Genomic DNA, 144,179 nt, shown 5'->3' on the forward strand with positions numbered 1-144,179 from the left:
CCCCAGCCTAAAATCCTCTCCGATGATCACCTGCCTCTCTGGGCCAAAGCACAGGGAGTTAAAATGATTGTTTACATTATGATGAGACTCTAGGGCACATATTTTACCTACACTTTAAATTTTTTAAATATAGTCAAGGCCTAACCACGCAACAAAAATTATTTTTCACAAATAACATATGGTAAAGAAGTGACATAAGTATCATAAGAACAGAAGTCTTCACTTAGGCTTCAATCTTTTCCTTGGATGTAGCACTCTTTCAATCAATAATAATCATCAAAGAATAATATGCTTATAACACACCTGAGCTTTCAAGAAAATAAATATGTACATCTGCTTAAAAGTGGTTGATTGTATTATTTAAAATATGCAACCTCATCTGCAGAATGACAATTTCTAAAAGCAAGCAAAGTCACTTGTTTTGAGAATGCCAGCTGTAAAAGAACTTCAGGTGATACGACGCAGAGTAATTAACGCAGAGTAATTAATGATGAGAAAATGCTACCCGACATTCACAGGAAAGAAAAAGATAAGCAGGGGTCCACTGGAGAAGCACAGCTAGCATGCAGGTTGTTTCTTATGATCTTTTCCACAGTGTGTGTAATCTCAGTAATATCTGTGATTTGTTCATAGCTTGCTAATAGAGAAAGTATTGTGCTGTGATAGATTCAAGTTACTTCTATCTTGTAAAGCATCTAATACATTTCAAGGAGGGTTGACATTTCACGCATTTTTGAGTTGAGGTCATTTGAACCTCTTAAAAATCCTGGGAAATATTACAATCTTCTTCACACATAGAGGAAAAATCTAGTATCTAAAAGCTGAGTGAGGGGCTAGCCCAGTGATGCAGCAGTTAAGTTCGCATGTTCCACTTCAGCGGCCCGGGGTTCGCCGGTTCAGATCCCAGATGTGGACATGGCACCACTTGTCAAGCCATGTTGCGGTAGGCATCCCACATATAAAGTAGAAGTAGAGGAAGATGGGTAAGGATGTTAGCTCAGGGCCAGTCTTCCTCAGCAAAAAGAGGATGATTGGCAGCAGATGTTAGCTCAGGGCTAATCTTCCTCAAATAAATTAATTAATTTAATTAAATACAAAAAAAACTTTTTAATATCAACATCTGATCTAAATCATATGTTTGCAAATTTATGACCACCTTGCTAAGCTCAGCCAACAGCCTGGTTTTTGTAAATAAAGTTTTATCAGCACACAGCCATGCTTGCTTTTGTCTGTGTTGTTTATGGCTGATTTTTCTACAACAGCAGAGTTGAGTAGTTGTGACAGAGACAGTACAACCACAAAGCCAGAACTGTTTACTACCTGGCATTTTACAGAAAACATTTGCCAGTCCTGGCTTAAACTATGAACTAACAACCAAGATCCTGAAATACTCGAGAAAAACCAGTCATAGAAAAAGATGTAATTAAATAAACAGAAGAATGAAAACAAAAGATAATGCCTGAATTAGAAGAAAACAAAAACAAACAACAGAAAACTCCAATTACTGTCCAAGTTGACACTATATACTCCAAAGAACAAAAGAATATATTAAATCTACCACTAAAAAAAAGAAAAAAGAAAAAAAACAGGATCAGATATCTTTTAAAAAGGAACAATATGGCAGCAAGTAAAGCTCTTGAAAATTTTAAACGAGACTGCACAAAAGTCAGTAAATGGTCAGAAATGAAGGCAGATAACTATCACAAAAAAGCAGATTAAAAAGGCAAAGAGTCAGAAAACATAATAGCAGGAAAAAATAAGAGACCCAGAATCAACTCAAACAACCATCTACCAGGAGTTCCAGAAAAGGAGTTCAAAGAAAAAGTTACAGAGGGAATTATCTAAGAAAATTCCACAGAGATGTCACAGAACTGCAGGATATGTCTCCCTTCTCAAAGGCCTCCGTATCTATCATCTACCTCAACACGACAGAAGACACAAGCATAATAGCAAAGTACATGTATGTGAAATTTTAGAAGACCAAAGACAACATGAAGATTTCCAAAGAGAAAACAAAACGATACACAAAGGAACAGGATTCAGAATAATAGTAGATATGTCAACAGCAACACGGAAGGAAGGAGATAATATAGCAAACTTACGGAATCCTAAGGGAATGATTTTTTTTTCCCTAGAATTTTATACTCAGCCAAAGTATCAGCCAAGTGTGATGGCCAAAAAAGGCCCTGTCAGACAGAAAATGGCTCAAAAATTCCCACGCAATATTTCTTAGGAGAGACAGGAGGATGGACTGAGAAAGACAAGCGAATGAACCAAAGAAAAGAAAGAAATACAATCAGGGAAAAAAGACGAACAAGCCATGTAATCTGTCGAGAGAAGTCCTTGAAGACACGTGTGCCGCAGATCCGGGCAGTAATCGATCCAGCCTGGTGAAGGAGGGCAGCAGGCTCTGAGAGAGAAAATTCCCCGAGGACAGAAGGCTGTTTTAAGAAATGCAAGAGGCTAGAAAATCATCCAAGTGAAAAAAAACAGTGAGAAAATGGAAGAAAAGCAAATACCATATAGAAAAAGAAATGCAGTTTCAGTACACAATTCAACTTTGCAGTAAATAATATTTAACAATGATAATGAGTAAATCCTGATTTAGGTAAACTAGTGTTATTTGAGAGAATAGAAGGGGGAAGTACAGGCTGAGGGAGAGCTAAATTCTCTTCTACTGTAGCAGGAATCAAGTGGTTATGTTTAAGCTTAATCAAAGCATATTTTATAGAAATAAGAAGGAAACTACCAACAGAAATACCAGAGTTAAGTGTAATCTCTGGGAAGCTGGTCTGAGGGCTACAAAGAGTTGGAAAAAGGGTGATTCTCCTCTCCAATCATAAGCTATTTGGTATTGTTTGAACTTTTAGGGGTGCATGTGAGTTATTTTTATTTTCTTAGCTTTTAAATAAGGAACTGGAAATGCGTAACTGAATTACTGCCGTGCTGCCCAGATGACCCTGCCATGTGGCCAGGTTTGGGTGCATGGCGGACTGCCTCTGATTTGGTGGTGGTGACCATGACAGGCCGTTTCACAGGCCAAAGTGTTTCAGTTTATTTAGCTCTTCCTAGTGTTTGCTCATTTTTGCTTGACTGACTTCTTTCAAAAAAAATATTTTTATTGACTAAGGGATTCATTAAATACAAAAAGGAAACAAATTAGTGGTAGGTAAGTAAAACAAAATAAATGTGATTTTTGGTTGTTTTTCTCGTTTGCTGTTCTTGAAGAATAAGGGTGTGAAATGTGACAAGCCATAAAGCATAGAAAAACATATGCTAAAAGGGTCTTTATTCCTGCTAAGTTTGCACCAAAAAAATTGCTTTTATATTTTTAGGAGTCACAACAAACCATGCTGTTTAACAACAAATCACGTTGTTAAAGAGATAAAAACAAACCAGTTGCTCAGAAGAGATGCAATCGTTGGGGAAAGGCCTGTCAAGGAAAGTAGGGGACATGGCAATTTACAAGAAATAACTCAGTTTTAGAATTATTGATCTCCATCCAATGAGGCTACTACGTAAGTTTGTAAGAGCTGAAGAGTTGAGCCAGTCTGAGATTCTAGTGGTATAAAAGGAGATTGATTCATGTCTGGAAAGATGATGATAACTCAATAAGCATATGTCCAGAGTCACAGAATCCTAGAATCAGATGTGGCCTTAAAGGTCATTTAGTCCATTCTGTCTGGGCTTTGACAGATTGGCCTCTGAAATGTGAAAATGATAGTCCTGAATAGAAACTCTGCCGCATCCCTGCCCAAAACGGCGATGTGAAATGAGCAACATTCTTCCGCCGTCTTGAACCTAACTCCCTGCCTTCTCCCCTAAGCATCAGTTTTGAAATCCATCTTGTTTTCACCTGAATTTCTTAGAAAGATATGTGAAGAGCTTGATAAACAAAATGCATCTCAAAGAGACTCTTAAAAAACTAAGTCTATTTTTTTAAATGAATTTGTGCTCTAATGATAGAATACCAGATATTGAGGAAATTGTTCCCATTCGCGTTCCACTGAGTCCTGCCCCCTTTGAGAATCACTCCCAAGCTGGCAGAAGTGCACTGTCTCAGTGACGGTAAAGAGAATGTGAGGAATGAAGCTCAGGCTGATGACCTCTCGCCCACAGCAGGGCACACCTGCCTGCCTTTTGCTCCACCGCCACCATCTCTGCTCTCCGTTTTGCCCTCTGCTCCAGTCCTCGGGTGTGGCTTCTTGATAGATGATTCTGCTAAGTTCACGGTCCTTCTTTGTGCGCTACACCTTAGCCCATGTCCTGTGACACTCCTGTGACACTGCCCACCCCGAACTCTGTTTCCTCTTCCAGGACAGATCCTGGGCGCTTCCTGTCCCTTCATTCACACTGCATAGATGTTACTCCAACCCAGCCTTTTTACCTAGGCTTAATGCGCCCACTCAATGGCATACAGCATCTCTCACCATCCGGAATTATTTAGACGACCTTCCAGCCTGCCTTCCCCAGATCCCCCTGGCCCCTGTGATTTCTTATGCTCACTCTCTGATACCCATCTCAGACCCCCTTGGCTGAACACACGTCTCAAACAAGTTTTCTGGCATCACTTCAATGTTCTCCCTCAGGGTTTGATTTTTCTATTTGCCCTCCAATCCCACCACACATTTCTCCTGGTAGACACAACCTATGCTTTGAGCATAGTCCAAGATCCCAAACAGATGAACCAGCCTTCCTCTGGCCTTCCAATCAGGGGAGCATTCTCAGGCGTCTGCCAGACCATCCCTGACAAGCAGGGAGGAGAATGTGCACAACAGAGCAACTCTGTGAAATCCATCCTTGCCACTTGTCCGGTAGTTAAAGGCTTTACAAATTACTTTTACAGGCATCATCTCATTTGATCCTAGGAGATACACTGCATAGGAACTGCCCTCCTCTTTGACAAATAAAACAACTAAACCTAAAACATGAGTCACTGTTTTATCTAAAGCTGCACAGATGCGAAAGGATGAAGTAAAGCCAGAGCTGCCACCTTCTGACCAAGGTCTTCCCGTTGCACCTGCCTGTCACTTTGTGCGCTTAGGAACTTGCTTCATCGCACATTCCCAGGAGCAGGGGACAATTCAAGGTGGGGAGAAAAAAAGGAAAATGGTGAGAGTTAGAGATGCAGAGCCTCAAATGAGGCCATGAAAGAGTCAGGAACTGAACAGCAGAATATTCACTCGGACCACCACCTGCAGGGGCAGGCCCAGGGCTTCCTCTGGAACTACAGCTGCTTCTCCCGATTGGTGGGAAAATGTACCTTTCAGAGTAGGAAATGCAGACTTCTATGTACTAGAGAATTCATATACAGCTACATGGGTTACTGATTTTTATTGGTCACAAAAGTGACCTCAATATCAAAGCTACACAGAACATAATTTAATTTCCTTGGATGATGCAAAAAGCGTTTCTTGGTCTTAGAGGTCCTCTGTCTGGGTCATTGCTCTGAGCATGTTATCACTGCAATGAAAGTATATGGCTGTGCGAATTAATCTCACATTCTCCCTGTCCGAGAGTTTGCCCCAGTGCTGACCGAACAATGCAGCTAAGAGGGCTTGGCTGAGATGCTCACAGCACAACGGAGTAAGCCCAGCTATTGCTGTGCTCCCTCTGCCCGCTGATCACATTAATATTAAATGGCATAAGCTTTTCTTCAACCCAGTAGGAATGGTCTAGTGTCAGATCTAAAGCCATCATGTTCGTGCTGTCACCTGATACTCCCCTCTCAAATTCTTCAGGCCACACACATGCCATTGTCCCTCCTTCTCTACCTGAATCCTACCAGCCCATGGGGAAGGCAGCAGGCCATCCTAAGCACCATCTTTCCCAAAGCGTAGCTGCACACTTTGGAGTGTCCTCCCTCCGCAAGCTGTGAGAAACAGGTACTTTTGTTCATGAAAACTGAACTGGAGAAAGGGCCCCAGGAACCACAGCAGAGGGAGCAGGACTGCTCTGGAACATAAAGACGAGGCGTGTTGTGAACTTCACACTTCTCACAGGCTGCTTTAAATGTAGCAGGGATTCAGAATCCAATGACTCAACACAGATGCTTAAAAGGGAGCGTGTACACTGCTGGGATTCCCACGTTTGAAAGCTAGGATGGCTTTGGGTTCCTGAGTGTGGAATTTTCATTCCAGGAGGCCAGGCAGTCAGTGCAAAGCATGACGGCATACAGTGGGGCTGGGGAGGATGGCAGTGCCCGTTTAAAACACAATAAGCAGAGATCAGAGATCACTGACTTTTAGTCTCTGTATCTGTTCAGTTGACTCATTAAATTGTCATTGATCGCCTGGTAATGGATAGTCCTATGCAGGGTAGTTTTGGGGACGCAAAACAAATATAAGGCAGGGTCCCTACACTCCAAGAACCTAAGACATAGGTGTGAAAATAAGACATACGTTCCCAAAGCAGTCAGTAACAGAAGACGGGAAATTATTAACCGGTACGATGAGCGGGCAGGGCCGTAGCAGACAGCACAGATTTGTCTCCATCACTTGGGCAGCTGAGTATCTGAGAATGTCCTTTAGCCCAGGGTCCACTTGTGGGGACTGCTTGCTAAGAATGCACTAAAGGTAAAAAATTAAAATGAGATAACATAGAAAATGAAATAAGATTTAAAAAGCACATAGTAGAAACTCAAAAGTGAAGATGATGATGATGATGATAATGACAATGATAGTGATAGAGTATTTGTCATCATATTAGGGACATGATTTGACGCAGGGTGGATTTGCAACTCATAGCCATAGAGTTGTGACATATATAATGGTCATCTCCTGAATCTGTGGATTCTGGTTTATCATTTAAAATGTATCCATTATAATTTTAATGAGACAAAAGAACACAAATTCTACAAATATAATGGTTTCACATATTTAAAAAGCATTCAGAAACCATAAAACCCACCCAATATCTTTCCAACAAAGAGACAGGGAGAAACCCAAGAAAGAAACTTGTAGCACACCAGTGCCCAACTTGCCTGCGGTTGCAGATAGCTAGACTGTGACATGAAACACGTGGCTTCCCCTCAGGCAGCATTTCCACATCTACATAACCCTGACGTTCAAAGTTCATCTGCGCACTGTATCTCCATGCCCAAATCTTATGGCGGAATCATATTAGGGACCAAAAACTTTACAGTGTTATACACAGAAACTGCCTATAAGGGCATATATTACACAAGTGTGTATTGATATCTGTGTATGTGCACACATATATACATATGTATTCTATATAAGGTCATGTAAATCCATTATGTATAAAAAATTGTATGTTGCAGATCACAATTCAAACTGCTTGTAGAGTGAAGGAATGCAGTGACACAAAGTTGAATTCTAGCTGCCAAGCAATATTTTGTTGAAGAAAACCTCCTCAGCCCCTAGTTACTAAATGTAGACTCCCTTTCGTTATAACAACAAAGACCCCTATTTAAACAGCACTTTCCATTCTCATCACAAGAAGAAATAATTTATAACTATGTATGGTGACAGATGTTAACTAGATTTACTGTGGTGATCATTTTGCAGTATATACAAATATAGAATCATTATGTTGGACAACTGAAATTAACATAATGTTATATGTCAATTATATCTCAATATAAATAAATAAGTAGCACTTTCCAGCTTACTGCCCACTCCCATGGCTCTCACAGGAACCCTCCAAGTTCAGCGAGAGGTGTGGACAGGTGTGAAGGCTCTGTGGGTATCCTCTGTCTTGTGATTCATACTCCCCTTGGTATTAATTCCAAAGCAAGCATGGTCCAACACAGCCGGCTACAGGCAGAACCTGATTGCATAAACGATTAGCCAAAAAAGCCCTTTCTGGACCTGAGATCTCACTGAACATCCTGGGCAGAAAAAGTCAGAGGCGTCAACTTCAAGATGGAGGGTTTTTTTTTCCCAAGCCACTTATAAAATTAAAGATTATATACTTTTTTTCTTGCAGCTGCCCAATCACAGATACGGGGGCTCCGCCTTCCAAGCCCACTCATATAAAGCAATTGCAACACCACGGTACTAACAGGGAGACTGGAGTGTTGCACTGAAATAAGAATCGATAAGAATGATCAAAGCCAGCTGGGCTAGGGAGAAAAATGAATGAAACTTGGAAGAGAAGAATTCTTTTCATATCTGATTCAGGTGCTTTGCAGCGCCATCACCTGCTTGAAGGCTGTGGCATTGAAGACTGTGGGATGACCCTATCCCTGAGTCCACTGAGAGCCTCAGCCAGACCAGCCAGCCCTGGCAAGGACCCTGCACCCACTGCTCCAGAAAATGAGAGCAACGAAGAGGCCCCATGGGGAGCCTAAAAGCTAAGGAAAAGCGAGTGAAGACTCACGGCAAAGGAAGCCGCTGCACAGAAAAGAGAACCCAGAAGTCACTTCATTTGGGGAAGCTGCCCAGGAAATGGGTCGTTTTATTTTGAGCTTCACTATCAAAGACCTTGCTTCTAAACTCAGCACACAGGTTCCTAAATTGCTCATCGCACAGATGGCCAAGCTCATTGACATTCACCCATAAAACTCCATCGCAATTCCCTCCTTGTTCGTGTCTACACTCTCACTGCTCCAAGTGTGGACCATGGGATAGCGGCTTCAGTGTTACGAGATAGAAATGCCAAATCTGGGGCCCCATCCCAGACCCACTGAGGCAGAGCCTACCCTTTACAAGATCCGGGGGATGTGTGTGCACAATAGAGTTTAGGAAGCGCTCCAGAGAACTCCCTTAAAACCCCAAATCACGTACATCTGCTCCAAGCTCAGTGGCTGTGACTGCTCTCTCCATCTTCTGGAAAGTTCTGCAGGTCACCTGCTGCCGCACCAAGGCCACATCTCTGGGACCCTACAAGCCATGCTGTGAGGCAGTCACGAACAGAACCAATCTTGGGGGCAGTAGTGACCTACATGGCCATCTTTCTGGTCCAGTGCCCTCAATTCACAGATGAGGAAACTAAGACTAAGTCCCTCGGAGCGTGACACAGGCGAGGGCAGGCCTCACGGCTTCCCTGATTCCTGGTTTACTCCGTTTCTTACTCCGTCACAAGCAAAGCCCAGGTCGTAGCTCAGGAGACGGGTGTGAGGAGTCACAGTCATGAAGGGAGAAGTCAGAAGGAATCTTGGAGACACTAGAGCAGCCTTTATGTTTCACAACGAGGAGCCGAACCTCCGAGAAAGCACGGAGTTCCACAGCCCACGTCAGACAGTGGCAGAGCCCTCACGAGCCCCAGATCTCCCACGTCCCGTGTGACATCCCGGATGACAAAGCCTACTCCATCTTCCTGACACGTTTCCCCCGGTCTTCTAGCTGAGGTACATGCGGGTTAGCAGACAGTTCTGACTCGCTTCCACCGCCCGCAGCCAACAGCCGTGGGGCCACCACAGAGCAGACCTCATCATTGCTGGCTCTTGTGTGAGAAGCCCCGAAATTCCCTCCTTCTGGGCCTCAGACCTCCTCCAATACCATCCTCCAGGGTTCATACCTTTTCCTGCCCTTGGAGCCCTTAGGGAAAAACTGTATTTATTCCTTCAGTTACCACAGTAACAGCCACTGTTCTCTACCCCTCGGCCAGGTTAGCTTATGTAAAACAGGCACTCCACAGAGGAGGGAAGAGGCTGCTCGGAATGGGCCCCTCCCTGTTCCCGTGGAATATCTGGATGAAGCCTCCCGGTGACAGTTCACAGGAAAGCTTCCTTCCCCTCCTATGCGCCAGAGCTAGTCACAATAGTGGGGGCGGGGGGGAGGAGTGAAATTGGTTCACTAAATGATGTTGTAGTTAATTTCAACTGAAAACCTTTTTAAAAAACAGGAATTTAGACTTGCTGTTGACAAATGTATCATTCTGATTTCTCTCCTTAGTCATGGGGAAAACCAACATTTTAAGTGGTCAGGGGAGGCCAAAAAGGCCCAAAAAGAAAGCAAGCAGAAGGACAGAGCAGGAAGAAGGAAGAGGGGGGAGCAGGAGGAGGGGAGAGGAGGGAAGGGGAGAGGCGGAGGACCAGAGAGCAGCAGGAGGGGAAAGGAGAGGAGGCGAGAGTAGGGGAAGGGAGAGGAGGAGGGGAGATGGAGCCACAGCAGGAGGAAGAAGCATCTTAAGGAGGAGAGAACTGTTAGTTCTACCAAATGATTCAAGAGGCCAGATAAACTGAAAACTGAAAGATGCTGCATTTGTCTGCTAGGGCTGCCAGAACGACAGAATTTTGTCCTCTCAGTTCTGGAGGCTAGAAGTCCAAGATCAAGGTGTAGGCAGGGCCATACTCCCTCTGAGACTCTGGACAGAATCGTTCTTGGCCTCTTCCAGCTTCTGGCAGTGGCTAGCAATTCTTGGTGTTCCTTGATTTGTAGACGCATTGCTCCGATCTCTGCCTTCACCACCACATGGCCTTCTTCCTTCTGTGTGTGTCTATGTCCAAATTTCCCTCTTCTTGTAAGGACACCAGTCACTGAAGTAGAGCCCACCCTAATCCAGTGTAACCTCATCCAAACTTGATTACATCTGCAAGAACCCTGTTTCCAAATTAGGTCTCGTCCTCGGGCGCTGTGGGTTAGAACTCCAACATATCCCATATCCCGTTTGAGGGGCACAAGTCACCCCACAACAGATGCCCAGCAGACGTCAGCATAAGGAGGCCACAGGTGACCTTCGACATTTTATGACAGAACCTAGCGATCAGTGAGGTAAGGAGTAGCGGGGATTTAAGGAAGTCCAGAGGGCAGAGGGCGACTCCCCTTCCAAGGAGCCTGGCTGGAGTGGAAAGAAAAATGACAATCGATAAAGAGGGCACTGATAGCTCTCTGTTTGCTTTATGAACAGATAGAGGTGTGTTGGTGAGCGGAACGGAAGGACCCAATAGAAAGTGAGAAGTTGGAGATGCAGGGGAGAAACATTGACTGACAGAGTAAAGTCTTGATGGAGGCAGGCTCAGATGAGGGGGAGCTCAGCCTTGGAGAGGAGGAGAGACAACAGATATGGGGGCGATCCTGGGGATACGTGACAGAATAAACAAACAGAGCTGATGTCTTAGGAGCAAGGAAGTGCAGGAGGTCCATTCATTCATTCCACAAAGGTTCATCCAGCCAGTGCTATGTGCCAGATCTCCTTCTAGGTGCCAGGGACACACTGTGAACACAACAAAAATCCCTCCCTCATGGAGCTCGTGTCCTACTGAGGGGAGGAAGGGAGGCGAGAAGAGACAGGAAGAAGGTGGGAGTGGAAGGCAGACAAATTTTAAAGTAAAGTTAACTTTCATAATATGTTAGAAGGGGAAATACTGTACGATAAATAAATCAGTAGGGAGCGGTGATCTGGATGTGAGAAAGATACAGTTTTGAAAAAGGTGGTCTAGGTGGGACTTTCTGGGAGATGCCATTTGAGCAAAGACTTGCAGGGAATGAGGCCACATCCTGAACTGTTCCATAGACCCACAGAGGTCGAAGGAGGCGCCATTCTGGGAGATCAAGACCTCCACACTCAACTTTTTGGTGGCAGGGGTAGGGGATGGCAGTGAGTGCCCTCACTACTGTTTCTTCCCTGTACACCTCTTGCCTTCCTGCAAAGCCGTCCATCTAATTACCACTTGCCCTTCAAGACTCTGGAGCACAGTCACGTCTTCCAAGAAGCCTTGACCAGCCCTTCTCAGGCGGATCAGGACTTGGGGGCCCTTCTGTGCCCTACTCAGCACTCACTCTCAATGCTTGTCACACGTTATATATCACGCCCTCCCACCTTCCCTCCACGCCCCCTCGGAGAGCATGTGCTTCTTCTTACCGGCTGCACCTGGAACAATGTGGCACACAGCTGGGGTTGGGATTTCATAGGTAATTGCTCAATAAACAGAGAAGAGAGGAGAGAGAGAGGGAGGGAGAGAGAGAGGGAAGAAGAGAAAGAGAGAGAAATGGTACTTTGAAAGAAGGAGTCTGTAACCACGTATAAGATCATGAATTAAGGGAAAAGAATAGAACAGTAGACCAGGCGTGAGGAGGGCTCATCTCCCTGACTCGGTCCACCCGTTCCAGTCCATCTCCATAAACTGACAGATCTTTCCAAGTCATACCTCTGATATTTTTTGTCTCCTGCTCAAAAATCTTCAATGGCTCCCCTTCACCTCCAGACTAAATTAAAACTGATCAGCCCAAAAGCAAGACTTCCAAAATTTGGCAAAACTCACCTCTGATGACTCCTCTCACTCGGGTCAAATCAGGTCCTTACTGATTTCAGAACAGGCTCTTCACTCTCCTCAGCCGTGACTCTGCTGCCACTGCCCGCGCTCTCCTCTACAGCTGGCATTGAAATCCTGTCCATCCTCGACAACCAAAGGCAAATAACTGCCCCTTGATCAGCCTCTGGGATCCTGTCCTCCCCTCCCAGCCTCATGCCACGTTTTCCTAACGTAGTCTTGGCACTCATCTGACTCTGCCTTAATTTGTGGACGTTGAATGTAGCAGCATCTCTCTGATCGATCACAAGGTCCAGAGCAATGAGCATGCTTCACTCATCTCCGTTCTTCCTTCACAGCTCAGCGTAGTAACGGATACTGAATAAACACTTCATACACAATGAATAAATGAATGAACATGATCCAAGGGAGACAGGCTGGTGGATAGCAGGGACAGCACAGAATTAGAATTCGGAAGACGTGGGTCCTGGCTCTCCTTCCTACCAGCTGTGGGACCTGGAACCATCACCTAATCAGCTCTACGATGCAGCCCTTCATGTACAAAATGTAGCCGCTGTGACACATATTCTCTGAGGTTTCTACTCCTCTGAAATTTTCTAATTCACATGCAGCAAAAACTCCAAATAATTGAAAGTTGGCTTCTAGTTCATTGACGGTTCACAACATCCTATTTCAGCGCTTTTTACAAGGTGGTTTTAATCACGCTGAATTACAGGACAAAAATGAATGTGACTCCATGTAGGTATAAAATCTTTGAGACCAGGAAATCTGTGAGGCATGTGACAATTTCAGGACTGGTGTATCCTAATAATCAAAATTTTAATGACAACGGCACCCAGACCCAGAATTACCAAAGGCACAGAGAACAGCATTATCCAGATTTGGAGGGGGGGTGGGGGGGTGAGGATTAAAATGCAACCTGACATTCTATTTCCAGTAAGTACACCATTTATCACAAGCCAGCGTGTGACCCTGTGATGGATCTCACTTGGGGAAAGAGAGGCTTGAGGGCGTGCACTTCTGCTCCATCTGCACAGTGCACAAGGAAATAAGGCTACGTGCATGGGCTCCAGTCACCCCTGGAAGCAGCAGAGGCTGGGTTGATGGTCATGTGCTGGTAGACACTCAAAAGCCAGCCATAAAGCAAAGGGCTGCACAATGATCTGCCTGCGGAGAGGATGCTGGTCCCATTTCCACCCTCCTAGCTGCAGGAATGTGTCATCCACGGAGGACAAATGAGGGGCTGAGACAGAAGGTGTGAGATATTCTGGGGAACCTAATGAGGAGAGGATAAAACATAGGAGGAATTTGTCTGTTCATTTTCCAGGCAGCAACTGCTAGCGCAAGGTTACCACTGCACAGCCAAAGGAAAGGAAATAAATTTACGCTTTCTGTCGGCCAGGAGACAGCCTCCATATTCTGTGAAGGGCGGAAATAGGTTCCCTTGGGAAATTAAACCAGCCGTTTTGGTGAATCTTCAGGAGAACATGCAATTAAAGTTACATTTTTTTTAAATGACGTTTCCCTCTCTGTGCTATGTAGCTGGCTGCTGGAAAAACCCCTCAAGGTAAATGTGCCCTCCTTCACAAGTCACTGCTGAGGAGGGCACACAGCCCTCAGCAGGAAGCGGGTGGGGAGCCTGTGTAGTTTTTTCTCAGTTAAGACCCTCGGCTTAAAAAACAAGCGAAAGTGATCAAATCACCACATTAAAGGAATAACTATTCACAAACTCTTATTTTCCCAGGATCAAGATCAGTTGAAATTATTGAATGTTTATCACATTCCAACTCTCTGAGATACTATCTACAGATTTGCCATCCTGAGGAAGTGCAAGAGAATAATAATTACAGTGAATGTCCCAGTCATGGAATCTTAAAGTTGGCAGTTAAATGACAAAAGCCAAGGAATTCAGATATGATTAAAATCTTGATGGCTGTCAGAGGGAAGGGGAAATCCGAATGAGGACAGAAAGAGAACTGTTTAAAATCCTATTCACTCTGAAAATGGCTCCTCTTTCTCCATCTTTCTCTCTTTCATTCTCCTTTTTCTAGATTTTGCAATTTGCATTAACTTTTATCAAATTTCAGCTAAATTTTAGAAGTTGACATAACCAATAAACAAAGGAGGTAGTTTCTATTCATATCGGTTAAGTCACTTGAAATGACCATTAGCTGCTTTAAATTTTTTGAGTTGTCTTGCAAAATTTATAATCCTCATGTATACCCTAGTTTTTTAATCCACTCGCTTGATTCTGATGCTATGTACTCGCACAATTGCTATCGTTAAGTCTAATTATATAATTAGCATAACATGTGTGATCATGTAATTAGGATGTGCAATTACATAATTACAATGTGTAATGGCATCGGGTGTAAATATCCTTCTGAAATCTCAGGAAGAAATACCCTCTGTTTGCTCAAGAGGGAGTTTTTAAAGTTCACTTTCACATATTTTTTTCCAGGATGGAAATTCAAATATTATTTGAATCAATCACTTTTTAATTATGCTTCGGAAATAAAAGTTTTATTTTCTCCTCTTTTAATATCTTTTCTAACTGAAGTGCAAGGTAAGAAACTTGGCCGTGTATCGAAATTGTCTATTTAACTGATTGTTCTACATTATCTGAGCTGAGAAAATAAAATTATTTGAAATCCTGGCAAAATAAACCAAAGACTAAAACATAAACATTTGGGTCTAGCAAATTTATCTCTAAACATGTAATAATCCCTTTAATCACCAGTCTTGCAATACCCACATGCCAGGCATGGTCTGCTGGATGCTTCACCGCTATCTAAAACCCCAAAATACACAAATAAAACATTATTTTTTCACCCAAACCTACCCTTTCACCTGGACCACCTGTCTCAGTGGATCTCAGACTTTAGCGCACATTAGAATCATCCCGAGGGCTTGTCAGAGCAGACTGCTGAGTCCCATCCCCAGGGTTTCTGATTAGGTGGTCCTGGAGTGAACCAGGGAATCTGCATCGCTAGCAGGTGCCCAGGTGATTCTGCTGCTGCTGACCCAAGGACCACGCTGGAGAACCATTGTCTTGTCCACTACCAAGTTTCCACACAAGAGGCTTCAAGTTCATTCTTGACTCCTCCTTGTTGCTCAAGCCCCTACCTCCACGTGCTCACTTGGTCACCAAGTCCTATGGATTCCAACCCAGAAAAGTACCTCCTGGGTCACTTCTCCACCATTCTCTCCATCCCCACTGACCCTGTCTTGATTCAGCCTTTGCATACATTTACCTAGTGGTTGTCACTCTCTTGTAGGGGAGAAAGACATTTCCTCTACCTTTCCTGGGTTCGTCTGGCCAGAGAACGAATTAAATTCACATGAGACAGAATAGCAGGAGAAAAGTAAACAAAGCTTTATGAGGACCATGGCCCAGGGCCTTTCTTCCCAAAGGAAGAAAGGGCACCAAAGAAGTGAGGTATACAGAGTGGTTACATACCCCCAAGCAGGATATTTCACATATGATTGAAATGTCCCTCCCACAGTAGTCACAAGATTGCCCTGTCGGCACAGCGCTTGATGGACACAGCAGGTAGTGGGTCTGCTGTCTCGGAGGGCATAGCAGGAGGCAAGTCTATTGTCTCTAGCTGGGTGGTCACAGGTGAGCTGGGTGGTCACAGGTGAGCGCAGTAATCAGTTCCTAGCCTAAGGAAAGATGCTTAATCCTTAAAGAAATGCCAATGTTGAGACGGGGAGGGGAGTCAGTTACAGGAGGTTACCAGACAAGCACAATAAAATGCAGATTTAAGTCCTTGCCTTCCCCATTGATTAAGAGTTTCTAGAGATAAGGGCATCTCCCCTTCTTCCTGGTACAGAGGGAGATATCTTTACAGATGGAGAGTTCCTTTACAATGTAAATGTCTCTTACAAAGGCTAAGTAAATTCTACTTTTCAGTTGCTTTCCTGTCTGCAAAGGAACCAGCCTCAAATAATCATCATGCCAAAGAGACATATCTTGGGGTGGCCAATTCCAGGCCCCCACACTCTCATTTCATCCCCCAGTCAAACCCCACATGGACGCCAATTTAATCACTCCCTTTCTAAAACTGTCTGCTGGTCCCTCACCGCTGAAGAGGCCCTTCACTCTTGGATACCAGCTTCCCTTTCTAGACTCACTTCCCACCACTCTGCTGTGCTCTAGCCATGTTACAAAACCGTATTTCCTCCATCAATTCTCTGTTCCTTTGCTAATGCTGCTGCCTTTGTGTGGACTGAAGATCTAGGCAGGGCCTGACCTAACACTAGTGTTAAAGTAACCAGATTAGGCCCAAGAGGGGGTCACTTATGCTAAGCCCCACATCGGCAAATCAAAGTTTCTGTGCAGGGCTTTCCCAGAAAAGGAAGGCCTAGGTCAACCAATCAGCACTTTCCTGCTCAGCTGACCCAGCTCCAAGACTTCCCTTTGCTCCATACAGGGAAAGTAACCCTGCTTTAACCAACCAGTAACTGCCCAGTATAACTCCCTTGTTCCTGCTCTCTTTGGTCTGTCAAAATTCTTGCCTCATACAGCTCTTCAGAACTCCTTTCTATCTGCTAGATCGTCTGCTGCCAGATTCATGAATCACTGAACAAAGCCAATATGATCTTTAAAATGCACTCAGTGGACTTTTGTTCTTTAACACTAGAAGCTAAGAGACTGGCAGACCAGGATTGCACCCTGGACGTAGAAATCTTAATTTCAGACAAGGTCGTTGACCGACCAAGGCACAGAGATGAAGAAATGTGGTGATGGGGGGCAGGGGTTGATTAAGAGACGGGCAGGGCGGGAGGATCGTTCATTTCTCTGCTGCTGTGTGCCATGTGCTCTACCACTTACCTCGCTGGACCACACAAGCCTCTGTTTTATAAGCTTCACTTGGCAGGTGAGAAAATCTGAAGCTGAGGAACATTGTGCAACTTGCTTAAGGTCACATAACCAGTAAGTGGCACAAATTTGAAACCCATATTCTCATAGCAGATATGCTGTCTGCCTCCGAAACTCACACTTATTTAGCAAATTTCCACTGCTTGATGAATTCATAGTTCAATGAAAAACGCACTCAAAGAGTTCTGATGTTCCAACTGGTGTTGAACAAGAAAGCGATCTCTGGTGCACCTGTAAAAGGGCCTGTCTTAGACGTGTCCTTGTTAAAGTTGTGACTAAACCCTGTGGGGGCATAGCGTCTATGGCTCTCAGAGCAAGGAGTATCTGCTGGATTTCCAAACACAATATAAAGTTGGAACAAGGACAAATGTAGTAGAGCACATTTAGTTCCAAAATAATTGGACGACTTGGAGGATTAGAAGAAATTTGGTGTTGACAGCATTTAATATGTGAAAGATCTAGAGATTTCTCTCAACTATAGATTTAGCAAGAGCCAGCAGCATGACATGACTCCTAGGAAAAAAAATAAAATAACTTTGTACTTGTTTTAAGGATGGCACTGAGTTCAATCTTTAAAATGACTCCTTTTCAAGACAAAAAAAAAAAAAGTTTTAAATAGTTGTAATTACTCACCACTAAGAGAAAGATGTGCACAGTTTAGAAAGGAAAGAAGAAGACAGAGCGATAAAGAGGATCAAATCCATTAATCTTCTGGGCTCCAAGTGCAGACACATGAAAAGGCAGCTACCAAACAGGTGCCAACACTGCTTGCCAGGAAGTGAAGGGCCAGGACCAAGGTGGATGTTGATACTGGCTCCTGGGGTGGGGCTGTCCTGCTCTTGAAAGGAAAAGAGAAAAGGCTGCAAATACTGCCTGTGGCTGTAATTTATATGAAAATTCAAGCCTGGATGTGAAAGGAAAAAGGGATAGCTGAGCTATGAGGTCCTGGACCACGTAAGCCATTCACTCAGTGATGGCTTTAAATGGGAACATGGAGCCAGCACTTCAAGTGCTGCTTCCGTTCTGGAGTCTAGTTAGATCAAACCACGTAATATCCGGGGAGAAGGAGGGACAAGCACAGATTGAGATGAAGAATGAAAGAGAAGAAGAAAGCCTGGAAAACTGAAATTTCAAGGGACGAAATCAAAAGAATGCTAAGAAAGCCACAAATATCAACAGTCAGGAGGTGAGTTCAGTCTGAGCAAAACGAAAAAATAAAGCAGTATAAAACAAGTATGTTTGAGAGCCTCAAAGAAGTCATGGAAGATATAACAGCCATAAAAGCAGAATAAAAAATTAAGAAAAAACTGAGATTAAAAACAACTTGACACGACAAAGAACCAAACGGAAATATGGAGAAAAAAATATATTCATTAAAATAAAATTTTCAGAAAGTGGGATAAACACTAGTCTGGATATGTCAGAGAAATAACTAGTAAAGTAAAAGTTACCTCAGACTCTTCACCTAAGTGTGGGTTAAAAGACGAAAGCACAATTAAGACACATGGATGCAAGTTTTGGAGGTCCTAAATTCATCCAATAAGTTCCAGAAGAAGAAATAAGACAGAATTTGGAAGAAGCAATATTTGAAAAGGCAAAAGCAAATGCTTTTTTTCAGAATTGAAGATAAGAATCTTTAGATTGAAAAATCACCAGTGAGCATAATAAAATAAAATAAATTCATATCTAGATATGCCCCCATGAAACTTCAGAAAATTAAGCATGAGAAAAATCACAAGACCTACCGGAGAGGAGACAGGTTGCCTTCCAAACAATGACAATTAGAACAACAGCAAAAATGTCATCAGTAAAAAATAAGTGCCTGAAGTCTTCAATGGGTTGAGGGAAAATAATTTTCAACATAAAATTCTATGCCCAGCTAAACTATTTTTAAGGCAGGGAACATAAAAAGACATTTTCAAATACGCAGAATCCAAGATGAGCTGCTCCTGACACAGTCCTGCAGAAAGTGTTACTGAAGGGTGATATTTAACAGGAAGAAAAACGTACACAGAGGAATATAAGAAACTATGATGAGCAGGTGACTTGGTAGAGTATATTAGTATATCCACTTGACTATTAGATGAAAAATCAATCAATAAAAACTAAATTTTGTGTTAAGAATATAGGACAACTTATAAATAACAGTAACAAAGAAGATAGGATGGGAAAATATATTTGGTAGATCAATCAGGCTGCAATCTTCGTCCGGTTCAGAAATATTGTAAAGGTAACGAAAAATTTTCAGAGATTATAACAAAATAAGAATTATGATAAAGTGCAAAGATAACCCTAAAAAGGTAGAAGTACAGCTTGTAGATTTTAAGAAAATAAAAATGATTTTTAAAAAATTATGCAACAATAGAAAATAAGCAAAGGAGAAAAATATTACAGTACTTTGGTTAAAATATAGTTATGTAAATAAGATGTTAGAAGTAAGCAATTAATTTGTCCTTAGTCTTAAATATAAGTAAATTAAATTCAAATTCTTAAAAAACTATTCTCTACTTGGATTTATTTTATAATTCAGGACTAAAGATGTTTACAAGAGACACATGGACAACCAACCCACAATAAAAGGAAGAAAATAAAGGAAATGGATGAAGATTAACTAGGCAAATAACATACCAAAAGAAAGCTGATACAGTAAAATTAAAGATCAAAACTGGTAAAAAAAGCATGAAAAGCGATTTAAAAAACATGATAAGACAATGAAACATGAAGATATAGCAATTATATACGTCTAATAACCTAACTTCAAAATATATAAAGCAAAAACTGATAGAATTACAAAAAACAACAAATCTTCTATAATCATGAGAAAATTGAACACATCTCTATCCAAAATTGATAAATAAAGCAGACCTGAAAAAAATAAGTAAGAATATATAAGCTTTGAAAAAAATTATATTAAGCTACTTCTAACCGTATTTTTTTATGGAACTTGACAAATTGATTCTAAAGATGGATTAAATATAAAAATTCAAGAATAACTCTGAAAATACGAAGAAAAATGAAGACTATAGGCTTTCCCTCCAGATATTAAGATTCACCGTAAAAGTGATCCCAGCTAACTGTGATCTGGGCATGGGGATCGGCAGACAGACCACACGGTACCAAAAGGTCCCAGATTCACTCGAATGTGGTTTCTTGGTATATAGCAGAGCCGATATTAGAAATGACATAATCATTACCCACAGGTAAAAAATAATAATAATAAAATTGCATACCAGCCTCATAGTGTACACTGAAATGAACTCCCAATGGCTAAATGAGCTATATAGGGAAAAAAGCTTCAATATTAGAAGAAAATAAAACAACACGAATGAAGGAGTTGAGTTGTTGTAATGCCCTGCGATTTTAGTGGGGTGTTATTGCTGCATAACCTCAGGGAAGCTGACTGACACAGGACCCAACAGGGGAATACTGGGGACTTCCATTATATCCATAATGTCTCAAAGAACAGGACAATGACAAGCTTGGGAAAATGAGGGGTCCCTTTGAGGAATAGGTTAGCAAACCAAAACTATTTTGCTGGAAAGAAAAAACTCAGGGAAACCTAACATCAAATAACTATGAGCTGTCAGCAAAAGGGAGTTCGATATTGTCCACATTGTCTCAAAAGGCAGGACCAGAACTGGTGGATGAAAATTGTCACAGGCACATCTCAACTCAGCATCAGGAGGAACTTTCACACTACTGCCAACGGGGGCAGCCCCCTCACAGGCCCTGGAAAGCAGGAGCTGGGGTCACCCGCTATCAGGACTTCAAATGGAGTTTGAGAATAAATACCTCGCAAACACGCTCACCGTCACTCTCCCCAATATAACATCTGCCCCCTCAATCTCTACAGACGTGTATTATGTGTCATTTCTATCCCCCACCCAAACATGTGCTCACTAAGTCAACTTTGTACAGTTGCTTGGAGAAATAAGGAGAAGATAATGACGTGGGGATACAAGATGTGTCTAAAAAGTGAAAAATTATCTCACCTTTAAATACACAATATCCCATTGAGAACAAGCTACAATTCAAAACAAATATGTAATTTTGAGGAATGGGTTTGATATGTGCGAAAATGCAAAATATAGGTTTTAACTATCTGTGGTCTTCCTTTGACAAACAGTGCAGGGAGTAAAATCCAAGAGCTGCCGTTATTTCACGTAGTTTCGCACTTCTTTGTGGAGACAACTGAGTTTTGGATAAGCGACGAGACAGCAACAGAGGACCACAGGCAGCTCCTTCGGTGAGGGCCCTGGGCAAAGGGTGGAGGTCATGCACAGGGCTCTGGAGGGCTGGGCGCAGAGTCTTGGCTCTAAGACCAACCAGCCAGGTGACCTTAGGCAAGCTGCTTCCCTTCCCAAAGCCGCAACGTCTTCATCTGCAAAATGGGATAACAGTAGCACCTACTTCTCACGAGGTTTAAAGATTAAATAAAACCATTCCTGTATAATAATTACTCTGGTACCTGATACAGAGTAAATGCTCCATAAATATTGGCTCTTCTTATTTGAAATCAAACAGGTGTCACTTGTCAGGGGTGTACCCTTGCTCAGTGAATATCCTAATACTAATAGTTATTATTTATTGAGTTCTTATTATAGGCCAGGCACTATACCAGGTGACTTACATATATTATCTCATTTTATTCTCTAAGTGACACGACTCAACAGATGATGCAACCAAGTATTAGGCACAAATTAAGAAAAATCTCCAAAGGCTGCTAGTCAGTGACCCCATCCCCTAGCTGATGGGTCCCGAAGCAGGTGCTTTAGCCAGCATTGTGACTTACTCTCACGGAACCCTCATCACCTCCTCCACCAAAGAGGTAAAAATGAACACTGTCAAGAAGATTGCATGAACTGAGTCTGCAGAGCGCCCCGATGCCTCGCCCCTTTCTCTGCACCTGCGAGATGTCAGGGGGCCTTTAGCACCAGGGCAGGAGAGGTGGTTTCCATTCCCATTAGAGACCAGCTAGTGGTGAGTCCAAAGCCTGGAGCCAGATGACTTCCCCTCAGAGTCGTGGAAGCAGGCAGGTGCAGGGAGGGGCGGCCACAGGCCTGCTCCACCCATTCCTGCCCAGTCCACCAGCCAGCTCATGTCCTTCCAACCAAGAGGAACAAACCGCATTTCTTCTGAAAAGATGCTCCGGACCAGAAAAACAGTGAATGTGATAAAGTGCCTGCCAAAAATATTTCAGGCCGTGAAGATGTTGCAGGAAGATACAACAGAGAACATGACGTTTGATTGCAGAATCGAGGAGAACATTTGTCTGAGGCACCAAGAGTTTTGATCTGCTCAGCCTCCAGATTTTTACAGATACGGAGGAAAGGAGCCTCTTTTAGTAGGTGACCATACGAAATCTATAAACACTTTCTTATTTCCTGAGTCTGCAGCCAGGCAGCAACAGGGCTGGGCTGGTTCTCGTCCTAGGCTCCACTCTAACTGACAGGGCTCCTTGGTTGAATTATTTCCTCTCTCAGGGTCAAGTTTCCCTATAAAATAAAGTAATTGGGTGCCATAATGCCCAAGCTCTTTTCTAGTCTAAAGGTGTATGATTCCAAATAGTTATAATGGACTGAATAAATGGGCCATGAGCAGAAATGCAAACATTTACCCAAGATCTAACCTAGAGAGAATTCTAACACTGAGTGGGGTGAAGCTCTTGGTAACAGACAAGAGTGCTGTCTGGTTTCCGTGATGGATAGCCATGGAGGTTCTCTGAGACCAAGAGGACAACTAGTCTGTAGGACCAGGGTAGGGCTCCACCACTTATGAAGGAAGCCCTGAGTGTCCCAGTCTCCCGCTTACAAAGCAAAGGGCCTTGGCAAATTGATGTCTCCTCAGAGAAGGGAGAGGAATAACTGGAGACGGCAAGGGGTTGGAGCAATTTCCTAAGGAAATGGGCTCACTGGCAATGGGCTGTCTGCTGTGATCAGCAGCCCCTGAATACCTCAGGAACATCCTGGGGCACCTGAGCAGCCAATGCTGTCTCAACCCTAGGTGTGCTGGAAGACCACAGTGGAGGAGGATGAATGGACATGTGAGAAAGAAGGATGTTCAGTAGAGTGTGCTCCTCCATTAAACAAGTGGTTCTGACACCTGGCTAGTCATTAGAACGCTCCACAAAGCTTCTTAAACATCAGACTCCCAGGCCCCAGCCCAGTCACAATTTCTGGAGGTAAAACCCAGGAATCTGTACATTTGAAGGGCCTCACAGGTTCTTCTGATGATGAGCTGGTAGGTTCCTCGCACCAGACTCCCCACTCTTCAAGTGAGATCTCCTCCTAGAGGGCGTCCAGCACATTTAGCCACACTCAACAGGGAGAGGGAATGGGTCCCCCAGGTTTTGTTTGCTTACTTGTTTGTTTCAGGAAACAAGAGAAGGCAGAGAGGTAGATAAAAATGCAGGGCAAGGAGTTTCTCACCTTCCCAAATTCTTTCTCAAGAATCCTCCAGGTTTAGGAGCACAGCAAACTCTGGGTCTAGCCTCCCACCTTACCTCTCCCGGATGACCCTGCTCTTGTTGAGTGCCTGCCTTTGGTGTGAATCCAAAAGCCAGCAGTGGATCTATGAAACCAAAGGAAAAGGCGCAGCCCAGCCCGTCCTAGGGGCCCAAAGCCTCTTCTTTCTCCCAAAGGTGCACCACAGGCCTCCTCCTCCAACCTGTTGATTTTCACAACTGTTTAGACTGTCTGCAGCTCCTTGTGCGGGTGGTGAGCAGTGGGAGGAGGGGGCTCAGAATGGGACTGGAGCTCGATGGTGATGTACAAGCCTCATCCTCCTCTCAAGATGCTTCCTACACTGGGCTCCCTGGTGAGGAGGCGAGTTCAGAGGCATCTGCCCGAGCTGGGGACCCACTGGCATCCGTCCCTCATTCACCATCCCTGGGAGCCTATCGCCTCACAGCAGGGCTGAGGGCCAGGTGGGGCAGGGCAGTGGTCTGATAACTTCACACACTGCCCTCACAGACGGGTCGCGGCTGACCAGGGCAGCAGCATGTCCACCATCCCCTCACCCGCTCTCCTCTTTCCTAACCCCTCCCACAAAGAGCTCTCCCTCAGGGCCAGTTGATGTCCTACACCCTCCACGACCACACTGCTGTCTTCATTTCCTCTGTCCCCAGGAGCCTCTAAGGCACCTACGCTTCACACACAGGCAGCAATAAGAAGGACCATCTTGCGCCACTCCCTCACTGCTTCAGGTGTGTTGTTGTGTTTCTCCAACTGAATGGCTGGGGGTAGAATGGACATTTTTATTTCATCAATTTACATATTTATTTATCAAACAGTGATGGAGTGCCTGCTACAGGCCGTACACTGCATGACCTCAGGAATACTAATATGATGAATAAGAAGCCACTGCCAGGTGCTCAAAGTCAGGTGAATGACATGAAGAAGCAAACCCTGGCTGCAAACACTGTGGCATGGATCAAGACTCATCCTCACACGCTCCGTGGGAGAAGCAGGTAAGGACCAAGGTGAGCAGGGGAGGCTCCCAGGAGCAAGGATGACAGCTTGGACCCCAGGGCTTTGCCTGGACCTGAGCCCACAGACCGTCTCAAGAAAAGCTTCATGGCTGATTGTCGTGACAAACCAGTGAAGGGGAAGCCAGGGCCATGGAAGGAAAGACAAATCCAGTGATGGATGGGCCCCTGCTTTGGACCCTCCCTCGCCAGCACAGAAGAGTCTGTGCTGCATTTCCTGACCACGTCTGCCTTCTGTTTTCCTGACAGTAAAGGAGCTTGGTTTATAAAAATTGCCTTCACGGTAACCTATTCATTCAGTCCACCTCAGCAGGAGGCTGTCCTTGACCAAGTAGAAGTGAGGTCTTGCTGCTCACTCGTCTGACTCCCTGCCCACAGCCGAGCCCACACAAGAGAAAGAATGGCTGCGGAGTGTAACCCAAACCAACCACCAGCAGCAAAACACACATGAAAAGCCAGTGGTTGTGGGTTCGTTTGGAACTGCACTCCACTTCATAAATTGGACGGAGAGGAAAGGCAACAGCGGGTAGCAGAAAGAACAGAGAATTTGGACTCGGAGCCCCAGGTTTAAATTCGGGCCCTGCCCCTCAGGAGTTCCCAGATGTTGTAAGTCACTTAACTTCTCCATCTTCAGTTTCCTTGTCTATAAAATGGAGGTAATATTAGCGCCTCCCACAGCTATCATCAGACTCAAATTAATTCTTCATTCGAAGCTCAAGTCAAAGCTCATCAGTGAGGTCGTGTTCTGAGTTGTGGGGCGCCACTCAAATGTGGGTCACAATAATGAATCCTGGGAATGAGATAAATTTGTAGACTCCTTGATAATTATTCTCATCTCCTGGAGAACAGTGGCCTCTGACTTCACTTTAAGTATGAACAGTGTGATGGTTAATGTGATGGGTCAACTCAACTGGCCACAGGTGCCCAGATCAAACCTTGTTTCTGGCTGTGTCTGTGCTGGTGTTCCCGGATGAGACTGGATTTGAATTGGTGGACTCAGCAGATGGCCCTCTCCAGTGCAGGTGGGCATCAGCCTACCTGCTGAGGGCCTGAGTAGAACAAGAAGCAGAGGAAGGGAGGATTCGTCCTGCCCCTTGAGCTGGGACGCCGGTCTTCTCCTACCTTTGGACTGGGATTCAGACCATCGGCTCCCCTGGGTCTCAGGCCTTCACGTTTGGGCTGTGTTACACTACCACCTCTCCTGGGTCTCCACATGCAGAAGGCAGACTGTGGGACTTCTCAGCCTCTGTAATTGTGTGAACCAATCCTTTATACTAAATCCCTTTATATATATCTATCTCCTCTTGGTTCTGTTTCTCTGGAGAACCATGATGAGTACAAACATACATATCATCCCCTTGTTCACAGGTTCTGAGCTCTAGAAGGCTTGTTGCTTCAGCCTCGTTACTGTGCTCCTGGGGACAGAAGTGCCATCATCCATCTCAAATCTCTGGATGTGGCAGCAGCAGGAGGAACCCTGACTTTCCTCTCTCTCTCTGCAAAGAGTAAGAAATCGCTCTTCTTCTTTGCTTCTCCCCTCCCTGTCGTGGGTGGGGAAAGAGCTGCCCAGCCAGGCTCCTGCAGAGTGGCTGCCCGGGAGAGGGAAGGAAAGGAATGCATTTGAGTGAAGCTCTACGCTTACAGGTGAGAGAGCTGCCCCTTACAGTGAGCTTCCTCGCAGCGGGGCAAACGCTGCACTCCAAACTGAGAGAGCCGTCAACGTCACCCTGGACCCCATTCCAATCTCTCTGTGGGGACTTATAATCAAACACGGCCTGTCTCTGTGTAAATCCACCTGTCAGTTCTAGACCTTCTCAGCATCTTGCATAGGTGAAGCAGCGAAGGCTGCTCAGCTGCGTGAAAGACTTAAAAGTCCCCTGACACAGGCACATTTCCATCTGGTTTTTTCTTGGCATAATGCTCCTTATTGTCTAATTCTCAAAAGCAATCTTTTCCTCCCACCTCTGAGCAGCCTAAAATAACTTTTTATCTTCAGCCCAAATAGTTGGTTCCCTAGAAGGGGTTCCAGGCTTCGTGACATTTTCCCTAATAACAATAATAATTTTAGTCTATTATTTCTTTTCATAAGCTACAGTCTCACGCAGAACCCTGAACCCTCTGACAAGCCCTCACCTCTTAGGGGTGACTGATTCTGTACACGCTCACTAAGAAAAACATTTTAGCTTTATTTTTAGAGCCTGTGCTTTATGTACACACATACGTGCATATAATTTGGTTTGTTTTCAAAAATAACTTTAAATCTAAATATTTAATGTAATTCTTTTCATTGCACATGACTGAATGTGTGCCTAGATGTTGAGTCTTAGTTTAATGTGGCAAACTGTGCTCTGGAATGAGGCACAGATATCTTTGGGGACTATTATTCTGCATATCACAGGATGCTGTTTATTTTCCCCTTCCGTTTAATTCAAACACTTTGAAAGACTGTCTACCACGTAACAGCCATCATTCTTAACCGTGGCAGAAATATGGAGAGGAATGGACACAACCGCTGTCTTGAGGAGCTCACAAGTGCTCAGTGGAGACTGAAACATACACTACTTTAAAAATCAATAAGCAGAAAGAAATGTGTTATTGGGAACACCCAACCATCCATCCATCTGTCATCTACCCATCCATCCATCTATCTACCCATCCATCCTTGTACTATCCACACAACCATCCACTGAACCGTCCCTCCATCCATCTGCCATCCAGTCATCCAGCCATGCCTCCATCCACTCACCCATCCATCCGTCCACATACCCAAAGTGAGCTTCCTACAGGTGAGGCAGCCAAAACAGATTTTCTCAGAAGACCAGTGCTGGAGGAGACCGCGCCAATATTACTTATCCCAACCCCTTAATGTTCAGACTAAGGATTTGAAGTCCAGAAACACTCAATGATATTCCAAATATTGCATGGCTACCAAGTAAGAGCTTGGATTAAAGCTCAGCAGCAAGGCTTCTCCAGCAGCTGGCCCAGTAGGAATGGGTAATCAGGTCAGACAAACACTGTAATCATAATGATCCTTGGCATTTTTAAGAAGATAAGGATTGACCGATACGTAGTACTTTTCAATTGAAATGAACATCAAACCAAAAAAAAACTCTCACAGTGTCCAAGTTTTTTAAAATAATGTACAAATATATGATCCCATTGGTGTAAAATTATAATATGTATGTGAAGAAACATGTAAGAGACTGGTCACTGAAACATTAATTATGGTAATCTCAGTTGGTGGGATAGTTACTTTCTTCTCACAGTTTCAGTATTGTTTTAACTATCCCATATTATTTATATATTTTTTTAAAAAACAGTAAGTTTAGAGCAAAGAAGAAGAATCTTTGCATATTTTAAATCTTGTACAAGTAAATTGCAAAAGGGTCTAATTGCACACGAAGAGAATGCCGATTATGGCTGTGTGAGAATGCACTGATAAGCAGTAAAAATTCACTGATTCAAAGACTTCTGCAATTACCTTAAAGAACGCAGATGCTCACTCTAACAAGATACTTTGATGATTTTGGAAAACAGAGTGGTGGTTTTGACACCCAATTCTGTTGTTATGATCCGATTCAGGGCACAGATTGACTCCAAGACAAGGAATGCTTTTGGTTCATGGGTTACTGCACGACTCCCCGGGAACAGGCGTCTACACACTAAAGCATAACTGGGCAGGGAGGAGACTGAGAGCTCCTTGTCTATGCTATCTTGAAAGCACAGCTCCTGTGGCAATCAATAATAAAAACGGTCCCTCATTTTACATTTATAACCACTTTAACAAAACTTATCTCTTTGGTTTTTACCATATTCTTGTAGCTGGTATGAAGCAGATACAATCATCATGCCAGTTTTACAGGTGAGAAAAACTGAGGCTCAAAGAGATGACGGTAGAGTCAGAGAAACAGAATCAGAATCAATCATGAAGATAAAGTGGAGAAGCTATTTCGTGTCTGAAATTTGATTCAAATCTACAGCTTCTGACCGTAACTCTGATACTTTTTCAAATGCTAATTTGTGTTTTCTCTTTTCTTCTTCTTCTTCTCCCCAAAGCCCCCAGTACATGGTTATATATTCTAGCTGTAGGTCCTTCTGGCTCTGCTGTGTGGGACGCCACCTCAGCACGGCTCAGTGAGCAGCGCTAGGTCTGCGCCCAGGATCTGAACCGGCAAAATCCTGGGCCAGCGAAGTGGAGTGTACGGACTTAACCACTCAGCCACGGGGCTGCCCCATAAGTGTTTTCTTATTTTGCTATCCCCGAAACATAGTCTTTGATCCTGAAAGAAAGCAGTAATAGCCAATGAGATGTTTGGTGGCTCTGGATTCCTAAGTCACATCCTGCTCCCTTGTTTGTCCCCTGGGACCATATTCAACCTCCAGGAATGATGACCATGAGCATCTCCAACAGCAACTTGTCTCCCTGACAACCACCCTGGTGTCTGGAAGTTGACAGGTGGCATCAGCCACTGCCTGTCATGTGTGCACATTACTTGAGGGAGAAATAACTACAGACGTGGCTCTGAGTTCCTGCAGAGCTCACCCTGGGCTGGGCACACAGCAGTCTCTCGATCACACTCATTTGAATAAACTGGACTAGAAAAGGCAGAACGAGTGTGCCCACAGTGTGCGCTGAAGAGCGTTCACTTTATAATCAACATGAAGCAAGTGAGGAGGAGATGGTGAGCAAATTTCCTCCAAATTCTTGGCAACCGCCCTGAGTAGGCTGCTTGTTGGTAAAAGCCCCGTGGTTCTTTTGGGATCTAACTTCTGTTTCCTTGTGGATTAAGGAACTTAATGTATACATACTTAAATTTTATTTGTATATGATAATATATGTCATATATGTATACTTACATATAAATGTATAATTGAAGAAGGAATACATAATATAATAGTAAATATATATATTTTATATATACGGATTCCTGGGTGCTACCCCATCCCCATCATAATCTCTGGACAGCTGTATATTTTTTTCTGTGCAATGAGGATCTTTAGTGTTTTTTTTAAAATAGACTTTATTTTTTAGAGCAGTTTTAGGTTTGTAGCAAAATTGAACAGAAGGTACAGAGATTCCCATATATGCCCTGCCCCCACACATGTACAGCCTCCCCCATTACCAACATCCCCCACCAGAGTGGGACATTGGTTACAATCGATGAACCACCATTATTGCCCAAGTCCATAGTTTACATGAGGGTCCATTCTTGGTGGTGTACAGTCTGTGTACAAATGTGTAATGTCTAATGTACAGATAGAGAAGACATGTATCCACCATGATAGTATCATGCGGAATAGTTTCAGTGCCCTGAAAGGCCTCTGTGCTCCGTCTTTTCATCTTTTCCTCCCCCTTATTAACTACATATTTTAAGAGTTGTTCAATTAACGTTGGGTCTGGAAGTCACTGGTTTAGTGACATCTTCTCAATATGTATGAAGAACTACACAGCACACCGCAACTACCCAAGGTAACCCTAAAAACTGCCAGTATGTTATATGTAAGGAGGGGCTAACCAGGAAATTGGAAACTGAAGTTTTATGAAGTTGGAATCTATGTCATATCAGGAATTGAAGGGTAGGATATTATTTTCTTTGAAGAAACTTTCAGGGAGACCATAATATTTTGGCTCTCCTTCTGTATTTTCATGATTTCTCTAAACTTCACATGGCAGTAAGTGCCATCTTGCCGATTCTGGCTGGTTGCCAGTGCTGCCTATAGTGTCACGTTGACAAGACTCCAAGGTTATGAGCACATTTGGTGGAGGGCCAAGACTGTGCTACACCAAGAGCGTTTGCCATCACTGCCAGGGTCAGGAGGGGTCACATGGGAGACCTTCAGCCAACAGCATGAGGAGAAAACTGAAACAGACAGTCCTCCTGAAATTGGGCAACTTACATCATTCTTCTCATGCTGATGACTTAAAACTCGAGCTTGAAACTTGACCTTAAAACTAAAGCCAACTCGGATACTTGTAGATGCATGTTTATTGCAGTGTTGTATTACGCACAATAGCTGAAAGGTGGACACGACCCAAGAGTCCATCAGCAGATGAATGGATACACGAATCTGGTCTAGCCAGACAATGGAATGCTACCCAGCCATCAAAAAGGACTGGCGTGCTGATAGGCGCTGCAGCGTGAGGACCCTGGCAGACATTGTGCTAAGGCCTATTAGCCAGACACAGAAGGCCATATACTGTATGATTCCACAAGTGTGAAATATCTAGAGTAGGCAAATTCATAATGACAGAAAACGGATTAGAGGTTAGCAGGGGGTGGAGGAGAGAGAGAGGGAGGCAATTTTTAATGGGTGCAGAGTTTTTGTCTGGGTGATGAAAAAGTTTTGGAAGTAGATAGTGATGGTGGTTGCACAACATTGTGCATGTAATTAATGCCACTTAAAAATAGTTAAAATGGCATATTTTGTTATATATATAATCATAATTTTTAAAAATTAATAATATAATAACTGAATAATATAATAACTGCAACTTTTAAATTGTACCCTCTACATGGGTGAAGTGTGTGGTCTGTGTGTTACATCTCATTAAAGCTGCTAAAAAGAAATGGAAGGCCGAGGCTTAGGGTCCAGCATGAAACAAAATCATTAAACTCCTCACCCAGTGTTCTGGATTTGGGGTATAAAAATACTCTATTAGTTTTTTTTAAAGGTAATGAGGACATCCCTGCAAGACATATTAGTTGACAAGTATAATTATACATCACATTTGCTTTTGGAGTTGGTGAGCATCTCACAGGAGAGGCAACGCTCCGTGTGGCACCTCAGCTGACCCTCACTCTCACCTGTAAGAACATTCCACAGGCTCTTGAGAGGTTTACTCTTCACCACCCTGATCCAGAGAGAAACTGTCACTAGTAACAGTTACTCTTATAGTCACCTAGGAGACTGAGTATTCCTGAATAAATTGAGACATCGTCTTCTGAGTATTAGTGTTAGGTACTCGAGGGCTTATGTATCCTCCGAGTTCATGCAAAAAATATAAAATACAAGGAAAGGCGAACAAATCAAATTACGAGGGAAAGAAACTTGGAAGTGCTGAGACAGCACTTAGGAAGTCAGAGAATGTCCGAAACCGAGCCTTTCCTGGAAGAGAGCCATGTGGAGAACTGGACTCCCTCACAACCTGATGCCACAGCATCTATGTTGTCTGATTGGGTTTCTTACAAGCTTTCACAAAGCCTTAGCAATCAGTACCGTAGGGTGCTAGATATTCGCTCCTTTTCTACACCTGAAAGAGCAGCCTCTTCGCACGGACAAATGCACACTCTGCAGGCAGGACCATTTGTGGGCACAAGACCGGAAGTGAATAAACCTGCTTGCAAGGACCAATAATCTCTCGCCCTTTATTTTATGGGTTCCAGATGTGCGCCAGCATAACCAACTGCAGGAATAATTATTTGCACATGCAAATAATTGGGGGGCTGTGAAAGAGCAAAATGGTGGAGGCCCCTTTGGCCACAGAACACCTGACGTTGATCATTAGTCTGCTATTTTTTGCAACCTGACCCTTCTCTCTTGCTTATTAAGTCATAGCAAGTTGTTTTTCTGAAGCCAGATTTCATAGTGGGTTTCAAGACTATGATGGTGACAAACTTATAAAGAATCTCTGCCACACAATAGAAGGTTATCTAGATGATTTCAATACATTTTATGGCTGATTCTTCAGAGGTTTAGGCCACTTAAGCAGCTTGTGTTGTATGGGGGGAGAGAGAGGTCGGTGAGAGGAGGGGGCCTGAGGAAACGTGCAAGGAAAGTGTCTGCATGAGGGAATCAAGTCCATAAACAAGGGGACCCTCACCTCCGGAAGTCATTAGGGGTCCTGCCTGCACCCGGCGGTTCCCATTCTGTGAAAGGCCTGCATTGTCTGTGGGCCTGAGTCCAGGAGTCCAGGAAGGACAAAGAGCCCTTAAGAAAACATAGAGGATTCCCACAAATCTCCCTGAAGTGGTTCTGCTAGTTCTGAGTGGAAAACTGAATGTAGAGCTGCCTGGGGCGGGTGCCCGGCCTCTCAGCGATTGCAGCCAGGCCCCCATGGAGCCTTACAACGGCTCCTGCTAATTCCCAGGAGAAAAGTCCCTTCCTTCCCCCCGAGACCCCTCCCTCCCTCCCATATCTGAGCACCTACCATACATCTGACCCTCTTCTAGTGCTCAGAATACAGCAATGAACAAAACAAACACCTCATACTTGTGAGGCTTACCTTTTAGTTGGAGAGACGTTTATGAATAAATAAATACATTCGTAGCAGGTACATCATATAATTTTATGAAGAGATGTGTGTAGTGAAGCCAATGAAAGAGGAGAAGAGTAAAGAAGTTGAGACTGTCTGGGAGGTGATAGAGTGATGGGTGTGGAATCCAGCTGAGAATGGACAGAACCGAGATGTGAGGAGGAAGGAGCGTCCCCCGCTTCAGTGCCGCCCGCTTCTCTGGGTTCCCCTAGAGGGAGGAGCAGTGCTCCCGCAGCAGAGAAATCTCTTGGCTGTGCTTGACTAAATAGATGAGGCCTCTGTTTTCCAAACCAAGATGAGGAGCACGTGGCCCAACAAAGGTCCGCCCAGCATCAGACCCAGAATAGACAACAATTGTTCATTTAATTGATTAATCGAAAGTGTTCTATGGGGTCAACGAGATAGGATATTTGAAATCTCAGAAAATCTAGTACCTAAGGCTGATATCACTGATAACAGAATTCTCGCATCCCAGAACAAAATCTCTCCCTATGACTGACAGACGGAAAGGTGGATTCTAAGAACTGCTTCTGCTGGTGAAGCTGTGTCTCCCTTCTTGTCGGGCTCTTTGCAGGTCGGAAGATTTAGATGGTTTCCCCTGAGAGAGACCTAAGGGCAGGAAAGTCTGATGTGTCCAGGGCATCACAGCCCACCCCAGTCTTGTCATCCACTAAAGGTCTCTACTCCTGGGTGTCCTGCCTACCCCTCTGCATTCCTGAAGTTTCCTGGCTCCTGACCAATTAGTCATAAACCTCCTGTGCTCTAGACGTGAATTCCTAGTGCCTGCTTGTTTTCCCACCCTCATGATTTTATTCACAATTATTTACTCACCAGAGACTAGGCAAATTGGCAAAGATGCACACCTGCAGGGTAGATCCAGGCCCTTGACCTCACAGAGCTTAGCGTCTAAGTGGGAGTTCCCAGCACTGGATGCATTAAAATCCCCTGGAGAGCATTTCTTAGCATACTTCTGGCACCACCCCAACACAATGAAATCTGCTTTCTTACAGGTGCGACCCAAGCATTGGGCTTTTCTTAAAACTCCCTGAGACCTTGAAATGTACAAGAAAACACTTTTCTTAGGGCGTACAGACATGGATGCTTCTAAGGGAATTCATTCTCAAATGCTCCACCTCTAGAAGCATTTTTTTCTAACACATATCCACTTGAATTGAAGCTGTGCCTCTCGTTTTCCACCAGTTTTGCACAATACTCTTCTCCCACTTACCGAGGACAAGCACGCCTCTCTCCCGCTGGGATGTCAGAGAAAGGGGCAGCTCTCAATATGGATGGAGGGCCCGGGAAAGTGAATGGTTCTAATTATCAGGAAAGCAATCCTACCGCAAGTCAGACGTTTTCCAAGTCTCTGCGTTTGACAAAATTAAAGGAGGAGCTGATTGAGATGTGAGCTGATAGATCATTAAAATAAATCTTTGATAATACATCAATTATGAAATTTTTTGGCTTCTGACTGAGAAGGAATTCAGTGAGGTGAATAGCATTACTATGAAAAAACTCTTGTTTTCATCAATTTATTTCTATGAACAGCATTCATCAGTATTCATATCCATGATAACAATAAATAAGAATAGAACTGATGGTAAATCTTGTCTCCTTTAGCAATAAGTAATATCATATATTAATACGTGAACTAAAAGCGGAAAAACAACAGACACACCCATTAATTAACGAGGCATTTCCAATAATACTCCTTAGATTTGATAATTGAAAAATTAATATATTTAGATTGTTTTGATCAATTTTGCACTAATAATAATTATAATGATAACTTAATTCAGAAGAATTTTTAAAACTTTCAGCCTTAGAGTCAAAGGAAATTTTTTTTAAATTAGTCTATATACATATTTTGTTGTAAAGAAATAGGATGCCATAATCAATAAAAGAGCTTTGCTCTTTAAAATATTATATTAAGATACAATTCAGTGGGGAAAATAGAATGAAATTATGAGTTCAAGGAGGAAAAACTATGTAATATTTCCAATTAAAGAAGAGATTGTCACGTATTTTTAAATACAGACCCTAGAAACTAATTCCTTTGTAAATATTTTAAATTCTAATGAAAAATTTTAGATTTCAACCTAGAAATGTAGAAATGCATAATTTTTCTAAATTACTTTTAGAGTGTATATGGACAAAAATATCTGAAGACCTCTGAGCAAGAACCTTAACTAGCTGTCACCCATCATCTAAGGTGAATACAACTGACGCTTCCAAGTTCTAAACCACCAATTATTCGGCTGGCACTTTTCCTTATCTTTCATGTAAGGGGACTGCAGCATGATTAGCCACCTTCCGAAAGAGGGTGACTTCTCTGAAATCCCAGGAATCCAGTGAGAGGGCCAGGTCAGACCAGTGAACTTCAGATGCCCAATATTCCCAAACCTAGAGAATAGGAAATGAGGGTCAAATGGCGCCGAGGGAGGACCTGAGTTCTCTGTGTGGTACTTTCATCCACCTTCCAAATATGAGATCTATTTCCTTTCTTGGTGAGCCAGCTCACCAGACAATTGTCTTAATAAAGACTGAAAATAAATAGACTTCAAATATCATAAATCTGAATCAGAGAAAATATTTACAGATTCTCCAGAATCGCATTGAACAAAAGGGTCAGAGAAAAGTAGGATAGTGAATCTGTGTTTGCTGTAGGAAAGTACTGGGAAGACAGCCAAGGAGAGCGTCAGATCCAAGAGCATAGGGAACCTCAGTTGAGCACACAGATACACACACACACACACTCACACACACACACACTCACCCACAACACAAGAGCTCACGGTCTGCTGTCACCCATCTTTGCATTCAACTTCCCTGACAACACCAATAAAAATGTATGTAGAAGTTTACATCACTTGTGTCAACTGAAAGAACCAGTTTCAAACCTGGAAAAGGGGCAGGGGGGGAAAAGCCCTCTTAGGGACAAGATGGAGCTGATATATTTGGGGGAAAATGCCTCCTGTGAACTCCATTTTTGCATCATTAATGACATGTGTGGAGTGGGAAGACTAGACCACAGGAGCTTACGTAAGCCAACAGGATCTGCTCCCATGAGCAGCGGCCTCCTCCCCCAACACTGAAGATGGCACAGGCAGAAAATGTATTAGCAAAGCAATTGAAACAGATTAAATACCCAGGTGAGGGGGCCTTCTGGCCCCAAAGCCCAGAAAATGGAGAAACAGAGTGGAAGAAACCAATCCTGAAATGTAATAAAGAAGATCCAAAACAAAATACCTTCATGAAGCGTATTTCTGGGTTATGCTCTAGCCTGCACTGCGGTTTCTGCACACGCTCAGTAAAGAAGCTCTGAAACCCTGCTCAGCCATCGTCACTGCGAGATGCTACCAGGGCTCCAAGCAGCTATGGAGACGCCATCCTGAAACTGCTTCAGAAGTGCTTCCTGACCTGTTACTAAACCTCACCGGGCCTTAGTTCCTCTGTGTGGAAAATCGGATAATACAGTACCTGCCTCTTAGGGTTGTTATAAGAATTAATTGTATCAGTATCTGTAAAACACTTAGAACACTGCTTGGCACAGAGAATGTGCTCTGTAAGAGTTTCTAATGTTCTTTCAATATTGGAAAGAATCTTTCTTTGGGGGTAAGTTTGAGAAGATTGAAATGTAAGTCAAGAAAATACTCTGTGTGATACACTAATAGTGGATACAAGTCATTATATGTTTGTCCAAACCCATAAAATGTACAACACTAAGAGTGAGCCCTAATGTGAACTACGGACTTTGGGTGATGATGTCATGTCAGTGCAGATTCACCAATTGTAACAAACGCACCACTCTAGTAGGGAAACATTCATACTGGGCGAGGCTGTGGGTGTGGGGGGACAGAAGGTATATGGGAAATCTCTGCACCTTCCTCTCAATTTTGCTACGAACCTAAAATGGTTCTACAAAATAAAGGTAAAAAACCCCGTAAGTCAAGGCCACATCTACTGAATAATTATAGTACCCAAACCGGAATATACTGTCAAGGATTAAGAAAAAGTAAGGAGGCCCGTGTGTGTGAGAGAGAGAGAGAGAGAGAAAGAGAAGAGAGAAAGAGAGAGAGACAGAGAGACTCCTCAGTGCACTCGGAGGTATTTCACAGAAAGGGCTGGGGAATGTCGTGAGCCTGGGCAGCTTCACTGTGTGGCTCCTGCAGAGCACTGGCAGCACCGGGAAGTCTATAGGGGTGTGATTATTTGCCAGTCAGGGTGGAACAGAGGGCCACGAGCTGTGTCTTTAGACTGCATTTGCTTAGCAACTGTTTTTAATTTGCTTATCTGCTCATCTGGGGTACGTGGATGCAGGGAAGCTGATGGGGACGAGCGATCGTTTCAGTCCCTTTTGGTACAACCATGGAGAGAATTGTTTGAACACATTCATACATTCAACCAATATTTTGGGCATTTAATGTGAGTTGGCCCTACCCATTGCTGCAAACACAGACATGGAAAAGACATGGCCATGCCTTCAGAGAGGCCTAATTGGGAGACAGACCTTAAAACACAAGTCCCTGTGGATCACAAGGGCAACAAGAGAAGCACAGAATGTGTCCAGAAGCAGTGCAGAGGACAGAGGGCGACATCGACTGTGTGTGGGTGAGGATGGAAGCAAACAGGGATGGAGGTGGCCCTAACCAAGGCACAATTTAGGTCAAGTTTAGAGACATAGGAGAAGGCAGGGGTACATGTATGTAGCAATGAAGACAGATGGAATTGGGTGAGCAAAGACACTGGGATAAATCAAACAGTCTAGAGTGCAGGGAAGCGGCAGGCGAGGTCTTCAGGAAGAGGGAGAACTCTGAGAGATGGAAGACCAGCTCAGAGAAGCAGAGACAAAAGAAGCCAGGCAGGGGGAAAGTACAAGCTTTGCTGTGTTTATTTCAAAATAATTGGTTTCATAACTTTAGAGTTGCACTTATTTTTTTTCATTGGTAAATTATTGAAAAGTTTGATTTCCTGTGCTACTGTTCGGAATATTACTAGCAGAAGTCTCACTCCTCGTAAAGCATTATTCTTCCAGACAGCACTGGCCTTTGTTCTCATTAAAACTCCTTCCATTTTCTCCTGTGCTCCCTAAAAATCTGTGCCAATTTACATGACACCTACGTCCATATTAACATATACCGTTAAATATCCCTAGGTCAGCCTCTGGTTCTGCGATCTCAACCAAGAAGTCAATTGTGCTAACAATTAACAAAACCAAACCAATTTTTGTACATACTTGCTAACTGGTTTATAGCATTCATGGCTTAATAAAACATTTATAACATTTGCCGTTTATTAAAATGCTTAAATCCTTAGGTACTATACGTGGGAAAAAAGAGTAAAATTTCCACATAGTTTCAAGAAAATAATTCCTGTAATTTAAACAGCAATATCTCAATGACTTTACTCATTCCTGTTGTATATTCTTATCATTGGAGTTAAAAATAATAATCACTTTCCATACGTCCTGAGATGGCTGAAAAAGCAAACATCAGGTGATGGAACGACACAGACAAATGCTTTCTGGGGGAAGCATTGAGCATCCCACTGACTATGGAAAACAGATTCAAGGGGGTGACCCAGCAGCCAGTGCTCAGACCTTCTTATTAATGCTTGATATAAAATTATCATAAACCTAGTTATATGGTTTCCAGAGAAGAGGAGAAGCTCCCAGGAAAAGATGACAGCAGAAAGCTTGGAAAAAATTAATAAGGAGCATAGCACCAAAAAAGGTAGGTTTTAATTATCTAAAAAAAACACTGATTTGGAACACCGTGCTCACAAGCAATGCAGAATAACAGAAGTAGGACTCCACCTGCGTGTGTACAAATGTGTACATGTGAACAGCAAAAGGTAAACACGCTTCACATCCACAGGGAGCAAGAACAATTGGCCAGGTGATCAGAGTCCTGTTCATTTTACCCTGGTGAGTGTAATTGTTTGTTGGTGGGCATTATTTGCTGTCATTTGTTTGCAATCACAAATATGTTTCATTTCAGAATTTATCATCATAAGGACTCCTCATTATCAATATAGTCATGGACTTCCACTTGTAAACAAGGCAGTCATTGTATTTAAATTAAGAAATATTTTCCCATTCAAGTAGGCCTGGAATAAGACCCTAGCGTACGAATGTGTGCATTGTCTTTCTCTCCTGTCTTTATTTGGGAGATTGTCTTTATTTTATAGCCAGTTGGATGGGTGCTGTCTAAACTCCTTAACTAGCAAAACTCACAGGACTGTGTTCTGTTCCGAAGCTGGGCAGGGAGAGCAGAGGTTGGACAAGATTGTTCTGGAGTTGTCTAGGGCTGCAAGTGGGTCCAAGTTTACACACAAGATTTTATTCAGGGGTGAAGGAGAGATCAGGAAGCAGGGGAGGCAGAAGTGCTTCGTCAGAGAGGCAGAAACCAAGCCTGAGGCAGAGGAGTTCTAACCGGGCAGAGTGAAAGGGCTCAGGAGCATGACGTAGGAGAGGGAAGCTGGAGAGAGCCCTGGGCCAAGTCCACAGGGGACTTGAAGCTTCACCTGTGGGCCAAGAGGCAGCTGTTAAGCAGCCTGTGGCGTCGACCCCACTTTCTCCCAGCAGACTTGTTTGGTAGGAGGCTCTAACACACTGGGATGGGAAAGAAGGGGGCAGCCGTGGCCACTGCTGCTTTATTAAACAATATCTTCCCAGTGGAAAAGGGCAGCCCCTGGCAATAGTGTGAACAAAGGCTGAGAGCCTCCTATTGCGTCTCCTGGTCCCCATCCTATATCATTGCCAGGTCAAGTCCCAGCACGTTGGGATGCAAGGCAAGGTGTCAGGAAGACCAAGCTGGTGACAGCAGAGAGCAGGACCATCAAGGCAAATTCACACAGAGGGACAGGACTAGGATTGGAAGAGAGCACAAGGAAGTAATCCGAGGTGCTGATGTGAGAGACGTTTTGTGGGTGTCAGCTATGGGGTGAATGTTTGTGTCCCCACACCAAAATTCATATGTTGATATCCTAACCCCCAATATGATGGTATTATGAGGTGGGGTTGGGAGGTGATTAGGTCATGAGAGTGGACCCTGATGATAGGATTAGTGCCCTTATAACAGAGGAAGAGACACAAGGTCTCTCTCCACCATGTGAGGACACAACAAGATGACCATCTGCAAACCAGAAAGAAAGACCTCACCAGACAGAGAACCTACTGACACTTTGATCTTGGACTCCCAACCTCCAGAACTATGAGAAACAAATTTCTGTTATTTAAGCCACCCGGCCTATGGTATTTGTTACAGCAGCCTGAACAGCTAAGACAGTTCCCAAGACCAGAAATATATCTGGAAAAGGAATGTAAGAGCATTGAGATGATTTGAATAGATAGGAGTATGTATGGGTGTTTTTTACTTTTTTGTTTCTTTGGTTGGTTTTCGTTTAAAGCCCTCCCTTGTTCCATAGAAGCTGTTTGAAATAGTTTAAGTACAAAATGATTAGATTTTTTATTTGACAAAGAATCATAGCCAACTTTACATAAAATTTACCACAGTAAGATCAGAGGGAAGGATTGATGTACACTTAGGATGCCTCACAATGATTAAAATGGGGCAGTTCTGAACATCCCTAATAACCACTGAAGAAAAGCACGTTTACATTTTAGATGATATTTCATCAGGTTGGAAGTTGCAAGTTGCAATCCATCAAAATAGAGTTGCTGTTAGCTATTCCACCTTTATTAGCATAGCTTGAAAAATTCCTATGTGACGTGAAGTCACTGCCACACTGGTTCTATAGTAACCGTAGCTCTTTGTGGGAAATTTTGTGTCCGTCTCTGTCTTGTCACTTCGTTAACTGCACCACTTAAGCAGAGAATCCAGGTGCTCAAAGAACATTCGTATTGATCACAGCATTTCCACAGTTTTCTGTGGAACACATCCTGAGAGAAGAGTCTGGACCAAAACAGTCCCATGATCAAATGGGGAACTGCACACATCCTAGCTCATGGAACCCAGCTTCAATCATGGACACAGTAGAAGTTCTGAGGAGTCCCACAACAAAGAAACTTTTTATTAATTTTGGTTAAAGTTTACTTAAAAGTTAAGTCAAAGACATTTCAATTTAAATTTGATGAACCTTCCATTTACTGAATATATTGTACAGTGTCACCTCCTTCTCCATAGTGCCTTTTATCCATGAGGAACATTTTGGGAAATAACCATATGGCTGTCAGAGAATCAGTTCTTCCAATTTTCAAAATACATTAGAATTGATAACTTATTTCTCCTCAAAATATTCTTGTGTAGGGGCCGGCCCAGTGGCAAAGCAGTTTAGTTTGCACGTTCCAGTTTGGCTGCCTGGGGTTCACCGGTTCGGATCCCAGGTGTGGATATGGCACCGCTTGGCAAGCCATACTGTGGCAGGCGTCCCACATAGAAAGTAGAGGAAGATGGGCACGGATGTTAGCTCAGGGCCAGTCTTCCTCAGCAAAAAGAGGAGGATTGGCAGCAGATGTTAGCTAAGGGCTAATCTTCCTCAAAAAAAAAAAAATATTCTTGTGTACTTGTGTACACAGATAAATCATTACTGCTCAATGGAATTATTATTTTCTGTTTATCTAGCACAGAAAAGTCAAGCATACTCTAATACAATATTATCATATAAATTGCATCACTGAAGCCAACCACAAATACAACGGATTGTGAAGCTTGGCCTCTAGATTCTCTAAGCTTTGCAAGCCTGTCCAAGTTTCTGGAGCATCTCTTGGTCCTCCCAGTGAGTTGGCAGGAGCTGTAGGGCATTCTGCTAGGTTCATGTTAGCCTGAACCCAACTGGCTTTTGGATGGAGATGTATAGACATGCTTAATAAGCCTTCTGTTAACATGAAGCTTTGGGGAAAAACACTTTAAATGGAAGAATGAGATGTAAAGATCTCATCTGGATTAAAGAGATGGGATAAATCCAATAGGATGAAATTTAATATAAATATATGTAAGGTCTTGTGCTTGAGCTCAATTTAATAAATATGCATTAAGTACTTCATTGTGCTGGTTGTTGGAAATTGCAAAATAATTAAAACACGCTTTCCGTGCTCCATTTGTTCACAATATAGTGAAAAAGGAACAGAACTAAGAGATAATATAAGTGCATGGTAATTGTTGTAATAGAGATAAGAATAGGTGACCACAGGAACTTAACCCCAGACTGGAAGGGAGTCATGGATGGCTTTCTAAAAGAGATGAAAACCTAAGTTGAGGGATGAGTGAGACTAAGTGATATAAAAGAAGGCCAGGTTAGTCATTAGAATTGTAAAGTAATAGCTCAGATAAAGGGTGATGAGCACTGGGACAGGGGCAAAGTCATGGTCCCTTGTTTACATATTGCCCCTTAAATCTACTTGTAATAATTAGCTAAGGTGATAGTAATTATTTAGTCATGTCAAAATGATCACAAGTTCCCCCCAAACAAAAGAATTTTATTTCAGTTCCACTCTTCCAAATATACAATGAAGAAATGGAGGAAGGAGAGGGAAAGAAAAAATATTTGTTTAAATAACAGCCAAATATTTTCCAAGTTTTACCAAAACTTTAAGTCCACAGATAAAAGAAGCCTAATAAAACAAAAGCACAAGAAACATAAAGAGAACTACACAACGACACATCAAACTCAAATTGCATTTAACAAGTTATAAAGAGGTCATCTTTATAGCGTGGGGGGAGTGGAAACATGTGACATACAGAAGAACATATGGAAGGATGACAGCAGATTTCCCACTGGAAACCATGTAAGCTAGAAGACAGTGGGGTAACACCTGCGGAGTACTGACGGAAAAAACTGTCAACCCATAGTTCTATACTCAATGGATACGTTGTTCACAAATGAAGACAAAACAAAGATTTTCCAGACAAACAAAACCTGAAGAATTAATATAAGACACACATGCACTACAAGAAACAATAATTGAAGTCCTTCAGGCAGAAGGAAAGGGATACGAGGTGGAAATCTAGATCTACACAAAGGAATTAAAAGAACCTGATATTTTAGTAATTTGCATATTGTAACAAGTTTAAATATTTTTTCTTTCTAATTTAAATCCCTTTAAAAATTAATTGACTGATTAAGGCAAAAATAATAACAACATATTGTGCAGTTTATAACATATGAAGAATTAAAATGTATAACAATAACAGCACAAATGCCAGGAGGAGAGAAATACAATTGTACTCTCATAAGGTGCTTATGCTGTGTGTGAAGTGGCTTAATACCATTTAAAGGTAGACTGTGATAGGATAAAGAAGTACACTCTAAACCCTAAAGAAATCACTAAAATAAAAATACAGACTCTTATCTAAGCAGCCAACAAAAGAGAAAAATTGGAATAAGAAAAAAAGTTCAATTGTTCAAAAGAAGGCAGTTAAAGAAACAAAGGTAATAGTGGTATAAACAGAAAAAAAAGTAGCAAGGTGGTAGATTTAAGCCAAACCATCCACGATAATCACATGGACTAGAAATGGTCTAAACACTCCATTTAAATAATGGTAATTGTAAAGTAAGACTCAACTACATACTGCCTATAAGAAGCTCACTGTAAAAATAAATGCAATATCATAAAAGTAAAAGGATGGAAAAAGATATCGCTTGGTAACACTAATCAGATGCAAGACTTATGGTGTTAGACCCAAAGTGTGAAGAGCATGGAAGTTGTCACTCACACCTTTACAACAAGAAAACACTCAAAAAATTAAACATCAGTGACTTTTCCTGAACCCACCAGAGAACAGAAGTTGCAGGGAAAACTGCTCCCACCATGAAGTCTGGAGAAATTGATGAATCAACACAGTCAGAGCTGAGATCTGACAACCAGAAACAAAAGCCACTAGAACAAAGCCTAGCAGGAAGATGTAACATGAAGCAGTAAGTTTGATGAGGAGGCTGGGTGTAGACTATCATGACAGTGAGAAATTTCTGGGGCCAAGTCTTAGAGGGGTCCCCACACTTTCATGGATTTTAACTCAATGAACCCCACCAAGTTTTCATGGTGAAGATCTGAGAACGATCCCTTCTTTGTTGCATTGGCAGAGGAGGGCATTAAACTGAAAACACAGTTCAGCTCTAACCAGACTGACATAAATCCTCACACTAAAGACCAATTTAGCTCAGTTCCTACTACCTGATACAACAAATCTGGCTTCCAACAAAAAAATCATAAGATGTTCCCAAAGGGAAGAAACAACACAGTTTGAGAAATAAAGCAAGCATCAGAACCAGATTCAAATATGACACAGTCATAGAAATTATTAGATAGGGAATTTAAAATATCTAAGATTAGTATGTTAACTGAACTCATGGAAAAAGTAATCATCATGCAAGAACAGATGGGTAATGTGACCAGAGAGATGGAAATTCTAAGAAATAACTAAAAGGGAATGCTGCATATCAAAAACACTGTAATAGAACTGAAGAATGCCAGAGATAGGCTCCTTAGCAGACTAGAAATAGCCAAGGAAAGAATTAGTGAGAGTGAGCTTAAAGATAAGTCAATAGAAACTAGAGAATTGAAATGTGAAGGGAAAAAAAGAATGAAAAAAATAAAACATTCAAGAACATAGAACAATTTCAAAAGTAAATTGTTGGAATTATTGGAATCCTGGAATATCAGGAGACGTAAGAAGAAGAAATATTTGAATACAGGCTGAGAACTATCCAAAACTAATAACAGAAATGAAACTAAAGATCCAGGAAGCTTAGAGAACACCAAGCAAAAAACTACCAAAAAAACCTATGCCTAAATATATCATATTCAAAATTCAGAACACAAAAAGCAAAAAGAAAACCATGAAAAATTCCAGAGGTAAGAACATCTTATTTACAGAGGAACAGGAATAAGAATTACCAAGTATTTCTTGCCAGAAACTATACAAGCAAGAAGAGAGTGGAATAAAATATTTAAAGTTTTGAAAGAAAAAACTACCAACCTAGGATTCTATATTCAGTGAAATTATTCTTTGAAAGTGAGAAAGAAATAAAGACATTCTCTGACAAACAAAATCTGAGGGAATTCATCACTACTAGATGTTCCTTGAAAGAAAGGTTAAAAGAAGTTCTTCAGAGACAAATGATCCAGCTAAGAAATGTGGATCTACATAAAGAAGGAAAAACATCAGAAAAAGAATCAACAAAGGTAAAGTATAATATGTTATTTTTCTCATTGTTAGTTGACCTAAAATATAACTTTTTGTTTAAAGTAGTAATAGTAAAAGTGTATTGGGTAATTGTGGCATATAGATAAGTGAAATGAAAGACAGCAATGTCATAAGGGATGGCAGGGAGGAATTTGGAAGATTCTGTGAAGAGGAAACTGCAGTACACATAAAGTGGTACAGTGGTATTTAAAGATGGATGTGGATTAGTTAAGAATGTATATTGGAAAATCTGGGGCAACTGTTACAAAATTTAAAAAATAATTATAATTAATATGTGAAAAGAGGAGATAAAATGGAACAATATAAGTTGCTCAAGTAATATCAGAGAAGGCAGAAAAAGAGGGTGGAAAGAACAAGTGCAATGATTAGAAAACAGTGACAAGTAAACATTAATCCAACCATGTCAATAATTACTTTAAATATTAATGGTGTAAATATACCAATTAAAAGACAGAGATCCTCATAGTGGATTAAAAAGAGCAAGACCAAACCACATATTTTTATAGGAAATTCACTTTAAATATAAAGAGCCAGTAGGTTACAAGTAAAAGGATAGAGAAAGATATACCATGCTAACACTAACCAAAAGAAATCTTGAGTAACTATATTAATTTTATAAAAAGCAGACTTCAGAAGAAGGAAAAGCCTAAGGGATGAAGAGTGGCATTGCATAATGATAAAGGGAAAAATTCTCCAATAAGACATAGTAGTCTCAAAACTGTGGGTAACAAACAAGAGAACATCAAAATATACCAGGCAAAAACTGATAAAGCAAGGAAACTAGACAAAAATCCACAATTCTAGTTGGAAACCTCTTTTGGTATTTGATATACCAAGCAGGTAGAAAATCAGTGAAGACAGAGGACCTGAATAGATTATTAATCACCTTGATCTAATTGACATATATACAATGTATATCCAGAACAGTAGAATACATCCTTCTCAAGTTCAATTTGGAACATTTGCCAAGATAGACCATGTTCTGACACATAAAATACACATTAACAAATATAAAAGAATTGAAATCATACAAAGTACATATTCAGATCACAGTGAATTTAAACTAGAAATCAGTAACAGAGAGCTGGAAAATCTTCACATATTTAGAAATTAAGCAACACACTTCTAAATAACACACAGGTCAACAAAGAAGTTTTAAGAGAAATTAAAAACATTTTGAACTAAATGAAAATGAATATATAAGTTATCAAAACTTCTAGAATGCAGCAAAAGCAGAGTTTATAGGAAAATTTATAGCATTTAGTGAATATATTAGGAAAAAAGAAAGTTAAAAATCAACAACCTAAGGTTCTACCTTAGGAATCTAGAGAAAGAAAAGTAGTTTAATATCAAAGCAAGCAGAAGAAAAGAAGTCATAAAAATTAAAGCATAAATCAATGAAATACAGAACAAAAATAGTCAATAAAACCAAAATCTGATTCTTCAAAAAGATCAAAAAAATTGATAAAACTCTAGCCAGACTAACCAAGAAAAAATGAGAGAAGACATAAATTACCAATACCAGAAACAAAGAGGGGTCATCACTACTGATTCCATAGACATTAAAAGAATAATAAAGAAACACCATGAGCAACTTTATGCCCCCAAATTTTATAACTTAGATGAAATAGACCTATTAATTGACAGACATAAACTACCAAACTCAGAAAGGTAAAATAGACCATCTGGATAGATTTATTATCTACTAAATAAATTCACTGGTGAATTCAACCAAACATTTAAGGAATAAATTGTGTCAATTCTCCACAATATGACCAGAAAATAGAAACAGAGGGAATAATTCATAACTCAGTCTATGAGGCCAGCATTATCTGAATACTAAAACCTGAAGAGATGTCACAAGAAAGGAAACTTACAGATCAAGTTCTTTTATGAATAAAGATGCAAAAACCTCAATAAAATATTAGCAAGTCAAATCCAACAAAGTATAAAAAGAATTATGTACCAACACCAAGTGGATTTACTCCAGGTATGCAAGGCTGGATCAACATTTGAAAATAAATCATTGCAATACACTACTTCAACAGGCTGAAGAAGAAAAATCATATGACCATATATCAATTAATGTAGAAAAAGCATTTGACAAAAATCCAATAGCCATTCATGTTAAAACCTCTCAGAAAAAATACAAGGTAATTTTCTCAAAATGTTAAAACATCTACAAAAAAACGTATACTTAGTATCTGCTTAATAATGAGAAACTCGACACTTCTCCCTAAGATTGGCACAAGGCAAGGATGTCCCCTCTCACCAATCCTGTTTAATATCATGCTGGAGCTTGTGAAGTTAATGAGATCACAGGAGACACTGTCAAGATGGCGGCACAGGCAAACTCTGAACTCACCTCCTCCCACAGACACAACAAATTTACAACTGCTCTTGGAACAATTACCCCTGAGAGAGAACTGAAAACTGGATAAAAAGAACCCCCACAACAAGGGACAGTGCTGACTGAGGTAGAAGAGGCAGAAATTCTTTTCTGAAGAGAAAAAAGTCACCTTCAAGCCACAGCACTTCACAGCTGGCCAGGAGCAGTCTTAAGGTATGAAGCCTACTCTGGAAGAGGGGGGGATCTGAGCGGGAGAGCTTTGCCTCAATAAGCAGCTTTGGACTCAACATAACTGTATCTAGTGTCATAATGTCTGGCTTTGCTGGCTATTAACGGCAATAGGAAGTACCCCCAGAAAAGTTATCAGACATAAGGGGGAAAAGCCTGCTCTTAAAGTGCCCATGCACAAATTCACCCATTCCAGAAAGCAACCTAAAATCACCAGAAAGGTACACAGTCCTTTGGTGAAAAGATAGGCTCTGGGCGCATCTCAGTGAGAGGTGAGACCTCCCCAGGGACTGAGACATTGGCAGCAGATATATTGTGACATAATACAGGTGTGCTGACACAGATGCTGGCTGATGCCATTGGAGTTCTTCCCCTGGCCTGTTAGCCCAGGGATCTGCCCCACCCACTAGAGCACCAATTTAATCCAGCTCTGCCAGGGCAGGCAGCCCACCCCAGGGACTGCCCCACCCAACAGCAAGCCCTCGGGCAACTTGTGGGCCCACATAGGCAGGATATGTGGAACCTCTGCAGCCAGGTGAGTGGGTCTGCCTTAGCAGGGTAGGGTGCATGCAAGGAGTGGGCCAGAATTGGTGGCTTGTGTGGGGCCTCTGCAGTGGGGTGACTGGGTCCACTTCACTGGGTTGGGGAGCATGCATGGGGCAGAACTGTGTTGACTGAGTGTGTGGCCCTGTGGGCAGTGAGGCTTATCAGCTGCAGCAGATTTGTGCTTCTCAAAAAGCCACATAGGGTATTGGCCCCACCATCCAGAGCCTGAAATAATTGGGTGCTCCAGTGCCTGGAGCCAACCCCACACAGCTGCAATCCTGAGAGAGCTGACAACAGCTTTGCAGGCCAGAGACCTACAGCAATTGTAAGCCACTAAGCCTAGCAACTAGGCGTGCTGGGGTCCTACTCAACAGAAAAATTCCAACAGGAATGTGCTGTTAGGCCTTGCAGCCAACTGGGACTCCCCAAATGCAATAAAGTGACTGAAGGGTCCAAGCAGCCACATACAGCTGAGCACTGCAATCAGCCAGCTAACGGGACAGCCTAGCCTCCCTGGGCACCTGCAGCAAGAGCAACCCTGCCACAACAGAAGGTCACATGTTGCCCACACAGGAGTCTCTCCAGGAACATTTGGAACAGGCAACAAGAGGGAAGCATACTGCTGCCTTCAAAAGGCATCTCTTACATAATCCCATCTCTCCAAGCTTGGAAGATGGAGTTGACCTACTTAATATATAGATATAGGCACAGAGAAAGAGGCAAAATAAGGAGAGAAAGGAATATGTTCTGAGGAAGGGAACAGGACAAAACCCCAGAAAAATAACTAAATGAAACAGAGATTAAAAAAAAAAATCTACCTGCCAAAGAGTACAAACTAAGAGTCATAAGGATGCTCACTGATCTTGGGAGAAGAATGGCTGAACTCTGTGAGAACTTCAACAAAGAATTGGAAAATATGAAAAAGAACCAATCCGAAATGAAGAATACAATACAGGAAATTAAAATTCATTAGAAGGACTCAAAAGCAGAGTAGATGATATAGAAGAATGGCTCAGCGAGCTAGATGAAAGACTAGAGGAAATCACCCAAGCTAAACAGATAAAAGAAAAAAGAATTTAAAAGAACGAGGACAGTCTAAGGGATCTCTGGGACAATGTCAAGGGCACTAACATCCATATTATAGGTGTCCCAGAAGAAAAGAGAGAGACAAAGGGGCAGAGAATCTATTTGAAGAAATAATGGCTGAAAACTTTCCTAACCTATGGAAGGAAACAGACGTCCAAGTACAAGAAGCACAGAGAGCGCCAAAGAAAATAAACTCAAAGAGGCCCACATCAAGACACATTATGATTAAAAATGTCAAGAATTAAAGATAAAGAGAGAATCCTAAAAGCTGCAAGAGAAAGGCAACAAGTTACATACAAAGGAAACCCCATAAGGCTATCAGCTGACTTCTTAGCAGAAACTTTACAGGCTAGACAGAGTGGTATGACATATTTCAAGTGCTGAAAGGAAAAAACCTACAGCCAAAAATACTCTGCCTGGCAAGGTTATCATTCAGAATTGAAGGACAGATAAAAACTTTCCCAGACAAACAAAAACTAAAGGAGTTTATCACCAAGAAACTAGCCCCACAAGAAATGCTAATGGGACTTATTTAAGTGGGAAAGAGATGACCACAAATAGGAATAAGAAAATTATCCAAAAAAAGCAATAAAATCACTGGTAAAGGCAAATATACTGTAAAGGTAGCACTATCAACAACCTATGAAGATAATATGAAGGCAAAAGACAAAAGTACTAAAATTACATATTTCCATGATAAGAGAGTAATGGACACATATGCACAAAAAAAGAGGTTAGATATGATGTCAAAAAACATAAAATGTTGGAGCAAGGGAGTAAAAGAGTGGAGCTTGTAGTGAGAGGTCAAACTAAAGAGACCATCCACGTAATACAGATTGCTACATGTGTAGGTTAATATATATGAACCTCATGGTAATCAAAAACCAGAAACCTATATAAATACACAAAAAATTAAGAGAAAGGAACGCAAATATATCACTAAAGAAAGCCATCAAACCACAAGGGAAGAGGGAAAGAGAAGAAGAAAGGAACAGAGAAGAACTACTAAAACACCAAGAAAAAAATTAACAAAATGGCAATAAGTACATTCTCATCAATAGCTACTTTAAATGTCAGTGGACTAAATGCTCTAATCAAAAAGCATAGGGTGGTCACCTGGATAAAAAAACAAAACCCATATATTTGCTGCATACAAGAGACACACTTCAGACCCAAAGATACTCACAAACTGAAAGTGAAAGGATGGAAAAAGATACTCTATGCAAATGGCAGTGAAAAGAAAGCTGGGGTAGCAATACTTATACCAGACAAAATAGACTTTAAAACAAAAACTGTAACAAGAAACAAAGGGTATGACATCATGATAAAGGGAACAATCCAACAAGAGTATATAACACTTGTAAATATCTATGCATTCAACATAGGAGTACCTAAAAATATAAAGCAATTATTAACAGACATAAAAGGAGAAATAGACAGTAACACAATAATAGTAGGGGAATTTAACACTCCACTTACACCAATGGATAGATCATCCAAACAGAAAATCAATAAGGAAACAGTGGAGGCCAGCCCTGTGGCTAAGCCTTTAAGTTCGTGCCCTCTATTTTGGTGGCAGAGGGTTTCACCAGTTCAGATCCTGGGTGCATACATAGTACCGCTCATCAGGCCATGCTGAGGTGGCATCCCACATATCTCAACTAGAAGGATCTACAACTAGAATATACAACTATGTACTGGGGGGCTTTGGGGAGAAGAAGGAAAAAATATAAGGAAACACTGGCTTTAAATGACACATTAGACCAGATGGATTTAGTGCATATAAACAGAACATTCCATCCAAAAACCACAGAATACACATTCTTTTTAAATGCATATGGAACATTCTCCAGGATAGACCACAAATTAGGCCACAAAACAAGTCTCAATAAATTTAAGAATACTGAAATAATACCAAGCATCTTTTCTGATGACAACAATACAACACTAGAAATCAACTATAGGAAGAAAATTGGGAAAGCAACATATATGTTGAGACTAAACAAAATGCTACTGAACAACAATTGGGTCAATGAAGAAATCAAAGGAGAAATCAAAAAACACCCAGAGACAAATGAAAATGAAAATGACATGCCAAAATTTATGGGATATAGCAAAAGCAGTTCCAAGAGGGAAGTTTATAGCAATACAGGCCTACCTCAACAAACAAGAAAAATCTCAAATAAACAATGAACCTAAAGGAACTGGAAAAAAGAAGAACAAAGCCCAAAACCAGTAGAAGGAATGAAATAATAAAAATCAAAGCAGAAATAAATGAAGTAGAGACTTAAAAAAATAGAAAAAATCAATGAAATCAAGAGCTGGTTCTTGAAAAGATAAACAAAATTGACAAACCTTTAGCTAGACTCACTAAGAAAAAAAGAAAGAAGGCTAACATAAATAAAATCAGAAATGAAAGAGGAGAAATTAAAATGGACACCTCAGAAACACAAGAGATTATAAAATAATACTATGAAAAGCTTTAGACCAACAAATTGGATAATCTTGAAGAAATGGATAAATTCTTAGAATCATACAACCTTCCAAAGCTGAATCAATAAGAAATAGAGAATTTGAATAGACCAATCACCAGCAAGCAGATCAAAACATAGTCAAAAACCTCCCCAAAGATGAAAGTCTAGGACCAGATGGCTTCCCTGGTGAATTCTACCAAAAATTCAAAGGAGACTTAATACCCATCTTTTTCAAACTCTTCCAAAAAATTGACAAGGAAGGGAAGCTTCCTAACTGATTCTATGAAGCCAACATTATCCTGATACCAAAACCAGACAAGGAGAACGCACAAAAAAGAAAATTACAGGCCAATATCACTGATGAACATCAATGCAAAAATCCATAACAAAATACTAGCAAACCAAATATAGCAATACATAAAAAGATCATATACCAGAATCAAGTGGGATTTATTCCAGGGATGCAGGGATGGTTCAACATCCGCAAATCAATCAATGTCATATGCGACATTAACAAAATGAAGAATAAAAATCACATGATCATCTCAATAGACGCAGAGAAAACATTTGACAAGATACAGCATCCATTTATGATAAAAACTTTGAATAAAATAGATACAGAAGGAGGGGCCAGCCCGGTCGCGCAGCAGTTAAGTGTGCACGTTCTGCTTCTTGGCAGCCCTGGGTTCGCCGGTTCAGATCCCGGGTGCGAACATGACATCACTTGGCAAAAGCCATGCTGTGGTAGGTGTCCCACATATAAAGCAGAGGAAGATGGGCATGGATGTTAGCTCAAGGCCAGTCTTCCTCAGCAAAATGAGGAGGATTGGCAGTAGTTAGCTCAGGGCTAATCTTCCTCAAAGAAAAAAAAAAATGGGTATAGAAGGAAAGTACCTCAACATAATAATAAAAGCAATATATGACAAATCCACAGCTAATATCATTCTCAATGGAGAAAAACTGAAAGCTATCCCTCTAAGAACAGGAACCAGGATTCCAACTGTCACCACTCTTGTTTAACACAGTATTGGAAGTCCTAACCAGGGCAACCAGGCAAGAAAAAGAAATAAAAGGAATCCAAACCAGAAAGGAAGGAGTGGAACTGTCACTATTTGCAGATGACGTGATGTTATCTATGTAGAAAACCCTAAAGAATCCACCAAAAAACTTTTAGAAAGAATAAATGAATATGGTAAAGTTGCAGGATACGAAATCAATGTACAAAAATCAGTTGCATTTCTACACATTAATAACAAAGTCGCAGAAAGACAAATTAAAAACACAACCCCAGGGGCCAGTGTGGTAGCATAGCAGTTAAGTTCACATGCACCACTTTGGCAGCCTGGGGTTTGATAGTTTGGATCCCAGGCACAGACCTACACACAACTCTTCTAGCCACGCTGTGGTGGCATCTCACATAAAGGTGGAGGAAGATTGGCACAGATGTTAGCTCAGAGACAATCTTCCTCACACAAAAATAGAGAAAAAGAATGCAATCCCATTTATAATTGCAACAACAACAAAAATAACTAGGAATAAACTTAACCAAAGATGTGAAAGACGTGTACATTGAAAACTGTAAAATATTGTTGAAAGAAATTGAAGAAGACACAAAGAAATGGAAAGATAGTCCATTCTCTTGGATTTAAAGAATTAACGTATTTAAAATGTCCATACTTCCTAAAGCAATCCTCAGATTCAATGCAATCCCTATCAAAGTTCCAGTGACATCTTTCACAGAAATAAAACAAAGAATCCTAAAGTTTATATAGAACAATAAAAGACCCTGAACAGCCAAAGGAATCCTGAGAAAAAAAAGAACAAAGCTGGAGGCATCACAATCCCTGACTTCAAAATATATTACAAAGCTATAGTAATTGAAACAGCATGGTACTAGCACAAAAACAGGCACACAGATCAATGGAACACAATTAGAGCTCAGAAATAAACCCACACATTTATGGACGGCTAATTTTCAACAAAGGAGCCAAGAACATACAATGGAGAAAGGAAAGTCTCTTCAATAAATGGTACTGGGAAAACTGGACAGGCACATGCAAAAGAATGAAAGTAGACCATTATCTCACTGCATACACAAAAATTAATGCAAAATGGATTAAAGACTTGCTTGTAAGACCTGAAACCATGAAACTTCTAGAAGAAAACATAAGAAGTACACTCTTCGATGTCAGTCTTAGCAGCATATTTTCAAGTACCCTGTCTGACTCGGCAAGGGAAACCATAGAAAAAATAAACAGATTGGACTACATCAAACTAAAAAGCTTCTGCATGGTAAAGGAAACCATCAACAAAATGAAAAGACAACCTAACAACCAGGAGAAGATATTTGCAAACAATATATCTGATAAGGAGTTAATATCCAAAATATATGAAGAACTCATACATCTCAACGACAAAAAAAACTAACAAACCAATTACAAAATGGGCAGAAGATCTGAACAGACATTTCTCCAAAGAAGATATATGGATGGCCAGCAAGCACATAAACAGATGTTCAACATCACTAATTATCAGGGAAATGAAAATCAAAACTATAATGAAATATCACCTCACACCTATCAGAATGGCTATAATTAACAAGACAGGAAATAACAAGTGTTAGAGAGGGTGTGGCGAAAAGGGAACTCTCATACGCTGGTGGTGGGAGTGCAAACTGGTGCAGCCACTATGAAAAACAGTATGGAGATTCCTCCAAAAATTAAGAGCAGAACTACCATATGATCCAGCTATTCCACTGTTGGGTATTTATCCAAAGACCATGAAAACACAGATGCATAAAGATACATGCCCCCCTATGTTCATTGCAGCCTTATTCACAATAGCCAAGACTCGGAGGCAACCTAGGTGCCCATCAAGGGACAAATGGATAAAGACGATATACCGTTCAGCCATAAAAAACGATGAAATCTGGCCATTTGCGACAACGCAAATGGACCTTGAGGGTATTATGCTAAGTGAAATAAGTCAGAGGGAGAAAGTCGAATACTGTATGATCTCACTAATAGATACAAGATAAAACAACAACAAACAATCACATAGAGACAGAGATTGGGTCGTTGGTTACCAGAGAGGAAAGCGGAGGGAGGAGGAGGAAAGGGGTGACTAAGCACATGCGTGTGATGATGGATTGGAATTAGTCTTTGGCTGGTGAACATGATGTAGTCCACATAGAAATCGAAAAAGAATGATTTACACCCAAAATTTATAGAGTGTTAAACCAATGTTATCGCAATAAAAAAAGAAATGAGATAACCAAAATAAATAAATAAATAATATCATGATGGAAGTCCTAGCTAGGGCAAGAAGACAGTAAAAGGAAAGAAAGAAAAAAGAAATAAAAGAAAATAAAGAATAAACCATGACGAAGTCAGGCTTCTTCCAGGAATACAGCATTGCTCTGTCATTGCTCTATCAATTAATATATTAGTGACATTAATAGATTCATACCAGAATAAATGACAAAAACCACATAATTATCTCAATAGATACAATGAAATAATTCAATAAAATTCAATATCTATTCAAAATAAATATTCTTAGAAAACAAGAGATCACCTAATAGAGAATGTAAAAAACAAATGCTTTGAAGACAAGTCAACAGCAAAATGTTTAAAATATTCCGTTTAGAGCAAGGACGAGACAAGAATACCTACTGTCACCACTTCTACTCAGTATCAAACTGTGGGCGAAAAAACAAAGAAAAGAAAATCTGAAAAGATATAGAAGGCTGGAAAAGAAAGATTGCACGTAGAAAAGTCAAAAGAATCAACAGTTAAATTATTAGAATTAATAAGAGAGTTTAGCAAGTTTCCTGGACGTGAAATCAATATACAGAAGTCAGTGGCATTTCTGTGACCAGCCGTAAATGTTAGAATACATCAGCCTACAATTCTCCATAGCAGCAACAATAACAAAAACATCTCGGGAAAAAATGTAACAAGAAGACATATAAGATCTCTATGGAGAACATTAAATGCCATTGAAGGACATTGGTCATCTTCTTTTTGTCATATTTTTGTGGCTATTGTGAATAATATTTTTAATGATATATTCTAACACATAAAATACCTAGTAAATTGAAGGAAATTTCCATGTTCATGGATAGAAAAGCGTGACAGTATAAAGCTACAAATTCTCCTTGATTGATCGCTCTTCAAAGCAGTCTTCATCAAAATCCCAATAGGCTTTTGGAGAACCTGGAAAGCCAATTATAAGCAGTCTATGGAAAAACAAAAGCTCATAAATAGCTAAACATTTATGAAATTAAGAACAAGGGCTATAGCGAGCAAGGAGACAGAGGGAATTACCCTGAGAGATACCAGCACTAAGAAAACTATAGTAACTAAGAAAGCGTGAGTTTGATGCAGTGAAAATATAGACCAAACAGCAGGGAGTCCAGGAACAAACTATGAATATGTTACTACTCAATTTGACAGAGCTGGAGTTGCAGCTACATTGCATAAACACTGGTTAAGTATATGCAAGAACATGCAACTGGATCCCCACCTCAAATCATATACAAAATCAATTTCAGTGCGATTAACAATCTTACTGTGAAGTCAAGGCACAGAACATTTAAAAGGCGACATACAGAAATATCTTCATGAACTTGGGAAAAGACAAGTATTGCCTTCCCAGCCTGGGCCCCTCTGTGCCTTCCCTCTCCCACTTTCTCTGGCAGATTGAACCAGTGAGGAGGAAAGCAGTGCTGGGGAAAAGGAGACTAATCGGCCGAGATTGGTGCAGAAACCACTGAGGACTGCTGGGAACAAGAACAGTCTTCAGTCTGACAGGGCTTTCAAATAATTACAATCACCAAGAAAGCAGCCACAACCAGCCGCCAAATGTCGAATGACCGGAAGACTGTGCGTGAGCAGCACAGAGCCGGGCAAGTGCCCACACAAAGAACAGTCTCCTTCAGCTCCAAGAGCAGAGACGGCCTCGTGGAGATGGCGTTATTCCAGAGCCTTCTTAACCTGTGACACTGAAGTGCATCTCACTTTTGTTTGGTCTTTATTTCCATCTTGACTTTTTAAAATACAGCTCTTCTATTTTTAATTTACAAATAGAATAGTGATTGCTGTTTTAAATTTTACACAGCTGAATTTTTTAAATCTTGACAGTTTAACGTATTTCTGAAGGACAAATATTTACTTTCTTTGGGCAAGAGAGGACTTGTGAATCCTGCCTGTGCTATCCCCCAGGTTCTGTGATGCATGTGATGACAGACTCACTCACAAAGAGTGGAGCTGAGAGGTAACGTTCTGTCTTGGAGAAAGGGGGTGTGATGATTGACTGATGCTTCAAAGATGAGTGGGAAGTAATGTGGCCAAGTGCACTTGACACACGGGTTTGAGATCAGAGAGAGTTTTCAGGAAAGGGAACTACCTGGGAGAAGTTGTGGGGCAAGAACCAGCACCCCAGATAGGAGATGACACAAAAAGTTTGGCTCACGTGGGTCTAGATTCAAATCCTGGCTCTAGCACTTAGCAGGTGATCCAATGTGAGTTAAGTAACCTCTGATCTTCCAAATCTATTCCTCGAGAATTTTCTAAGATTAGAAATAACGTATGCAATATGTCTGGCACACACTAGATGTTCCATAAATGTTGGCTATGATCATTATTGGTAAAGTGTAGTGCTGACCTTTTTTCTCCATATGCTGGGACAATAGCCATGCCTTCGTCATTAGTCATTTAGTCATCTAATTAGTCACTAGTCATTTGTCGTTAATCATTTTATAGTCTGTCATTCACTCAACGGTCTGCATTTCCACACTGGTCATAAAACGTTTCCTATGTGAGCGGGTCCAGTTCAGGATTCCATACGCTGTTCCATTTCTTGATTTCCTATCCATGCACCAGTAATATAGATCTAATTGCTTTAGCTTTATTATCTAATGGGGTTGATGGAGGAATTCCTCTTCTTTTTTTCAAAATCACCTTGAATATTTGTGGTGGGTTGTATTTTACACACACACACATTCCATATGTGTTGGCATGACTCCCACCAACAGGTGAGTGTGCCTTCACTTCCCTTCCCTTCAATCTTGGTGGGGTCCTGTGACTGACCCACAGAATAGAAAATGGTGGACATGGAGCCTTTGTGCCTTCTGAGGCTAGGTCGTCAAAGGATGCAGCTCCAGCCTGGCTCTCTTGGGACACCTGCTTTGGAGCCCTGAGCCAACAAATAAGCAGTCCAGCTACCCTAATGGTGGAGAAACCATGGAAAGACAACCTACAGAGAGAGATGCTCAAAAAGCCCCACCTGTTGCGGCAGCCAGCAGTTTACATCTTCTCAGCCTAGGCACATATGCGAGTGCAAGGGATTCTAGATGGTTCCTGTTGGCAGCCTCCAGGCCCTGGAGCTGACACCAAGGAAAGCTGAGATGAGCTGCCCCCACCAAACCTGCTCAGATCACAGATTGGTAGTAAAATAAAGGTTGGGAGCCATGAAGCTTTGAGGTGGTTTGTTTCACAGCCACAGTAACAAGAACAATATTCTTGGACCTTCGTTTTCATCGGCTTGTCACATTCCAGGAAAAAAACCCTTGGGAACATCTAATAGAATTGCTTTGCATTGGGCATAAATGTGGACACGTTTGCAATACTGAGTCTTCCCAGCATGACGTACGCCACGCCAAACCCTTTCTCTGTGTCTATGGAAGCGATCTTTTCTTCCCATTTAGTCACTGAAATGTGCTGTTACATGTATATTTTTCTAATGATAAACATATTTGAATTTCTATGATAATCCCACTCCGTCAGGATATACTTTTATAGACACTTCTGGAGTTGGTTTGCTAATATTTTATTCAAGCTATTTCAGTCTAGTTCATTAGAAAGATTAGTGTATAATTTTTTTTGCTGGTCCCTGATTTTGATATCAGGGTTATAGTGAGCGTGCTCTCAAAACTGGAACATTGTGTCCCTCAGCCGTTTGCCAGACTCTGCGTGTAAAGTCTTCAGTCCCGGTGTTTGGGGCAAGTGGATTGTTTCAGGGTAGATTTGAACCATGCATACAATAGCTTTAATGGTAAAAGTATATTTAAATTGTCTATTCTTGTTTCACTTTAGGTAAATTTTAAATTTTCTAAGAAATAGACTAAAATGTTTCATTTTTGTACCGTTCTTGAATAATAATTTACCCCGTATAAAACCCCAAGTTGATCATCACTTTCTCTCAGCACTCTGAAGATATTTTCTGTCTCCTTTTAGTGTCTCTGTTGACACTCTGCTGTCACTCTAACTGTGGATCTTGCATAGATGACCTGTCTTTTCTCTCTTCTAAAATTTTCTCTGTCTTCGGTGGTCTGCTGTTTCATTATAATGGATATAGATACAGATTTGTGGGGTTTTTATCCTGTTTTGGTTCCTTGTATACGATATATTCTATTTCTCTCTGTTTTGAAGTCCATTAGATGCGTATTTGATCCTTTCACGGTCCCTCAATGCCCCAGCTTCTCTCATCTTTTTCATATTTCCTTAGCTCTATAATTCATTGAGAAATTTTCTCAGCTTTATATTTCAAATCACTGATTTATCACTTCATTTCTTTAATCAATCCAATCAGTTTTTTGCCTCAATAAGTTTATATTTTATTTGTAAAAGTTCTGTGGTTTATTTTGCATATCTGCTACACTACCAGCACAGTGTTTTGTTCTTTATTACATTTCATTATGTTTTCAAAACTTTCTTTGGCATCTTGATTTTAATATCCTTAAGGATCAGATGCTGCTATTTTTCGTGTTTGACTCTTGTCCTGGCGACGTGGATTGTGAGCCTGTTGTGTGTGGCTTCATCTTGGACACCCTGTGCAGCCTAGTTGAGGATCTGTGTCTCCGGATAGTTTGTGCTTCCTTCTGCCTGGCATTTCATTAGCATCCCCAGACTGTGGTACTTCTTGTGTTAATTGCTCAGTTCAGGGATTCCCACTTCATGCAGACAGAATAAATTCAAAGCTCAAACTGACAGAAGTATAGGTCCATGGTTATAAAATCTCACAGAAATTATTTGCTTTCATCCCCAAGCCTAGATCAAGAAAAACAACGTTCTTTTATTTTCCAATTTTCTATTTTAAAATTTTTCAAACATCCAGAAAAGCGGGAAGAATAGTGTCATGAATGCACAGGTACCGGCTACCTGGAAAATATTAACATTTTGCCATAATTGTTTATCTGTACATTCATGAGTATGTGCACGTATTTGCTGAACCACTGGAAAGTAAGTTACACACGTCATAATACTCGTTAAAGAAAAACCAAAACAGAGATCACAGTCTGCATGCACCCCTAAGCCACCACCTGTAGCCACATAACCAAAACTACAACTGTCCTCATTTCTCCCAAATGGTGACACCGACTTTAAACAAATTTAAGCCTTCTTCCTGTCAGTGGAACCTTGCAGTTTCCTAGCCAATCAGCTACATGCCAGTAAACTCATGGGGTGCCACCACCTGAAAAGGAACGTGCGTTTCCAGTAACCAGGGACAACAGAAAACAACGCTCTTCCTCATTCACACTTCATGAACCAAGCTGTAACCGCTGAGAGAAGAGCTTCTCACCCCTGTCACTTCTGAAGTCCCCTGTTCACGAACAGTTTGTTTCTCACTCAATAAAATATTCGTATCAAGTAAAGCTCTGAACTCTCTTGTGACACACTTTACCCCTAGACACTACTGTATGCAAATTCTAAAAATAAGGACATTCACAGATCTAATATCATCTCACATCTAATATAATGTCATCACATCTAAGAAAATTAACAAAAATTCCACAGTATGACTTACTATCCAGCCAATAGTCACTTTTCCCAATTGCCCCAAAACATCATCTGTCACTCCTGTGTCTTTTTTCCTACCCAGATTCCATCAGGCTTCCAACACTACGTTGGTGGTTCGTAATCTTTCGTTTTCTCTCCTAACGAAGGAGGGCAGCTTCACCTTCGGGTCATCCTTCCAGGAGCCCTAACACAGAGAGGTAAGTCTACTTCCCGTCTTTCTCAGGCCCGGGACATCCTTCCTTTTCCCTGAACTGACAGATACCCATCACAGCAACCCCAGGACCCACCAGCACAACTCCACGTGCCTAACACTCTGGGGTTCAGTTTCCTCTTCTGTTTTGACCCTTGAATATTTTCTTTCCATTTCCTGAGAGCTCAGATAGTCATTAAAAGTGCTATATTTGCTTTCAACATTTCTAAGTATTTTGCAGGTAATTCTCCCTCTCGTCATGTCTCTGACCTTCTTTTTATGTCCCCCCAGTAACCTTGGACCCAGCACATTCAGAAGTACCCCAAAGGTTCTTTGAAAGAAACAGACTAAATAAAATCACATCCCTATGTTATCAGGGTGAAATCCACGTGTCTACTATTTTTTTTTTTTTTTGCAATTACTTTAACTCAATTCCAAATTAAAGTGCTTTTGAAGAAATAACCCCTACGCCAGTCTGAACCCAGATGGCCTACTGTGTCACCATCGATGGTGTCTTCTGCAGGACCAGGAACTGAGGGACATCAGTTCCAATAATCTAATCTCAGATTAACCTCCCTGTGCCAACATGGCTTGTTGATATTTCTAAAGGGAAAATGCATTTTTGCTTCTTAAACTGCCCTCTCAGCAGCCCTAGCTTACCTCGTGTCCTAACAGTACACATGAGCCAATCCATGCACCTAATTTCCATGCTGCGACACACTGTGTTGGTATTTCACAATGGAGAAAATAGCCTCAGAGCTTTGGACTTAACAGTGCCTGAGTTCAAAAGCACATGGTGTGAATTTGACCCTCAAACCCCCAAATCAGAAGTGTCCCCAGTTCAGGCCCTGGTGCAGCACGCAGCCTGACTCCAGCAGACCTCAGGCGTCCTAGAGGGCAGGTTGCATTTATCAGCCAGCGCAGATGTGAATACCAGGTGTAAACTATAAAGCTATGACGGACTTTCTTTACATCTACCAGGATTGACAATTCCAAATACGTAGGTTCTTGAAAGCAATTGCTTTCCTCTAACAAATCTGCGATCTTTATTTTTCGATTCCCTTCACAGTGTCTTAACACACACACACACACGTGCACACGCACACTCACGGGTCTCATGACTATGGTAAGCACAGAATGCCGTCACTTAACCCACCACCATTTGTCCTCTTTTCTTCTTTCATTTTTTCCTCTTTCCTCACCCCTTACCCCAGGGTCAAAGCAGCTGTGTGGAGAATTTGCTGCCCGGAGAGACACAGCGAGAAGGACTGAGGCCGACTAAGGAGGAGAAGAGTTTCACGTGAGCCCACCAGGAAGCCAGCCTGTTGTGCAGATTCACCCATGGGCCACCCAGGCCTGTAAACACCTCAGTGGACACCTGAGCACAGCTGGCCAAGAGAAGGATGGGACCAAGCAGAGGTCAAAGGGCAGCATGATGAGCACCATGATGGGGCTCCAAAACAGGGACAACACCAGGGGTGACCACAGGCTGGAGGTGCCCTGGCAGCGATGGCCCCAGGGAACTCACTGTTGTCTTGAATATCTCTGAGTTCTCCCAGACTTTGGACAATTCCCAGAATAAATTCAAAATCATCATTTTCTCTCTCAAACTTGTCATCCCTGTGGGTAAATAATTTGTTGGGAAAACCCCAAAATGGATTCAATATTCTAACAGTAAAAGTGACCTGTTGGCTCAGCTTTTGGATATGTGAGGTATCAGCATCAAGAATGTGAAGGAGAGACGAGGAGCTGGCATTTGTCAAACAACAGCCGTTTACCAGTCACTGTCCTGGGCTCTGCCTGTGATGCTGATGTGGCCACACGGCACCCACCTGCAGTGTGTGCTCTCAGTTCTGCTTCACAGACAACACCTGAGAGCCCAGAGAGGCCGATGGGCTCGCCCAGTATGAGAGGACGGAGCCAGAATGCAAATCCAGATCTCGCAGCTCTGAGATCCTTCTGCAGCTGAGATAGGACTGGACTGAGATTCAAGACCGCATCCTCGTCTTGGCTCTGCCACTGACCAGCCGTGTCACTGAATTTGTCTCTGACCCTCAGTTTGCTCATCTACAAAAGGGGAAGACAAAAGCCTGCCCTGGCTCCCCCACAGGGCTGTTGTCAGGACTGAATGAGCCCCCCCACTTGCAGGTACAAGATGAGCCAATGCCTGCACACATCACAAGCATTGTGGATGTTGCCAGAAATGCCTGCCTGTGCTTTCCTGGGCCCGCGCTGTGTCAGATTTCAGAAATAACACACCTGGCAATAACGACCTGGTCCAGGGAAAATAAGGAGGCAGGTAGTGGACACAGAAGGAAGGAATCACAGCCTGAAGCCTGGAGAGTGGCGATTTGTGTAGGTGACAACTTTACAAATCATTAAACACAACAGCAAATGTAAAGCAAGTGTTTCCTGCCTAGACTGAAAGCAGGGAGTCAGAGGGTCACATTGTGATGTCCCTGCAAGTGGCCATTAGACCAGCATTACACGGTGAGCTGGTGTGGAATTGCTCCTGCCTCATCCCTCCAGAAGCAGACGTGCTGGCTACCGCTGAGGGCGGAACCACGAGTGCCCTGTGCCCTGAGCCGGAGGTCTCCCCAGGACCAGGTCCCATGACCACTCCCAGAAAACGTCAGCGAAGCCGCCACAGCAGAGCTGGGGGGACACCTGGAAGAGTCTGCCTGCCTGCTCTCCAGCTTGTAAATCAACAGAAACACCCTTATTTCTGTGCCCATCAATGTAGTTTCCAACCGTGAATAGGCCAGAACAACCTGCAGTGGCAAATAGTATCCAATCTGAATCTCTCCACCTCTCTGTCCGAGACCTTGGTCTGTAGTCTGTCCTCACCACCAAGGACTGAGTCTGCCACATGGCTGACCGAAGAATGCATTTGTGAAGGGAAGAGGGGGAAAGGGAGGAAGAATACCATGACTCATATCCTATAGTCCTCTGGTCACCATTGGAGTTACCCAGACAAAGATAGATTCTCCCATTTCGTTTGCATATCTGACATTCCAAACCCTGTGCAGGTGGTCTACACAGGAGCTCATTTCACAGGGCTCCAGGGGGAAACTTACCCTAAGCCCTCTGTACCTTCCTGGAGTCCCAGCAGTGGAGTTTTAAATAATTTGACAACTTGGAAACTAGAGAGGTGATATTTCTTTTATGTCAAGAACATGCTGCTAGATTAGATAGAAAGGAAATGTACGACTGTTCCAAAATATTTTGTAATTTTTTAAATTTTTTTCTATTTATCTCTTTCCAATGGTTCTAAGATATATTAGGCTGTTTATTGGTCATGACATACTTATATAAAGAGCTTTCACATCTTGTGGAGTTCAAACTAGCTCCAAGAGAAATCTATTTGTTGTGACCGGGTAATAGTGATATTTTTGCTGGGGAGTACCTGCTGCATTGCATTAGTTTTATTTCAGAAAAACAAAAGCATTTCATCTCTGAAGCACAGTACATTTGATTTCTTTGGTTAACTCAGAAAGTACAGATTGACTAATTGACTTAAGAAATATTCATGGAAGCTCAAGGGATTAAAGCAAGAAATATCTAAATAAAGTGCATGCTATAAAAAAATAAATTAAATAAAGGCATGCCATTGGTTACTTGTGATTTAACAAAACATTTCTTTTTTTTGGAAATTTTGTTTTTCTTCAAAATCAAGACTGAATATATACAATTTACATTGGACGCAACTTTCCAGGAAGTTTTTTCTGGCTATAGACTCTTAGAGCTCACAATCCATACTTCTTTCTAATCTCTGCTGTTCTTCCGCTATCACACAACTGCTCCTGTGCCTTTAAGTACTTGGGACAAATTGTTCAGGCAAGGTGCTTCGTAAATTATTAAAATAATAGACTGGAAAGAAGGGGGCGGAGCAAAATGGCAGGGTGAGCTGACCCGGGATTCTCTCCCCTCCAAAATACAACAAAAGATTGGAAGAACTGAATTTCAGAGAATAAACATAATGCCAGATAGTTAGAGACCTACAATACCAAGAAGGCGGAGATCATAAACCTTGCTTACACCCTCGGAGGCGCTGGAACGGTAGGAGAGAACATTGCTCCCTCCCCTAGAGTCTGCGATCGCTGTGGCGCGGGTCGGGAAGGAGCGGGGGAGGGGCCGCGTGACCGGGGGATCATCCAGGACTCCTGCCGCTGGTTCAGTGGAAACCCACTGACGGGGGGAAAGCTTCCGTCCGCGGGGACCCTATAAATCAAGGGCCCCGGGAGACCAGAGAACAGAACTCATCTGAACCCAGACCAGTGCGTGTGAGTAACAGCCCCTCCCCCCTCGGCAAAGCCAGTGGGCGCAGCCATCTTGCCCCAAAGGCGGAGAGCTCAGAATACGCCGCTCTCGACCCCCATCTAGTGGCGACAGGCTGTAACTGCACCTGAATTCTACCACCATGCGAAAAAACCGCTCCTCTACCATCCAGCAATTTATAAAAGCCCCAGACCAGAAGGAAAACAATAAAAACACAGAATTAAGTCCTGAGGACTTGGAATTAGGTAAACTAAGTGATAATGAATTCAGAGCAGCTATAATCAAAAAACTCAATGAGGTAGAGAGAAAGATAGAGAAACAAGCCGAGTTCTGGAGTTACTTCACAAAAGAGATTGAAATCATAAAGAAGAATCAAACAGAATTACTTGAGATGAAAAACACAATGGACCAGATAAAACAGAATACGGATTCCCTGAATGCCCGTGTAGACAACATAGAGGAGAAAATTAGCATAATCAAGGACAGACAGGCTGAATGGTGCCAGACAGAGGAAGAAAGAGCACTAAGAATTTAAAAAAATGAGGAAAATCTCCGAGAGATAATGGATTCAATGAGGAGTAAGAACATAAGGATCATAGGAATTCCCGAGAATATGGAAAAGGAAAATGGAGCAGAAAGTGTGCTTAATGAAATTATTGAAGAGAACTTCCCAAATCTAGGGATCAATGGAGAAATGTGTGTAGAGGAGGGTTTTTGATCTCCTAGATTTGTCAATGTAAAAAGACCTACCGCAAGGCACATAATAGTAAAGTTGGCAAATAGGAATGATAAGGAAAGAATACTCAGGGAAGTAAGGAAAAAAGAGAGAATAACCTATAAAGGAGCCCCTATCAGACTGTCAGCGGATTTCTCTACAGAAACCCTCCAAGCTAGGAGAGAATGGAGTGATATATTCAAAGCTTTAAAGGATAAAAACCTTCAGCCAAGAATACTCTATCCAGCAAGAATGTCCTTCAGATATGAGGGAGATAGTAAATCTTTTCCAGACAAACAAAAGTTAAGGGAATTTGTAACTAAAAGCCCTCCATTACAAGAAATCCTCAAGAAGGCTCTCATACTTGAAAAAAGAAAAAAGGGAAAAAGGGGACACAAGCCACAGACTAGGGAGACCGATGGATAGAACCAGAACAGGATAGCAAATATTCAACTATAGCATTAGGGTAAAGGTAAGGAAACTACCAAAACAAGGACGATCTTAGCACTCTAACTACAAATTAATAAGACGAGTTGGAATAAAAAATGAAAATAATTATTTAGGAGGGGAAGAGCAAAGGGTCTAAATCAGTATTGGTCAAGTAGGTAAGAGACCACCAGAGAATAGACTATATTATACACGAGATTCTAAATACAAACTTCAAGGTAGACACTAAAATAAAGTACAGAACAGAATCACAAATCATAGATAAGGAAAAATCTAAGAAACCCAGCATAAGAAATTGCAGTATTAAATGGGTAGTCTAAAGCACACAGGAAAAGAAACACAGGAAAACAAGATAATGAGCGACAGATTGACAGCATTAAGTCCACATGCATCAATAATCACTCTCAATGTGCACGGATTGAACTCTCCAATAAAAAGACACAGAGTGGCAAAATGGATTAAAGAACATGATCCAACAATTTGTTGCCTCCAGGAAACACACCTCAGCCCCAAGGACAAACACAGACTCAGGGTGAAGGGGTGGAGGACAATACTTCAAGCAAACAGCAAGGAAAAAAAGGCAGGTGTTGCAATTCTCATATTAGACCAAGTGGATTTCAAAATAAGACAGGTAAAGAGAGACACAGAGGGACAATATATAATGATCAAAGGGACACTTCATCAAGATGAAATAACGCTTATAAATATCTATGCACCCAACACAGGAGCACCAAGATTCATAAAGCAACTATTAACAGACCTAAAGGAAGATGTTAAAAACAACACAATAATAGTAGGGGACCTCAACACCCCACTCACATCAATGGACAGATCATCCAGACAGAAAATCAACAAGGAAATAGTGGAGCTAAATGAAAAACTAAAACAATTGGACTTAATAGACATATATAGATCACTCCACCCTGAAAGAGCTGAATACACATTCTTCTCCAGTGCACATGGAACATTCTCTAGGATAGACCATATGTTGGGAAACAAGGCAAGCCTCTACAAATTTAAAAAAAATGAAATAATAACAAGCATCTTCTCAGATCATAGTGCTATAAGGCTAGAAATTAATTACAAGAAAAAAGCTGAGAAAGGCACAAAGATGTGGAGGTTAAACAACACACTACTGAACAAGCAATGGATCATTGAAGAAATTAAAGAAGAAATAAAAAAATACCTGGAAACAAGTGAAAATGATAGCATGCCATACCAACTCATATGGGATACAGCAAAAGCTGTATTAAGAGGAAAATTCATCGCAATACAGGCACATCTTAACAAACAAGAAAAATCCCAAATAAGCAACCTTAAAGCACACCTAACTGAACTAGAGAAAAAAGAACAAATGAAGCCCAAAGTCAGCAGAAGGAGAGAAATAATAACAATCAGAGCAGAAATAAATACTATTGAAACGAAAAAGGCAGTAGAAAGGATCAATGAGACAAAGAGCTGGTTTTTTGAGAAGATAAATAAAATTGACAAACCACTAGCCAGACTTACAAAGAAAAAAAGGGAGAAAGCTCAAATAAACAAAATCAGAAATGAGCGAGGAGAAATAACAACAGACTCTGCAGAAATACAACAGATTATAAGAGAATACTACAAAAAACTATATGCCAACAGAATGGATAACCTAGAGGAAATGGATAAATTCTTGGACTCCTACAATCTCCCAAAGCTCACTCAAGAAGAAGCAGACAATTTGAACAGACCAATCACAAGGAAAGAGATTGAAACAGCAATCAAAAACATCCCAAAGAATAAAACCCCAGGACCAGATGGCTTTCCTGGGGAATTCTACTAAACTTTCAGAGAGGATTTAATACCTATCCTTTTCAAGCTATTCCAAAAAATTAGGGAAGATGGAACACTTCCTAACACATTCTATGAGGCCAACATCATGCTGATACCAAAACCTGACAAGGACACCACGAAGAAAGAGAACTACAGGCCAATATCACTGATGAACATAGATGCAAAAATTCTAAACAAAATTTTGGCAACCAGAATTCAGCAATTCATCAAAAGAATCATACATCAGGATCAGGTGGGATTCATACCAGGGACACAGGGATGGTTCAACATCCGCAAATCAATCAACGTGATACACCACATCAACAAACTGAGGAATAAAAACCACATGATCATCTCAATAGATGCAGAGAAGGCATTTGACAAGATCCAACAGCCATTTATGATAAAAACTCTGAACAAAATGGGCATAGAAGGAAACTACTTCAACATAATAAATGCCATATACGACAAACCCATAGCCAACATCATACTCAATGGGCAAAAACTGAACCCCATCCCCCTGAAAACAGGAACGAGATAAGGATGCCCTCTATCACCACTCTTATTTAACATAGTACTGGAGGTCCTGGCCAGAGCAATCAGGCAAGAAAAAGGAATAAAAGGAATCCAAATAGGGAGGGAAGAAGTGAAACTCTCGCTGTTTGCAGATGACATGATCTTATATATAGAAAACCCCAAAGAATCCATTGGAAAACTGTTAGAAGTAATCAACAACTACAGCAAAGTTGCAGGGTATAAAATCAATTTGCATAAATCAGTAGCATTTCTATATTCTAATAACGAACTAACAGAAAAAGAACTCAAGAACAAAATACCATTCACAATCGCAACAAAAAGAATAAAATACCTCAGGGTAAATTTAACTAAGGAAGTGAAGGACCTAGATGATGAAAATTACAAGGCCTTTCTGAGAGAATTGGATGACGACATAAGGAGATGGAAAGACATTCCATGTACATGGATTGGAAGAATAAACATAGTTAAAATGTCCATTCTACCTAAAGCAATCTACAGATTCAATGCCATCCCAATCAGAATCCCAATGACATTCTTTACAGAATTAGAACAAAGAATCCTAAAGTTCATATGGGGCAACAAAAGACCCTGAATTTCTAAAGCAATCCTGAGAAAAAAGAACAAAACGGGAGGCATCACAATCCCTGACTTCAAAACATACTACAAAGCTACAGTAATCAAAACAGCATGGTACTGGTACAAAAACAGGTGCACAGATCAATGGAACAGAATTGAAAGCCCAGAAATAAAACCACACATCTATGGACAGCTTATCTTTGACAAAGGAGCTGAGGGCATACAATGGAGAAAAGAAAGTCTTTTCAACAAATGGTGCTGGGAAAACTGGAAAGCCACATGTAAAAGAATGAAAATTGACCATTCTTTTTCACCATTCACCAAAATAAACTCAAAATGGATTAAAGACCTAAAGGTGAGACCTGAAACCATAAGGCTTCTGGAAGAAAACGTAGGCAGTACACTCTTTGACATCAGTATTAAAAGGATCTTTTCGGACACCATGCCTTCTCAGAGAAGGGAAACAATAGAAAGAATAAACAAATGGGACTTCATCAGATTAAAGAGCTTCTTCAAGGCAAATGAAAACAGGATTGAAACAAAAAACAACCCACTAACTGGGAAAAAATCTTTGCAAGTCATATATCTGACAAAGGCTTAATATCCATAATATATAAAGAACTCTCGCAACTCAACCACAAAACATCAAACAACCCAATCAAAAAATGGGCTGGAGACAATAACAGACATTTCTCCAAAGAAGATATACTGATGGCCAATAGGCACATGAAAAGATGCTCATCATCGCTGATCATCAGGGAAATGCAAATCAAAACTACACTAAGATATCACTTTACACCCGTTAGAATGACAAAAATATCTAAAACTAATAGCAACAAATGTTGGAGAGGTTGAGGAGAAAAAGGAACCCTCATACACTGCTGGTGGGAATGCAAACTGGTGCAGCCACTATGGAAAACAGTATGGAGATTCCTCAAAAAACTAAAAATAGAACTACCATATGATCCAGCCATCCCACTACTGGGTATTTATCCAAAGAGCTTGAAGTCAGCAATCCCAAAAGTCCTGTGCACCCCAATGTTTATTGCAGCACTGTTTACAATAGCCAAGACATGGAAGCAACCTAAGTGCCCAGCAACAGACGAATGGATAAAGAAGATGTGGTACATATATACAATGGAATACTACTCAGCTGCAAAACAGAACAAAATCATTCCATTTGCAATAACATGGATGGACCTTGAGAGAATTATGTTAAGTGAAATAAGCCAGCGAGAGAAAGATAATCTGTGTATGACTCCACTCATATGAGAAATTTAAAATTATGGACCAAGAACAGTTTAGTGGATACCAGGGGAAAGGTGGGGTGGGGGGTGGGCACAAAGGGTGAAGTGGTGCACCTACAACATGACTGACAAACATTAATGTACAATTGAAATTTCACAAGATTGTAACCTATCAATAACTCAATAAAAAAAAATTGAAAAAAAAAATAATAGACTGGAGAACATGTACACATTTCTCATTTACCGGTTTGAATAAAACGGATGCCTTGCAATCAATTCAGAGGCACAGGCAAAACATTTGCTAGCCAGGGCAACACACATACAGTAAGTGGCTTTACTACTCAACCACAGTGGAGATTTCAGTCACATGAATAAGGCACTTGTTGGAGTCAACACTGGCTGCCAGCAAGGTGTCAGAGTTTACCTGATGGTGCAGACAATGTTTCATTTCCATAAATGATAATCTGTCTGTCATCTATCCCTCTCTATCCATATCTCTCTATCCATCTATCCATCTATCATCTATCTCCTGTCTACATCTATCTATCCATTCATCTGTCTATCCATCCATCCAACCATCCATCTTCTGTCTATAATCTATCTATCCACTCATACATCTATCTTCTTTCATCTATCTATCTATCTTTTGTCTGTCTATCTATTTATCTGTCTTATACACACACACACACACACACACACACACCATTTGCACAGGGCAGTGTTACATGCAATCAGACAAGTAATATCCTGAAATAAAATCTATTCAACAGCGAGCACTCTCCCAACCTCCGGAGTGAGAACACATCAAAGACAACAATATATTCTTTATCTTTTCACCCTTAGATTCAGCACAGGATCCAGCTCCAAATAGGGGGGCTCAGTACATGTTTCCTGATTGAAAAACACTGAACAAATGATTGCAGTAGCTCAGACAGCAATAGTCAGTCAATTTTTGGTTCTTTGTAGTTAATGGATGCATGGGCCATTCGCCAAGTTTATCCTGGGGTGTCACAACCTTGTCTTCACGTGACGACTCATGAAATGGTTCATTGTTGGAGGTTTACAAAAACTGCATGATGTCCTGGTGGTTTCTGGGGATTCTCTTGGGCTCCAGTATTGAAAAATTAGACGTGAAACTCAGATCTGATAGAGCATCCTGATTACAATTACAGTTAACAGATTTAAGGAGAGGCCGTCTTACATTCAAAGTTTCTGCCCTTGGGTGGCCAACAGCATCCTTCTTTCTGGTCATGGATCTTGGAAAGCCAGAGTAAGGCCTACTCCTCCCTCAGACCTCCCAGGAATCCTGCGTGTGCTCACATATGGAGATTTCCAACTGGAGGCTTAGAAAACGGGCGGCCCTCCCACCTGACATCTCCAAATATTCAAAGAGAAAGGAGACTCCCAACTCCTTTTCAGAATGAAAAACAACACGCAAATATCTTCACATCCACATCTCTATCTAGATAGATATCTAGGAAACTTCACAAACAGGACAGAAGGAAAACTTCTAAAGAAAAGTAATCTCAAATCGTTTATCAAGTGCAGAATGCTAGAAGACCCTCCTGCCTTTAGGGCAAAGGACAGGCCCGGCCTGAAAAGCCCTCATGCTCCCCCCTCACAGAAGCACTTCTTCCATCTCTTCTACTGAGTGCAGGACTTCTCCCCGACTCTGTGCCCCTCTGGCCCTGGGCACTCACGGTGAGTGGAATAGCCGCTCCTGTCCTATTTACCCCACCCCCAACATCCCACGGTCACCCCGACCCCAGCCTTTCCCCTGTCCCTCAGGCCTGGTTAGAGGAACAGTCACGCTCTCTGGAACCTAAGGCAGAGCCCGAACCTCCAGGGCCTTCAGGGAAAAGTGATTCAATGAGGAGGCCACTCGTCCTCTGTGGCCAGCAGGAGGGCATCTCAGTACAGGGGCACTTTGGCCAGAGCTGTGCTGAGCAAACGTCAGTGCGCAGGTCCAGCTTGAGAACACAGTAACATCTGAGACTGTCTCCACCTGACAGAATGTGACCTGTGTTCCACAGTAGGAATCAGGGGAGGGCGCGGAAACACCATTTCTTTCCCCTTTGTCATCTGCACTGTGCTTTGTGAGTCCTGCTCTTCAGAAGGTTGCTCCAGTGTCCTGACCCTGGCCATAAGAATTACCACGTACAATGATTTTATTTTCAACTTGGGGCAACTGAGAGTCTCAGAGACAGGTAAAATGGGAATTTCCCCATTAGCACAGATGTTCCCCTAAAGGATGTTACAGTACAACCAGTGCAACATGTTCTGTCGATAGGAGTTTCAAGCCCAATATCGTGAACTCTGACCTTTTCCTGCATTAGAGAACACAGATAGATAAGCAGAAGGCTAAGACAGATCGATAAACAGTCAGAAAGATAAAACCAACTTTTGATTATCTGCATTAATGGAAGGACAGCACAGATAAGTCAAAACCAGAAAGCACTCAAATCTGATTTCAAGATTTTAACTTATTTGTCTTGACTTTCCTTCCATCAGCCCTTTTCAGGCATAGTTTGAGAGAAAAATGGAGAGAGATAGAGAGAGGAAGAAAGAAGATGGGAGAGGGAGGAAAGCGCCCATGAGCCATGGTTTTACACACCTGCAGAGGTAATGTATTCACACCACCCCACACCCCCAGTCTCCTGATCCCCAAAGCTAAGCCCTTTAAACTGCCATGGATGAGAGGTCGTGCATCTTCCTTCCCCTTCCACATGGACCCCAAAAGCTGCTCTCCTGAGGCTTTCCCCATGCCTTTCCCCATGGGAGCCCAGCTACGCATGCCTTTACCAGACTTACAAAGTCTGTAGATATGAGGAACCAGGGAGCATGCAGTGCCCCCCACCTGGGCCCCCTGGTGGGAGGGGCAGCCCCGCAGCTGTGGGGGCAGGGAGGACAGGAAAGCGGGCTCAGAGGACCTGAGTCCCAGTCCGCTCAATTCTGAGCAGCTGTACTTGTTCTGTAAACCACTGGGCCTCTCTGAGGTCAATTTCCTTTCTACAAAAGGGGATTGATAATCCCGGGTTGCCAACGTACACCGAGAGGTTTGGAAATCCTCGCCTGGGCTTTGAAGAGAAGCTGATGTGGTTTGGAGTCACAGTCTGTCCCACTGTCTATGAGACACAAGAACTTGGCCACTTATATAACCTCTCTGTGCCTCACTTTCCCCTTTTGAATGTCCCCCACTTTACATCATTGCCGTGGAAACAAAAGACGTAAAATACGAGAGAATAGGAGTTCATTAAATGGCAGATGTTATTATTATTTTATCAGCATCTCTATTACTATCATGATGATGATTAAAAACTTAAATAATTGAGATGTATAGAAGGAACAATACACTAAGCCCACTACTGGACCCTTGTAGGTGTTCACTGAGTGACAATTGTCATGCTGCTCTTATAACTGTCTGTTGGCCCCTCCCTGGGAAGCCCTTCCCTGCCTGTGTGGGAACTAAGATTTCCTTTATGGGATGATACCATTCTCTTCCAGTTCACCTTCCTTTCCAGGAGACAGAGCCAAATGGAGAGAGGTAACGATGCTTCCTGACTCAGCTGGTCCCCAGAGCAGGACAGCCCTGGTCCTGGAAGACTCACCTTTACTGGTTGAGTGAACTGGGGAGACGTGGCGCCCAGCGGTGGACACTGCCTAAACGTCCGTCCCAGCTGTAACTCATTCTGAAAGGAGATGCCCACCACCAGCATTCACGGCCGAGGGTTTGTCTATAGTGCCTTCCCTCCCTTTGCATTCTTCTTCTCTTGTTCTCCACCCTTTCTCTTTTGACCTGGAACCCTTGAGCAGGTCAGGGTCTTTGGCTCCCAGACCTCTTTCAATCTTGCCTCTAGCTGCTCTCTATCTCCTCTGCCTTCTCAGTGGCCCCTCCTCCAAGATCCTGACCCCTCTCCCATTACTTTGCTGTCTCATGCTCCGTTGGGCCTTCTCGTTTCTTCTCTGGTCAAGGGTGTCATTGTTGGAAAACATGGGAGGCCAAGATTCAAACATGGCAGGAGATTAAGAATGACCTGTCTGGTAGCTGAAATCTTAGCTCAGCGCAACACCTAGAGAAAACTGTAACTCAGCCCTCTGCCATTCCCTGCCAGGCCAGAAGGGACCTCATCAAAGAATTCAATTATAGCAGTAACAACAATCAGAAAAAATAAGAATAAATCAACAGTTTTTACACAGTATGATCCAGGCACTATCCAAAGCACTGTACGTAAATTATTTTCTCTAATCCTAATGATATAGAGGCTGAACTGGGAGAACCCAGGACTGGGGCATCTAGCTGGTGCTAATTAGTGTTTGATTCTCTAGAGGAAGCTAATGAACAAGACAAACTCTGTAGTGGGTCTAGCTCTGCTCTCCTGCGGGTGCAGGAGGGAAGTGGCACCAACCTCCATCGGGGCGGCAACAGGCCAGGACACCAGTCCTGAAGGTTCTGGGCAAGTCACTTGATCTCATGACTAAAGTGAAACCAGGCTAGACAATCTTAAAGTTTTTTTAAGGCTTCTGGGTCTTTAGGGACTTATACTTTATATCGAGAGACCCTCACCTAATTAGATGTCAACATCTGTCCAGGAAGTAGGAACAAGGCGACTGTCAGCAAACATTTGTCTCACACCTCCCGTCCAATTTCAGAGACAAGTTGAGTGTGTTAGCTACCAGCCCCGCTCACTGATATGTCCAGTTCTCCCCCTTCTGGGAATGTAGGATTATATTCCCTCTGAAATGAGACGTGGTCACACGACTCACTTTGACCAAGGAAATATGAGTAGACTAGCTTGTGTTGCTTCTAGACAGATGCCTTTAAAAACTAATACACGATGCACCATTTTTCCCTTCCTCTTGCCCTCATGGTAGGTGATTTCTGAGCCAATGCCCACTAGAAAGATACGCATGAGCAAGAAGATACTCCTCTGAGAGTTGGGGGTGGAGGAGTTCTTTGTTATGCAGCATAATCCAGACTATCCTGGCTGATACCCGGAGCATCTTCTGAGACCACGCACAGCTCTAGGCCCAGGAGATGCAGCCATTAACAAAGCAGCTGGTTAGGGCAGCCACTACCGAAGAGAAGTCCCTGAGTGTAAGGCCTGCCTGAAGAGAAAACCAACAGCAGCACCAAGTTCTTGCTGAAAGCCTAAAGGAGATAGGAGGGGACATCCCAAGACAAATGGCTGTGGAGCGCTGTCGTCAGGGTGGGTCAGCATCCACGTGTGGCTACAGAGAGAACCTGCCAACATATTGTTCATGGAAGGGACTGCCAGTGTGTGTGCATACCACATGCACCGGCTTGTCTTCTCTACAACAAGGACAATAGTGACCCAGAGCAGGCAGGAGGGGAGGGCCACTGTGAAATTCAGCTCTTACATGCAGCCCTAGGGGTGTTTCTCCAGGTGGATCATCTGCCATACCAGAGCAGACCAGGTTCTTAATGCATATTTGCTGCAAATGGAACTGGCTGCCTGTAGGAAGCATTCACACAACTGCTCTTCATGCTTTTAGTAAAGCTTTCACACTGCACAGCCATTTGTCTTATTGAGCCTGCAATTCCAAGTCTGGGCTAAGACAGGGGAAGAGTGGATGCCAATGAGAACGCCAAGGAAACCTAGCAGTGAGCAGACAGACCACAGCTGCCAGCAGCCCCACACCTGCCGTATTCTCTTCAATGTCAGTTAATCCCGGACCCCACCATTGTTGTAGTCAATATATCTATTTGAAATCTCTAGGAATCTCTCACCCTCTAGTCACACACGTGGCACAACCTGCTATTGATAAGGCAGCAGTTAAACAACTAGCATCCTGCATTCTCAAATGAAAATTTTAAAATGCACAGTCCTTTTTAATTCTATTTCTAATTACTGCACTATACACAACCCAGAATGATGGTGAATTGATAAAATATGCAAATGAGTCAACAATTCATAGAATACATTAAAATTTCCATTTAAACTGTCGGTTAAGCTGTACACATTTGTAAATGTAAACATTAACCCTCAGGAAAAATATTTTTTAAACTAAAGCATAATGAAAACTCCACGGTAATATATAATGGAATGGGGATCATTACACAGAAGGGTACCCTATAGCTATAAATAAAAAAAAGAACATTTCCACTGAGTTGTTGCTTCCTCTGAGCTGCTCCCAGGCGCTTCCTCTGGGGCTCTGAAAAGCCATTTTTTCATTCTCTCCTCTAGAGTTGGCAGCTGTGCATGCATCCATCTCCTCAGCCAGAAGGCTACACACCAAGGACAAGAACCAAGCCTCACTCACCTTTGCATCTCTCTTATGGCCCAGCTTCACACAGCAGGTGCTTGCTGAGGTCAGCTGAACTGATTGAAATTGAACAATGTGGAAATGACTGAATTGAATCGAACTGAATGTAGTTAATTTACATGTGGTGCTATGATGTCTGTGGATTTCCATTTTAGAAGCACAACATCCAAATTTCCTCCTCTTCTGCCTATACACAGATGGAAGTTCTTCAGGCCAACCAACATACAAACAGGATTGAATGGATTAGAAGGTGTTCAGGGCTGGAATCATCCACAAACTAAATAAACACGGCTATACATCAACACCATCTTCCCAGCTGAGAAGACGTTTTTACCCACTTTTGCTAGGATGCTTGGATCTAAACAATGTTCAAGAGTGGTAATCCTCTGATCACCGATTCACGGTGGGTTATTGCCACTTCTCTTCTATTTTGTTCCTTATTTCTCTTTTTTTTTTTTTTTTTGCTATATTCTCTATTGGCATTCATTGGAAATAGCCTCGAGTTCTTTTTAAAAGTATGAAGGCAATAAAAAATTAATAATCAAAATAGAACAAATATCCCAATTATATTCAAACTGCTGAGCAAGAAAAGCTGTGCTATATATCCAAATGTTATCATAAATTCCATAGTTCCTTCATATCCTGTCAAAACACATAAACTAGACATATCTAACAAATTATAGTTGGAAAATAGGATTATAATTTAAGATTGAGAAAAGACAGATGATTTGGCTGACAGCGTTAGTGATTTTCCCAAAGGCCAATGAATTAATGATCTATACATAGAAACCACATCGCCATGCTTCATCAGGTTCTCTAGTCACTTCTTCAAGAAACTGATGAATTAATAAGAGGGAGGGAGGAAGGAAGGAAGTAATTCTCATTATGTGAGTACACACTGTGTACCAAGTGATGGTATAGACACTATTCCACACACAGTAACTCTATGCAGTAGGTATCATAATTCTTATTTTATAGATGAGATTCATTGTACAGAAGCTCAGAAATAAGCGACTTGGCCAATATCACGAAGTTATAAGAAGTCATAAACGTTCCATCTAACTACAGGTCCTAAGTCTTTCCCTTCAAAAGGTGCTATGGTGCCCATTACTAACTCCATAATAGTGTCAAATGTTCAGGGTACTTCACATTACTATAACATCTCATTCTTCCACTAACAGTGGGTAGTAGTTAAAATAGGAATCTGCCCATTTTAGACATGAAGAAATTGAGGTCAAGAGGTTTAAGTGCCTAGTGTGGGTCCACCCTGATCCTGAAAAGCAGAACCAGATTGGAGGTTCTCTACCCCAGGGTTACAAGCTCATCACTCAGGTTCCATGGTACCTGTTCTGTACAGAAGCAAGAACGTGTGTCCCAAGCCCCTCCTCTGCGGCCCATCCCAGGAAAGGATGGGGTCGAATGTGTCTACTGGCAGGTTATCCTACCGAGAGCATTCTTCTGTGATGCCTCTTTCTGCATGCTGGACTTAGCCAAATGTTACATTTTAAAGGTTTGAATAAGTCCTTGGGGAGAAGTCCAAAAATGTGTTCTCTCCCCCAGGTACAATTCCAATACTTCTGACCTGTGCACCAAGTTCCTAAGGTAATGAAAATTACCTTCCTCCTGACCATTTAATTAGCAGAGTCAAGAAAATATAAAAATTCCTGGAAAGAGGAGGTTAAGTGAATGTCTGATAGCCTTCAAGAAGCAATTAAGACTCAAGGAGAAAGTTCAAGTTGACGCTGAACCAGCCTATCCCCAAGCCCCCAACATGCCAGTGCTGCCCCCACCTCAAGACAGTCTGACATATTTCCAATGGCGACGGTGATGAATATTCAGCAGCGTAAACACCATTGGCATTTCCTAAATCAATATTAATAGAAACCCTCAGGCAATCAACCCACAGAGGGAAAACCTTCATCGATGCAGCTTCACTACAAATGGCAGTAGCCCCCCTCCTAACTTCCAACAAATGCAGATATTCACGAACTGTCTTCCTCGACACAAGCTAAGCCTTTAAAAGTGTGTGAGTAGGATTTCCCTCTTTTCATATATTAATTCCGTAGATAACCACTGGCAACCTACCTGACACAAACACTCCTGGCCTGCCACTCATCAAAGACTTTGGTTAACGAGAGTAAGCGGAGTAGCCCACTGTTGTGTTGTCTTTGAATTTTCATAACTTTGACCGTGCTCCATCAGGTAGCTCTAATACGACTATAACGAACATCCTGTGAGTAGTTGAGTGGCTAAAAGCAACGGAGTCAGAAGCCGGCAGGACTTCGCCAGGTTTTGCTATTTAACTAGCTGAGTGATTCGCACAAGCCGTTGACCTGCTCTTTGTGCCCTGCTTTCTACCTGTAAATTAGGGATCACTGGAAGGACCTCGAGAGGCTGTAGCAAGATTGAATGAAACCGTGGAAATAAAGGACTTGACACAAGGCCTGCACAGAGAATGGATTCCACTAATGGTTCCCATCATTATTAATCTGTCTGGAAAGCATTTGATTCAGGAAACATAAGTGGTGATGTTTTTCCCTCACTTAAGGTAGAGGATGCAGTGTGGACGAGCACAAGTCTTACAGAGAGGTGGGGAGGAAGGGGCGGGGACGTGGTGACCGGGAACTGTCCAGGTAGGCTTCTTGGTTTCCTCAAGTCCTTCTCATTCATGTTGTTGGTCTTATACTTAGGGAAATTTTGAGAAAGCCCTCCCATTTACAAGGTTTTGTGGTTCTCCATGGATTGTTGGAGAAAGAAGAGAAAAAGCATTAAGAAAGTGATTTGGTTAGATAAACCCTAAGGCTCCTTCTAGTCTTAAAATAGTTATTTTTCTGAGTTCTCTGCTGCATCAGTGAAATCCGCAAAGATAATAAGGATAAGTCAGTTAATTACGTGCCTTTCACAGCAAGGTTCTGACTTAGGAATTCCAGCTCACTGGACCAACCCACCGTAGATTGTGTTATAAAGACCTGGTGCATTATGTTAGGCTCATTTTAGGGAATAGCAAAGGGAATGTGATGTTCCTTAGACCATCTATCCCGTCAACCCAGACTTTAACAGAAGGCCCCAGGAAACGAAGGAAACTTTGGAAATTTTGTGTTTGATTTTGGTACTTCCCTACAACCCAAGGAAGTTAGGATTAGAAGGCCTGCCCAAGGACAAGGGACACTGGGCATTGGAGATGTTAAAGAACATCTGAAGGTCACACAGATACAAATGGTGGTGGCAGCCAGTGGAATTCAAATCTACTTTTTTACTGCCCCAGAGAGTAGTAATGACCCAAGTTTCCAGGGACCCTCTCTGTGACAATGATAGGGATCCGCTGAGCCTGACGAGATGGGAATTTATTCCAAGCTCCAGCAACAGTTTCATAGGAAAGCTATACAAAAAGCCTCATAGTCTTGTATGAACTAATGGTCCTGTTTCCAAGATGAACTGCAAGATAAAAACTCTTGTTTGTGTTAGCAAAAGAAAACTTCTTTAGGGGGATAAAAGAAGAAAAAGAAAACACATCAGTTCTGGATCTAAATTGCAGTAAGGAGAACATATCCTGAATTGAATAACTTAGGAATCACTCTTTTCCCAAGAGAAAACAGGTTACTTCTGAGAAACAAGCTTGAAATCTCTGCACCTGGGGCAACTTCCGGAGGTTTTCATCCTGGCCAGGTGGGGGAAAAGAAATGCTGATCGTCAGTGGATAAACAGTGACATCCAGTGGCCAATTAAATTAACCAACTGCATTCTGTCAGTTCAACTATCTAAATAGAAAAAAACTTTAATAGTATGTATTTTGTTATTCAACAGACTCTTTCTGAATAACTAGAAAACGTAGATATTATGCTAGCCATTGGGTCATACCCTTCAAGCCTGCAGAGATCTCCCCCACCAAAACCAACCCCTGAAAAAGGAACAGGAGAATACCTGGAGCTGTAGATCCTCTTCCGAATGCTCAAGGTGACCCAGCCAGAGGCATCAGAGAATTGCAAGGGAAGTAAAAGGCTTTGCCTGGCTTTATGAGCAAATCAAGACCCCATGTGACTGGCTGAGTGCGAATGTCAAAGTCCTCACCAGTGCACGTTGATTCAAATCACAGCTGTTTGCATACGTAAGTATTAATGTTCCGTACGCAGGAAAGGTGGGCCTCCCGACCCCCTTGGCTAGTCTTCTCCATAGCCTGGTCAAGCCATGTTGTCTTCCACTTTCACAATAAGTAAACTGTCGCTTTCATAATTCGTTTACAGCTGGATTTGGGCAACTAAAAGGGCTGAAAGAAGGAGCTGACAGACTCGGTTTTCCCCTACGGGCTGTAACCTGGGCAAGGTTAATGGTCAGGCAAGTTGCTGACCTCACAAGGTTGTGTCTTCTTCATAAAACAAGGTCATTTTATTCGCCACACAAGCTCCGAAAATTCTCTTTTTTTAGAGTTATGGAGCAAATTCTATGAACCCAGCCGACTGCGAGCTTTGTGCCAGGTCATCCGTCACTCAATAAACGTCACCCTCTCTTCCCCCTCCTCTGCTCCCCAGTTTACTGTCTCCAGAGTCAGGAGGGTTAATCCTTCTTCCAACTGGACCAGTTACGCTTCTGCAGAACTCCCTCACTTCCTGTTGCAGCTCACAAGCAGGAGCTAAGAGCCGTAAAGACCAAGTTGCTTCCAGTACTTACCATTACATTAGAAAGCCTATATTTCAAATGTATGGAGATAAGTTATGCCTGTGACAGAGACGTTAAATCGCAGCTGCTGTGGTTCCTGGACTTTATTTACTGAATTCGGTCTTGCACAGAACTTCATTGTTTTCATTTTAGATCAGATTCTTTCGAATCTGAAGGAGTGCCTGGTTCAAGAATTTAATACCAGAGTATCTACGACTATTCCAAAATTAGATTCTTTAATTACTTCACTCAAGACAGTAACCAACTCAAAACAAAAATAAATCTTGTTGTTACTCTGATTTAATTAACAAGGAGTTTGACTGGACTCATCTTTCAGAAGGAGTTTATGGCATTTGCACCACAATGGGTCATATCCCCTCACCAAACGGAGGCTGCCCTCCCAAAATGAATGAGTATTTTGCTTATTCAGATTGAGAAGTAAAAGGAACACAAAAGATATAATATGTGTGACATTTAATTATGAGATGCCCTCACTGTTAACTAAATAAAAACATTAAAAACTCCATCTTTAAAAAGGTAAGTAATAAATGATCAGAGTTCAGACCCCCATAGCTGTTGGATTTCAACCAACATCTGTTAATTAAATCTGGAATATGGCCACACTAGAAGCAGTTAATATTTTCAAATAAAGCAATTCTTTATCTAAGATGAAAAGCATTAAAGATTCATGTTATGTATTAGACATCCACATCCTACAATAAGAAAATCATCTGAGGCCTTTACATATTCAATAATAAGGTTCAAAGAAAGGGAATCTCTGTGAGCCAGGCAACCAGAAAACAGGTTCATGAGAACACACCATTCTCTAAGCATTTTAGGGAATCAGGATTTTTCTACCTTGTGTCTTTGTGAGCCCTCAAAAACTACAGTTAGCAGAGAATATCCTTGAATCTATGATATTCATCTTCTGAAGCAAAAAATACCGTCAAGGGACTCTGTGAATGTAACTTCGTAATATGATTCAGCTGCTAACCCTGTGGAAGCAGCTTGGGCTTAGTATTCCAGCAAGAGAGCAACAGTAGCACCTTATGTTTGTACATCTACAATTCAGAAAGTTCTTTCCAACCGTTCGTCCCAAGTTTTTCCTGAAACCCAGGAGGTAGGCAGGGAGGTGTCATTAGCTCCACTTTTCAGATGAGAAAATAGAGGCTCGAAGAGTCCTAGCACTGAGTAGGGAAACTGCGTTGTTCACTGGGATCTGACCAACCTAGTCACTAAATACTCAAACTATTTCACATTTAAAAATAGGAAAGCACTGGGAGATAACATATGCTAAGGGCTAACGGAGTGAGACTGGCCAGTCCTGCCCTGAGCGTAGATGGTCCTGCTGGCTCTTGGGCCCAGCCAGGTAAGCATCCTTGTGGTTCACAGGGAAGACGCTTGAGCAGGGAAAGCCAAATCCAACTGATGTGCTTGTGGTCCAGAGCCTGGAAGACAAGAAAGATGTGGAGAAACAGAAAAAGAGACAAGGACACTTTACAATGGAAGTCAAAACACGGATGGGTTCCAGAGGCTGCTTTTGGTGTGATGTTAGGTGTGTGGCCGGATGTGGGAAGAGCCCACTGTGCTAACGGGTTACACAGGACTGAGCAAAGAAAAGCCTAAGTTTTATAGGAACTCAAGGTTACAGGCAGCCCTCTGGCTGGCACGATCAGAAGAAAGCCTAAGGAATAAGAGCACTAACATGCCCCAAACTCAGGCACGCTTTCCCAGATCAAGATGAAAGTGAGCCTTCATGATGGAGAAAAGCTGAACTGCCTTTCATTTGGTTGTTGAGGCTACAGTGCTCTCCTCGGGGTTCCGTGGAATCTCTCTCTCTCTCTCTCATTTTCTCGTTTCAGGCTTTGCACTAATTTCAACCTTCTCAAGACATTAAAGCACGAGAGAGTTGAAAAATTCTTGGAGGTCTCCTTTCAAATTTCATACCAAGGCTTCCAGCGAGCTCTTCCATATTTAATCAAAAGCTCTCGGTTGCCTGCTTTCAAAGTGGCAGAGCACCCTGCCCACCAGCTGTAAGCTGCGACCCTTCAAAGCGCTGGGCGGATTGACCCCAGCCAATCAGACGGAGCTCAGAAATTCAGGGCGCTGCACCGTTGAGGATGGAATGCCGAGTAAATGATCAAGGTCATTTGTAGCTGAACACAACCATGGAATGGGTACTGGGGTCATTATCTGTGATATATGAAAAGCAAGATAAGAATCTTTTTCTACTCTCTCCTTACTGTTTTCTAATCTAATTGAGGGAAAGCCCACAGAAGTGCAGTAAAAATTCTTCTCTAGTCAATAGGTGAAAATATATTTTTTTATGTGAAAACTATCAAAAGGTGCACAAGGAAAGAAGGGGAATGGGTGGGAGTAAGCTCGGTTGAAGAAAACAGTAACACCCTGCATGTAGAAAAGGCAGCAGACGCAAAGCGAGGGGAGATGGAACACATGGGTGCGATCCTCAGATCTCACTTTCCAGGGAGGAAATTCATTACTATAGGAAGTCAGCTGTTTAATTATGAATGGGGCCTATTTAATTCTCCAGATTTACACTGATTTCCTGGATAGTATATGTTTCTGAATTGACTATATCAGTGAGTCATTTCCGGTACTTTGGCAAAGGGCTCCACAAATGACCTCTCACAGAGATGGGCACCCGCTTGGGTCAGCCCCCTTGACCCCACTACAAAGGCTGGCCTGCTAATGTCAGAGACACAAGGTTCAGTGGACGTGCACAGCTCTTTGACATGACATTTCAAAATGGTTCACACTGAAATTTTTGAAATTATCATGAATTACTGTCCTGTGAATTAAGAAGTAAATGAATTTTCTATATTCTCATGATAAACACAGGGAGTTAAGAAATCTTTCCTGCCTAACTCTCAAACAGAATTAGGACATTAAAGAGGGAAGCCCTGTGAAGGTTCTCTGACTATCCAGTGACAAGGTGGCTCCATATTTTTCTGGGGAAGACAGATGTTTTCTGTAAATGTAGCAGCCATCTGCTTAGAGCATAAGTCCTAGCGGATGAGTTTGTGTTTCCTAATACATAGAATATATTAGCATTACGTACACCTCTTCTCATAGACCTCCTGTAGACAGCCCTAGCACCTGTATGTTGATGAGAAAGAAACTACTGTTCCAAATGACAAAATACTTACAACCAAATCAAATTTTTTGATATAGGAACAGCCCATTTTCTTTCATGAGCTTGTTTGTCATGGATGATGCCACGTGATGAACTAACACCTTAAAAAAACATTTTAAACTTTAAAAAGGCAGCAATACTGACATACAAATATTTAAATAAATCTGTGCTTTTGGCCCAACTAGCTCACTTGGGGAGGTTAATAAATTCCCAGATGAGGAAGTTTACATTGTGTATGAAGGTGAATAAGGGGTGAAGTGGGGTTGAGAAAGAAGGAAAATTGGACAAATATTTTATACTTTCACAGCTAAAAGAACCTTTTTGCTGTAGTAACAAGCAAGCAATACTTCAGTGAGTTTCACATAGGGCCTGACCCCATGCTCATGAGACAGGTGAGAGGGAGGGCTAGCTTTTTAACATAGGTGCATTACATTTATAATTATCACATATTCCATTTTTAGACTCATGCACAAAGTCAATGAGAGGAAATAATATATAAAGGATCATAAAAGATGCCAGTTGAAAGGGATGTTAAAGATAGGCCCACCCACAAGAGCAAATAGTTCATGAAAACCTCAGAGTGGCTTGCAGTGGGGAAATACATTGGACTAGGAAGGAAACCAACCGGAAGTTGCCACCAGCTCTCCCACTAGGATGGCCCAGTCACTTCCTGACCTAGGCCTCAGGTGCCTGTTCTGTAAAACTGGACCAGAAGATCTGGGAGTTCCCTTCCAGCTCCAAACACGCAATGCTTCTGCGGAGAATGAACGCTTCCCAGGCTGGGGCTGATGCTGATCCACACAGATGCACATTCCCATTTGCCTGCATCGTCACATCCATCACATTAATCTCCATCTGATTATCAAGTGGCAAACTGGACCAGCGCCAAATGGGAACTTCTGTTACAAATCTCTCTGATAGCCAATTCCCATGTGGAGAAGCACAGGGAGGCTTCCAAGCAGCTCCATCCTCCTCTCTAAATGAAACACTGCAAAGCCGGTCCAGTCTGTGGTCCCAGCAACATCTCCTACCTCCAGCAGGTGCTCCTAGAGCAAGACAGTGGAGTGGCTGCAGCCAGGGGTTAATGAACTCAAGATTGCAGGGTCAGAGCCCACGCAGGCTAATCCACCTCATCCAGAGGAAGGAAAAACGATCACTTTTCCTCGCTAGAGAGTGCCCACCATGCCCAAGAAGCCATTTCCAAAGTCCTTGAAGAGGTAAGAAAGGGCCAAGGCTGGAGTGTAGATGAATCAGTGTCTCCCCTCACGGCTGCCAGGAAAGCCACCTGAGCCATCACAGGAAAGCAGAGCCCCTTGACCTCCCAGACCTAGTCACGGGGCACACCGGTTTATGGGGAGTCATCCTGAGCAAGGATACTGCACTGCTGTGGACACGGGCAGGAAAAATACGTTCATGCATTTCTCACAGTAAAGTCAGTTTCCGAATGGCCTAATCAAAGCTCACCAGCGTTTTCCAGTCCACAGGAAAGAGGACGTGCTCAGTCCCTTAAGGGCCCAGCCCCATATTGGGTAGGACCCTTCCTCTCGCAACCCACTGGCCAGAACTCAGGCCATGGGCACACCTGGTTCCAAGGGAAGCTGGAAAGGTAGTCTTTAGCTGGCACATGGTTTCCCAGATGAAACTCAGGATTATTCCAACTGTAGGAGGGGGACATCCAGCAGTGTCAGCTACACACCATCCGTGGACATCAACCGCTTCCCCAGAAGTGTGACTCTGTGAAAGCCGGGGTCTCGCTCATCCTCCTGTCAGCCCCAGGGCCTTACTACAGTATAGACTAACATTATAATGTCCCCGAACTGAAATAACATTATAATCTTGTTTGTTTAGCTTGAGAGATATAACACTTATGATATAAGAATAATGGCCATCACTTCTTGAGCAATTACCTATGTCAGCCTGGGGGTCCCACTAGAACGCCCTAATCCTCGCTCCCCGAAGGCATCTCATGACCCATCTCACAGGTGGCTCCATCAGAAGGAGCCAGGCCTTTCTGATCGCTAAGCCCCTGCTCTGCCGCCTCTGGGCCATCTGGGGCAGGACAGTGTCATCCTGGAGCTGCGCTCCCTCCCCTCTATCTGGGGAAAATGAAACCCTCCAGAGACGATACCCAGAAACTCTGCCTCCTCCTTGGAGGAAACTCACACAGTCAGGCAGCAGCTTGTTTTACCCCATAGAAATCCTATTTCCAGACATTTCAATCAGACCTACCCCACAACTCATCTGCAGGAGCTCGACATGTGTGGATCGCTGTTTGACCCTTTTATGGGTGGACTATGAATGACAGAGACGAAAGAGTTGGAAATAAAGAACAGCGTAAATCTGATTTCGATAAATGCCTGTACTCGGACCCCATAGTTTGTTGAGTGTCAGCCTCCATCTTGGGGCTAAGTTGTAACCATCACTAATCGATTGACTACCAACCATCGCGGAGCAGGCACTTTCTCCCTCTGGCTCCTACCACTGCAGTATTGCTGAGGAATTCGTGTTCAAACTCCAGCAACACAGATCACACCCTGGAAAAAGCATTGCCCACAGAGAATGGAAATCTTGGCTGAATGCTTAGGACTCGAAAATGCAAACATGCAGTTTAGAGACTGTCACCAATTACTGACCATCTCATCCCCGAAGTGGATAGTTTCACACGTTGGCAAAGCAAACCTCACATAGTTGCTCTGTTTCTTGCATCAGAGTGGGCCATTTGGAGCAGGGATGACCGCCCAGCACTAGAACGCCCTTTCTTGTCCAGGTGTGGGCATAAGGCCACGAGGACTGTCCGGATTTCCTAGGCAATCAAGAGAATCAGTATGGCTGCAATTGTTGACATGCACCTTGAGTTGTAGGAGGCAGGGGAGAGACTAGAAGGGGAGTTCCAAAGGGCAGGAGGCTTCATCTATTCTGTTCCGAGTGCCTAGAACAGTGTCTGGTGCATAATAATTGCTCAGTAAAGCTTGTTAAATAAACCTTAGCTCTTAAGAATCACTAAGGTCTCCAAATATCTTAATTTGTCTTCAGGACCCTTGTGTTTTCCTTCAGGTGCTTCTCCTCTCTGCCACGTCCCCACCAGCCTGAGCCACCCTGCCACCACCCCCTCTGCTACTCCAGTTTGCACACTCATTGGACAGTACCACCCTGCTGATGACCCTCTGGTCAGGATTGTCCCAGATCCTTCCCTCTACAAATAATTAAAATAATTGCCAATTTATAGTTTGCTCATTACTTTTGAGATACATTTATCTAAGAAACAGGGAGCACCAAGGCACAATAGAGAAGTCACGACCATTGGAAGTAGAGATATCAGGTACTAAATCCTAGTTCGGTCACTGAGAACTGTGTAGCCTCAGGAAGAGTTGTTGAAGCAGATTTGAAGCTCCGTTTTCTTGTGTACAGTGAGATGGTACCCTCCTTTCAGAGTTATGATAAACACTAGACACAGTATATGCAAAAGCCCAGCGAGGTAGGTGGCAGTGGGAGCCCAGACGGTAGAGAACCTCCCCATCACCCATGTCGACACCCTCATTAACACCGGCCCTTGGCAGTCCAACCCTTGGAGGCATCTGTCAGCTGCTTCTTTTCTTCCGCCCTCTCCCATCAAGCACATTGTCATCAGAGCAGGCAGGTGACGGGGTAGGACAAGGAAGAGCCTCAAAATCTCTCTGCTTTGTTTCCCAAACAGCTATAGGCATAGAGAGGGTCTGAAGGAAGCACAGTTTCCCCAACTCTGACAAGGTCTCCGTGGCCCGCGGTGAGTGTGAGGGGCTCCGGGTTCAGAAAGGACCTGTCGCCCACCCATGGCTGTGGTGGGAAGCAGCAGCCCCGAGAGCTGGTTAAAGGGCATCGCCAGCCGGGGACCAAAGACCAAATCGAGACCATAGATGTGCTTTGTTTGCTCCCAGTGATTTCATTTCCAAATTTAAACAGTTGCTAATATATAAAACCTGAGATGTTTATAAACATCTGGATGTCTGCCTTCTTTTGGACAACAGTGAGATCTAGCAGCACGGAGCCCGTGTTCCCTCATCAGCAGGAGCTAAGTAGCATCCAGCCCTGTGGAAGGAGCTCATCACAGCCCTTGTGTGTCACTACGAACCTGCCTTCCATCTCCGGGGCCTGATCTGTAGTCCTGAGTGTTAAGGATGCTGGATCCAGGAAGAAGGAACCTAGTTGCTCTGACAAAGAGTCCTGTGCTCCGAGAGGGCTGGAGCAGGAACGAAACATAGCTGGACCTCAGACATGAGTGTTTGCAGGTGACCTGCATGGATGGACCAATGACCAAGGACCATCTAAGCCCCAAGCTTGACCTGGGGTAGCACCTGAGACCTCTGAAAAATAAAAATAAGAACTCTGCAGAGAGAAAGGAAAGCCCTGGACAGGCCAAGCGTAGTCTTCTCTGCTAAGCCAGCGGAATGTGGTTCTGAGAAAGGAAGGGGGTCGTAGGTGAAAAGGTATATGTTTGCATATCTGCATTTGAAGGCTGATCTTTATCATATTACAGTTAATAATTCTATTTAATATACACCATTACTTAATTACAACTTGACCATGACATGACCCATTTTTTCAGGGCCCTGCTAAGTGATTGGCTAATCTGAGGAAGTACGCTCGCAATTGCATTTAAGGCCCACTAAATAATCCAGGCAAGCAATCCCCTCATCTCAAAATCCCTGACTTCATCACATCTGTAAAGATGCTTTTTCCAAATAACATAACATTTACAGGTTCCGGGGATTAAGGTCCACTATCTTTAGGGATAATAATGTTTCCCTGCTATCAGGGAACATTATTCAGCCAACTACGCACTCCTCGATTTTAATACAATGTTATACTCAACAGCTACAGTGTCAAGAGTAGAAGAAAAAGGAGTAAGATTTTGGTCACCAATGACAAATGTGTTTTGAGCAATGAAGACACTGGGCAGATGACCCACAAGGCTGAGAAGTACAAAGCTGAAGATGCTAAACAGAGAACACAGTGTCTCCCAAGAACCCCACAGCCCCATGCTTTCAACATGGAGGTCACTGCGGAAGTGAGAAAGTTCAAGACAAGCTCAACAAGGTGGGACGAATGATGAGTGCGACTGTTCTGAAGGAAGAATTTGAGAGTGAGCAGAGAGAAGGGGAGAAGCCTCAGCAGCAGTGGGGAGCCAGGAGAGCTGGGGTGCACCTGCATCTGGACCCAGCATCAAAGAGGTCGACCAGCCAGCCAGAGAGTGAGGTCCCGCCTCTCCCACACAGCTGGTGCCAAAACTTAAGCGGCAGGTCTTAAAAAGCCCTATTTGAGCTGCCACGTGAACTAAAAACTGGGAGTTCGGAACATTTCAGGAGGTGGACTGCAAAAGAATTGCACTTTACCATCTCCACAAACAAGTGGAAATATCATTCAGGTTCTGAAGGAAAAAACTCTATCGAAAGTTGACACCACATAAAAATAAATAAGTAATAAGTCATTGCCATAAAGACTGCCAGCCAGCCAATAAAAATCATGTTTTCAGAGAATTTTTAATGCCATCAAAGTGCATATGTTTCTAGGTTCAAAAAAATTACCAAAGAGTATGAACAATACGATCCCAAATTTGTAAAATCATGCACACAGACATATTCATTCACATAGGGACCCAGGAGACAAGATAAGAAAAATTTAACACTGATAATCCGATGGCTGGTGAAATTTTATTCTCCATATTTTTATGCAATTTCCAAACTTGCTATCTTGGCCATGTATTAATTTCAAAACAAGAGAAACAACACTACATGGGCACACTATCTTCTTTATTTCCACCTTCTATCTTTCACTCCACTTATATGCCAGTAGGTGTTCTCTTAAAAAGAGAAAGTGAATTTTACCCCTTGCCTCTATGCCTCCTGATCACTGAAATCTAAGCTAAAGCTCAAAAACCGGAAGCTGTGACTTCTTGCTCACCACCAAAGTCAACATGGCAAAAAGCAGGAATGTGCCTAATATAGTCAGCAAATACGTTCCTCAGTCATTTGCATCAAAAATCATCGCTCCTCGGTCAGTCGGAGTCCTAAAGCTCTCGAGGATCCTCTGGCTCGCGGATGGCATAACACATCGTGCTTCCCTCCTTGGGGGTCTCCATGTCATCTGAGGGATCTAGCAAGAGATTCAGTAGCTCCCTGCAAGAATCTCCACTGAATGCTAGTTAACGAGATGGAACTGCTTTCTTCCCCTAATATGAGTTTCTTTAATCAAGTCTTGAATTGCCCTGGTTTTCAGACGTTAGCATTTACGTTAATTTAATGTTAGTTAATCAGCAGCCCTGATTCAGCAGATCTTGGTGAGGACCAAGGATCACGCCCTTTCCACTTGCACGCCACCCGAGGGTGCTAGTGAGGACCTCACGCCACACTTTTGCAACCACTGTTGTACTGACACCTGGGTTTCTTAGACATTAGTGGAAATTGTCCCAAAGTGTATATTTGAAAGCTTTTGCCTTGGAATCATGCAAAAGCTCTTGAAGGGAAGGTGAATTTTGGTCTTACCTTTTGTTTCTGCCTTGAAAAAGTTCGGTATAATACCAACTATTTATTGAGCCCCCACTATGTGCCAGGAATCACGATAAGCATTTTTAGATTACCTTATTTAATTTTCATGGCAACCGTACGGAGCAGGAATTGCATCACCATTTTATAGAGGCTCAGGACTGGCATGCTCAAGGTTGTACAGGCACAGAGTGGTGCTGGAGAGCATTTTTTAGTTATTTCTCCCTTGAAAATCCAAAGACTAAATGTGTCTATTTCTATGGTCCACTCTGTTGCTAAAGTTCATTTTTGGTAAAAGACATATTTCCTTGTGAATAGCAGGCTACACATTTTGCTCTTTCTCTGTCAGAAAGGTGAAAAAATGAGCAGAGAAATATTTATCTCAGCTGGAAGAAGAAAGAAAACATAAGAAAAAGTACACAGAGAATGTGGGCTTTGCAAACAAGTTTAAGGGGAAGAAGACCGAACAGAGAGCGTCTTGTCAACTAAATAAAGGACTCTACAGACAGGTCCGAGGCAATGGGATGCTCGCCTCAGGCCGTCCAGGCCAGGGCAGGGGGAAACGCCATAAAGGAGATGAGTCGGATTTCCACAAGCCCCTACCTGAGAACAGGCAATGGTTTCCTGGCTTCCTGACCCCGCTGTGAACACGAGGGTATGCGGTACTTCTCAGGGAAATTCTTTTAAAAAACCGAACATACCCAGGAACAAAGTAAAGCAAAGCCTCTGGAGAGAGGAAGAAAACGCTCACCTAAAATTAAGGATTTGGCACGTCAGTCAACTGGAAAAGCTTTGTGTGGGAGCATCTAAGAAGGACTCAGGACTAAACAGGATGAGTGACCAGAGGCACCGTCTTAAGAAAACGACAGCAAGACCCACCAACATGTCACGTGGATATCAAGGGAATTGAGGCCAGAAAACTCCATTAGCCTCCACTCAACACTGGAAATGCACACACCTCCTGGAACCAGATCTTAGGGCTCCAGCCTCAAAACATCCTCTTCCAAATGGACATCATTTCCACATTTCTCTACCACTCAGCACACAGGACCAAATCGTATACTCCTGTTTCTTGCCAAGCTGCCTTAAAGCCTTGAGTCCATGACACATTCCCCCCACAGGACTTGTAAGAGCGAGCAAGAGAACGGAGAGAGGCCAGCACAACCCAGCAGAACCTCCGCCGCAGGCTTCTTGGCTCACGCAGCAGATCACAAAATTACAGTATTAGAATTCCCGTTGCTGATTTTTTTTTTAAATCCATGCTGATATGTAAAATTAGAGATATGTAGAAGCCTTGAAGTCATTTTTGAATGTCAAAATGCAAGGACATAAAGACACATCTCCCAGTATCATTGCCTCTCATAGGAATCCTAACAATTTCTCCTTTTGACATTTACATGTCTATTTTACATTTTTTTTAGCTGTGTCTTATCATGAACTGGTAAATTTCCAAATAGCAGACGTGTTTAAAGAATCTTTGCTCTGGAGTAAAATCCCATGGTATTTCATTCTGGTGGGGAGTTTTCCAAAGTAGCCTGACTTTCCTTTCAACCACAGGTATTTTTTAGAACCTACTTTTCCCATAGTAGAGTACAGGATGCCACACAGAGAAAAAGGAAGCCAAGTCCTGACCCCAAGGAGATTACACTCTGTCTTTGTCGCCACTAATAACTGCTCTACCTGGGTGAGCAAGACAACGACTGCCCAGATCTCTAGGACTTAGGAGAGGAAAACCCCGATGTGGGTAGCTGATCAGGGGAGATTTCTGTCACTGGGAATATGTGAGCCACTTGCTGCTTCCAACCCCATCCCCTTTCAGTTCCTCCCTCCTATTGATATGAATCAGCTTTCTAAAATTGCTGTAAATATGTCGTTTTTCTGCCTCAAATACTTGCCTAATTTTCTGTTGTCTACAGAGACAAGCTACTCGGCCTCACCTGTGAGGCCCTCCAGATGGGGCCCTGCTCCTGCTTTTCCAAGGAATCCCGTCACTCCACTTCACTCCCTTTGAACATCTGTGTTTCTGCATATCCTCTTCTGCATATTCTTCCAGAATGTCCTAGAGCACCCTTCTTCCTCACCCTGGTCCTCTGCATGAACTTCTATTCATCCCTTAGAACCCTCTCTGAAATCTTCCCTACCTTTGAAAACAGACTAACATACTTCCTGCCCTGTGTCAGCACCAGACCACGGACAGATTTCATATTTGATCTGCAATGATTGTGTTTGCCTCCCCTTTGAGCCTTTGGAGGGGTGTGTGTCTATGTGTGCGATGTGTGTGTGTGTACGTGTGTGTGCATCTACGTATATCCAACATGGCTGGGCATGTGATAGATGTTCCCAGTATTCAAAAATGTTTCCCAAATGAATATTGGTCAGAGAGGAATCTGAGCAAACCCTGCAGGATGTTGAAAAGCTGAAGAAAGAGACAGGACATTCAGCTCTGAGACCAGCCTGGATGCTGGAACTATGAACTCTCTCCCAGGGCTCAGGCAGGAGAAACCGGGAGAGGGCCCCTCTGGCAAATGGAAATAGGAGGCGAGCTTGACAAATCCTGTTGAATTCAACTTCTGAAACACTTTGAAGGCCAAGTGAAGGAACACGGACTTTACCTTTTGTGCGAAATCTGCATCAAAGTTTCTGAGCAAAGGTATGATGTGATAAATGTAGTATTGGAAAGATGAAATTAGCCGTAACATGCCAGGGATGGGGCATTATTGCAATCACACTGTCATGAATAGAGAAGGCCAGAATTCATGTGATGAGGGGCTGCAGGAAATTATATTCAAATTTTACCTTATTTTTGCCCTCTGGACAATGTCCCAGCAAGCTGTTTCTATATACCGAGGGCACCCCATGTGAGCTATGGTAAAAGCCTGGTGACAAAGACAACGTGATATGTATTTGGAACAAAAGGGGAAAATGTATTTACAATAAAATATGGCTTTCACCATCCTGATTACTATTCCCATTGCCGTTTCAACATTGGACAATTTAATTTAATTTTCTTTCCAGAGTTGTCAAAACCTTTCCTTATTTATTGGCCAGCCTTCCGGATGTACTGTTGCCACGCACACATTTCCATATTGAACAATTTGATTCTGACAGGGACAGTATTTGGATTTATGTTCCTCGTTTCTAGAAAGATCCAATCAGCCTGGGAGGGCAGCGGAGGACAGGCGTGTTGGTTCTGAGAGGCCATGTTATAAACCAGCGCACAGCACACGCAGTTACACGCACTTACCTCTGACAAGGTGTTAGCAGGGCAATTTTTCCAATGCATAGTCATCGTGATGAGCCCACGGCTGGATCCAGAATGCTAAAAAGTAAACATTGAATTTATGTAGTGTATTTAAGGGCTCTCGTAACAGAAATTATTTACGTGTCAGGTACCATCTATCATCAGACTACATATTTAGAAAACTTTTCAAATGCGTGTAAGCTACCTGATCAACTGACTGTAATCATGCTCTTGAAATTACTGTTGTCCGTAGTGTGTACATGGAGATTTGGGTCTTTGTAAAAAGGAAGATGTATGTTATGTTTCCAGTGGAGCAAAGCAGCTTCTCTGAGCCCTCTTGGTCTGCTCTGTGAGTCCCTATAGACCATCATGTAGCCTTAGCTCCTTTACAAGGCACGGTGACAAGTGTAGCATGAACATGTGACCAACAAAACAGATCAGGCCTGGACGTGATGCTTGTTGATGGTTCATACCACTCGCTGTCTGTGTGAAGGTGCTGTGACATTTGCTTAACCGGCCAATTCCATCTTCCTCTTCAGAACACCCACTAAGAGGACACCTTACTTAACTGGAGGAGTTTGAGCCCAGTGGCTCCGGGCACTGTTTGCCTGGAAGCACTGAAGAACTCAGACGGGACGTGAAGGGAAAGAAAAGGGCAGAGAGGTGACCTTGTCTTTGGAATATGATCTTTGAAGGACCCCTCAGTGAGAGTTTGTGTGTGTGTGTGTGTGTGTGTGTGGCTTTGGGGAGGGCAGAGATGGAGGGAATAACTAACCACCCCTCACCCCCTCACACACAGAAGTCAGAAGCTCTTGCTGGTTGTTTCGATTCGTTCATTGAGCCTGCGGTTTCCTGAGGCTAGGGTGAAGAACTGCAGGTGTTTTATGCTGAGGTAAATTTTCTAAAGGTAAAACCTTGTGTGTGTATTTCTACATTCCTATTTCTGGGGCCAATGTAAAGAAGAACGATTTTTTCTTTTTTGTGGTTTTCGTTTTTTGAAATCAAATTCCAAAACTGCCTTTCTGAAGTCCTGAAGCACAGAGCACAAAGTGGAACTGTATTTGACCAAATCTGGGCAGTCTGACGGTCTGGCTGTCAGGCCTGGAGCACCTCTGCAGCACCAGCCTTTCAGTATTTTGTTAAAAGGAGCGTTTTTGTTTTGGGTTCTCCCACTAGATCTTCAGTGTTCCATAGTCTTTCCTGCTTTTGTGATGTTCAGGATAAGCTGGCTACCATGTGACTCTTGGTTCACATTGTAGAGGTTTGGTACCATGCCAAGTGGCAAAGTAATGCAGCGGTTAAGAACATATGTGTTGGTCTCATGTGAAAAGATGTTTGTACCCCTGTGTTCATCGCAGCAGTATTCACAACAGCCAAGACTTGGAAACAACACAAGTGCCCATCAAGGGATGAATGGATAAAGAAGATGTGATATATACACACAATGGAATACTACTTGACCATAAAAAAGATGAAATCCTGCCATTCGCAACAACATGGGTGGACCTTGAGAGTATTATGCTAAGTGAAACAGGTAAGATGAGAAAGCCAAGTACCACATGATTTCACTCATAAGTGGAAGATAAACAAACAAACAAATATATAGATATGAAGAACAGATTGGTGGTTACAGGAGGGGAAGGAGGGTGGGGAAGGTAAAAGAGGACGTTTGTATGGTGATGGATGGCAACTAGACTTTTGGTGGTAAACACAATGTACTCTACACAGAATTTGAAATATAAAGATGTACACCTGAGATTTATATAATGTCATAAACCAATGTGACTTCAATAAAAAAAATATATGGGTATTGGTTTCAAAACAACTTGGACTCAAACGCTAGCACCATTTACCTGCTGTACGCCTTTGGGGAAGTTACCTAATGACTCCGAGTCTCAGTTTGATTATCGGAAAATCAGGTCCAAAAATGTCACCTACCTCAGAGTAGAGAGGATGAAACACGGAAACACATGCAGGAGTGCACAGCGAGGGTGCTCAGTGACTCAGCTCTTAGAGTCGGATCTCCTATGGGTTCAACAGGTGGCCTCTGAGCCCATGGAAGTCGCAGCTACAGGCCCCGTCAGAACAGAGATGAGAATGAAATATGGACCGGCCGTCTCAGTCATTCGCCTCCAGCCAGTTCTAACTTGACCAATGGTAAGAAGCAAAAAAATCTCATCTTTTCTATCAGTCCTCTCACCTGAAGAATTAATTCAGGGTTACTTTGGAGGGGCAGTTAACCAAATCTGGAACGGGATTCCTGAGCCTCATTTGTGATGGATGCCAGTATAATGCACATGACAACACGCACTAATACCTATGAATGAAAAAGGAAAGCATCAGCTGATAAGCCTGGTGCAGTCAACAGAAGGCTGTCATTGTTGGAAGTTCATCATGACCAGGCGGGTGACTGTTGGCCTGGGCTGAGTCTGCAAAGGAGCAGGGGTCGAATGACCTCTTTCTAGAGCTCTGCTGTTAGTCTTCCGGAGAGATGTAGATACTTTCTTTAAATTAATTGTATTCTTTAAACCTTCATTAAGAAACATTAAGTGCTATGCATTTTAATAAATAACAGCATGATGACTAAAACCCCGGACTTTAGAGGCAGACAGATCTCATTTCCGGTGGAAGCTCCACCACTGACCAGTGCCAGATATGCCCGCAAAGCCTCAGTTTCACATTCTGTACAGTTGGAATATCTGCCCCTTGGGAGAGTTAGACATACAGCCCTTCACACAGCACCTGGCAGACAGCACACACCCGTAAATGGTGGTCACCAGTGTTGTCCTTCCTGTGACAAATTAAATAATTGTTTAATATAAATGGAAAGTCAGCACTGGAAGGAGGAGGGTGTGAATGCGATTTTAGAACATTCCAGAACACATTTTAAACCAACAAATAGTTTGGGAAGATTTGTGCAAAGGAAACAGAATAATCAAAGACAGTACATAATTCCTTATGTAAATTGACTACCATATTTAACAAAAGAGATTGTTTCACAATACTGCATTAGGTAAGAAATACAAGACAGCATGTGCCTTGATGGCATGTTAGCTCATTAACTCAGCCGTTGTTGAGGAACCAAAGCCACAGAGTGTGCCCTCCATCAAATATGGTGAACCACGCTCCTCTGTACCTGACCATCCCAGTGCCTGCCTTCTACTCTCTGGTTTAACAGAAGCAAATATCAAGAAGAAGTGTGTTTGTTTTTTGTTTGTTTGTTTGTTTGTTTATTTTGCTGAGGAAGATTTGCCCTGACCTAACATCCGTGCCGGTCTTCCTCTATTTCTTACATGGGTCGCCACCACAGCATGGCTGCCGGTGAGTGGTGTAGGTCCACGCTCAGGAACCAAACCCAGGCCACTGAGCCGGAACACGCCAATCTTAACCACGAGGCCATAGGGTGGGCCTGAAATGTGTTTGTTCTGAGTCTTTCATTCCAGGGAGAAGTGGAATGTAGAATGTTTGCCCTGGAGAAAAAAATCCAATTTCGTTAACTTGTAGTCATTTAAAAAAAAAGAAACTTGAATGAATTCAGTGTGTAGTGTGACAAGACTCTGCCAAAATAGAAACAAGTACTGCATTTCTTAGGTTCTAAAGGCCCAATTGTTTTAACTCTTTGGTCATTAAGTCATTCACTCATTCAGTCAACCAACCAAGCAGTATTTATTTTGCAACAACTATTGCCAAACATTGGGGACAATTACAAGGTGACGTCAGGGACCCAGATAGGACAAGGCCTCACCATAGTGAAGTGAGTACAGACTACTTCCTGCACCTCCCACGAGAGTCCTACAGGGACACTTTGCATTTACATTTCTACCATTGTCTGGAAATAGTTTATGAATATAAAACGAGTTATATGCACCCGGTAAAGGAAGGAAGGAGATGGGAGGGAGAAAAGGAAGGAGACAAAAAAAGGAGGAAGGGAGGGAGGGAGGATGGAAGGAAGGGAGGATATGTTTTCTTTGAATCTCTTTAACAGACACAGGGATAATATCAGGAACATCCTGCTAAACCTGAAATAAAACCAGGATTCCAAACATACTTTGGGTTGCAGGGACATGATAGAAATAAAGATATTTCCCTTCCAGTTCCTCAAAGAAAACTGCAAAATAATCTGTTAAAAATTGCACATGCAATGGACACCATGCTATATTAGCGTACGACTTTATAAAGTAAAATTGCTAGTGTAAAATCATAGCGAGCAGAAAATTCCTGCCCCAGCCTTGTGAGGTGCCCCTGGGGAGAGGAGCTGCAGAGGGCCGGTGAGGGCAGGAGGGCAGAGACCCCGGCTGCAGGAAAAGCCCGGTGCTGAGACACTGGGAGGACAAGAGAAGGCGGAGAGGCCCAGGACCGCCATTGGGTTTCTCAGCAGAAGTGGGTACAATGTGCCCACAGGGTGAAAGCAGCGCCGTTTGTGATGGGACCCATCCAGGAGGGAGGAAAAAAGACAACTTCCAGAACTGCAGCAAGTGTAATGAAGAAAATTAGCCAAATCTTCAGCCAACATGAATTAGCTAGCAAAACTTCGGGAATCAAAAATTCAGTGACATGGGGGATCTTCATACAACCAACAACTTAATTCATGTGTCTTGTGTTCAATCTAGTTCCTGTAATTCTGTGGGGAGCTGCCCGACCTGTATTTCCATTCTCCCAGAGGCCTTGGGAAGTAGGATGTGCTGACCCAGCGCTAGCCCACAATTCACTGACTGTGGAGCTGCCAGGTCTTGCCCTAAAGCCACCCGAACCCATGGAATGGGAAACTCTGTTAAGCAGGAGGGGAGGGCTTGCAGTAGAAGCTAGGATGGTCTCAGTGTTGCCACACAGTGTCACGTGGCCTTGGGCACCTTATTGACCGAGCTGGGCTTTTATTTCCTTGTCAGACCCTAGGAAGTATTGGCTGCAAAGACCTCCACTGAAATAACTTGCGTAGAGAATATGAATCCTTGCCTTGCATCTCAAGCGTGCCAGAAATCTCTCTCTTGATTTTTATTAAGTCATCTAAATTCTGACTTCTACCCCTGCCCCACGAGGAAAGTCAGTATTTAACCTGTTCTCATTAAATGTATTCTCCCTTGGGCTTTGCAAAGTCCCTGGGGTGCTACAGTGTGCCAAGGCATCCTCAGCCAGCCCCAGTTACCATGGAGATGCTCGGTGTCCCAGACAGAGTGGTACTCCAGGTCTGGTCTCTGTGATTCTACACCACACCTGAGGTACAGGGACTTTGGCAAGTCCTAGGGTCTTCCCTTTTTAGTTATGCCAAGCAACCATGTCCATTGAGGCTGCCACTGTTCCAGGTGACCGCCACCATCCCAGGTGACCGCGATTGAAGGGCCTGGGGTCTGCTCTCTCTCCAAATCCACCTCCATCCGCTGTCTGCCCTAGACAAAGAGCCCCTCTCCCTCCAGAACCCAAGTATGCTTTTGTCAACAGACGAGGCTTTTATAAAAGACAGGAGGTAAAGTGTTTGTGGACAGAACCACACTGGGCCACGTGGCCTGAACCTGAGCAGGGGCAAGTGGTCACAGAGGAGCTTGGCTGCCTCCTTGAAAGAGAGACATGGACAATACACAAGAAGGACGAACACGAGGGGAATGTTAATAAATTATCCCCACAGCTACCCTCCCTTGAGCACAGACTGGCTTGTTTAATTCCAGAAATAAGGCAAGAAAGGAGCTCACTCACATGACAGAGACTAACTCTTGCATTAAAGTCCAACCTCAAACCACCCAGAAAGTGAACAGTCAGGCCACCGATATCCAAAAGTGAACACACCACTGTTCAATCTACGCTAAAGAGCACGACCACACCCCATTCAACAAAAAGACCAGGGGCTTTCAAGGGATTCTTTAAGGTAATCTATAAAGGAGAAAGAAAAGTGGAAAGGCATTAAAAATTCACTTATTAAAAAAATTCAATTATCCAATCACTGTTTTGCTATGAGATTTCCTTGATGAAGTCCAAGAAAGTATAAAATTATATGATCGTATAGTGACTTCAAATGTGACCACCTGTGAAAAAATCAGTATGCTAACATATCTGCAAATATAGGTCCTACCACACACATACGTGTGTGAATATATGTCTATAATGTATTGTTTAGGTTATCTACTGCTGTGTAAGGAATTCCCTTAAAACGCTGTGGCCTCCAACAATAACCGCTTTGTTATCATCCACCATGCTTAGGGGTTGGCTGGGCTCAGCCAGGAGGCTCTCTTGTTTCCCGTGGTGTTAGCTGTGCTTGCAGACACCTGGGGGCTCCTCTGGGCTGGACCATCTGAAATGACCAGTCATCCACCTGGAGCCTTGGCGGGGATGGCTGAAGATGGGGCTCTGCTGGAACACTGGGAGAGCTGGCCTCTCTCTCTTCCCAGGAATCCCAGGGCCCCTCCCTCTCCACGTGGCCTTTCCCTGTGGTCTCATTGGGTAGCTACATCTCTCAAATGGTGACTCAGGGCTTCCAAGAGCTCACAAGCAGAAGCTACTCAGACTCCTTAAGGCCTGGGTCTGGGACCTGCACAGTGACACTTCTAGCACATTCTATTTGTTAAAGAAAATCTCTGATTTAACATTGAAGGACACTGCAGAAAGACATGAAAGCCAGGGTGCCTGGGAGATGCCTTTGGAGACAAGCTACCACGGATACAACATGAAATTAGATGATGACCCACTCTATTCAATAAATCACCTGAAAGTTAAAAAACCTCCAAAGATTTTGTGTGTGTGTGTGTGTGTGTGAGGAAGACTGGTCCAGAGCTAACAACTGCGCCAACCTTGCTCTATTTTGTATGTGGGACACCACCACAGCATAGCTCGATGAGTGGTGCATAAGTCTGCGCCCAGGATCCGAATCCGCAAACCCCAGGCCGCCAAAGCAGAACTCGTGAACTTAACCACTATACCACTGGGCTGACCCCTCCTAAGCATTTTTAAAGTACTTAATTCTGATTAGCTTAAAGGGAAAGGTGATTAAAGCATGAAATTCTTTAGGAATTGAGTTATCTGCACTAGGCCAGCAAGTAAACACATCCAAGCTTGGCTCCCACTTTTGACTGCATTTTACTCAGCATGGAACCTACGTCTCTTGAGGAAAATTAAATGAAACTATACTTTAAGGAACTATTTTGTCCTGATGAGAATGCAGCTCTGATAGACACATAAGGCTCACTCAGGACTGAGGGAGGAACATCGATATCATTTTAGTGCCTCCGAGTATTTTTGTTTGTTTTGTTTGGCTTGTCTTTTGATGAAAATACACTCAGCAAGGCTTCGGTGGTGTTAAACATACCTTCCGTTATTACCCATTAAATAAAAGACGCTCTTTAGAATTGAGCAGCGTTTTGTCCCCGAACAATGGATGCTGGCCCAGGATCACCCGCTGTTTCAGAGGCTGCGCGTGCTCCGTTGTTTTTATCAGGCCTTCGTTAAGCCCCACAGAGTAGCAGGTATTGAAGTGAACACAACCAAAAGGAACACATACAAGCAGGAGACAAACCCGTGACATTTTTAATCTTATAAATAAAACGTTATATTAGCAAAATCCCTAAGTGAACACTGTAATTTAATCATTGGAATAATGCCACCAAACAACAATATTCGAAAACCCTGCCAGGAAGCTATGGAAATCACGGGGAATAAAATTTTATACCGTCAATGATCCCTTCTCTCTCCCTCATACTCAGTTCATGTTTTCAAACGGACCCCTCCCACCAGATTTCCAGCACGCGCAGGTGTCTCCCATTGACAAAAGGAAGAAGACAAGAACACTGTGCTGAGACTCACAACCCTTCCAGAAGCAGTCTCTTCTTGTCCCCACAGGCAAACCCCTTTCTGCCCTTCAGTTGTCCCCATTTCCTCACGTCCCACTCACTCCTCCCGACTCGGTCCATCTCCAGTAGTCTCCAGCCACTGCGTTCCAGGTATGGCTTTCACCTCTCACCGTGTGTGACCTGCAGCACTGCCTCCTCCCTGAAGCCCTCCCTCCTTTGGCTCTATGATCCCCTCTCTTCCCGTCTCCCCCATGGGCTCATTCTCCTCCACTCCGTGTCTTAACTCTGGGCCTACATCTCTTCTCCCTGTGTGTTTTTTCCCTGGCCGTCCCGTGCGGACCTGCAGCTTCGCTCACCATCTGCACGCCCTGAACACCCACAGTGCGAACTTCGGTCTCTACCCAAGAGCTTGCTCTCCAGACTTGCAGTAGACTGTTTGGTATGGCCACTCCCGCATCTCAAGTCACCTAGAGAACAGCATCTCCCACACCAGACTCATGTTCTTCTTCATAACCTTGTTCCTTCCTAGTCTTCCCGGCCTCGCTCATGGCAGCACCTTCTAGCCACACACGCTAGAAATCTGGACGTCGTCCCAGACACCTCCCTGACAGGCCATAATCAATTCACCACCAGTTTGCAGGCTTACCTCCTAAGATAAGTCTCAAATCCATCAACTTCTCTTTATTTCCACCTCCCCTAGTCCAACCTGCCATCATCTTTCACCCGGACAATTCAAAAGACCAGATTCCTTTGAATTTTCAGTTCCTGCAATGCACTGCTCTCCCTTCCTTCCGTCAGGAATTCTCTCTGCTCACCCTTCCACTTTAACTCAGCTTCTTCTTCACCCATCAGATCTCAACTTGAAGGTCACCTCCTCCGTGACTCTCTTTCTTGACCACATATAGATTATACCACCTTTGTCTCCCTCCATTGCCTCAATTACAGGCTATAATTAGGCCTCTATTGAGGTCGTTATTTGATTAGTGTCTTCCTATCCTGCTTGACCGTGAGTCCATTAGAGCAGAGCCCTTAGGTACTCACTGCTCAGCACAGTGCATTGTGCCCAAGAAAAACTCAATATAATCTTTAAATAAATATTTGTTCAACAAAATTTTTAAATAAATAAATGTTTATTGATGGATGATGGGGATGAGTAACATTCTGAAAAAAGAGTTACCACAAAAAATGCTATTTCACCCATAAAATGTGTGACTCCACTGTTCTGCCTAAATACACAGCACATAGTGAACTCAACTGAGTCTAAGTTTCAGAATACGGTCTCTTCAGGGACCAGCCCGGTGGTGCAGCAGTTAAGTTTGCACATTCCACTTCAGCAACCCGGGGTTCGCCGGTTGGGATCCCAGGTGCGGACATGGCACTGCTTGTTAAGTGATGCTGTGGCGGGCATCCCACATATAAAGTAGAGCAACATGGGCGTGGATGTTAGCTCAGGGCCAGTCTTCCTCAGCAAAAAGCAGAGGATTTGTGGCAGATGTTAGCTCAGGGCTAATCTTCCTCAAAAAGAAAGAAAAGAACAAGAATACAGTCTCATCAAATGAATTCATCATTAACCCTTTCAGAATCCCAGTCCCTTTCACCAATTTTTGAAAGCTCTGTATCCTCTCCCTAGCAAATGCACATGTGAACGTACGTGCCCATAAAACATGATACGCACTTCTAGCCAGCACATTCCTGGATCCCTGGTGAAGAACTCCTGCGCCAGTGTCTTAGGAGAGTCGCCCTAGACAACAAATATGACTGCCCAGGACTCCAGCAGCTACAGGAGAGTTGAGAAGGATGGGTTGAAATTGTCTTGAGGCCAGGACCTGGGCTTCCTGTTGCTTTCACCTCCTAAAATAAGCTCTTTTCTCCTAATTTGCCTTTTTCTCATTAGAAATCAAAGGCAGTGACAGATTCTGACTGACGGGGTTCTGTTTAACAATCACCCAGCTTTCAGCATACAGATCATGTAAGTAACCCTAAACCACACACCGAAAAACGGTGCACACTTAAAAGTGAGAAGTCATCCAATGGGACGCTTTTGAGTGTGATAAAGCCTATGTACTATTTGAAGAAAATGGTCATTTTGTCAAGAAACAATTTTAACCTAATTGAAAGAGAAAAGAAAACATGTAAGTGCCTTGGGCTTGCTGATCCAAGGTCCTCCGTGCACAGGGAAGCGGCTGGCTGTTCTCAACTCTGTAAATCAGCCCTCTGAGGAGAAGTAGTTCTCTTATTTGCTAACAGAGTCATTTGTGGGAAGCGCGGGGCCTCTCACAGTGTCCCTCGTAGAGTCTGAGGGCTGGGATAACGTGCAAAGTTTCCAGCCCAGTGCTTGGCTCAGAAGAGAGATGAAATGAAGACTCACTGTTATTTAAACTTACCAGTGAGTTTTCACCCTAAATAATCCATTCCAAATATCACTTCATCGTTAATTGTCTATTAAGCTAAATAGTCTTGAAAAGAAAATACGGAAAAATTCGTTCCACTTTCCTTACCAAAAAATGCAAATTAAAAGCAACCATAAGAGGGCAAACAATTTTCTCACAAGAAAAAAATATATATAATGTTCTATACATAATTTTATATCTATATTAGCCAGTTAAAGGAACCAGATGAAAGAATTCATGAGCGATATTTTTAACCATATGCAGAAATGAAAATGCAAGCGGGAGAGTTCCTCTCTCCAACAGTCTCTAAAGCAGGAAAAGCTGTCAACAAAATGAGATGGGGAAATGGGGAGACAAAGAAAATATGATATTATTGTGGAAACTGTCAGATTATGGGTTCCTTGGCCTTTCATGTGAGTTTGCAGAAATTACTAGTATGTTGGTGAAAATGCATACCAGCAGGGGAGCAAACCTGAAAAATGTTGTTTGTGTACTGTTTGACAACATAATATTTCAGGGGGCAAAGGGGACATTTCAGCCACATTGGAAAAAACGTCATTACCGTGACTCAGTCTTCAGTCACCCTCTTTCACTGGCTGCCCTCGGCTCTCGCGCTGGCGTCTATGAGCCAGGACGCGTGGGGCGCAGTGGGGGTGCTGCCTGCTTGTGCCCCTCTAGTCCAACACATTTTTTTTCTTTAAACTTAAAGAAACACCAGCAGCTTCATGAGTTAAGTCTGGGTCATAGGCCCACTTAACAAAAACATAAAAATAAATTTGTCAAAATAACAAGTTGGGAACTCTGCAAATCAGCTGGCCTGCACTCTTCAAAATGTCTATCATGAAAGACAAAGAAGCTGATGAACGGTTCTAGATTAAAAGAGACCAGAGAGGGGGCTGGCCCCATGGCCAGTGGTTAAAGTTCCACAGGCTCCGATACGGTGGCACGGGTTCCCGGGTTCGGATCCTGGGCGTGGACCTACTCCACTCACCAGCCACGCTGTGGAGGCATCCCACAGACAAAGTAAAGGGGGACTGGCACAGGTGTTAGCTCAGGGCTATTCTTCCTCACCAAAAAAAAAAGAGAGAGAGAGACCAAAGAGACATGATAGCTAAGTGCAGTGAAAGGTCCTTGATTAGATTTTTTAAGTCAGCCTTAAGGACATTATTGGATCAATTGGGGGAAAAATTAAATCATTGTATTATAATAATGCTAAATTGCTGAGTGTGATACAGAATAATGCTCTCCCCACAAAAGACGCCCAAATCCCAATCCTCAGAACCCGTGAATATGTTGGGTTGCATGGCCAGGGGAATGAAGGTTGCATGACCAGGGGGACTGACCTTAAGCTAGGGCTGGTGTCTGGATTTTCCAGGTGGACCCAATGTAATCACAGGAGAGTCGGTGTCGGGACGACGTGCTGTGGAAAGGACTCCATCAGCCATTGCTGGCTTTGAAGATGGAAAGGCCCAGGAGCCAAGGAACTCGGGCAGCCTGCAGAATCTGGAAAGGTAAGGGAACAGATTCCTCCCGGAGCCTCCAGAAGGAGCGCAGCCCAGCTGACACCACGATTTGAGCCCAGTGTGACTCCTTTCAGACTTCTGACACCCAGCACTGCAAGATAAGTTTGTATTGTTCTAAGTCACCAAGTATGTGGCTATTTATTACAACAGCAAGTGTCGTAATTTTGTCGAGATTATGTAGGAGAATGTTCTTGTTCTTGGGAAATATGCATGGAAGCATTTAGGACTAAAATATCATGCTCTCTGCAACCATCTCACAAATGGCCCAGCAGAAAAAAAAGAGAGGCATCAGACACAAATATAATATGAGAACAACTGGTCAATCTCAGTGAAAATATTAAGTGTTCATTATACCAGCAACTTCTTGGGGGAAGGGAAATCTACAGTTTTTCAGAATAAAAGACTGGGGCATAAAAACAGAAGAAAAAGAAGAAAGACTGTAAGATCATGTCAGAGTTCATTCAGAAAGAGGATGCTAATGAGTTAGCAAAGGCTACCATTGGCAAAGGAAGAGAAGTGACATCTGCTGTGTGTTTGAAGATCCCAGATGATCTCATGGGGGAAATGTCATTAGATCACCACAGATCCCCTGCAACCTCCCCCCTCCCAGCAGAAATCAGAAGTTTTGTTCTCTGGAGAGGAACAGTGTCTTGGTCTGGGAGCAACAGGCAGCCTTGAGGGTGAAAATATCATGAGGAAAATGGGGATCCAGTGAATGCTTACTGGATGCCCATCTCCGTTTCTCCCCCATGTAGCCCCTGAACCCTGGCAGCAGGCTCACATGCTCTAAGGAATCTGACAAGCTGAGAGGGAAGACTTCACTCCACTGTTGGTAGGGGTCCCTCTGAGCCGGCCATCAAGACCACCCTGCAGTGAAGACCACCCAGGAGCACACAGCTTTCGATCATCGTATTCGTGCTACACTCTGAAATATGAGTAGGCATCTGACATTTGAGAGATATTTTAATGTGAAAGACACAGTCCAAAATAATGCAAACTTTGTCTTGCAAACATTGAAAACATTTCCTTAGATTTTATTAATAGTATCAGAGAACAGGATAGTGCATCCATAAAACAGACTATTAAAGAAATTTTTTTATAAAGGAATATGCAGAGAACAAAAGATTTGGAGAACAAAAATATTTGGAGAACAAAAATTAGCTCTTAGAAATTGATGATATGAGAACAGAAAATTAAAAATTCAATGAAAGAGTTGGAAGATGGAGCGGGAAACACCTTGCAGCAGAAGACGCCCTGTGGTTCTCCATTTTCCTGTTTCCATGGTGACAAACCACCTTCTTATCAGCCTATTTCAACATGACCACAGTCTAAACGCTCTGGCCTGGGGGCTGAAAAGGGTCACTCTCTAGGGAATGGGGGGTCTAGAACCATCGTACCAGCTACAGCCAGTGCAAGAAGCCTGAGGCCAACTGAGGACCAAGCTCACGGTACCAGATGAAGTGTGAAAACCAGATCCAAAGGTTGGCAGGAGGGAAGAGGAAACGCTGAAGGAGGGGGCACTGGGGGACCAGCCCACAAAGGTTCTCTAAGGCGCTAGGGGGTGGACGTGGGCAGCCCTGAAGGTCAGTGGTGTCCTGCCACCAGCACCTTGAGCAGAATGGGGGCAGCAAGTTTATGTGGTTTGCTCTTCTGTCTCTTTGCTGGTCTCTGATTTGACCCATTTTGTTTTAGTTGTAAGGTTTAACCATCAAAGTCAACCTGATTTCAGCCACTTTCATCCCAATATCATAGGACATTTTTAAAATAAATTTTCCCTTAAATCAAGGAATCTTAAATATTAACAAACATGTGTCCATCCTAACTTTATTGCAATAACAGTTTACTGTCTGGGACCCTTCCTAGAGGGATAGTTTCCCCTTTTGCCGACATCTGCTCAAAAACAGGTGCTCCTTCAGTTCACATTTAGCATTTCTACGAGGCTCCTGGAATTTTCATTGGTATTGCCAAAAATACAGTGGGCAGTTATTATCTTCACGTTTGGAATGCGTTCCATCTTATATCCTTTGGTGATAATTAGCATTTTCACTTAACAAGGATCTATCATTAATAAGTATCATATTCCCATTTCATAACTATTTTTCCAATTAAAAAACATTTTTAATTTGTCAAGGTGTTATGAATTACAACAATGTCAACATTAAGTAAAAGCCATTAGCAATTTTCCTAATTGCAGAACCAATCACGGTAACAATTCAAAGCTAAAGTTTGCATTACTTTATAACCAACACTTAAATTTCATTTATTTGATGACATTTCCTAAATATTCTCTCCTTTTAGACAGTACAAGACATTGAATATGGGTACCCAATATGGGTACTGCTAGCAAGCTAAATTTTGAAAGTTCCTCTCTGGCCCTCAGCCTGCCTATGAAATATGGGGTCAAACAGGGTCACCCTTCTGGCTCCAGCATTCAGCAATTCTCTTCCTACTCCGTCTGCAAGGTTGGCAAGCCTTTCCAGGTTTTCTCAATGCCGAGGCAAGGAATCCCAGAAACTGAGAAACAACTTCTCCTGGGGTTCTGATTTGCTCTAAAAAATCTTCAATACAGAAAACGTGCAGAGAGCAGCAGTGCCCACCCCAGTGCCTGGCACCTGCTCTGGCCTCAGTGTTGCCAGGTGGAGCCAATAAAAATCCAGGATGCCCAACATGGGACACGCTTATGCTAAAAATTACTCATCATTTATCTGAAATTCACATTTAACTGTGTGCCCATGTTTTATCTGGACCAAGATTTTGCCATTAAAGACAATGCTAGAACATCTGCTTCCAGCCCTGAGAAAGTAACAGGTCCAGCCTTGCACCCCATGATAAACAACTAGAAAACTGGGCAAACGGTGTGAAACAAGTGTTTCTGACCCTGGACAAGCACAAGAATGTGCTCCCCAAGAAGGGGAAACAACCTAGGGAGAGGGAACCCCGGAAGCCCAGCAGCCAGACAGGAGTGGGAGAGCAGAAGGAGCTGGAATTTGCAGTGCTGCATCCAGAGAGGATGGCACTAGGCAGAGGGTGAGCTCCAGAAATCTGCATAGAGGCCCCTGGAGGATCTACCGAGCAGCATGCCTGCACAGGGGAGACTCCCGGAGCCCTGGGAAAGATCCGCCCAGGAAAAACCAATTATGAGGGAGCTGCAGGCCAAAACCTCTCCGGAGCTCACACAGGGCCAGAAGAGGGGTTCCCACTACCCACAGGGGGAGACACCACTGATGATGCGGGGAGTTCAGGAGGATCCAGAGAGGCTGCCCTCTAACCCAGACGGCCAGTGGTTACATTATTTGGAGGAGACCCCCGCGACCCAGCTCCATGACAGCCCCTCCTCCTGTCAGCCTTGGCTGCAAAAGAGCCAGCACTGAATGCCTAGGATCCTGGTGCCCTCTCACCAGCACCTGCCACCAGATGGCTTCCGTGACTGGTATGTCCTTGGCACCCTCGAGTGGAACATAATCTTTCTTTGGTGGGCTGCCCGGCCTCACCCATGACGTCCATTCCAGGATGCCCACTCCTGAGTCTTTCATCCCAGTCTCCTTCACTAGGGGTCCAGTGTGGGGGTCCTTGGTGATTTTTCTTCCATGTCATGGGGATCTAGTCTCCTTTTGTCTAGGGGATCCGACCCTAGATGTAAGTTGGCAAAGCAAACTGGGGCAGGTCCACCTGCTTCTCAAAAGCTTCGATCCATCCCTGTGTTCAAATTCCCACTGGTGAGAATCAGTCATAGCCAATTATGATGTGTGCTGAGAAATGCAGTCAGTCCCCAGAAGGCCAGCTGCTCCCAGAGACCCCCTCCTCGCTGGAGTGGGGAGAACACAAATCTAGAGGCAGCCAGCCGTCTGGGCCTAGCAGTCCTGCAAACTCCCCTCCCTGCCTCTTATCTCACACCCATCCCTGGGCTCTGCATTTCACTCTTAAACAGCTCTCAAACGTATCCACTTGTCTTCACCTCCAGTAGCGAATCTCACCTGCGCTATTTCAATGCTCTCCTAAGTGATCTTTCCCCATCTCTCCTAACTCTCCTCTTCGCACTAGAGTCAAAGGATCTTTGCAAAATATAAGTGTGAACTTGGCATCCCTTCAGTGCTTCTCCCTCGCCCCGGGGTGAAGACCAAGCTCCATAGTCACAACAGGGTCCCCTCTCAGCCTCTCCTCCAACCCTGCCACCCTGGCCTCCTTTCAACCTCTCGTCCTTCCAGACTCCATCACAGCCCAGGCTCTGTCCTCCCTTCCCTCTGGATTGATCTTCCACTTAGCCTTCAAATTCCAAAGCCATCCACACTTCCCTGACCTCTACCTCCACATAAATCCCCTATTAGGCATTCGTACGGCCCCGTGAAGCTCTCGTTATATTTACATTTCTACATTTATTTGTTTACTTATTTGATGAATGTCTGTCTAGTGTGTAAACTCCACAAGGGCAGAGTACTGTTTGCTTTGGTTTAGCACAGTGATTGACACAGTAAGAGCTGCTTAAGTATTTTTAGGGGAAGGAGAGAGGGAGGAATGAGGAAGGAAGGCGAGAAAGCAGGGGGAGAGAGAGGGAGGAAGGGAGAGAGAGAGAAAAGAGGGTAGAGAGAACAGGCTGGGTGGGGGAAGATTTATGTGTGAACCTGACAATCACATCTTGTACTTCTGATTTAAGGAGGGCATGTGTGGGAAGGGGGAACAGGAAATTGAGGAACATGACAGGACGCCAGACTCTTCCCAGGAAAAGGCTAAATTGGAGGAGGAGATTGCAAATGACCCAGACCACATGTCACAACGAGGTGCTTATATTTCACCAACCGCTGACCCCATGAGTCGCTGCTGTTGGATCAGAAGCTTACAGTGGGTGGGAGAAGAAGCAGATTGAGAGTCAAGAGATCTTGGCAAGAGTTCCCGCCATGCCTTCCCGCAGAACTGGGCACCCACTCCCTCCATTGAGCGTCTATTATGTGTCAGGCACTCTCCCAAGTACTTGGGACTCATGAGTTTAAAAAAGAAAAAAGCAAATAAGATCCTTTCAGTTGTGCAGTTTACATTCTAGCAGGAGTAGACCTACCGCGTTCTCATGTAAAAGATGTGACTAATAGTCGTTTTCACAGGTCACTGTAGAAACTGCGCTGGAATGTCTCCACCAGACACAATCTCATCAAGAGCACAACTATGTCTTCCTTCAACAGCTTTGAGTTCCTACTATGTGCCTGGCACCAGGCTGAGATGCTGGAGAAGTAAAAGCTAGCAATGCCCTCCCCGTACCCACAGTGTGGAAGAAGGTGCTGGGGGGCCTACCTGACACTGTTAGTTGTTACAATCTTCCAGGCACTCTCCAACTGCATACAACGTGCTTGAAGCCCTTACATAGGCCAGACGCCATTTTGATGCGATCTTACCAATGACCTACACCCATTTAACAACAGCCGTGTGAGGCAAGAACTGTCCTCACTTCCATTTTCCAGTGGAAACGGGGCAGGAGGGTTGAATCACTTGCCAATGTGCACAGCTGAGATCTGAACCCAGGCAGGCCGACTCTGAGACCCCGAGCTAAACCCGTTGCCACACTGTGTCCTCACTGACACTTCACGAAGTTAGTTCTAGTGCTCGGCACATAACTGTACTGTACCTGTACTGTACACTCTACTGTACACAGAATTGACCTGGAATATAACTGCTCCTTAAGAATACTGGAGGCACAAAATGGGGCTCATAGAGAAGTACTCACACCACAGCTGCATCAGCAAAAATTAAGAGCGTGAAAAAGCTTTCCCTCGTTTGTCTATTTCTCCAAGAGATTCCCACCTCGATCTGCCAAACTAACACCCCTGTCCTACAGCGCTGAGAACTCAGACCCAGCCTCACCATCCTCACACGTGCAGCGCCCATGCTCTGCCTGGGGTGTGGCCCATGCTCCCAGGTGTGTGGGCGTGGAGGATAAAGACACAGCAGATAACTGCAAACACTCCTTTGCTGAGAATTCTGGGAAGCTGCCTGACTCCTCCTTATCCACACTAATTATTATGGAAGCCCTATGGGACCATCTGACTTCGTTTCCTTAAAAAATACCAGGAATGAAGAAGAAACCACTGGATGACAAACGGACAAGCATTACCAGAATTCGTTGTATGAAGTGATGTTTGTAATGGCAGAGATTACCTACCTTCAGATGTTCACGGTCCTTTCTTTAAAAGATGCCTAGGATGATGATAATTACATAAAGGAAAGAAAGGCATATTTTCTTCTCAGAATTGTGCCATTGGGTATAAAGGCAAGAGGGAAAGCTGTTCAGAAATGTATAAATATAAGACTATATACACACATCATATCTACATAAGCAAATGATTGAATAGAATTACTACAGAATATTTCCATTTCTCTAAAATTTCACTAATTACCTTGGTAATTATTCTTCTAAGACTATAAGACCCTAATGTAGAGTAACATTGTTTTAACTTTAACAAATTTTTAATTCCATAAACAAAATATTAAGGCAGTTTGAGAGATTTCAGGGAAAAGATGGACTCCCGTGTCCACGTGTGCATTCTTGCACATTGTCTTCCATTCTTTGCCTGCAGACCTATTTATTTTTCACGCTGTTACAAACAAGAAATTAAAGTATATAAGTTTTTAAACTGATTTTTCAAACTTCTGTTTTAAAAAATCATAAATGCTTGACTATCAAGAAGTAGCTCATTTCATGGGCACATTTTTTTCCACCTTTCCAATAACCGGAATGATCGGATTATGAAATATTTTCGAGTGTTAAATTACTTCCCCTTCATCGACATCGTGCTTTATAGAAGCTCCTGCCCTTTGGCTTCCCGCTAAGACTCTAATGACAAAGCATGATTTGGTCCCAAAAGAGTCTGAAACATCAGCACTGAAGGTGCCTGGTTTTAATTTGACAGAAGCAGAGATTTAGATAAAATCAACTTAAAAGCTGTTTGTGACGCATTTAGCTTGAGGAGTTCCTGAGTATGTCGATTTGCAGGAAGAGCCGAGCATTGCATAACGTCCTGCTACATTTGTACATGATTAACTTTCAGAGTCCCAACTGATCCTTTTTAGAAGTAATAAATTGAGCTCCTTGATTTTTTTGGCCTGGGTTGGCATGTGGATTTGCTGTTGTGTCTTTTTCAAGTGTCTTTACATCTGAGTGCACATAAATTTAGTCTTGATGGAGGTCAGACCCTCATTAATTCACTTGACCAGGCTGGAAAACTGCTCTCTAAGAAAGAGTGGAGGAAAAAAAGAAAAGAAATTCCCCCTAGTTCACAAACAAGGAATTAACAATATAATCTGGATCAGGAAAATCCCACAAAGGAAAAAAGTAATTCGACGCTGATCATACAATTAACATCCAAGCCCTACCAAATTCCAATGTAATTGGTAAAAAGGAACTTAAAATACTTTTCAGGAGTAAGGTTTTTTTCAGCTACAATTTAGAAATGCTAATAAAATCATGAACTAGCATCCACTGTCCCAATGAATCTTTAAACTCAGAACAGACTGTATGTCATGAAGGTAAATTATGACACTGAATTTCAAAGTGCTGTGTAACGTGATGTATTCTCTACAAAGACCCCAAAGAAATAAATACTCCAATGCTTCTAGCCGAGGTTGACCTATGGATGGAGCAGAAAAGGGCATTCTAAAAGGCAAAGCATTTTAAAAATTAACACTACAGAGATGCACCTCAATGCTTTTAAGAAATGTTTTTGACAGATGGAACATGAATCTAAAGAGTTAAAAAAAAAATCAGCTCATGTCAGGGCGGGAGAACGTATTTAGAAAGCACAGCATACCTTACTACCCTGGGATCCTGCCTCAAAGGAAAGGGAAAAAGAAAAGAAAAAAAGAAGGAACCAAGCTTTCTTTAAGGATTACAAAATCACTGTGCTTTAGCGGGTACTGAATTCCCACAGTGTTCTTAACATTGGAATGACAGCAGAAAGCCAAGGGTCACAGGGTCTGCCAGGGAGGTCGTGACCCTTGGAAGCATTAGTTCCGTTTGTAAATAGCCATGGTATTGAGAGAAAAGAAAGGAAGCTCATTTATATTTTGGAAAATGTAATTGGGCCTATGTCCTCTGAGGAGAGGGCTACAGAAGGCACGGAGAGGTAGGTCAGTGACGCTCCGTGCCAGGTCACCGCACAGGGAGTGACATTCCTGGTGCAGGGCCCTTGGGGCTCACACTCAGAGAACTGTGGGATGGGCACATTACACCACCGTGTGAGGTGTTGCTTTTTCAAAGCAGGTGTGCTTGAGGTTGAGTCTGTTACTAAGGCCGGCCTCTTGCTTTATGATTTAGGTTTTTACATCAAGCAGCAAATGTATGGTGTGAGAGAAGGTTCTGGTTTTCCCTTTTCATCTCATGGTTCATTTCTCCCCATCAATCTTGCTTACTGATGTCTACTTAGGATTTCATGCTGTGGTTCGCAATAGGATGAGACAGGAGCTTGTTTACGGTCGCACCTCTGCTAGGGGCAATATGTTCAGATAAAACCTGTGAGAACAGCCACGAAAGCCATCCCATTAAATAGCACATCAAAATCTGATTTCCATTCTGCGTGGCCATTTTAAACGGCATCTCACAGCCACAAGATATGGCCCCCGACGCTTGAAAAGTTTAGACTGTGAGACCTGCATCTTTCTATAATGATCAGACTTTAACTACAATTTCATTTCAGCCGATATTTACTTAGCACCTAACACACACCAGGAACTTTGCTAAGAGCCGCAAATATCAATAGGCAAAATACATTCTCTTTGCCTGTAGGGAGTTTATTATTTTCCGTACCAGTCGAAAATCCTTGAATCACAGTCCCATTCTAACGCAGGTTTCGGGGTTCCAGAGTACCAAAACCCCAATTGAAAGACTGGATAAACTTCAGAAGGTTTGATACACAAGACAATGAAGGTCCTTTGACAGACCGAGGAAGGCCCATCTCCCCATTCAGTTTCAATTCTTTCCACTAGTGTTCTGTCTTCTTTGACCTTGAATTCTGAGCCTAAATGTTAACAGCTGGTCCAGGAAACTCAGGCGCGTAGCTAACCCTCTTCTTCTGACTTTGAAAGTCCTAAAGCCTCTGTGATGTGTCTGAGCAGGGAATTCTGACGTGGGGTCTAGTAATACGGGAGCGGAGCAGACAAGCTGTGAAGCAGGGAGCAGGCGGTCAGTGAGGAAGGAGGCGCTCCCGGCAGTCCCCCGCTCCCGGCCCCCTCACCGCCACCGCCGTGCCATTGGTGAATCTTTCCCCAGACCAGGCTAAGTCCCGGAGAATGGCCTCCCAGCAACACCCCTGCCGGGAAATGTTGAGATTTATAAACGACAACGCTGAGGGGCTGGCCCCGTGGCCGAGTGGTTAGGTTCGCGCGCTCCGCTGCAGGCGGCCCAGTGTTTCGTTGGTTCGAATCCTGGGCGCGGACATGGCACTGCTCATCAAACCACGCTGAGGCAGCGTCCCACATGCCCCAACTAGAAGAATCCACAACGAAGAATATACAACTATGTACCGGGGGGTGTTGGGGAGAAAAAGGAAATAATAAAATCTTTAAAAAAAAAATAAATAAACGACAACGCTGATTAAATTCTGTCCACCTAGCCTGACTCTTCCCCAGCCGCCCATTTGCTTCACTCTGGCTCTCCAGTCCACCCTTTCCAACCCTGCTGCCTCCATTCTGGTGATCAATGACCCTTCCCACACACCACTGGTTTACTTTCACCCTCTTTCCCAGTCTGTTCTTTACCCTCCAGACCCAACTCGTGCCTGTTCACCTATCCCCACGTCCACATCTACGTGGAGATATGGACGACACACCTCCACCATTGGCACTCCCGTTCTGATACAGATCAGCCCCCATGTACATGCGTGTATAAACTTGCCTCACCTTTTCTTCCTAACTTTTCCTACCTCTTCATATTAACTGACAAATCAGACCCCTCAAACCTTGTCCAGGGACTCCTGCTTCACTGCCCTTGGCCCACAGCCCCCTCCAGATGTTTCTCCACACCTGCCTCTTCTCTCTCGGCTCTCCCACCCGACCCCCCACGTCCCTCCCAGACCCACTTCCCTGCACTTCCCTGTCCACGTCAGCCTCTCTGTTCTCAATCACTTCACAATCACAATTTATGCTTGACTAGGACAAAGACATCAAGCAGAAATGTAACACTGAGGAAAGAGAGATGCTAGTAAAAAAAGAAAAAAGAAACAATCTCAGCTTTCAACGAATTTAAACTTTGGATCTTTTTAACACTCAGACTCCACAGGTTTCTTGCCACTTCTGACATTTGTCCCAACACATCTTGGGTGAGACCAGGGCAGACATAGATGTTAGCATGGGATGAAACCACTCCACTCCCCAGTCCCCACGTCCAAACGGCCTCCTCTCTCTGGCCGTCATGCTTTGTCCTTCTGCCCCTTTCCCTGTCTGTCTTCCATTAAACTCTTCTTCTGGGTTGCAAACTCTAGCTGCACAACTGCCCCCCACTTTCCCAGTTTATCACACCCAGCATAACTTCATCTGCCCCCATGTGCAGCCTTGGCTGGGGGCAGTCACCTCCACAGCGCCCCCACTTCATAAACCTGCATTCCTGGACCACAGGCCCTCCACTTCACACCCAACTGGGGCTCAACAACTATCTACACTTCTAAAGGCACAAATAACTTCTCCAGGTGTGAGTTATGTAGGAAATGTGTATTTGGGCTCACAAAATTACATTTTGACGTAACCAATGTGAAAACAGACCAAACTCCTGGGAGAGGCGAAGGCTTTCGTTTGCAAATGTTCCCGAGAAAGTGTGGATTCTCATAGCACATCTCTCAGTATTTCCTGAGCTCCAAGTATCTTCTGTGCTTGTTTCATGGGAGAACCACTGTGCAGTTGTAAACAATGTGAGGTTCTCCAGATTTTTATTGAGTAATTGACTTCACTTTTCACAATTATGTTTTTAATTAAAAATCCTATATCTATAAAAGCGTGTTACTTTAGAGATGATGCCGATAATTAAGAAAAAAGATTAATGAGGGGCTGGCCCCGTGGCAGAGTGGTTAAGTTCACATGCTCTGCTGCAGGCGGCCCAGTGTTTCGTTGGTTCGAATCCTGGGCGCGGACATGGCACTGCTCATCGAACCACGCTGAGGCAGCGTCCCACATGCCACAACTAGAAGGACCCACAACGAAGAATAGACAACTAGGCACTGGGGGGCTTTGGGGAGAAAAAGGAAAAAAAATAAAATCTTTAAAAAAATAAAAGAAAAAAGAAAAAAGAAAAAAAGAAAAAAAAAGAAAAAAGATTAATGAGTTAACTTTAAATTCCAGTCTACTTTAGTTTCAAGCTTCTAAGAACCGCATCGTGTGGTTAGGAAGGAGAGTGGAGTTAATAAACCCACGCCAACTGGAGGCATTGAGAACAAGCTCCTGAGAAAGGCACCATGGGATCCAGTGAGGGCACAGAAGCGACACAAGATCCTGTAGGTCAGAGAAAAGGAAAGCAGGAAGGGGAGGAGCCGGAGAGGGAAAGGATGAAAGAAAGACGAATGGAGAGGAGAGGGGAGGAATATGATGGCGAGAGGAGAGGGGAAGTGAGGGGCCATTTGTCAGACGCCCAATGCTGTACTGGGAGCTTGGGTGCTTTCAAAATGTTAGGTTCTTAATCTCAAGAATAATCTTGGAGGTAAATTTTATTTCTATCTGTTTTTTGCAGATGAAGTCATGAAATGATCAAGGCTCAGAAAAAAGTTAATCTTCCCAAATGACACAGTCAGCAGGTAACCACGGCCAAGTCCCCTCCATCGCACCACCATCCCCCGGTGGCCGTAAAGGAATGCTACCAAGAGACTGTCAAGAAAGAAAGAAAGAAGAATTTCACCTCTCATCTCCTTTTCTACATCAGAAACTACAGAATTCCTTAACTGTTGACACTACTCAGATTGACTGTTCCTATGATACGATATTGACTTTTCTGATACTGCACATAAATATAAAGGTTCTAGATTAAACTCAGCTTCCCTATTTAAATGAAAAAAGAAAAGATGAAGTTCAAGATTCTTCGTGTACTTTCCTTTATTGAGTGATAGCCTGAGCCATCATACCAGGAAGTGTCACATTAGTGCCTTCGTTCTGTAGAGCTTAATTTCACCTTCACAAAGGAATCAAATGGGAGGGAAGGAGTTCTAAAAAGTCAGCTCTGACATCCCTTCTTTAAAAGATTCTTCTCAATTTCCTATCTTTGTTTTGATCGTGGAAGGAAGACGTCCTCTGGGAACGCAGCCCTCTGCTCCCCGTGACAGGCCCTTCACGCCTTGCTAGAAATACACATGCATGGAAGTCACTGAGCTGATGGGCACTCTGTGCTGAGCACTTTCCGCTGTATCTAATTATTCATAAACTGCGCAGGGAGACGGTGACAGCCCCCACCTGTGTGAGTCACTGCTTCATTGTCCACTCAGGGGCTCCACCTGTGCCAGGAGTGGACCGTGGGAGGAAGATGGAGGGGCTGAGGCAGGGAGACCCTGTCCCCACCATTTCAGCCAGCTAGGACTCACTGAGGGCACACAATGGGCCCTGCCCTGTGCCAACCCCATGAAGAACACAGGAGATGCTCCCAAGGAGTTTACACTGTTGTTGTAATGAGACTAATACTCAAAAAATAGTGGGAAAACAAGAGGAGGAGGAGTAACCGTCTATGGCACCTGCATGTGTCTCCTCCCCTGAGAGGCACTATGCAGTCTCCCAGGCACAGCCCCTGCTGCTGTGTGTCCCCAGAGCCGTTCCAACACGCCCACCTGACAGCAGGTGCAGGAGCAAGCAGTGCCCCTTCCAGACGGCGAGTTCCTTAAAGGTAGAGCCCGCCTGTCACCTTCATCATCTCCCTCCTAGGGCCGGGCACGGGGTGGTGTCAAGTAGTTAGTCCTTGACAACAGATAATCCTATCATTATAAGTTCTGCTCGGAGCTTAGAGGAAAGAATAACCAACATCCACAACTCTTTTGTGGCTTTATGACAGATGGGATCGTGCCGGAAAACTGACCTGTTAGCGAGGAGACGGGGAGAGTGGGGAACTCCCTTCACAACCAAACTGGGCGTGATTTTATCCTCCAAGTTCCCAGAGCCGACGCTCTCTGCTAAGCTTCAGACAAACTGCTAAGTGTTATTAATCACCGGGTTAATCTTAGATATGCTGCAATTCCGCTGTGAATGCTGGAGCAAACGCAGGGTGGGTAGGAACCAAAGTGATCCTAGGAAACCAGGTCAGGAAGGCGAGAAGGAAGGAGAGCGAGAAAAGGAAGGGCAGAGGGAGGGAGGCCTCCCTGACAGCCTCACCCACAAGCCTCTGAGTTAGATGCAAACAAGTAGGCGTCCCTAAGCCATCACTGTCCATAGAAAGGTCATGTGAGCCACACACGTAATTCTAAATGTTCTAGTAGCCACATTCTGGGAAGTAAAAAGCAAGAAGTGAAATTAATTTCAACGATGTAGTTTATCTAACCCAATATATATAGAAATATTATCACTTAAACATGAAATCAATATAAAAATTATTAATGAGCTATTTTACATTCTCTTTCCCCTACTAAGTCTCAGAAATCGATGGGGTTTTACACTCGCGGCACCTCGGTTAGGACTAGCATATTTCACGCACTTGGAGGGCCACACAGGTCTGAACCCAGGTGACAGTTCATCACTGCCCTCACGCGGATGTGTCCTCCTGTGGAACTATGACATTTTCAATAGTATCCATGCACTGTTTCTAAACTGGGCCAGGTTCTTTTTCTTGAACAGAGCCCCTTGTCCTCAATCTGTAATGTTGGTTTTCCTTGGACTGGATTATAGACCTTATTAGAAAAGTGAAATGAGGCCTGTCTCCCTAATCACACTGGACAGGGCTCTCAGGTGACACATGGCCTGTCTCTGCCTTGAGCTGGAGTGACGTGCACAGTGCGGGGCGAACCTCTGAGCAGGTTCCACATTTGTGGGCTCATTCTCACTATGAACCCCTGACGGGCTGCGGGGAGATGCCCGTGTGGAAAGAATGCACCTCTGCTCCCCTTTAAGCTCCTCTCTGCTTCCTATCAGAGGTAACAGGGCCTGGTTGATTTATTTTTCCTCTTCACTAATTTAATTAGTGTCTGCCGTCTCTCTCATGGCCAGTGAGGAAGTATCTGTGTATCTGGAGGCTGTTGAAGTGGCTTTTGTCTCCTTGCGGGCTGGCCTGTGGGCAGGACAGAATCAGCATGCATTCTGGTCCTCTGGAATTTCATTTATCTTCCTTGTCCCCTAAGAAAGCCAGGAAGTTCCACACAGCTTTATCTCTGCCTAATGCAGTTTGAAGCTATTGTGCTAAAAACTTCACTGAAATAATGACACTATATCCTGAATTTCAACCATGATGGATATGATCAAAGAACTTAAAACTCTATTAAGATTAACCGAACTTCAACTTTTGTGGCTCAGAGCTCCGTGAAGGCGGCCTGGGGACAAGTTCTGACGGACAGAGCGTGTCTCAGGGCCGCCCAGCAGGAGGAATCTGAAAAGAAGTCTTAACTTCAACACCAACAGCAGGGTCTTTGCATACTTCACTTTGAAAGAGACAGCAAAGATAAATTACAGCAACGGCTCCGGAGTTATTCCTCTGGTCAGCCAAGCACACCGTGGCCATCTTCTCTTCAGGCTCTAAGCCTCACCCATGGAAGAGACTCGGCACTTTCTTTTTTAATTAAATGATTCTAACCTAGACGGGAGGAAGGATACTCTGCAAATGATACTATAGAAGTAGTTGCTTTGAGTTCCATTTAAGGACAGTCTTATATTTAAGAAACATGATACCTGGAAGAACTCAATAATTTCTGGTATTCCCAAATCATCTATGTAATAAGACAACAATTTTGCTCCTCTCCTCGGTCAAGAGTAGGCAGCACTATGCCATTTACACAACAGACTGCTCTCATTGGTGGTGGGAACTGAGTCCGACAGGGTGTCTAAAACCGTCTCACCCCTTCACCACAGTCAGCTTCTCTTGGCAGGAAAGTCAGCCTTGAGAATCCAGAGGTCAAGGTCTATTAAGATCATAGACGATTGCATGATCCACACTATGTTTACATTTTGCTTATTCACTGTAATAATATAACCCCTGTGGTTTTAAATGGCAGCTCTTGTAGAATACTTTGTGAGCATTTCTCGTAAGAATCCCATCGATAGTTCAGTGATGGGCTGCCTCTTTGCATGTAACATTCATTCAACGAATCTTTATGAGCCCCACAACCAAGGGACCATGTACACCATCTGTAACAAATCTGCTGGAATGTGCCCACATCTGGACACTGGACAAGCTTTACAAGCAGCTAGATTGCCATAGGAATGAGTTTTTTACTTTAATTCACTCGTGTTCTTACTTAGCGTGGTATCCTCATAGTATTATTATATATAGCAAATGGGGCAAGGCACAGGGTGGGCATGGGGAAGCCATGTCTTACCATTAGTCTTTGGGGTCCTTTTAAGTCATAAACTAAAGGGGTTTGTTGTTGTTATTTGCTTGATTGATTTTTTTTTTTAAAGATTTTATTTTTTTCCTTTTTCTCCCCAAAGCCCCCCGGTACATAGTTGTATATTCTTTGTTGTGAGTCCTTTCTCGTTGTGGCATGTGGGACACTGCCTCAGCGTGGTCTGATGAGCAGTGCCATGTCCGCGCCCAGGATTCGAACCAACGAAACACTGGGCCGCCTGCAGCGGAGCGCGCGAACTTAACCACTCGGCCATGGGGCCAGCCCCGCTTGATTGATTTTTAGGGCTAGGTTGGGCCAAAGTTGGCTTTTCAGGGATAAAAGATTGCCTATAGAAGCCTGCACACTCTGCAACCATGATCTTTGTCTCAGTTTAAAACACCTGATCGGTCCAAACATCTTTTCTGCAAGTGAAGGTGCCACCCTGCATGTGTGTGTGTGTGCATGAATATCCACTTAATAACAGACCATGGTCATTCACATCTCCTGGTGAGCATTTAAATACGACCTCAGCCCTAAAACCCAAGCCAAATATTTGTTAAACGGTTGCTTAGCAGAGCACCATGTAGTAGTCACTTAACAAACTCCATCCAAAAGCACATGTGACAAGAAGTAAATGAAATACAAGGCCGTGTTCTGCGTCTTCACGCCACAGACCTGCCCAGGAGTCGTCCTGACCTGGCTACTCACCTGGGGACTGCCTGGACACTGCACAGAGGGGTCTGCCACATGGGGCTGTCCCAGAATTCTTCCAGCTGTACTTGGAAGAAAGTACGGACAGCCTTCCCAAACCCCCCAGGTGGAGGATAAGCCAGGCCCAGAAACACATGGAGACCCAGCAGAAGCCACACGTGGGCAGAGGGCAGGACTCCCAGGAGGACCACAGAGGAGGCACTCCAGGATGAAAATGCTCTTCATCCAAGAGATGCTCTTTGTGGGAAATGAGAAATCATGGGGCATTATAGAACCTGGGCAATTTAACCCATCTATACCTCTAATGTTTAGTGATTTGCCTTTTTTTAAATAAAACATCCTCCTAATATATTATGCATAGCTTGTTTGCAATTGAAGGCCTTAGAGCGATATAATACTCTCCAGATTTCTGAGCAGGGGCATTAATTTAAACGAATGGGAAAAACAGGCACCCTCAAGCATTTATGCTGCTGTTTGGGGCCCCAAATTATCTTGACTTGAGCTCACTTGCATAACTAGATTTCTTAAACATATAGTCTTTTAACTCCTGAATGTTCTTCAGGCAAGGCCAGGGGGAGAGGAAAGGCTGGGGGTTGGGATTCAGAGGTAGGGTGACTCATGCTGTCTCAGCCCAGGGCAGGAGGCCACTCCAGAAATCACATCCAGGAAAAGTGTCCTGCAGGCTGCAGCATCGGAGGTGGTGAGGACAGCGTGACTGCAGCGGGCTCTCAGCTGAGTCCAGGTGAAAACTGGAGCCAAAGCTCCTCCTGCAGTGCTAGCTATTAGCCCCACGTGGAGGGCTGGGGGCTCGTCGTGCCAGTGTGGCTCTGACCTCCACCTAATGCGGGCTGATTTGAAAGGAGTCTAAGTGGCTGTCACCACTGCGCTGTGTGACCCCAGGCAAACGCACAGCTCAGTGCCGACACCAAGGTCTTCAGGAGGACTGCACTGAGCCCTGGCCACAGGCGCTCCAGGTCCTTCCTCCGCTGGGTTTAACAGGACATGACAGGTATGATGGACTCATGCTCCAGAAGACTTACCATGCTCCTTGACCTTTCGAGGAGGACTTCTCAGAAAGTAAAAGCACATCACAAATGCTACTCTGCCTTCCTTCTCCCCTCTCTCCCTTTAACTGCAAAAGTCGGCCTTTTCTTGGAACCTTACAACTGCTAAGACAGATCCCCACCACTTTCATCTCAAACTAGGCCCTGAGGGCACTCAGGCCAGCATGATGTCTGCACAAGTGAAGTCCAGGAAGACGTGCAGACACGGCAGTACCAAAAGGCCTTTCCCAGGGCCGTGTGAATTCGTGGCCGGTGTTCACCTTCTAAGCATCTCCTGCAGCTGCAGAATGAAGGGAGCAGTACTCTTCTCTGGCCAGCAGAGTCTCTGGAATGGAGTCATCTGGAAGGTCTACATCCAGCATCTTGCCGTACCTCAGAACCACAGTGCGTGGCCCCCACCCGGGCCCAGCGCCTGTGGTTTGCTGGGCTCGTCTCAGGGTGTCTGTGCTGACACAAAACTGTTTTCTGAAGCAGGTTTTCTCTTCCCCAGTTTTAACGTTGTTCCCTAAGTGGTCCAACCAGTGACAGGAATGTGTTCCTTCATGCACAACATCACCATCTCCTCTCTGATTCCGTCCTCAATCCCCAGCAACTTCTCTGAGATTTTAGATAACAGTCCACTTTCCAGGAGACATTCCGTGTCCCCATCTTTAGTCAATGCTACGGTTCTCCTGGGCTCCAAAACAGAGCCAAAGCCCACTTTCTTACTTTAAAGAGGAAAAGGAGAAAAATTTTCTATAAGCTACTTCACGCATATGTAATTTCAATCCCAAAGCCTATGGAAATTATTAGAAAACGGCAGATCATCATCTCTAATTCTTCAGTTTTCCAAATATGATATCTACTCATACCTCAGAAATCTTCTTGAGTCTTATTTATTTGTTATTATATGTTTTGCATCCTAAGAAAACAAATTATGAGACTTTAAAACAAGATAAAAATCCAAGATATAAAGCATTTTCATTAATATCACTTTATTATACCTTTTATGTTTCAACATCTTTATTTTTTATATTTTTCCAAAATAACCAAATAACTTTAGAACCTTTTCTAAGTAATAGCCTTCCTTCCATGTGATCATTACTCATTTAGGACCATTTAATGAAGAAATACTCTCTCCTCCAGGATGTTATCTACAATTGGGTTAAAAAAATTCAACATGCTTCAAAAATAATAAGATCCCAAGAGCAAAGTCCTGCTTGAGTTATATATGATTGGAACCTTCACTACAGCAAACAAGAGTGCATGCCTGTCTCTAAGGATAAAGTATAGCCCAGTGAGTTTTACCCCACGTGAATGTGACTCAATGGTGTAGAGTTGACATCTCACCAAATGGGAACAATTAATCTAAGACTATCTGGTTGGCTGGACTATAAAGAAGGAATTTCCCTTGAGTTTTTGCCATTCTTTTATTTGTTCCATAATCATGCTTCATTTAGTCTGGAAACAAAGGAAATGTGATGAGCTTCCAAAAATAGAATCAGCTACCAATCGTCCGGTCATAGGGTTTAAATGGATGGATGACCCCTCCTGCCCTAATGAGTTGCATAGATAACGAGAATGGTGAAAAGCGGGGATGGACATGGGAGTGGACACACCTTAGGGGCACTTCCTTTGCACAAGGCACCTTGTGGGGTCACTCAAGGAGGAAGAAGTCACGCCTGCCAAGGACTCACGCCTTCACACCAGCTCTAATCCTATCTCTAACGAGGCAGGGTAGAAGTAAGAAATAATAAGTAAGGAGTTCAGGAGCAGGAGACAGACACCACGTCAGACAGGCTCTGTGAAAACCCTACTGGCATACAAACACGTTCTCCAGAAACACGGGTGCCGGCACAGGGGAGGTGAGATCTGTCAGCCATAAAAGGCACATGGGTTTTGATCAGTCAAAGAAAAGGGGAAAGGATCTTCGAAATAGAAAGAACAGCGTGAGCAAAGGCGAAGAGATATGAAAATACGTGGCATATTCAGGGAACAGCAAGATGTCAGCAATTAATCCCAAATCTTTGAGAAGCGAGTCACATCACATATTCTCACACTGAGATGAGGCCCGTGTTGCTCCGTTCTTGATCCCGTTAATTCTAAGAAGCTCAGTGTCAAGCTTCCTTACTCTCATCTCATTAGGTGAAAGTGACAGAACGAGCACAGTTAAGAAAGCACATTTCTCACTCTAGTTGGTCTGGTTGTTAGACCAACACTGCTATACCTTCTCCCAACATTTAATCATCACTTTCAACATCGTTAGCTGCAGTTTCTCCAGACTCTAAATCGATCAAGTCATCATCTACTCAACACAATAACTCGAAAAAGAAGAAGAATTGTTGCCATGGCCTGGGATCTGCACTCAGGAAAACTGAAAGGACTCTTTATTATCTAAAATTGCTATTATCCAGTTCAGTCAAAGATTCGTCATCTATGATAATTACTATAAAAAAGATCAGGTAAGTAAAGTCAAGTTAAAATATGGACTTAACAAGTCTTTGTGAGTCAAAGGCCAGATGTAAGGTACATGGGTGAGAACATGAGTGTCCAATATGTAGGATTCCAATAGAGGAAGAGATTTCTGACAGTTACCGAGATCATCTGAATGCACAGTGCTCTGGAGGACGAGGGGAGAAAAGGTGCAGATTATTCACAGTTAGGTCTACTTCTGAAAATCGCTACGTGGTTTGACATCAGAGCATTGTGTGATGCTGCAAAGGAGGCTTAACTCTGAAGATTTTAAAGAATATGTTAGTAATTTCCATATTATCTACAGAGTTCTTGTGTTTCTGTTTATGCATAAGTCCTTCAAAAATAATAAAGCATTGAAACGGTGTACCCAGAGCGGCTTAGAAAGCACGGGACAATGCATCCTATGCAGAAACAGCTTTCTTTAGTTAATCAACTAGCAGAATTAGCAGGAGGGAGGGAAGTGCCAGATTTGACTTTAAGAGAATATCTAAAATCCTGCAAGAAAGTCCTAAACACAATCTTGCATTAAAACACTCTAGGCTGAGGCATCTGATAAAATGCACCATCCAGGGGCCAACCTGGTGGTACAGCGGTTAAGTTCCCGCACTCTGCTTCAGTGGTTGTCCAGGGTTCACTAGTTCGGACGCTGGGTGGTTTGGATCCTGGGTGCAGACCTACACACTACGTATCAAGCCACGCTGTGGTAGGCGTCCCATGTATAAAATAGAGGAAGACGGGCAAGGATGTTAGCTCAGGGCCAGTCTTCCTCAGTAAAAAGAGGAGGACTGGTAGTGAATGTTAGCTCAGGGCAAATCTTGCTCAAAAAAAAAAAAAAGAGGGAGGGCAGCCCCGTGGCCATGTGGTTAAGTTTGTGCACTCCGCTTCGGTGGCCCAGGATTTCACCAGTTCAGATCCTGGGCATGGACATGGCACTACTCATTAGGCCATGCTAAGGTGGCATCCCACATGCCACAACTAGAAGGACCCACAACTAAAAGATGCAACTATGTACTGGGGGGATTTGGGGAGAAAAAGCAGAAAGAAAAAAAAACAGACCATCCAGCTAGGAGAGGAGGTAAAGTGAGCATTACAAACGCCAGTTAGAGCTTCATTTCAAAATAATTCATAAACTAAGGAATAATCATTCTTTTCCGCTATCAAAAAAGAAGTCTCCTCTGGTCCTACACAGCTTCTATCAAACTAAAGGATCCCACTAACGAAAGGTCAGGGTAGTTGCCTCAGGTTTAGGAATTTCTCAGGGTTCTGCCCAAGCCCACGGAGTGTATCCAATTCTCCAACCACGGACGAAGCTCTGGTGGGCACCACGTGCAACAAGGGTGTGGGCACGTTTGCTGAGCACGTTCCGGGAGGCATGGGCCTGTGCTGTGTCTGTGTGACCTTGTGCAATCCACAGAAAGTCCTAGGAGGTGCACACCTTGCCCGATATTAACAGGAGGAAGGGCAGGGATGAAGAAAAATAACCTAAAGTTATTTTTACAGCCCAGAAAGTCACCTCCTCCTTGTAACCCTGACATGTCCTCTTGGTGCATTCAAAAGAGGGCGTCACCTAGCAACACTAAAAGGGGTTTTTAAATCCCCCACCCTTGCAGCAATGTGCAGTTGGAAAATGCACCTGCCACGGGGGCCCTGGAGCTGGAGCCCATCACAGTCATAAGGAGGGGACCAGGCCACTCCCTGGGTCTCAGGTGGGACTGGTGGCTCAGAGACTCCGCACACTCCCCCTCCACATGCCCTGACAGCATCTTAGGGAGAGAAGAGATGAGAGGAAGGAAGGATCAGCCCACATGCTGATGCTCAGAACCAACATCTACAGAATGCTTCAGAGGAGCCAGGCTCTGCTCTAACCCTGCTTGCGTGTCGGCTCGCTCAGGCATGACAGCCTCTGACGGTGGTACAGTTCTTATCCCCACTTCCTGCCCAAAGCCAGGGAACAAAGCTGGGATCAAAGCTAAGGCCTGGCCGGCTGGGACCTTCACTCGTCACAGGAGCCACTGTCTGCCAGCCAAGGCCTCAGATGAGAGAACCTTCTATCAGGCATTATCCCTTCCAGAACGCACAGGACAAACACCCCCTGCACACATGAACCGACGGGCTCCCTGCGGGGGACCACATAGACCATGAGCCTCAGCAAATCCTCGCCTTTTACGATTATCTTCACAAAGCAGAGCTCACAGACAGGCTCCAGGAGACCTCTCCTAACCTGCAGCAGTTAGATCACAACAATGACAGCCATTCTCTCTCGGTGGTAAGATTAGAGGGACTATTTTATATTTTAAATTTTATGCTTTCGCAATATTTTACACAATGAGCATAATTTTTATTTTGGAAGACAAGGAAAATTTCATTTTTTGAAAGAAATTAACTCCTTTAGCATTTTCCTTCCCTTCACGAGGTTTATGATTAGGCTGTGTGATTTGTGAGGTCTTCCATAACTGCTATACTGCAGTGTCCTCAGCAAATCCTAAACGCAAAGATTTTTTAGAGGATTTATTGCCTGTGAAACAGTCCACATTTATATGGATACAGGACAAGTTTTCCCATACATTCCTAGGGCAAGGTCGTATAGGCAGAGGCAGCCTAACCAAATTCAGTCAAGCACGTCGACAATATTCATTGAAACCAAGCTAAATGCAAAGCATAAGCTAAATCCTGTGAGATCTTTGTCCTGTAGACAGGAGGGAACCGTTAAAAGCCAGCTTCCATCAGAGCGGAAGTTCAAAGCTCGCAGTTTGGCATGAGCAGCAACCATCGTGATGGGGCCTCAATCAGGTTTTCAGCCTCAATTCCCAACATGCCCCCCTCAACCACAAACACCTCCCCGACCCAACCCTGATCCCGCCACCCAGACACACCAGGTCACATCTCACGTCCAGATCTTGGCTGTTGTTCCTCCTTCCTCACTGAGGCAGCTGTGCGACTCTTCCTGAAGCTGAATCCTCTCTGAATTCCGGACCCCGTCCACAGCTACCCTGCCAGAAACCCTCCCTGGGACTACGAGAGCATCTGACACTAGTGACACAGCCCCTTCTAAACACTCCCTGTCTTCTGATCGTCCACATGCCTCTGCCCTAAAAGTTCCTTCTCAACCACTTTTCAGTGTCCCGTTCCCCAGCCGGTCCCTCAGAGAGCGATGCTCCTCAGAATCCTTGTTTCTCTTCCGATGCTACTTTCACTTCCTGGGTGACCTTATTCACTCCTAGGATTGCAAGAAGTCCCAGATCTACAACCCCAGCTTGCTTCTCTTTCCAAAGCTATGAGGCCTTGTTATGGGTTGAATCATGTCCTCGTGATTCACACATTGAAGTCCTAACCACTAGGACCACAGAATGCAACCTTGTTTAGAAATAGGGTCGTTGCAGATGTAATTAGCTAAAATGAGGTCACACTGTTGTAGGGTGGGCCCTAATCCAATATGACCAGTGTCATCATGAAAAGGGGAAATTTGGACACACACACACAGAACGCCATGTGAACGTGAAGCAGAGATCTACAAGCGAAGGAACCCCAGGGTTTTTGGCAAGCCACCAGAAGCTAAGAGAGAGAAAAGGAACAGCCCTCAGAAGGAACCAACTCTGCTAAGACCTGTATCTTGGACTTCTGGCCTCCAGGACTCTGAGACAATAAATTTCTGTCCTCTAAGCCGCCCAGTGTGTAGTCCTTTGTTACGGCAGTCCAGGAAACAGCACAGCACCTCTGCACCCAATCTCCCCTTGTCATCCCCACAGGCCCTTCCCACTAAGCATATCTGAAAACAGGCTCCTCCCTATCAGCCCCAGCCGGCTCCTGCTCCCTCATCACCAGCCTCAGCAAAAGGCACCGCGAGCCATGTGTTGTCTAAGCCATGAGCTCTGGCGGGACCCCTCGTTGCCTGCCCTCCGCCATCACCTCCTAAGCACCTCCTGAGTCCCCATTTCCTCCATTACCGCCGCCTCTAACCAGACCCAGGGCCTTATCTCACCTGAATCACTCCCTAGCCCCCAAAACAGCATCGGGGCCTCCAATCCTGCCCACCCTCCAATCTACATTCCACTTTGCAGTAAAATAACCTTCACAGAACACAAATCTGATGGTCACTCCCAGCCAACAACGCTTCTAAGATGAGGCTCAAACTCTAAACAAGCCACAAAGCCCTCCATGATTTTTCCCCTGCCTACCCCTGTAGTCCCATCTCTCATCGCGCCACCTTCTCATCATCAGTGAAGCCACGTTAAACTGGCTCTGTTCCCAAACATCCCAGATCTCCTCTCTATGCCCTTGCAAATCTTGTTTCTGCTGTCTGGAGAACTTGACATCTTCCACCACACTGCTGGACACGCTGCCACCCAAGCCAGCCTCCTCTGGGACTCCCAGTGTCCTCCACAGTGTTGGGCCCTGCCTGTGTGCTGACGACACTCTGTGAGTCCCTGATTTTACCAAATTGTAACAGCTGGTGCCTTTCAGTCTGATGGAACTAGATGGCAAGTTCTCTGAGAGCAGGGTCCAAGTCCTTATTTTTCTTTGTTGAGTCCCTGCCCCCTAGCATAGGACCTTGAATCCAATAAATATTTTCTTAACTGAATCCATTCATGAATGTGCTTTTCCTGCCAAAAAGCTACATTGAATTCTCAAAGCAGCAAACATACAACACTGCTCCTTCCCTCGAGATGATCCCAAGCTCGAGGAAGAGACAGACATATCAAGGGAAAAATATACAAAATAACGTGGAGAGGTGGATTTGACCCAATCTCAGATTATTGCACTTTACTGGACATCTGGAATTGTGACCGAGAATTGCAGCCTCCATGCATCTGTAATCTTTTAATGGAAGAGATGAAGCTGAAGCTGTCGGCTGCTCCAGAGCTGGAGGTGAGGAAAGATAGACGTGAATACGCTCCGACTTCTGAAAATTAGGACTGGAGGAAGATCCCAAGCTGTGCTCTCTTGTCTGGTAGCCCCCAGCCACACCTGGCTATTTAAATTTAGTTACAATTGAATGAAATCAAACATTCGGTTTCTCCATCACATCTCAACCTCTGGAATTGGCTGAGAGGAGAGGTGGGAAGGTAGGATCTGGATCAGTCTGAAGGTGTTAGGGCAGACTGGAGAGACAGCCTCCACGTTCCCCATGAAGTTAGTGTGGACTAGGCAGTCGAGGAAGTGGGTGGGGAAGCTCACGGGGGAGGCGGCAGGATCAACAGTGACATTTGATGTGGCTGAGCCACATTTCTCTTGATTGGAAAGTGGGGGGCCTGACACCTCACGGGATAATTACAATAGTCAACTGTTAAATGTGTCCGGAAATGCATTTTGACCCACAAGGAGCATGCACACTTCCTTTGACTCTTCTTAAAATAAACAGCTTCTGTGTCTGATCAGTCGTTTAAACCAGACTAAAGCAAATGGTAAAATGTAGTTCACCAGACTGCATTCCCCTCCTTAGGCTGTGCCATCTCCACGTCTGCTTTTCAAAGGTTTCCACTTTTAGGGCTCAGGGCCATGGCACCTCAGTCTTCAAAGGTATCCACACTCTTACGTCACCAGAATTTGGAGGTCAGGGTGATTAATTTCCGACTGTGTCCTGAGCTTTTGCAGCAATAGGAAAAGCAAATTAAATGTATCTATAAGTGAGTTGAGGAATGTTTTATACACTGAATGCTGGGATAAAACTGACAGGAATACAGCTCATCGTGTTGAAGCAACTGAGAAAAACACATTGAAAAGAAGTAAAACAATATAAAATGTTATAAAATAGCTGGAACTCACAAATGATAAGCAATTTATTTTCCTTTCACACCATATTGGATCACAGAGAAGAGTGATGTCATTATTTTATTATTTATCACTACTGGGGCTTAGCCATATGAGACTTGGCTGGGGTATCTGGATTTCAGACCATTTGTTTTCCGCTTTTATCATTAATCATTCCTCTCGCCAAACACTGAAGCTACGGGAATGCAGAGATCCCAAACTCCCAGCTGTTACGAGCTTGGAAGACTGACTGCCATTAGCATGCTTGCGTGTGCACCATTGGGCCAAAGATGGAGTAAACATATAGCATCGAACAGTGCTGGTGCTGGAAGGAACCTCAGGGGCATCCGGGCCTACCCCTCACTTCCCAGGTGCAGAGTCTAGGCCAGTGGGATGAGGGCAGCGTGACGGAGAAGAGCATCCGTTGCAGGGAAACATGAGCCTTGGGCCTGACTCCCTCATCTCCTAAATACGTGACTTTGGCTGAGTAATGTAGATGTTCCCAGCCTATTTTCTTATTTGCAAAATCTTCACCCTACCCTCCTCCTCCTCCTCATCATCATAGTACCCCCTTTCTGATAGGGGAACTGCAAAGACGGAGACGGTATATATATGTATCTGTAAACTGTGCATCGCTCATAAAGGCTGGTTCAACCCTTGGCTCCACATCCCTGGGCATCCTGCCATTGATGTCCAAAGATGACATGAACCAGTCACCTCAAAAGGACGCAACTTCCAATGGCCATTCTAACACTGAGCTGACCAGTATGGTGGCCACAGGTCACAAATGAGCACTTGAAACGTGGCTACTCCAAATTGAGATGTGCTGTAAACATAAAATACACATGGATTTGAAGGTTTTGTACCCAAAAAAAGTCAACTATCCCATTCATATTTTTATATTGACTACATGTGGAAATGATAATATTTTGGTACATGACGTTAAATAAAATATATTACTAAAATTAACTGTACCTGTTTCACTTTACTTCTTTGAATGTGGCTGCTAGAAAATTTGAAACTGCATATGCGGCTCCCATCTGTGGCGCACATTCTCTTTCTTTTGGACAGCGCTGTTCGAACACACCTGCCTGGCCAAATCTCTTGGTCGTGTGGGATTTACTCTCGGTCAGCAGCGCCCACTGTGAGCCAGGAGGCCAGCTGGGAAGAGGTGGCTTGTCTGAGACAGCCAAGCCCTTGGCCTCAGTCTCACTGTTACTGGAATCTCCACACAGGAGCAAGAACTCAGTCTACACCCATTCTTGTCTTTTGTCCTTGAAACCTTTGCTCTCAATTTTCAGGCCTTCCACCTGGTATCATTTCAAACAGGCATCCCAAAGATACATAATCCTAGGACCAACGACACAACTGGGTGTTGTGGGTTGAGTTATGTCCCACAAAAATGTATGTTCAAGTCCTAACCTCCGAGACCTGTGCATATGAACCTGTTTGGAACCAGGGTCTTTGTAGACGTGATTAGCTGGGATGAGGTCACACTGGATTAGGGTGGCCCTAAATCTAATGACTGGTGTCTTTATGAGAAGAGGAAACACCAAGTGAGGACAGAGACACACAGGGAGGACGCCAGGAGACAATAGAGGCAGAGATTGGAGTGACACAACCAGGGGACACCAAAGATCGACAGCACCATCAGAAGCCAGAAGAGGCAAGGAAGGATCCTACCCAGAGTTTCAGAGGGAGCACGGCCTCTGATTTTGGAGTCCTGGCCTGCAGACCTGTGAGAGAATAAATTTCTGTTGTTAATTTTAAACCACCCAGTTTGTGATATTTTGTGAGGACAGCCCTAGGAAATCACACATCCCCAATGGAGAGACCTCGATGCAGCGCTAATATGCCCTCCCATATAATGAAAAGAGTTTATTTTCTAGATCATAACCAAATAATGGTCTTTTTGAAAAAATACATTATTTTATTAGCAATCACATAACTTAACATCTAAAACAAAGCATAGAGAGTACATTATGTACAGTTCCATTTATAAAAATACAATTTAGTGACAGAAAGCTGATCAGTGGTTGCCTGGGGCCAGGCATGGGGGAAGAAACGGACCACCAAGGGCACAAAGAAACTTCTGAAGGTGATGGAAATGTTCTGTACTTTGAATTAGTGGCTACACATTTTTCAAAATTCTTCAAATTGCACAGTTCAAATGGATGTGGCTCAGTGTATATCAGTCAAGTTGATTCAAAAATACTAAACATGGCATTATGATAAGCTTACATATTATTCCATAAATTTTTGGTGGGGGGGAAGATTAGCCCTTAGCTAACATCTGCTGCCAATCCTCCTCTTTTTACTGAGGAAGACTGGCCCTGAGCTAACATCCATGCCCATCTTCCTCTACTTTATAAGTGGGATGTCTGCCACAGCATGGCTTGCCAAGTGATGCGTAGGTCCACACCAGGGATCCAAACTGGTGAACCCCAGGTTGCCGAAGCAGAACATGCAAACTTAACTGCTGTGCCACTGGGCAGGCCCCATTATCCTATAAATTTTAAGTTAATAGAATAATCTTAACCATGATTTGGCCTGAGCAAAGTCACCGCTAAGTTGCGCTGCTTGCACTTGCTCAGCTCCCTGAGTGGGCTTCTGTGCTGAGCAGCAAGCATCACTAAACCTTGAGTGGTAATGCCCGTGGCATAGTTTTTGAGATTTTTAATTTAAGGAAAGATTTTTATGCTGCAGACATAGTGAAATAAATTGAAAAGTTAATACTAGCAAAGAAGACACCTTTAAAGATTGCATTTAGGTCAGAGATTTTATGCTAACATTTTGAGCATATTTATAGTTACGACTCTTTTCACTTTTTAAATATTTCACACAATGCACTGTATGATTCAGGTAAGTCGCTCAACGTTTCTTTTATGCTTTCTGAGCATTTTCCCACAATTTATTTTCATCCATTTGAAACAACAGGCGGAAATAAGCAATGCAAGCAAATTATCACACGATCTTTAAAATCCTGTCGAGATGGGTCATGTCTGTTTAAGCTACACTATGAAAAGTAATGAACCACAAACACTTCACCTAAAAAACTGCTAGAAATCAGGCTAATCAAAATGTTCTTGGCATATCAATAGATTAAACAAAAAATATTTTAAATATCATCGGATCTTGATGAAATTTCAGTGACCCAACGGAGATTTTAATGTAAGACACACCCATCAATCTTCTTCTAGCCTTTAGACTGTGGCATCATCTACCACTAACATAAAACCCCTGAAAGATGTCTGCATCCTTTCAGCTAAAAAGTGACCACACACCATAATCCCCCCTTATCCGTGGTTTCGTTTTCTGTGGTTTCAGTTACCCGCGCTCAACCACGGTCTGAAAATATTAAACGGAAAATTCCAGAAATAAACAATTCATAAGTTTTAAATTGCATGCCATTCTGAGTAGCATGATGGAATCTCACACCATCCCACTCCATCTCGCCGAGGACGTGGCCCATCCCTTTGTCCAGTGTACCACGCTGCATACACTACCCGCCTGTTAGTCACTTAGTAGCCCTCTCAGTTATTGGATCGTCTGTCATGGTATCACAGCACTTGTGTTCCAGTCACCCTTATTTTACTTTAAAATGGCCCCAGAGCACAGGAGTGGTGATGCTGGCAATTTGGATATGCCAAAGAGAAGCCATAAAGTGCTTCCTTTAAGTGAAAAGGTGAAAGTTGTCAACTTAATAAGGAAAGGGAAAAAATTGTATGCTGAGGTTGCTAAGAGCTACAGGAAGAACAAATCTTCTATTCGTGAAATTGCAAAGAAGCAAAAAGAAACTCCCACTAGTTTTGCTGTCATACCTCAAATATGTATACATAGGAAAAAACAAAGTACAGATAGGGTTTGGTACTATCCCCACTTTCAAGCATCCACTGGGGGTCTTGGAACGTATCCCTGAGGATAAAGGGGGACTGCTGTACATAAAAGAGTTATCAGGGGGCGGGCAAGCCTCTGTCGTTTCCAGTGCTCACAACGGCCTCTGACATCTTTCAGCCAAAAAAAACCTGTCAAAGATCAAAGAGTTTTCATGGGGGTTCCACGAGAACCTGGGAGCTAACCCAGCATTGATACAATCTCCCCGCACATTACCATAACCCAGGAATTCAAGCAACAGAGACTTTAAGGGTATGCTTTGAAAAATAGAAGACATCGGGATGAAAAGGGTGCACCTGACCACCATAATGACCTTTAACGACATTGTTTACGTGACCTCCTTTCTTTTCCTTCCTACCACACAACTTCATCCTGCACCTACTTAACGAATTAGAGAGTGGGAGAAAGTGGGACTCAATTATTACTTGGTAATCGACAGAGTGATTCTTTATTCCATAAGTTGTCAGAATTATAGATGATGCACTCCAACATTTATGAAATTTCCCCTACTCTAATGTTACCCAAGCCCTATACTAAATAAAATGTACGTGTCAGCACTATAATACTGCAGTCAGACTTTCAAGAGATTTCAGACAAGGTTGAATTCTTTCGAGTAGAATTATTTGTTAGTGATATCAGACTGGATTTTTAAATGTATTCATTTTTCAACAGCCATGAAACCAGTACAGTCGCCCCCTTTTCCACAGGGGATATGTTCCAAGACCCCCTGGATGCCTGAAACTGGAGACAGTACTGACCCGTGAATATACTGTTTTCTCCTATACATACATACCTACGATAAAGTTTAATTTATAAATTGGTCATGGTAAGGGATTAGCAACAATAACTTAATAATAAGATAGAACAATTATAACAATATACCATAATAAAAGTTACCTTAAATCTTAGCAAACTCAGCATACAATCCTTTTTCTTTCCTAAATCAAGAACTTTCATCTTTTCACTATTCTCATGCTTTGAAGCCTTTACTAAGTCAGATGAGGGGTCCTCGAACACTAGCAGTGCAATCCATGACAGTCGATCTGACGACCCAGATGGCTGCTAAGTGACTAACGGGCGGGTCGTATATACAGCGTGGACACACTGGACAAAGGGATGGTTCACGTCCTGAGCGGGACGCAGCGGGACAGCACAAGATGTCATCACGCTACTCAGAATGGTTCACGATTTAAAATGTATGAATTGTTGATTTCTGGAATTCTTCATTTAATATTTTTGGATTGTGGTTGATTGTGTGTAACTGAAAAGGTGGAAAGTGAAACCACAGGTAAGGGGGGACCACTATACTAGTGAAATTCTCAACCCAGCCCAGCCTACGGACCATGGGGCATAAGTGGCCAGGTCCTCCTAAGTTTTTTTACCTAAGTCCTAGGACCAACTTAACCCAGCTCTGGTCTAACAAACAGTTATTAACAGATGGGTTACCCCCTTTACTCCACGAACCACACAGAGTTTTACTCAAAAGTAAGAGCCTTCGCCCAGAATTGTATCTCTGCTGACATTTATTGCAGACTCCTGAGGATAGCTACAGCTGCCCACCCATCGTCTTAAAAAATTCTAAGGACTGAACTCTCACAGCTCGTTCTTCAGCATCTAAACAAGAAGAAATTCTTGGACCGAACAGAACTGATCTGATGGTTTTATCTTACCCTTCAAGGCAAGAAAAATGGCTCCAGTTCAGCAGTGCAATTACCCTTCCCTGGTGATGGCCTGGTTAGAAAGAACTCTCAGGGACTGCACCGTGCACAGAGGCCGTCCTGACCCTCAGACGCTGGGTCATTTTAGGATGTCTCTAATGTCTTTTGAAATAAAAAACAAACAAGATTACAACTGAAATGGCGACAGAAATGTCTCGGCGTTTGGCAGAGGGAAAGCTAAGCTCAGTCTTTATCACAGTTAAGTACCATCAAACGTAGCGTTTTCTTTCCGTTCTTAGCTGACTACGCTGGGGCGACATGAAGGTGAACGATAATCTTGTCAGAACTGGTTGGAATGAAACATAACTGGGAAGAAATATGTGGCCCTACTCTACCTGGGAAAACCAACCTCCCAGAAAAGCCAGAGCACACCAGCCCAAGGAGACGATTCCTGGAGGGGAGTAAGAACAAAGTGAGCCACAGCTTCTCGCCTCCTCAAGACTCTAGGTCATCTAGGAAGAGAGACCTATCTGTCAAGGAACTGCCACCACTAGACCAATCAGCCTGCGTCTTGTCCTGTAGAAAACAGGACACAACAGTATAATTATGAGTGAAGGTAGTTTTACTGTTTTAAATTAAAAATGAGTATAGTTTCAACGACTTCAAAATGCCCCACAGTGTTGGGTATTAATTATGGACACCTGGATCGTTCCACATATAAATCACCCATTTTTGTGGATTATCAACAAAAAAAGACTAATTCCCAATTTCCTGCTGATCGCGATCTCTGGCAGCAATACAGCAAAGATTCTTGTATCTCTTCTTTACTCTGCATTGATGTGTACTCAGTCTGCAAACAGATTATAAAACAGAATATAGCCAAATTTTGTCACAAAACTGAGAAGTTGCCAGCAGAGACTCATTCAACAAATACTTACCGAGTGCTATTAAGCGCCAGTCATGAGTCTGGGCCCTGGAGACACAGCGGTGAACAACAGAGACCAACACCCTTGCCCTCTGGAGCTGACATTTCAGGAAGGATGCTGCCTCTGAGGACATGGATCAAGCTATTAGGACCTGGTTTCAGACCATGGCAAAGACGTGTTAAATTCAAGAAATACGTATTGAATGCTTCTGAGTGCCTGGCACTAGGACAAAACACCAGTCTTGAAAAGCTTAAAGTCAATTAAATAGTTACTATTTACTGAGCAGCAACTACAAACCCTGCTAGACACCTTATAATTTATCAATAAGTAATGCTATTAAGAAGGTTTATTATACTCACACTTAGAGAGGGTAGGTTGATGCCAAAATGGCCAGGAGTGGTTGAACTAGAAGAAAAATGTACATCTGTCTTATGTCAGAACCTGTACTCTTTTCCTCAGTACTCCTGCCTTCTAAGCAAGAAAGGGGGACATACTTTACCCAGAGTAGCAAGATAGCAGCATATCCTGTTGAAAAGTGCAAATTGAGGTCGAAGAGTGGAGCCAAAAATGTAAAACTGGAAAAGGGTTTCCAACGATCAGAGCCCAGGGTTGATGGGATGGGCCTCTGGATGAAGATTTGATGGGGGCATAGATGCGTGATGGGAGCAATGAGGAGGTCCGAATCCAAGGAGACTGAAACAGACAAGAGGGCGCAGCGGGCCGCATCAGGGAAACCACTCAGGCAGACGGCATGACAAAGGAAGGATTTCATGTGGGGCCACATGCATGCCAAGGCCGTGACCCCAACAACTTACAAGGGACTTGTAGGGCTGACAGCCCAGGTTAAAATGATGCCAAAAGGTAAAGCAGGTGCCCAATTCATCTCTTGAAAGCCAAACTAAATGCAAATGACTTCAATCGTATTTACAAATTCAGATGACAGCATCGTGGTTCTCCAGCACAGCCCCACAAAGACCCTCCACACCCATGTTCCCCACCAAGTACTGAGGTAACTTTTCCTTTTTTATAACCACCCTGAAACTTAGAACAGCACCTAGTTATTCAAGTCCAATTCCCCATTATATGGTTATCATTTTATATTCTGACATTCTTTAATTCAGAAGTGGAAAATAAACAGGTTGATCATTCCTACTGTAAACATTAATATTCACTTACGCTACTCAGTGGCCATAATACGAAACAGAACTTCGAAGTCTATAGTTGTGAAACAAAGTTACTGATTTTATAAAATTCAGATTTTAAAAGTTTACATTTTGGTCTTGTTATCTTAATACGTAAAACATTTAGAAAGTATTTGCACTTCTAAATAAGTGTATCCTACTTTAAATACCAGGTGTCTTACAGATAAAAATTCTGTCAATTGAGCCGTTTTTCAAATGTTAATGGACTTCTTTTGTGAAATGGTGTATAGAAAAAAAGAATGTTTATCTTCCAGCTTCTCCTTCAATCACGTTTCCTTTGATTACATTGCTTACAGCAAACACGGCAGGGGGAGAGCTCAAAGGATGGAGATGTCTGGGCACAGGACGCCTTCCCTCTGTTCTCTCACTGGTGCCCAAGAGCAGCCTCCGTGGCACCAAAGCAGAAGCCACAGACTCCAAGAAACCAGTGACTTAGATCAAAGACCTCAGTGGGGAGGGGCCCTGCAGAGACTCACCCAGCCACCCAGACTGTTAGCGCAGGGCCAGAGAAGGCAGGCCAGGTGGAGGAGGAGCTGGGTCTTCAGATTTGAAAGAAGTTCCTTTCCGCCCAGAGTTGAAAGGTCTTAGCCTGTACATAAGCGTGATCCATTTTCAGTGACTGTGGGTGACCCCAGTAATCCTCCTGAACACAGAGAGAGATCTGTACAATCCATAGACATGAGGGGACAGGGTGAAACCACAGCCCCTGACACCGAACAGGGCCAGGCAGTAATACCCCCACAGGCCAGCGTCAACACGCACAGAGTGTATTAATAAAGGAGAATTTGGGGTCTTGTGTGTGTAGAGCCATTACTTTCATTTTCCACGTCTGACCACAATTTTTCTCTATCTAGAATTCAAAAGCATTCTTAAAAATCACAATGTTGGAATCCCTACTGATTTATTCAGACGTCATGGAGTTTCTGGAATCATGTTACTGACCCTGCATGGCTGCCTTGCACAGCCCAGCAGGTGATAACCTCCCGCTGCTTACAGCAACGCTGCGGCAAAAACAGGGACGAGCCAGCTTTTTGGCATTTCCAGCTTACTGGCACCCAAGACCTCAATGGCTTCCAGATCAATCCCACGCCAGGATGAATCCTTGTGTACGCAGCCCTTCTTCTGCCCTACGAGGCCACACTCAAGAGAATAGACAGAGAAGGATGGCGCCTGAGCCCTCTGCGACTCTGAAAGAAGCCCAGTACCTCTGCGTGGGGCACTGCTCCTGGGCTAAGCACGTATTTATTCTGTGTAATGTATTATCTTAAGAAAATGTTGAGCCTTCCTAGATATGGCCTTTGTCTAGCACATAAATCAAGGATTGTTTAGTATGACTCCTTTGTTAAGATAGGGTTACTAGTCTGCAGAAGAATCATAGAGTAAAGACGACCTCGTTTTTCAGATGAGTAAGTGGAGGCTCACAGACACCTGCTAGCTGATGAAGGTCACGCAGCTGGTACAGAACAGGGATCTGAATCCACTTCTTCTGACTCCAAGGTGCACCGCGCCCCACTATACTCCAGCTACCCCAGGAGTGGATTGTCTACGGCCTTCCTTCCCCAAAGCCCCAGCTTGTCTTCCCCTGCAGGTGCAGTGATGAGCAATGACCCTGAAGGACTTTAGAAAGACCAACTCAAAGACTTCCTCCCCTACTTGAGTCAGGTGACAAGGGGCTAGTGGCTGACTACTGCAAGAACTGGTATTCCTGGATGGTCTGCTCGATTTAGTTGAAGGCAGCCTCCACCCGTGGGACTCTGACATCGTAGAAATCAAAAACACAAGCAAAATCTTAGCACTCTGCATTTATTTTAGCACACGAGATTTTGTTTCTGGCTGAGCTAAGGTTATCCCTTTTAGCATTAAAACATGTGCAGCTTAATATAGTCCCTCACTGAACATTAGAAACTCAGTAAACAGTCAAATTAAAGAAGGAAGGGAGGGCGGAAAGGGGCAAATAGACATAAATGACACACTTCATACCACTACTGGTATTTTGTCAGAGTGCAAATTGTTCCAAAATCTTTTGTTAGTAAAACTGGACATGTATATGGAACAGCTCATGTGTAGACTTATTTAGACTTCTATCTTCCTCTTCCTGATCTGACATTTCTAAAGGTCTAGAATGATCAACTATTTTTATTTTGTGATGATACTTTGGAATATGAGCAACAACCAAAGGCTGGTTGGCCACTACCAAGGAAATCTTTTTGGCTTCTTGCTTGCTGCAATGTCCTAGAGCGTGCATGGAAATACCACAGGAAGCTTGCTACAGCAGCTCAGCACAGAGCTATCAATACTTTAATAAGCCAGGGAGAGTCATAATTTCAAATTCCATTTAGGAAATCACTGAGAACTGTTCCGGTGAGTTATTTCCTCTGGAAACATCCTTGCCTCTCTAGAGCCATCTTCAATGACTGCACTAGGAAGCGAAGGTGAAACTGGAACGGAGGGGCCCTGCTATCTCCTCGTGTTCCATCTCGGTGCAGATCTATACAGCAAGCAGCTTCTGAGAAATTTCTCCAGAGATGTTAGCCAGCCAACCAGGGGCCAGCTCCTCCTCCTGCCTGTCAATTTATTGTTTGTATTGACAGTCCACACCACTGGTGTCAAATGGTGGATTAAAATCAGAATTAGCGATAAAGGAGTGCTAACCCAGATGGAGAAAAAGTCATTTAAAATTAGAATTCATTCACGTTGCTGCAAAGAGGGGGGTAGGGGGACCCACTCAGGGCCCGAGCCAAGAACAAATACACGGAAAATCAGCACATCAGACCACGCGGAGGTCCAACCCGCAGGGTTCAGCACAGCGCTGCAGCCACTCCTGCCTGACCCTCTCTGCCCAGGGAAGGCCCCTCACATTCCACCCTGAGTCCTCAAACAAAGGGGCACAGCTGAGTGCCCTGCAGGTGTGTGCTGTGCACCTGTGAGGTCAGGCAGGGCTGCCTCTCCATAGCAGGGGCCTGAGCAGCACAAGCCTTCAGGTCACTCACTTGCCACATCCTTCCTCTCGGAGAGCTCAGAGCAATGGATCCTGCACCAGGAAAGGTGCCAGAGACTGGTTTTCTTGCTGTTTTTAGTGTCCTAATGCGTGCTTATGAATTAGCACGGCATTAGCAACAACTCTGCAGGGGCTAAGGACTATTTTGTAATATAAACAATTCCTAGGGAACTTCAATTTGTATATATGTCCATCTAGATTTATCACGAGCGAAGCATAATACAGATTCGAGATGGAGCATTCGTGAAGTATGATCACCATTCCTTACAACCAAAACTAGGTAGACATTGAACATTGGAATGATGGAATACATTCATTTTTCTAAAAATACTTAATTAAATTTTGCAAAAAGTAAATTTTAAATATCACCCTCATTGAAATAATTTTGATTTAGTTTTCTGATGTTCATTAATTATTGTTTGTATTTTGCCTTTTAATTTTAGTAATGTTGGCTATTTTACAAGAAAAATAGTACTCACAAACTTCATGAAAAATAAATCTAATTTTTGATGTTAATTTACCTAAATTTATATTTTATTGGTAATATATTCAAATTTTATATTTTGAATGCAACTACATTTTCCTTTCTAACCCTTTAGCTCAGAGATGAGCAAATTTTTTCCATAAAGGGCCTGCTTCTCATCATTAAGAATGAGTGAAAGTTGGTGTTTTACCACAAATAGAGAACAGAAAAGTGGAGGGAGCATAAAAAGAAAGCAGAAAAGAAAACAGTAACAGAAAACATTCAAAGAGGCAGCCTGTTTAAATTTTTAAAAACTGAAGAGAATTTCTTCAAGCGTGGCCCACACAAAATTTGTGAATAGGGCATTCTAAGCTGATTTTGTGAAAATTTAATTATTGATCAAAAGAGTAAATATGAGCAAGAAATTATTCTAATCAAATCCATAACTTTAACAGTTTAATATTTTGCCAACTTTAGTCATAAAAAATACAACTTTAAGTATATTTTGATTTTGTCTCTACGAACAAATATTAAGATTTTTGTTACAACCATTTATAGCTTGGTTTATAACTCTTAAATGTTAAAAAAACATAGTGCGTGGGTCTCCATTTATCCCAGGCACTTCAAATGTTGCGGCAGGCCCGGATAAAATTGCAGGAGAGGCTGTTGTCTGGGTAAAAACCCAAGAAGCCTGCACATCCTCATCAGATCGTTCTTCCTCAAACACTGGCTGTGGTCATGGAAATCCCAAATTCAGAAGGTTTCTATACATCCCCATTGTCTCCAGCCCAAATTCCTCAGACTGACATGCAAGGGCCCCCATGATTTCTCCAGAATCCCCTTTTCCTTCCTTCCTTCCACCACTCTCCTACCCCAGTTTCCCACTCCAATGGACTGGCAGCTCCCCAGCTGCACAGTCGTGCCCATCTGGAACAGCTACACCCGCCCACTCCTATTTCAACACTCAGTTCAAGTCTGCCTCCTTGATGAAGCTTTCCCTGACCTCATACGTGAGTCTCTCTTCTCTCAATAGCACATATTCTCCGTATCCCAGGTTGCTCTGTAGTTAAGTTACCAATGAATGACGCCTTACTCCCAATGTTTATGATTCTAGGAACAGCGACATTTGTTGAGGTACTACTGCATGCTAAGTCCTGTTGGCTATTTCATGTTCACTGTGAAAGGAAAATTAACTGAACTGAATTGACAACTATTCCTCACCACAACACTACAAGACCCAAAATTCTTCCCACTCTGTTTCCCAAATTCCGGCTCATCAGGTTCGTGTCTTAAACAAACCAACGTCCTCCGTAGTACCTCATCAAATGCTCAAAGAGGAGCCACTCAGTGAAAATGTAGTATTGTAGCTGTAGGTGTCAAAAAAAAAAAAAGGAAAAGAAATTACTTCTAAGCTTCTAGGTAATTATACAGAAACTGAAGCTTATATACACATATTTCATTCATAAAAATAAAATCCTAGCTTAGCCTTACTTGCTTATATACCACGCGTATGAAATAGTTACTTTTTCTGTATTGCAAATATGACAAGTATTAGAAAGATCTTTTTTAAATGTATAGTCATGAGTCACCTAACAAAGGGATGAATTCTGAGAAATGCGTCATTAGGTGATATCGTCATTGTGCAAACATCACAGAGTGTACTTACACAAACTTCGATGGTATAGCCTACTCCACACCTAGGCTGCAAGGTCCTAATCTTATGGGACCACCATCATATACGCCATCCACCATTGACCAAAACATCCTTATGCAGTGCATGACTGTACATTATTGGAAAGATGATCAA

This window comes from Equus quagga, chromosome 5, assembly GCF_021613505.1.
Source record: "Equus quagga isolate Etosha38 chromosome 5, UCLA_HA_Equagga_1.0, whole genome shotgun sequence".
In the NCBI taxonomy this organism is placed as follows: Eukaryota; Metazoa; Chordata; class Mammalia; order Perissodactyla; family Equidae; genus Equus; species Equus quagga.